Genomic DNA, 144,179 nt, shown 5'->3' on the forward strand with positions numbered 1-144,179 from the left:
TCCCGCGTATTCCGTTGTGTTGTTCTAGTTTCGTGACATAAAAAAAGGAGCTTATTGCACTATTTTGAACGATTTTCAGCAAAGCAGTGTGTCAAATACTCGATCTTGGACCTGCACTACAGAGAATGAACAGAAAACACAGTCCAACAGCGAACAAAAGGAAGCATAATAAATCATAACTAGTCAGACCCGAGACGTGCGCTGAAGTGTCGCTTTTCTCACATTTTTTCCTAACATGTCTTTCACGACAGGCGCTTTGATTCGCTCTTCTCTAAACTTGCTGCTTTATCTCAGTGTGAGTTTTACCCTGCGGCACATGCGTTTAGTGGGTCTCAGTTTCGCATTTCAGTCGTCAACTTTCCGGGCTCCACTGCCCTCCAGAACCACAGTTCAAAGCACAACATGAGCCTGAGCTCGGCGATATCTCGATAAGAGCACAACTAATAGAAACCACACGGCATGGCGGCTCAATGACCAGCGATGTTTTGAAGCAGCTGGCAACGTCGCGTTTGTACTACGACCCTCTACCCAGATAAGGTAACAGAACAGCCTCTAAAACTGCCTTCCAGAGCAAATGTTTATTTCCATAGTGATTACATTTCCATACACAGATGGAAAGTTTGTTTCAACGTATTTAACCAACCCTCAGCTGGGTTGTATCAAATGTGTGAAAAACATGATCCCCTCAGTCAAAACGAGACGACTTTCGGCTTTCCGGCACGATTTCCTGATTGATTCTGGAAGGAAGCCGGGTTAAATCGTTTTTTTATTGTCTTTTTTTTCTTCTCGGTTTTGTTTTGGTCTAAGTTGGTGGACAGCATTTAATGTTCTATTGGTGTGGAATAAGCCTTCTTTCTCTCAGACTTCCATGTTTGGCCATCCGCTCTAATCTGTTAACGATCATTTAAGTAAGGGCTTTCTATTAATGAGCAGTGAATATTAATGCTTATAGTTACTCTAAACATTCAGAGGTGCTTTAACAACAGTGTGACATAGTTTAATGTAGCCTAGTACTGATGGTGGCTGCAAAGGCAAGAGAGCTTTTTGGAAAGCAGTGATGTTAGTGCTAAGTTTGTCCTGCACTTTAAAGCTTGGGCTTAGTTTCAAAGTGAATACTAGTGTTGGAAATCGAGAACAATTTTTATTCAGAACTGATTCCATTTTTTTATTTTTAATCCTGGAAACAAATCATTTTCATGACGTTTGGTTCTGTTAATGGTTCCGCAGATGTGGATAAAACAGAAGGCCTTGTTTACCCCTTTTTGCGCGATCGGATCACAAGTAGACGAGGGAGACACATTCCCGTTTACACCTGGTGTTTTATTCCGTCTCTTTTGTCCACTTTTGACCACTTTGTCTATGGGAGGGTAAATGTAGGCTTTTTCAGATCTTTCGATCTAATGGATGAAATAAGCTCATGCAATTTACATATGAATGCAACGGGAGACGATGGGAGAACATATGGAGAGCATCAGCTTTTGTTTCTGCTCTGATAACCTCCGAACGCTGTGAGTGTGTGTTAGAAATCAGGAATGGTGAGAGAACATTGTGCTTGGTACGTTTATTGTCTGCAAACTAAACTTGGGTCTTCAGCCGACAAAGTTTAAATCCCGTCTGGCTAGAGAGCTTCCCATAATGTTTACTCATTAAGGTCAGTAGGCGAAGAGTAGACGATCTTTTGTGTCTGTTCGAACGTATTCGACCACATGAGCGTTTACACAGCAAGTAGTTTTCAACTACCTCTGGAAGTGGTTGAAAGTGGACAAGCTCAAAATGTTTCAGACCCCATTTACACCTGTATTTACTGACGTCCACTTGTGATCATGATCGACCAAAACACTTCTTAATCTTAATACCAGGTGTAAACAGGGCCTTAGTCTCAGAACTCAAATAGAACTAAATTGAACAGTATTTCTTGCACTGTTATACAGTTATATAATTTATAGTACCACACACAAAAATAAATTACAATTTATTTGAATGCACTACACAGCAAAAACATGTAACACGACCAGTCAACTCGCAGTCAAAGAATCTTACATTTCTTTATAATGAATCAAAAAGATTTAAAAATCACTTTAATAAAGTTATTAATTTGAATTGGTTTATTGATTCATTCACCTGCTCACTGAATCGTTTGGAATGGTTCTTGACTCCTTACACGTCCAATTCGAAATGAATGAATAACATACAGTATCTATGTTATGTTAATGTAAGGCTTAAATCAGTGTAAATATTGTGTGAATCTTTTCTTTGAGAGGAACTGAATTAATACATTTTCTTCAAAATCTTATAGTCCTATGTGTTTCCAACAACATGAGTGAATTTTATATTTTTGGGTAATTTTTATATATATATAGAGTAAGATAATATATATATATATATATATATATATATATATATATATATATATATATATATTTTTTTTTTATAGTACATTTTAGACATTCTACGAACTATAAGTAACTTTGCAAGTACGTATCAACTAACTCTCATTAGAGTATTAGTAGACTGTCTGCTTAATTCCACTGACTATAAATAACTTTGCAAGTACATGTCAACTTATTCTACTAATCATATAACGATAACCCTATCCTGTCAGTCTACTAATACTAGTTAGTTGACATGAAGTTGCAAATTAATGAGAGTTATTTTGCATGTAGTTAGGTGACCTTCAGAAAATGATTGAATGGTATTTTACATAAAAGCAAAAATATGTTATCAAGAATAGTATTTGTAGTATAAGGACCAATTATGAGGGTGGAATGCTTTCTCTAAATCGTTTAGGAACTGGAATCGTTAAGTGGAATATGAAGAATCGGAAGCAAATTTAAACAAAAATCCCCATCTGGTTTAACATTTGGCTTACTTAATAAGTTATAATCAATTAGTATAATGAATTATGGGCAATCAAAACTCCTCTAAAACTTGTTTGGATCTGTTTCGTTTTGTTTTTCCACTCTACCGGTTCTCTATTTGGCCTGTGACAGATTTTGGCTCTGGTCGGTCTCCCATTGCAACATCCAAAACATCCTATTTAGATTTTTTTTTTTTTTTTGAAGGACGCACGTGGGCCACACCTAAATGAACTCTGCTTCCTGTGGAAAGAAGCACTTGAGAGGTCTCCACTTTTTCCCCTTCTCTCACACTCTCGTTTTCCTACACTCCATTGCGGACGGATCCCACCTCTGTCCACGTGAGGAGACTGTTTACGAACTGTTGTGACACCCACAACTTTCTTGAAGGACAGCATGGAACTGTCTATTGGAAAACAAAAATGTACGACGAGACCAAAGCAACAGGAGACCGAAGCAACAGGAGGAACAATACACTCAATCGAATTTTGGAAATCAATGGCCTCTTGAATCCAACCGAAACTCCTTAGAGTTAGAATATTCCCAAACTGTTTCCTTAACTGCACTTAACTGCTTTTTAATGGTTCATATTTGAAGAAAATTCCTTATGAGACTTCGATCACACTGACTGATGTGTGCTATAAGTATCTGTGCAGATAACATTTCCACTGGACGGGTGCCTGTGGAAAAGACGGTGCGGCGTGGCAATGGGGGCCTGCAAAAGCAATGTTTCGCTCTACATGCTGTGTGCGTTTGTTCTATGTTCCTTGGCTTCCAGTATCCCTGATTGGAGGGCAGCCGAAAGTCCAGCATCCGTCCAAACATTTTAAGAAGATCTAAAGCATGCCATCATGCTGGCAGCTTTATGAAAGCTATTTATCTGTATCTGCCGCATATGTAGTAAGACGTGCTGCTGTAAACGCCATAACTGAAATAACAGCGTCGTTCAGAGGAAAAAGGATGACGATAATGTAAATGACAGCTGTTATGCAGACATATACTCAATGTTTTGTTAAATTATGTAATGTGTTGCCATTATGAGCTCATGGTTTCAGCATTACATAAGTAACAGTATCAAGGTCGATGAGAAATAAGAGTCCACGTAAAAAAAAGAGAAATCATTAAAATTTCCTATAAACGTGATGCATTCTCAAATATATACTATTTGTATTAATGTCGGATGGTTTTGTATGCTTTTGAAAAACTTTTTTAGCAAAAGTTTATTTTTAATGGCTCTAAAAATGTCATGTAGTGTAACTATCAGGTAAAGCGTAATCAAAAATGCTTCGTTGTGACGTCAAGACGAAACATTAGCATATTGTCCGCCCACTTATTGCGCACACAGACACCAGGGAAAACTTGAACCTCAAACCGGCAGCTGATTCCTGTGGATACTGGACAGCATCATGTCGAGAAGATGCTGTGCTCTACAATGTGAAGGTAAAGCCAGTTTTTTTTCCACCGCCCAATGACAAGTATGTGAAGAATCAGTGGTTAAAATTCATCTTTAACACGATACCACAGCACTATAATCCTAAACTTTTGCTGTGTCCCCTTTATTTTACTGACTTCTTCTCAAATCTCGGAGTTCAATGCAGGATTTGCAAAACGCTTGCTCTTGAAAGATGGTGTTCAAAATACTTAGTTTTGAGTTTTATATTGTGTAGGTCTCCTAATAATAAACTGGATAACTCACGTTATCACTGTCTTAATGAAAACTTCTGCTAATCAGCTGTGGACCACTATTACCTATAACTGTCTATTAATGCAGATTGTCTGTCGTTCTCACTACTTTGAGTAAATATTAAGCATGTAGCGAGATTTGTTTTACCAACGTTTATGTTACATCAGTCATTCACGCTAGAGCTCGGCTAATGTACTGCATACATGCACTGTTATTGATACAGTTCACATGTTCACTGCAATAAATTAGAAAAATACTCTGTAAATAAATAAGTACAACTAAAATAATCGGTTTGTTGATGGACATGCACTTGTTAATGCTTATGGTGAGGAATTACAGTTGCAACATCTCATAATGTACCTCAAACTGAGGAGTGTATCACTGAGAAACGTCCTGCTCGAGTCGTCCTTACGATGGAGTCGTCCTCTGGTTGAATAACTAGTTCTTCCAATCTTTCATCATCGGACTCGCGCTCGCATTGATATGGTCAAATCAACGTCATTGTTTGTTACTGTCTTTAGTTTACGTTGTAGGAAGCCTCAGGACAGCTAACGTTGTTATGACAATGGGCGTTTTTGTTTTCGAATTCGATTTTTGTTTTCGATTGTAAACCAATCACAACAGACTGAGCTGTCTGGCCAATCAGAGCAGAGTAGCTCGCGGAAAGGAGGGATTTAGAGAGATTGATTAATTTGACCAGTCGTTTGAGAATCATTGAAAATATGGTGATGTGCAAATGTATATTATGAGGAAATTAAACTTTTTTTTTTTTTTACCTTTGATGCATGTAAACCTGTTGTATGAAACTCCAAAACAACATTAGGAAACTTTAAAATAGCATAATAGGGGCACTTTAATAATTTTCAAATCATTCAATTTATTTATTTTAAACCCATTGACATTTTACAACCTGTCATAAACACCTCTTTTTCTGCATGTGGGTTGCACCACATGACTATGGCAAAGCAATTTCATTGAATTATTTATTATTAATCTACTTAATAAAGTAATATTTTCAATAACGAGGCTCCCCCAATGACAGCGCAATGAATTTTAATTCAGAAATTAAAAACATGTGCATCATACAAGAGGTGTATTCAAATCATTGTATGTATGAATTGCGTTTTGAATTATTCTAAACTGATTCAGACTGAAAAAAATTGCATCAACACATCAATATTTTATGATAACAATATTAATATAAATAAAAGCATCAATAATGATCATTTTCTTCATGCAACCTTTCTGGCATACTAAACAAAATGCTCTTATTCTAGGAGGTGTGTTTATCAGTTGCTCTGGGAGAGCAGCCTCTTATGTAATGTTAGATTATATTGAGACTCAATGTAAAACTCATGGGGTGGAGTAAGGAATGGGCCACTTAATTTCTGGTCCCGCTGTGAGGGATATTTGTGGCTTCCCAGCATGCTTTAGCCGTGATCTCACTTCATACAGTTCATTGCTGGGGTTTGATTCTCTATTACTGCATTTTCGAAACTTGACAACAGACCAACCTGGTCCACATCTAGAGTTCACATGCAAGATAATCCTTCATACACATTTGTCCAAGAGTCAAAACACCACGGTAAGTCCAAAAAGAAACCCAAATATTGTCAGGAACTTAAATACATCATTGCGTAACGGCCTTTGATCCGCTGTGCATTGCTGTTGGGGCTTGGCCAGTCCGGGGCGGCCATAATGGCTCCTGCAGACTCCGCTATAAACTGCGAGCCGGAGCGCGCCAAACTTCTGGAGCTCTAGCTGACCGTAAAACCCACCGAACTGACAGCACATTGGCCTGTCAGAAAAGCATAAATGACGAGGAAAGAGAGATGGAAATGATGGTAAGGTAAAGATGTGAAAAGCAACACAAAAGAGTTTCAACTGATTTTTAACATAAGACGCCAAACAAAATCAAACATGATTCAGGTCAAAGTCCACAGCCATAAGTTTTCTCTCAAAACTGACTTATGTAGATCTCATTACTTCAGAAAGCATAGATGCCTGTTCTATACTACCCGATACCCCCATAAATCAAGTGTGAACTCATCTCTGGAGAGGCGTTTCAACCTGGCACTGGTCTTTTCTTACATATCGTGACCTTAGTTCTTCCAAAAAAAGGACATTCTGTCATCATTTACTTACCCTCATGTCGTTCCAAACCTGTATGACTATTTTCTTCTGTGGAGCACCCCCTGTTTTCACTGGTTTATAAATTCATATTTTGTATACATATTAGGGGTGTAATTGTACAGTACACGTATTCGGCCTGAACCGTACGGCGCGGACGTCACGGTTCGGTGTATGCAGTCGCACGACGAATAAGTTCAGTCACAGGCAATCCACACTCTAATCCAGAAGGGGGCGCGTGAGGCAATGCAACACTGCAACATCTTGATTGACACACACCAGGGGCTGAAATTAACAGGTTATAATAAGTTAATATAATAAATTACATTTTAGTCACATATTGTCTGTGTTTGCTCCTTCAACGAAAATAGTTCCAAACAAAGGCACATTATAATCGGTTTGCGTCTCTGAACAACATGTTTCGTTTCTGAATGAATCAGCATTTGTGAACGAATCAATGTGAATGAATGAATCAATGACTCACTCATTAAGACGGTGACTTGCTGTCACCTGTTAAATCTGCAAGGTAGGCACAGGAGTTTTTATTATTTATTCATTATTGTTTACTTCCTGATGGCGTGCTGGCTCACTTATTGCCTCAATAGCCAATTTTTTTAAATGGTAATTTGTATTAACTTAAGTTTCCTTGTTGCATTACATTTGCAAGTATCATATGTTCTGTCAAAATGTAGGCATATTTATAGACAAATATACCTACTGTATGCTCCATCTATTTATGCGAATTGATTGTTCTGCTTCATGGCATTGAGTTGTTTTAAATACCAACATGACATCATGACTTTGCGTAAACATACACGCCACTTTCAAGTCAAGTGGCGTGTTATTTATACGCATTTTGAGCTATCCGCGTGTATGTCCACGCCGAAACGAACCGGCATCTTCCGCGTGTATGTCCACGCCGTTAAACGTCAGAGTGATTCCGCGTGTATGTGTACGCCGTTAAATGTCCGAGCGAAACGGAGCAAAATGTATATCTACATCTGGGGAGCGATATTTTTTTTCCTAGGATGGTAGGGGAACACTCATAAATGGTATTAACCCCAGTGACGGGTAGGTTTAGGGACGCGGTTGGGGTAGGTCATATATAAATATACAGTAATGTAACGTTAAGTCAACGGCGTTGATAAACACGCTGAAAAGCGATTATGCGTGTTGATAACACGCTAAAAATGGAAATACGAATTGGCGTGTCATACATACGCCATTTCATGAGATCAGTCTGTAAATACTATTTCTTTATACCCCCGCCCTACAGAACCCCCACTCCAAAACATCTACACGCACACCCCTGTTCTATCTGAAAAATCCCAATGCTCTTAATTCAAAACAAACGTTTCTTTACATCCTGGCACCAGAAAGGAAACACACATCTTAGATACATTATGTGTGATGGTAACCAAGCTCCAAGAACATTCTAAAATGTCTTAACCGCAATCTCTAAACACCTTTTGTTTCATCAATTCCAGACATCAATGAATTTCAAAACGTCACACCAAACTCATTACACGAGCAGACTTCAGGCTCATTGGAAAAACACGCCTGTGGCGACATTCCTGCAAAAATAATATTAGTTAATCTGAACCACACAGTTATGTTATACCCTAAAACGCTCTCACTTAAACTGATATAAACTCTTTGCAAAACAACCAAACTTACAGACAATTCTCGCAGTTTCCCTATAACTGGAATAACCTCTGATTTGCTTTCTTACAGATAAGATTCACATTTTCAGAAAAATTCAATTTACTGTCAATAATAGTTCCCAAATACTTAAAAGTCTTCACAATTTCAACAGGTTGATCACATAACATTATTTCTGTTAGGGGTTCTGGATGGTTTAAAATCAATTATTTAGTCTTACGGACATTTATCAATAAAGAACTCACTTCATTTCACTTCACTTCATTTTTCTAGTTTTAACACCTGCTCCTCATACAAGTGCCATGTCATCTGCATATTTCATTTGCATAAACAGAGCACAACAGAGGTGACAGAACACATCCTGAGGTGCCCCAGCATTTTTTTAAAAACATAATATTTGATTTAAGCCCCCGAGCACAGAAGTAGCTGCTGCCCCTATAATTGTAATGATATCAATGATAACCATGTTATCAAATATAGTTTTGCTTGGAGTATTTCGCTTTTTTCCCCCCACAAATGGCCATGAAGAGACTTTCTTTTAAACAACTGCAATTAACTAACTAAATTAAACCATTAACCTGGACTTTCCAATGCTACATATGAGAGGAAGTACAGTTTAAGAGAGCAGGTTTAATTAGTACATCTGTTTTCTTGACTTTAACCTGATGTTTGATGTTAATGTTACATCTGTGCATTTAATTTCCTGCTACTTTCTATTCAGCTCGGTCCTCTGCATTGCTGTTTTCAACTTCTTTTCTTTAAAAAGCAGTAAATCATGAGCGGCTTGGCAAGCTACATTTCAAATGAGCTTCCTCCACTAATAGCTGTCCTTGATTAACTTTGATTGAGTAGCCAATAACATGGACTCATCCTGAGAAACACAATTTTTCAAGCTAGTTTGACTATCTTTAGAAGGAAACCTGGCAATAGCAATGAAAAACCTATTGTGCAGCAGCAGGAAAATGTAAATCTCATGAGCTGAGAAAACATCAGCTGTATAAATACATACAAGACATCTCTGTGGAATAGAGGCATTACTGAAACTTGGCTCCAGAGGAAATGTTCTTCTTTTGGAGACCACCATTTTTTCCCCCGTATCAAGTTATTTTCATTGGCATTTGCGATGTATAACATTGTTTTGTGGTTTCCCATATTGTTATATATGGTTGTAAGGTTTTGTCAGATTACTTTGCAACACATGTACAGGCCTCTCTTAAAAGATACTACTGTAACCAAAATAATAATCTTAAAATTTGGATGTATACTATAACATTACTTATGAGGCTCTTACATGTTGAGAAGAATGTGGAATGAGCACCTTCACGTAAGAAAGCTATGAGCCATTCTGCTCCACATATTTTCCCTATAGAGGAATTTGAAGATATTCCTGGATTTAGAGGCTTTGTGCAACACGTCCCATGGTTTCATCAAGCAGATGTCAGATATAACACTATGTATCCTGTTGTTCTTTAGAAAAAGACATACAGGTTTGATGATATGAGAGAAATATTCATGTGGCTTTGTTAACAGCTTTGGTTAACAACCTCCCTGACATTTACAGAACAGCATTCCCTCATTTCTCCTGTGTTTCCAATTCTTTGACCTTTCTGCTTCTCAAAAACGCATATTATAAATATCCAGTTGTATATAAAGATTGTTTATCTTGGTTTACCTGCAGTTAATACATGTCAAAGTCTGCAAAGTCTCTCATTTCAGTCATGGTACTGAAAAGTACACAAGTCCAAATGTCTGGTACCTGTAACGTGTGATATGTCTTGTATTGATTGTTTTCCATTTGACAAGTTTTACGTCTGAGATCACTGTAAACATATGGTCTCCAGACCTACTTCATTTATCTCACACAATGCAAGATGGCAATAAATCTTGATTTGATTCCAAAGATCACATACGAGACAAACACCTTTCATGAACCCAAACATGGGGCCTTCAAGACGTTTGCCAACCAGCCCCATCCATCCATGTGAAACCGACAGTGGCTACTGTTCTAGTGTGACAGCCGGTTGAAACAGGATTGAGAATTTGTTTAAGTAAAACGTCAAAATCCACTGGCTGGAGCAGGTGCTGCATTTGGCTGGATCATATCGATCTTACGGTGGTTGGAAACTATCTACGACTGGCAGGTTGTGCTGTTTGGAACAGCAATAATGAAACTGAAAAAACAAGTGTCCCTCTACATCCTCAGCCTGGAGAGATGATTGAAAAAACCCTGGATTTTTGTCAAAATTCTGTCAGCGAGCTTCAACATTCAATCGTCACTTGATGCCATAATTGAATTATCTTTTCTGTCCCAATTCAAGCACTTAAAGGGGTTTCCCTACCAGGCTTTCAACACTGTAACATAATTGCTGGTGCCTCTATGATACAACGGGGTTATGTTGATTAAGTAATTAACACCATCTGTGCAGGAGATCCTATTGTTTATGTCCATAAAGGATGTGAACTGTGGCCATGAAGGGCACAACCGAACCTTTGGCAAATAAATTTGAAAACAAGCAGTAGAATTAAAATGAACTAAAACAAACATTTCATAGAAATAAATCTTCACAAATGCTTGTTCCAGGGGCGTCACCAGAACATATAGAATTGGGGGCAAACTTTTTTATAATCTGAGAAACAGACATTCTCTAAAATGATAACAACCTATATGTATCAAAACACCAAAACACAAGTACATCCTACAACACCAAAATCCATTTGCATTATGCCTATACACTTTGAGTCACAACAGCTTTTCAGTTGCACCAATAACACCATAATAATAAAAACAACATACCATATAGCAATACAAATATGTATGTCTGTAACATACTGAAGTGTACCAAAGATTTTGAGTGTACTCACCATTAAAAAAGGCAGTGGGTCTCATTTAGTCATTTAGACTCATATAGTCATTTATATCATTTTGTTTCAGGTTCCATTTTGTGCATTAATGTGTTAAATAGGCTATGAATTTTATTAAATAGGCCTAGGCCTATCATAATCCTTCCTCTTGAATCTTAACATGTAATGCTGGCGCGTGGTATCAGACATAACATGTACACAATGTGAAAAAATCAAATAAAAAATTGTACAGAGATAATGGCAAAAAAAGCGAATTTTAGATTTTATCTAAATGCCTATCCAAGTCAAAACTTACCATAATCAGCCTTCACAACATTTACACCAGCTCTAGCACGACCACCGACACAAGCAGCAACGGCCGCTCAAGCACAACCACCAATACAAGTAGGCCTAACAGACACAGACCAGTCCCCGAGAAGGATCCATTACTGAATATCTCCCCTCTGGACTTTCATTCTACAACAGATAACAATATCCCAGAGCAAGCTAACGCTGATGGAGACAAACCTTTCCAGCCACGGAATTTTGATTTTCCTACTAGGCGCTTTGTCAGAAGCTTTAAAGCAGGTTGGTTTTTAACGTGGAAATGGCTTTATTATGTAAAACATGCAGACAAAGCCTTATGTTTTATTTGCTGCTCTGCCGTAGAGAAGAAACTAATTAATGATGAAAAAAATAAGGGCAAATTCTGCTTTTTTGAAAGCAGGCTTTACAAATTGGTGGAAGGCAGGCGAAAAGTTCAAAGAACATGAGAAGTCACACTTTTATTTGGAAGCAGTAAATAAAATGGCAGCATTGAATAGCAAGCCTATTAATGCTCTGCCCTCGGATTTAAAAGAACAAAACACTGCCAGGACAGTTTTGGAGCTAGCCTTTAGGTCGGTTAAATTTCTAGCTCGAGAGGGTCTGCCTATGAGAGGATGGTCTCATGTTTTGGAAGATCTCAGTGTTTTGGCAGCTTATGCTTGAACGTACGCATTTGGTACCAGCTTGTAAATGGTTGCTTGACACCATACAGAATGAAATTTTAGAACGAATTGCATGCTGTTCAGCAAGCTGTCCATACTATGGCCTTACTGCCTGCGGGACTACGGACATAAGCTCAGACGAGCAGTTCTCTTGCCACCTGTACTACGTCGACATAAACCTTGCACAGCAAAGTGCATTTTTAGGATTTTATAACACACCAGACATTACATAGGAAACTTTATTTTCCTGTGTGAAAGATGAGCTTTTGCGTTTGAATCTCCCTTTGTAAAAACTGCAAGGGTATTGCATTGATGGCGCACATAATATGTTTGGTCGCCTCGCTGGGGTGCAAGCACATCTTAAAGAAATTTGTCCTTGCTTGCTGTTTATGCATTGCTGCAACCATTTTCTAGCTCTGCTGCTGCAAGAACTCGTGCGGGAGGTGCGTTTGGTAGCTGATGCATTCAGTTTTGTTCAGAACATCACAACAGTTATCAGGGAGTCAGCAAAGTGCAAAAACATTTGAGTTGTTCTTCAACTGGGATGTAACCAACCTACTCAGGCTGTGTCCAACAAGGTGGTGTGTCAGAGCTAAAGCAATATCGAGAATAATCCATGCCTATGGCCTTGTTTTGCAAACTCTAGATACACTTCAGCAGGACAGCAGTGTTCATGGTGAAACAGACAAAAATATACGGGCTTCTAAAGCAAGCCAGAAAAGGGAGAACATTTGTTGGTCTTCTGTGTTGCAAGGCACTTTCTGGTCCTTGTGAGTACTAAACTGTACCATGTAGTGGAAAAGCGTAAAAAAGAAAGAAAAAAAAAGTCATGTTTTTCTTTAGTCATGTTTGATTTTGCCTAGAGCACTAAGTGAACCAGGACTGCGACTGATGCATGGCCCTCAAACAAAAAATATATAAATATATGAACCCTTCCAAGCGTGGTGTAGAGAGAAGGTAGGACAAATAAGATTAATTCAAACAGATTTTAATAACAGAAGGCAAACCTTCAACAAACTCAGAGCAACGATAACGATAACCGACAAAGGAAACAGAAACACAGGCGTATGATGATTGGAGAAACAGAGGTGATACAAATAAGGGAGCTAATGAGTAACCATAGAGACTAACTAGACAAACTGAGAACAAAGGAGACAGGAAACTGATGAGTGCAAACTAAAAGTCCATGAAAAGGGAGCTAACTGAACATAATCGTGACAGAACACCGCCAGGATGAGAAGCCATTATGGAGTCTTGGCTGATGACATCCGGGGGACAACTGACGAAGAAGAAGCCGTTGATAGTGGAGCCCTAGGCGCAGACAGAGAGCCGATGGAACCGGAGGCTCCTGAGGCTGTGACAGAGCTGTTGGATGACCCCTCGAGGTGGAACCGGGGTACCTAAAGAATAAGGCGGAACTGGAGCAACTGAGGGATGGGAGGGATGGCGGAGCATGACAGAGCTGTAGAGGGGGAGAGCTGGAGCGCAGCAGACCTGTCCGTGGCGCAGGATGGGAAATGTCAGACCGAGGTGGAGCCGGTGGTCCGAGGGAGCCCGGTGGAGCCATAGGGCTGATGGTCCCTGGTGGAGCCGAGGGAGAGAGGAACGAAGGCGGAGGGAGTCAGGGCGACGGGCTGAGGTGGAGTGACGGAATCAGGCCGGCCGGACGCGGAGCTGGGGGATCCATGTGCTTGGGTGAAGCTGGTGGCTCTAATACCCAAGGCTTATCCATACTGCAAAGCATCAGGGTAGAAGACAAGGGGCTGCAGGAAACCAGCCAAGACAGAGCTGAAGGACTGGCTGGATCTTGATGAGATGGCAGGAGAGAGAGGCTGAGCGGGATCAGTGACAACAACACCATCCCAACACAGGGTGATGAAACAGGCTTTGTGCTGAGCAGGACCAGCGGCAATGAACAGACGACCCAGGGCTGGACAGGACCAGAGATGATGAACAGACATATGGACTGGTGGTGATAAGAGTTTGTGGGTGGGCTTGTGGAAAGTATTACCTCCATTTCCCAGTTGATAAGCCTCTCATCTGTGTCCAGCTCCACCAACACTCTTGCACAGATGTTGCTGGTTCACACACCTGGTCAGACTCACTGTGGGGCTTCATCTCCGGGACGATGGTCAGCACTGTCCTTATCACAGGCAAATCCATCAGGCAGGCCTTAGCTCCCCGTCTGCGGTGGGCTCTGGCTTCTCATCCGCGGTGCAGGGTGAAGGTTGGCTGGACTTGGCGTGGTGACTGGTGCAAGGTGGGAGCGACATTTCCTTGGCATACACGCACTCCACACACCGGAGAATGGCCTCACTTTTGGTAAGTCCAAAGGGGAATAAAAATGTGCTCCTATCCAAAACGAAGATTTCAACATCTCATCATTAAAATGAAAGCATTGGGTGAGCTGGCAGAAGCAAACTGAATATTTGAAAAAATAAAAGAAGAAAAAAAGTCCTTCCTGGGCAAAAGCAGGGAAATTTGCTGCATAATATTATTGGGGCCGGTTATTCTGTCACGTTTCCAAGCGTGGTGTAGAGAGGAGGTAGGACGAAGATGATTACTTACTGGAAACTAACTGAACATAATCGTGATATATGTCAAATTAAAGTCTCTCTGAGGGCTGACACTAGACCTACTGGATCTGTCTTTGCTCACCCGCCACAAAACACACCAGAATTTGTCTCACAAGTAGGCAAACTTGACTAGAAATTGCAGCAATATTACACAAATTGGATTGTAACGCAACTAATAAATTTGTCCAGAAATTCAGCTTCATCACAGCAGGCATTTAACAAGCATCTTACTCTTTGACATCCACTTGCATAACTTTTTGGATGCACTTTAGGGAAACCTATGATAGCTAATCATAACCCAAATGCTGATCTACAGCTGCAAGTCACTCTACAGCTGCCATGGGGTTAGTCATGACTGTAGATAAGAAAAACACACATGATGGGCTCAATAGTCCTTACCTCAAAAACACTCCAAGATATTGCTTCTGTTTTTAAAAAGAGCTTTAAAGGAATATATTAAAGTAAACTAAAAATATAAATTACTCCCCCTCATTCCAAACCTGTATGAAGAAGAAGAAATTTTTAAGAATGTTCATGCTGCTCTTTTCCATAGATTAAAAGCATAAAGATACGAGTGTTATTAAATGAATACAGAATTTCACAGGCTACAAATAGCCACATTATTACAAAAATTGGGCAGCAATTCAACTAATAAATAGCCAGTGTTTTACTAGCAGTGCACACAGAAGCTCAGCTTCATCACAGCAGGCATTTAACAAGCTTCTGACGAACAGAGCCCACTCACTGACGTGAACCTGCATCACTTTCTGGATGCAGTGCAGGGAAATCTATGATAGCTAATCGTAATCCAAGCACTGAGCTGCATCTGCAATTTAGCCTACACAGCAGCTGAGGGGTTAGTCATACCTGCAGATAAGAAAAACACACAATAACAGTTAACCATCCTTTCCTCAAAAACACCCCAAGATAACAGTTCTTAAAGTAGTGCCTGGATTTATGATGGTAGAGAGATTAAAATCTCTTCCTGCTTCTGTTGTTTTTTTGGGGGGGTTTTTCGCTGAGAGGTTTAAAAGCATAGTTAAGCTAAAAATGAAAGTTCTGTCATCAGATGGGCTACTTTTATGGTGGTTTTTGGAGCTTCAAAGGAAAAGAGCAGTATGGACATTCTTTAAAGTTGAAATGAAATGGAAATATAAAATGATATCATAAAATGCATCTTAATAATGTTATTGTGAAACCGTTCATAATTATTTTATAATATCTCATATTCTTGATCTTACGGTGAAACGACAGACTTCTCTTTGGTGACATATGCTGGACTTCTCCAATCACTTCAATCACAATCACAAACTCCGCCCCTTTCTTATATTCAGATATGCTTCTATCCAATCAACAACCAAGGGATATAACCAAGTCCCCGCCCTACATGTTTTACTTTTTTTTAATAATCCATTTCACTTGGTTGTACGTCACAATACGGAAGAAATGATCGGTAAATTACTTATTCTGTTACATTGCATATTTAAAATTTCGAGTGTGTTTAAGTCACGTCACAATGGTCGTGCCAAGTGCAAATGAACACTACCATAAACTCAAAATACCATTAAAAACACTTTCTTCAAGCCTTGACGTTTCCAGGTTGTGCACGTCATTTAAAAAAAAAAACACAGTGAAGCTAATAATTATAAATGTTGATAGTACAATTTAGTTTTTACACATTTCCTGAACCATTAATGAAGAATAGCATTGATGATAGCCAGTAAACACTCATTTATCTGGTTTATGAGGAGGCAATATTATGCAACAAGACTACATTTCCCATCACTCTCTGCTATAGCCTAGGAATAATAGAATACACAGATCTATCCAAATGTGCATCTATTTATGTTACATTAGAATTAAAAACTATCAGGCTTTTTGGACAACATCCATCTTATTTAAAAACAAAATCACTTGAACGCAGTCAACGCACATCATGTTGGAATTTCCGAACTCAAAAGTAGGAACTTCCCTAGAGCACTTGAAAACAGGATCCTTAATCCTTTTTTTATTGCTGTTGCTAGAACGTGTATCATAACTGATCAAAATGTAGCCTATCTTAATTTTCAAATCAGTACTGGCAGTACCGCACATGCTCAGACACTTATTCTTTTTTATATATAACAAACAAATGTCAATGCCAAATGGAAATGTGAAATGTGAGTGAGACCATTTTGTCCTTGGCCGTTTCTCTATTCATGGAACATCAAAAAATATTTTGCTTCCATAAAGCTCCACAAGACATTTCAGAAAATTCTTGGGTAACAACCAATAGTAAATGATACTCCACTACACTCCACTATGATGTTCAGAGTCTTTATAATTGATTGAGATCTGTTCTGGTACAACATGACGTAGCCAAATAATTCCTAGAAATTGCTCCAGGCAAGAGATTGCTGTGATTTCAGTACTTCAAGACCGGTTAGCACACAGTCAGTGGAATATTATGTAGCGACAGCTGGTTTTAACTGACAACAAAACATGTTTAAAAGGTGTGTGTCCTTTATGGTGCAAGAATTAACATAGCAAATACTTAAATCTCTGCCAGATTAAAATAACATGCCTGAAATTCTTCAGCAATCAGTGTTTGTGTATCATGTTTAGGAGAAATTAGGAAAAATTTAGATGAATTCAATATGTGGACCTTATGGTTTGGATTGGGAACTTTAGTAACTCTCGGTTGAGAGTCTAAGGACTAGAGTTGGAATATTTACAAATATTTGGTATTGGAAATTATATTTTGATGACTTTATATTCATCAAAGAATCCTGAAAAATGTATGATGCCAAGTCAGTTTAATGGGATTTTAAAAACATCCTGACTCATCAGTCTCTCCTTTTCACTGTTAGGCAATTTCTCTGGTCCATCTAACAGAAATACAACCTCTGGCCTAAAACGCTGTTATGGATGGTCATGGGTGATGGCCAAGGTCATAGTGAACGAAACCTTGGAACATTTAACAAGAAAAGGAAGAAAACTGAGTTGTGAGAAACTTCCCATTAAACAGTGAAATGGCTGCAGTGTCTTTGTTATGGGTGTCTTCAGACAATGCAATTTATGACTCCACCGAATGAAGAGGTTTTGGCAGCGGATCATAGATAAGGAATTTCTGTGCCTGCACTATGTGGGAAATGAGGGGAACGTTCATGTTTGACGCTAGATTTCGTGTCAGTGCTTCTGTATGTGAGGTGGGACTCATGTTTCAGTATACTGAAATCATTATCTGATAATTATATGGCTCATAAGTATGGCTGTGGCTTAGTTGTGGTAATTGAAAGGTTGTATGTTAAATCACAAAGTGTGATGTATAAGATACCATCATTGTAGTCTCACCTGTATGTAGCCAGACGTTTGATCATTAGCAAAAGGACTAGTCCAAAATGTATCTTATTCTGACTTCAACAGGAAGACTAAGGATACTAAGTGCCTCAAACAAAACTCTTAAACAAACAAACATTTTACAACACAGCAAGGTTGCTTTAAATTACTTCCATTTGAGCTGTATAGGCCGCTGTTATGAGTGATGAATCATCTAAACGAAATGATAACAAGTCCAGATGTTCCTCAATAAACTGTCCCAAACATTACTTGCAGATGGATTTGTTGACAGGGCCTAATTTGGGAGCATCTAGATGTGGTGTGATACAGATTCTAGGTCACCACTGAAATTAAAAGAGGCAGAATTTTAAGCAAACAAATGCTACACTGCTCCAATTTTGACAACAACCAACATCAGCCTACCATCAAAGGTTGACCAACAAAGCACCACGAGAAAAGTCAATATGTGACACTCATAAGTGAGTGAACAAAAGCAGATTAGGCCAAACTGTTCAAGACCAGCCCATATGGGTTACAACTGCACACATTTTCCGAATCGCAAATCCTGCTGATCAAAGAAAGCATCTTCTGAAATTGAGGAATATTGCTTTCTTGAACTAGTTTTGCCATATGTGACAATTTTACACTAAATAAGAAGTATATTGTATCTTGTATATGAATACATCATTTTTTTTTTTTCATTCATTTACTAATCTTACATTGGTTCTGATCACATAACCAGGCAGAAAATAGATATTTGTTGCTTTGTATGTTAAAGGTCAGTTGGCCAGTTGGCCTAGTTTCCTATCACATATTTTAAAAGTCATCATAAATTAGGTATCACTCGAAAGCACAAACACTCAAAATTCATCCTGAAAACTATTTTGAGATTGCACATTGCATTACCTTGAAAACGGTACTTTAAGACCTTTTAGCGGTCGACTCCCCCCTCGTGGGTGGTGTCATTTTAAAAAATTTACCAAATTTACTGCACTATTTTATTATCAAATCTTTAAAAACACATATCGTTGGAAAGGTCTGAGACTTAAGGTTCCAAATATATTAATTTGTGACTGGAGAATGCATAAAAAAATCAATCTAAACAAAAATCTCACAGAAACATTTTTGTGATATCAACTTCAAATTTGGAGCACAACTTGATTAGACATATGGCAGGCTTTGCGCCAGGAAACACAAATTGGGGGAGTATTTACAGTATATTTCTCAGGGGAAATTGAACCCATTGTGTCCCATTTAACATCACTCGGAAGTTGTTAAACTTCACGCTTGAAGTCCGCATACTTCGAAGGATGCAGCCTCTGAATTAAGACACAGCTCATAAATGGCACTTAGAGGACTGATTTCCTCATGTGTCAACATACAATGTTACATCGCTCTTCTTCGCTGGTCATACCGGCTCAAGAGCGACCTCTAGTTTTGTGCATGAATGAAACGCACATAAAAAAGAATTGATCAGATTAGTGTAATTTCGTGGAAAATTAAGAATGAAGATGCTACTACAAGTAAACATGAGAATCCACTAGTATTTATCTAAATGTGCAGACTTCTGGATTAAAACCTATACTGCAATGCTTCATATAACACATGTTCCAGCGATCACATGATTGAACAGGTGTTTCTTCATTACTTTAAAACTCAGGTCAGTTTTTGTATTCCTAACAAACCTTCACTGGAATATATTGATTGTAAAACTGTGATCACATATTGAAGCTGAAGCCTTATGCCATTGTAATTATGTATAGTTTGAAAAGATGAAAATATATTGTAAATGAAGGGTTTGGGGGTCATGTGCCTCCGAACAAAATCTCTAATAAATACATAAATATATGATGTTGTATAAAATAAGTATATTGAAGTATAAATGTTTAGTAACTGGTCATTATTAATCTTTTTGCAATCATATGTTTGTAGTATACAAACTATTTAAAAGTTTTAGATGTCACCCTTCCATGAAATGTGTCTTGTCATCTGCACACATGTGGGTTTTAGTGAGCACACTCCTGTCTATAGTGTTAAGTGTGCTAAGAGTCTCAGTGTGAGCCGGGCCCCTCAAGCGAGAGAAATTAAAGTCTGACGCATCGCAGCCTCTTTCACCACCATGAACATGTGGAACGTGTAACGTCCACACATTTATGCACAAGATGTCCAGAACATTAATAGGCGTTAAACCCCACAGGATTTAGGTCTCATCTGGATCTCAAAAGCGGAGCGAAAAGACACTCTGACCTACATTCACTCAATGATCGTCTTTTCCCCAGGACATGCAAATAAAGAGGTGGAAAATACCCAGCATGCCGTTCCTGCAAAGGAGCTCTGGACGTTTCTTTTCAGCCAGTTCCAGATGTACAGATGGTCCTTCCAGTGTTCGAGCTGAGGGGGGCTCCCTGACACCCTTAAGAATTAAGGGACAAGAATGGGAAAAAATTAAGGTGCTTGCTTTAAAAAAATACTGTTGCATTATTGCCCTTATAATTTGCTTGACATTCATGACATTTTTCATCGGTGATATGAAATAAATGTTATATGTTCATGAAGTTTTTACCTGATACATGGGTCAGTGATAGTGATTAAACAAAATAGATTTTTTTGATGGTCAAAGCCAATATCCTACATGGCAGGGTGGCCAATTGCCAATATAAAGCTGATAGGCTATTAGTAAACTAATGAAGATGGAGAAAGAGAGCTCAGGTGCCACTGCATTTTCAGCGCTGTCAAATTAAAAGTAAAATATCAGTAGTCTATCATACAGTATTGGGGTAAAACATTACGAGTAACATGAGTTAAGTATTCAGATGACTTTTTTCAAGTAACTTGTAAAGTAGCAATACTTTTACATTTACAACAATATATCTGAGTGATTTGAGATGAGTAATGCAAGTTACTTTGTTTTCCCATTTATAGACTGACAGCTCTTCTGTCCCATGTTGAGAGAAATTGGCTATGCAAATATGATGGTTACTGTAGTTCTACACTAAATGTACGCATACATTTATTCATCTCACTTGCACAAAAACAGATTCTATTTTCCTCAAAATGAATAAAATAGAAACTCAGAATATTATGCAAAAAAATGTATACAAATATACATTATGTATTTAATCTCACTTTATTAACCAATGTCTTTGCTGCTCACCTTTGATGATCCAACTCAACAATACTAATAAGCAAAAATGACTTTAGATACATCACAATTGTATATATATATACTTTTTTTTTTTTTAGCCTCAGGCTTATTCGTTTCACTTTTGGTCTGAAAGGATCTTTACATTTTTATTTTTGTAAAAAAAACAAACAAGCAATCCCAAGTGAGGATTTCAACTTTTCCCAACTTCCCCCAACACTGCTAGTCAGTAACCTGGTTTGGGCACAAACAGGTTTGGGCAAACCTTTTTCGATATTTTCTAAATGTCTAAAATGATGGCGTTTCCATGAACTGATATTATGCAACTAAAACATAATTTTTTTCTCTTGCGATATGATGAAAATATGTTTTTTACAGTATAATGTATGTAAATAAAGGGTTTGGGGGTCATGTGCCACCAAGCAAAATCTCTAATAAATACATAAATATATAATGTAAATAAACATTTCTATACAAGTATATTGATCAATCATATTTGTGTAGTATAAGCTGTTTAAAAGTTTTAGATGTCACCCTTCCATGAAATGTAATGAAACGACTAAAACGTAATTCTTTTCTCTTGCGATAAGTCATTTCAACACAGCAAAATCCCCTGTGTTAAATTAACACTGCTCAGTGTTTATATGAGTCCACACTAAGAGTGTTATAAGTAACACTGAAGTAGTGTTGAAGTTAATAAGATAATTAAGTGATGAATTGATTGATGATTGAGCATTATTGAAGACACCTGATGTTAACAAGCAGAATCACTGAAGGAGAAAATGTAAATGAGTAGGTCACCATTATGGTGATCAGTGTTTGCTTTAGTTGGGCTCTTGGCCCTTACATTTTTTATTTTATATTTTGTTTGTCTGCTGTAACTGAGTTATAACAGCCTGATAAACAAAGAGAAAGTGTGATCTGATGGTGTTGGTTGTGTTTTAACATAAGCATTATTTGACCTGAAACACTGAACTCATTGAGAGCCTAATTTCTGAGTTAGGTTTACTTTTTTGATTATAGCACCACTGTCCTTGTACAGCATAACGTTTTTAGCCTTTTCAAAGAAATCCATATGATTTCTTAATAGTTGTTCTGATAAAAAAAAAAAAAAAAAAGCATCTAAACAAATCTTTCATGTAGGCACGCACAGACATCAAGAATTAGCATATGAATGTCAGCAATGGTGATAAACCGTATATTCAGATAAAGAGATCAACTCTAAACATAAGCTCATTATTTATTCATGCAGCAATGCATGTTGGGAGCCATGAATGAGTTTTGATTGGTGGCACCCAGAGTGCACTGCAACATGCTTTATAATTGTCACCATTGTTGAGATTTACAGGATGATTCTTGATGTCTGTGTCTAAAAAAAGAGAAAATCTCTTTTTTTTTTTGTGTAAGAACAACTTAAGAAATCATTTGGATTACATTGTAAATGTTAAAATATTAACATATTATGCTGTTCAAGTACAGTACTGCAATAATCAATAAAGTAAAACTAACTCAGAAACTAGGCTCTATATGAGTTCAGTGATTCAGGTCAAATGATTGTGAAATATTGATGTTAAAACACAACCAACACCATCATATCACATTTTCTCTTTGATCATCTGGCTGTTATAACTCAGTTAGAACAGCCAAACTAAATCTAAAGTTAATTATTTAAAGGTCATGAGCCCAACTAGAGCATACACTGATCACCATAATGGTGACTTAAAATTTGTGATTTTCTCCTTCAGTGATTCTGCTTGTTAACATCAGGTGTCTTCAATAATGGTCAATAATCACTCAATTAATCACTTAATTATCTCATTAACTTTAACACTGCTTCAGTGTTACTTATAACACTCTGAGTGTGGACTCGGATAAACACTGAGCAGTGTTAATTTAACACTGGCGATTATGGCAACGGATGTTGGTAGGTTTACGTATATCGCAGCCACTGCAATAGCCATATTTCTAATAGAAGGAGATGTATGTCATCCAAGCATTAATGGTAAGAAAAGCCTCTTATAGGCTACTTGTAAGCGGAACATATGAGGTGTTTCTCCCTCATATCTGCTTCAAGGTCTTGATAAATTGTGGCATTTCTTTGTTGGTTTGAATCCAGTATTCCCGTAATTCTTTTGTCTTTTATGAGTTTAATAAAGAACTCTGTTTCGTCTTCTAAACAAACATACTGTGTCATCTTTACGTACGCCAGGTGACCTGTTAATGTTTCCATTGCAGTTTTGCAAAATATTCCTTTTTCGAATTTCCTGCAAATCTACCTCATGTGAGCCTAAATATATATTTTTTGCGATATATGGGAGTTTTTGCGAAATCGGCGTGTTTCCATTGGGCGTGTTTTCAATTTGCAATTTCAATTTGTGCAATTTAAAGGGAAATGGAAACCCAGCTAGTGACATATAAAAGTCACACCACATGACATTGATTTGGTGGATAGAAGTTTTTATAATATTAATTACAGTTCGTGCTGACATTTTGTATTTTATATAAACCCCACCCGCCCCATTCCCTCCGAATATGAAAGGAATTTTAATACCGGTGCATACCGGCCCACTTCAAGCACTGAGTAAGATTGGGTGTTTGGAACCAGATCGCGATATTTTAATGATTAATTATGCAATTTAATTGCGCTATGTTTTTGTGCTGAACTCGTATCGCTTTTGTTGATATTGAGTGAAAAACATATAGAAATCCCTTCATTTCCCTAATTAAAATTATTATTATTTATTATTATTTTTTAAACAATATCCTATGAACTAGAACGCCTGGACTCCCTGGATTTCCAGCCCTGGATTTAGGAGTAAGGTTGGGAAACCCTTTGAGCTATAATACAATTTGAACACTGGCTGGTTCCTGCAAAGACCATGCCGTCATCTCATTTTCATTCACCAAAACAAAACATAAACCTGTCATGGCCACCATCCGCTCACTAGAAATTATTTATGTACACCAACTTCCAGCTGTAATGTAACAGTCTGTTCTGTTCTGTTCTGTTCTGTTCTAGTCCTTGTTCAAATGAGCAGCCCATGGTGATGCCTAAGGTAACAACTGGGTTACGTGCTGAAGAACATGATCTGTAATCCACTCCAGCAGATAGAATACAATGATTGATGGTTTAAGAATAGAGGTTAATGTTCATGAGCACATGCTGGAGTTCTTTGTGATCAGTGTTGGTGCTTCTGGGTCAGAAAGACACAACACTGGAGGGTAGGAGCAGACAAATGATGAATGGATGTCACAAAACAGGTGAGTGTCTTCCTCAGAGGGTGATGATGTGTAAGAAATTATGGTTTATGTGAGTCAGCAGGGATTTTCAGTGGCTTTTCAGTTTTGAAGATGTACATGAAGCCAAACACGCACATTAGAACCTTTCCAGATGATAAAGCAACACTTTTCCAATGTTTTGACATAAATGGTTGAACATTTGCACTAATATACAGTTCAATTTTCCTTCTCAGATCAAAAGTATAACCAGAAAAATAAGCTTTTTAGTATATTTAGCATTTAAAAGTCAGTTCTGCAACCTCTCTTTTCTCTAGTTGAATTAATTTACGGGTAAATCAAGTGTCTGGAGGTTGGTGAAAGAGTGTTTTTGAACGGAGTAATTTGGAGCCACTTTGAGCTGGGCTTCATTTTAGCATAAAATGTCTCACAGATGGGACTAACAATGCTTCTATGTACACATCTTTATATCAAACAGGCCTTGAAATCTGAGGAATTGCTTGATGTGTGCAAAGATTCCAGAATCAGAAATGTGCCATTAACCAGAGGTGACGTTTTCATTGGCCATTTTTGCAGTAATGTAAGCCATGCAGTTCAGATGTTCAGAGAAAAAAACAGCTTTAACTTCTCATCCATGTGGAATACAATGGAACAAGCCCAAACCTGAGCAGCATTAGTACAGCCTGTGACAGTGATACCTGTGAAGAAGGCAACTCAACCTGACAGTTAGGTCATGGAACATCTCATTTATATAATCTGTTATACACTGTACGTGTAGCAGGGGATGCTGGAGGGGAGGCTTTAAATGTTTGTTTCCTTTTTAGAAAAATTTCATAGATCCACGTCACACTCCTTAAACTGATGCCATTTGCTCAAGGCTAAAAGACAATGGCTGCATTGTAAGGCTAAGAATGATTTTCCCTTCTTAGAAGCTCGATTTGCAGGCCAGGCATGGTGAAGCTGTTATATAAGCCATGATGTCTATGACATACACACTGCATGGAGCCCGTCATGTCTTTCCTGTAGTTTCAACACTCATCATCTTGATATGTAACAGGAGAGGCCATGAGCAGACTGTGTGTCATATGTGTGTGTTCCTCTGGTAGTACAGACACAATTTCTGCAGTCGATACCAATATGTGTAAAATTTCACAGATCTTGATATTACAGAAAAGTAAATAACAACAAAAGTATGCTATTGAATATTTTTAAAATTATTTATTTTATTATTTTAAGTTATATTAAAAAGTGAAATAATTTTAAATATGATGAATTTACATGGTCTAGTATTACTTTGGCACATGTCCATTATCATTTTTTTTTTCTCTCTCTTTGTTATTTTTGGAGCATGTGCGCAAATACCTATGAGGATTCAAATGATTTGCATTGTCCATGCTGGTCTAGTTTAAGTTTTCCTGTAGGTTGTATTTGATATCCTTACAAATTACATGTACAACCAAAAAAGGTGACATACCACAAGCAAAATCCATTGCTCAGTTGAAAGGTGAGCCGCTTGACCTCAGAGTAATTGTTAGGCAGTTAAATGGCAGCATAACATTTTGTAGCATGTTCCTAAGAAGGGTTACAGGTCAACATGTTTTCAGGTATGAAAAACAAAGCTGTAATGACCTGATTCTGGTCTACAAGTCTTCTCTAATTTGTCCAAGCCTCAGCCCTATCCAGCTCGGTCTTTTGAAGTAACTCATTAAGAATTTACAAGGTAATCACAGAGACTCAGAGTGGTACCAGCTGTAGAAACCATTTTTATATATGCACCAGAAAGATGTATGTGGGGTTAAAGCTCTAGCCAAAGGCATCGCACGGCCTGTTGAGTTGATTCTGGCAACTCACTTTGTTGTAAACTGTTGTGCTGGTAAGCAAGCAGTCCTAGACATGATCACAGCTGCAAATGAGTGACGTTTTGTTTGAGTCATGATAGGGAGTGGTTTTCCAAATTGTACTTTCGTTTTTTTCTTTTCAAGGTTTTTTTGTTGTTGTTTTTTTTGTTTTTTTTTGCTTGTAAATGCTCTTTAAAATAATTCTTCTCGGAGCACGGGACGTTCTAAAGTAGATTTCTTGTTTTATGGTGCTCTGTCCTGATGATGTAGTAGGAGACAGGCTGTAGTTGCATAATTTTTGGGCAGCTTGATTCATGAATATGTCTTTGTTCACATCCTGTGGGTCAGACGAGACTCACTGGAACGAGTGCTTCCCTTTGCATGTCGCATGCAGTGGCACGTGTTGGAAGCACTTTCATTATGATCACTTTCCACCCCCCCCACCCCCACCCCCTCCAAAATTTCCTCCTATGTCCCTGGAGGTTAAGTTGTTTGGCAAGAAGTGTGGGGATGGATGGCCAACTAGACGAGACGTAATGTGCAGCGGTTAGCAATGGACGCAGATAGACAAGTGCTTCTGTCCGTGATGATGAAATAGAGGGATACTGTACTTTCCACCAGGTCAAATCACTGGATCAAGAAAGGCATATGCCATCTGCTGGTTCATCTTATGTCCTGCACATGTACTCTATCATTCATTGTCCTCCTTGAACCCAGACTCCCTTTAGGCTGTTTACCATTGTATGGGTGCCCCAAGTCCGTGTATTAGGTCCAATCAGATTTTGGAGGAAACAGCCTTACACAAGCACAGACATGCACACCCACAAACACACAAGCTGCAGGAAAAAAATCCTTGATGGAAGAAAAAGTGAGAGTGTGTGGTCGAGCAAGCCCAGTAAATGAAAGCCATGCCCCCACACATGTGTGTGTATGAGTGTGTGTGTGTGTGTGGATCTGTAAAGGTGGGTGTGATTGAGGCACACATCAGCAATCTCCTCCCTCCCTGGTCACTATACATCCTAGAGGACTCCTCGCACTGTCTATCACTCAGCAGAGGCACTCAGTGAGCTCAAGTCCTGACCTGACACCAACTCAAGCAGAAGAACCAGCAGCAACCGTCTTAGAGAAATCAGGCAGCATCCCTTCTCTATTGGAGCAGAGCACCATGGCAGGCAGCACTGTCCTTCACTTGGGCTTCCTTCTGACGCTTGCAGGAATTCTCCTCCTCGCATGCAGCTCCGCGCAAAGAGTCAGAGGCAAGTTCAGCACCACAGTGCCGCATGCTCGCAGAACAGGAGCACTCGTGTTTAATTTTTGTGATGCACCTGTTTGTATTTGAGAATGCCATGCGTTTCTGCAGTAGTTCTCATATAATTAGGATAGCAATAGTTAAAGATTTTTTTATTGGAGTTGCAGGTGTTAAGCTTTAACTATAGGACAAATTTCATTATCATTAACCTGTTGCATTTGCATTACAAGGTGCCTTGGACTGGTCATCAATTTTAATTTTCATAAATTTTTAAGAACATGTTGCACTTGCAGGTGCATTTGGGCAGGCATGAGCAGAACTGAGTGTGTATTATGGGAATTATATGCAGCAGTAAGTCTCGCATGATTATAGATGGGGCAAAGCCAAACTCTGCAAAAGCGAGAAAAATAAAAAAAGGATAACTGGAGCCTGAAAGGTGCTGGAAAATTAGACACGTGCAATCTGTCTGCCGTTGTCCAGAGTCCAACTTGAAAAACCAGCCAGGCACGTAGATTTTCTGTCTTTCTGGCCAAAATCACAGTTTATTTTGTGCATGTATGTGTGTATGTATATATTCCATGAAGGTGTTTGATTGTGTGTGTTCTAGTCTAGTGCATGTGTAAATGCAGAATGAATACATTGCACCTTGGGATCCTGTTCAAAGTGCATTTGTGTATGTGTCTAAATATCTTCCAACACCATCCTTCTTAGTGCTAGAGTTGTACGTGCATATGTGGCGTGTTTCTGTGCCAGATCTCGTGCCCCCAGCATCCCTGTGGGCTCAGATTAGCTATGGCATTAGTAATACAAGCTCTAGGTTCACTATCAGCACTCGTTCATCAGCTATTAAAAACCACCTCCATCTCCGGAGGGGAAGAATGTCTGCGCTGGCTCAATGCCCTTTCTCTTGTACTGAGCGTCATTCATCACAGCTAGTCAATCAGCCCAGCAGCGTTCTGTGTTTATACTTCGTTGGCCAACTTCGTTTCCTTATGGATGTTGACTGGACAAAAAGACAGTTTAAATTACCGGGTGGGGATGAGTTCAACAAGAGTGAAGACATATTGAAAATATCTCATTCTTGCTGAAAAGAAACACGCTTATCTGTTTGATCTGGTGTGGTTTGCTGGTTTTAGAGTGGTTTTGGGCACTTTTCAGCTCGTTTTGCTTGGAGACCTTTTCTGTGAAACAGCTGTACACCAGCTTGGTCAAGTCGGGGGACCAGCTAAACCAGGTTGGACAAGCTTGGCCAGACTGGGAGACCAGCTAGACCAGGGGTAGGCAAGTTCAGTCCTAGAGAGCCGCTATCCTACAGATTTTGGCTCCAACCCTGAAAAAAAAAACGCTCATCTGCCTATAGCCTTAGTAATCCCAAAGACATTGATTATCTTGTTCAAGTATGTTTGTATTAGGGTTGGAGCTAAACTCTGCAGGACAGCGGCTCTCTAGGACCAAATTTGCCATCTTAAACCTGTTAAAACCAGCAAATCATCTTAGTCTGGTTTAAGTTTTTTCAGCATGAATGATGAATTGATAATTGACGCCTTAAAAGGAAACAGCAGTCTGAGCTGTCTGCATGTTCGCTCGACTTAGACATAGCTTCTACTTGTTACTGTACTTCGAGTTGCCGTGGGGCAAAGACAGCTTAACAACACATGTGCAGGCAGCTGTAATGTAAAAGCAAGCCATAGAGGTTCACAATGCACTCTGGGAACTGCAGCCCAATGTTATTGGGGAAACAAACATTGAATTTTGAAATGAGCATGTGTTTAGGAGTGGTGATAGCAATCAAGGGTTGTCTGTATGCTACTAATACTGGTTGTTAATATCAAAATGTGTCTAGATGAATACCTCTGAAAAGTCAGAACAAGACAGAGTGGATGAAAGGATTTGGGGGGTGAAGGGGAGATGGGAACAGCTGTTGAGTGCAGAGATCAGGACTGTTGTAAATGTGCCTGAAAGACGAATGATTTGCTGATGTACGGGAAAACATTAGATTTACGTTCCCTCCGCGCCCTCAGGTGATTTGCTTCTTCTGAAGTTTAGTGCCATTTTTAAATAATCTCCTTGGATATTTGGGTCATGTTTGTCCTATAATGGGGTGCAAAAGAGCCTGGAGTTCTGCAGAAGGACCAGATTTCAGAATTTTCCATGAAAAGTGCTGACTTAAAGAAATAGTTCACCCAAAAATGAATTGTCGGTCCATTGCATGACTTTATCGTCTGCAAATGAATAATGTTTCAACATCTTTTGTCTATACAATGACAAAACAACTTTGGACCCAACTGACGTTCATTGTATAGACAAAAAAAGAAAGAAAGTCATACAGATGATTTGATTTGGAGGACATGAGGGTGAGTAAATAGTGACAGAATTTTAATTTTTTTGTGGTGAACTAACCCTTTGGTGGTCGTTCATTGTAAAGCCAAAGATCAGTTTTAGTTTTCTTATATTTGCTTATTTAAAGTCTTGAACATGAAGGGGGAAAAACAACTTAAATCGTTTGAGATTGATTTGATAAATTGGACTGATTTTGAATGCAGACTTGGCAAGTGCCTTGTGTAGCATGGCTTCAGTCCAGGAGGAATGCTGTGAATCAAACTGACCCTTCTAGAAATCAGTGCGTTTGTAAATTATGTTTTAAGTGGAACAAGTGCCAGACGTCCAATAAAAACTGGACCGTATTCATGCATAAAGCTAAAAAATGAACCGTATCTGACAGAACACAGCTTGGGGCTGGTCTTTGACTGATCAGTCTGAACCTGGAGATCATTCAACATCAGAGCCAGGAAAGAGCATGCATGATTACGCTTGTCAGCGGTGTCAAATGAGATATACCTTCCCCCTTTGCTTCCCCTCCATATCTGTGTATTCGGCCACCCTCTGCGTTTCGGGCTTTTTAAGGTACAACATCAAATCTTTGTATTGAAAAACATATGAAAGAATCAATCCAAGTGACTGGAAACCAAATTTTCAATTGAACTTTGGTGCAAAAAATACCAATTACTCAATGTTGATTTTGTTTCCTTCGCAAAGTGAAGTGCACAACACGACTTGGCTAAAAACGTATTATTAGTCAAGTGATTGAATCCATTAGGAATGGGAAATGCTTTTTTCTTTCAAAGTTTCAATGTTTTGGCTTGTTCATTTTGTAATAAGAATGTGTTTCAGATTCTGAGGCTTTCAAAATGATTCATGATTTGACCAGCATGGTTCCCCTGAAAAATGTGATTGTGTTTTCCCTTGACCGTAGAGGTTAAACCATTGTCCAGCCCTTCTCCACTGGTATGGTAAAACTCTTGTAACTGCAAAGCAACATTTTACGATTCTTGTCAGATGTAAAGCTATTACATTTTGGGAACGGAAAATATCTCTCAGCTACGGCTTTTAAAACCTCTGTGGTGACAAGCTGGTGTGAACAGATAAACCAACAACACCACTCAACCGCAAATGTCCAGCCTTGTCCGTGACTCAGAGCCTTGGCCCCAGTCTAAAGCTACGCTGACACGATTTAGCAACTGAAAAAGACATCTGATAAAGAAACAAGACTGTGCCTGCCTTTTAATTATAGTTTATCAAAGTTATACGGTACATTTTTGTAATGTAACACCTAAAGTAGAGTTCATCTTAAAGTTCTCTCCACTGAGGAGTTTATTTTACAATGATCCCAGTGATTCAGAAGTGTGTATTTTTCCCTTGTACAAATTCAGCAGCTTCCCTGACCACACGCACTTCCTTTCTTCTGTTTGTTTAACTGATTTCTAAAGATTAAGAAGACGAGTAACTGAATCATGTTTCTTTCTGCTTGTGGGATCTGAAAGGTGTCTTCTTAGACAGTTTGGAAACACAAAAAGCTTGCAATAAAAACAAATCTTCATGCAGCTTATTTCCAAACAAAATCAGTTCATAGTGACTTACATCCAAAAATTATATATATATATATATAAAAAAATTATTATAAAAGTGGTCCATCAGATTCATGTATTATATTCCAAGTCTTCTGAAGTCATACAATAGCTTTATGTGAGGAAACCCCAAATTTAAGTCATTATTTACTGAAAATATTCCCCTCCGGTGAGCAGTTAACTCTAGAACGATTGTAACTGAATCAATGAGTTGAACTCAAGAACAGGAACAATGAATTCATATTTTTTTTCATTTAGTCTGTTCTTTTCAATGTTCTGTTTATCCATTTCACAAGCCGGACTGAATGATTCATTCGTGAATGGATAAACTAGATCATTCAAAAGAATAGGCTCAAAGTAAATATTCTTTCACTGATCCAGTTATTGCTTTCAAATCATTGAATCAGTGATCTAATTACAGCAGTTCTTAACAGCTTACTAAATAGGAAGATAATCCATTAATAATGACTCAACTTTCTCACACAAAGATGTCATATGATTTAAGGAAACTTGGTGTAAAGCTGTTCACTATTATATTAACCTCTTTTATGGTGCTTTTTTGGTGGTCACTATGCTGTGAAGATTTTTCAGAACTTTAAATATTTTACTCTACAGACATCAGATGATTTTGGAGTGACATGAGGGTGAGTAAAAAATGACCGAATTTTCATTTTTGGGTGAACTGTCCCTTTAATGATCCTGATTAATGAGATCTCCAGTTAAGTTTGGTGCTTCACTGTGACTGACAGATTGGGGTGATGAGCTTGCCCTGCCAAGCTTGCAATTACTTATAAAGTTAAATACACACATCACTTTCCAAAGGCCGAGACCAACCAGCTTAAATCAGTTTAAGGAGGACGTTTCGTGGCCTCTTTAACTCAGCGTAATCGTTAAACAGTTCTGATTGATGGGAAAAAGGTGGAAGCGGAAAAATCTCAACCCAGCCTGGTGGCTTATTGGATTTAGAATGGGTCTGAAACTGACTCGAAACATTTTCCATGCTGCAAATTATCCAATGAAATGGCTGGTATAAAAGGAGGAAATTTATAAGGAATTGCTTGGCGCAGGTATGAAAAGATAATGATCAAATCACTTTAAATGTGTGTCAGTGTCATATTCTGAAACTGTTCAAAGCCTCATAATTCTGGTAAATATAATGCTGCGGAATATTGGAGGTCCATATGCTACTGTGCTTTGAGTGAAGCGATGAGGAGCTCAACTGTGAAAGCGATTGTCCTTGATTTACCTCAACGAATATTTTCATGGCACACACTTTTGCACTCCTCAAAAGTGCACTCCCCCTTTGGCCACATAAATCAGTAAACCCCATAAATTCACAAACCCCATCCAACACATGGGAAACATAATGTCTTACTCTTTACTCTTTCAGTAATTAATCATTTATTCATTGCCGTGTTCTGAAAGTCACTATTTTTGTGCAATTCCATTTTCCTGCCATTGAATGTCAAACAAAGAAACACAGAGTGTTTGAAGAGTTGCAGCACTGTTTCTTAAGCCAATTAAAAGTATTATAAACACTACTTTTTCCTCCGCACAGTAAGAAGACAGAATATGAAGGTTCGGATCAACGCCACTGGGGATACCATCGTTTTGAAGTTTGTTCGTCCCAACCCTGACATCAAACTTGAGGGCTACATCTTAGGCTATGGTTCCAGCATGTTCTCCAAACAGTTCATCCAACTTCCAGAAAACGGGGAACCCTATGAGACAGAGATTGGTGAGTTAGAGTATAACCACACTCAGCTGTTATTTCGCTCAAGAGACTGAAGGAAGCCCACAAAACAATCACTAATGTTGTTTTGTGGGTTAGCATGGGACTGGAGGAGTAACCACAAATTGTTGATTCCTTAACCCAACAAAACCACCGTCTTGATTTGCACACCTATGTTTGTGCCAACTCTTCCATTATTTGAAAGGATAAACTGTAATTAAACCCAAAATGAATGCTATTTGTTAAAGCTTTGGTAACCACAGCATTTGTCAACACACAAAAAGCTACAGATCACATTTGACAAGGTAAAAAGGTTACATATTACTCCCAGTAAGACTACCCACAATTATTTTATGAATGGACCTGTGGTCCATTCATCATCATTCTCCCAGGAGCTACAATCCCAGAGTTCATTTTGTATAGGTTAGGGCCAGGTCAGAGGGACCCTAAAGCTAATGTAAGTTTTTACTAAATGGGTTCATGCCAGATGCTTCAATTAGCTTCTGCAGATAGAGTTCAGTTGCTTGTGGATTTATTGATAACATATTGGTCATCGGACAGTTTTTTGCTATTGCATCTTTGATAGAGGGCCCAAGCCCTAATAATATTTGTTCCTCAGATTTGGACTTTATAACGCGCAATTGCGAGTTTATATCTCACAATTCTGAGATAAGAAGTCAGAATTGCAGGATATAAACTTAAAAATTTCAAGAAGAAAGTCTAAATTGTGAGAGAAAAAGTCAGATAAGATAAGAGACTTATTTCTCTCAATTGCGAGATTGTATCCCACAATTCTGACTTTATAACTCGCAATTGCAAGTTTATTATCTCGCAATTGTGAGAGAAAAAGTCCGAATTGTAAGATAAGTCACAATTATCCATAAAATTCCATGGTAGAAACAAGCTTCCATAGTTTTCGGCCCTAACATGAAAATAATGATCTGCTCATCAGTGTTGACCAGAATTTTAATATTCTTGAAAATCCAATTCTGGGCGATGACAAACAACATGTGATTTAAGATTGTAGTGGACAAGATCTCAAGAGTCAACCTCCAAGTCAAAGCCTTTGAAGGTCTCCACAATGAAAAGCACTGACGCAAGCAGAACAAAATGATACATCAATGCTTATCCAGAAGCTTGCAAACAAAGAATTGTTTGTTCCAAAAGGAAGGGCCTCTGAGTTTTTGGCTTTTTTACCTATGCAATTCAGCATAGGAACACACAGTCACATCATTATTCAATATTGGCCACAGACAGAGGGATCATTGCTCTTGAATTTACAGTGTGTGCTGAGATTTCAATATGATACACGTGCACAACAGATGGCCGAAAGGCGAGAGCAGTTATTGGCGTCTTCCCAACCTGACGTGCCACATGCACATGCACTCATAAATGTCCAGATTGTTGTGGACTTTGGAACTGGCACATTTTGTATCACCCTAATGGACTTCTTCTTCTTCTTCTTTTTTTTCTTTTTTTCTTTTTTTGTCTAAATGAGTTTTCCTGTGTACATATTCATAACTGTTAGAAAGGCATAAATAACAAACTTATCATCCCAACAAATCAAATTTTGGCAAATGTGCTGTTTAATTCGGTTACATTGGAAACACGGATGTTTAGCAAACCATTGTCATCACAGGGCTATAAACTGTGTGAAAAGCTTCACATGAATCAACTCGAGGCATTTTACTACATAAACGTCCACCAGAATCTTTTGGAATTGTGTCAGTGATAACAGTGTACAAGATAAAGAAAAGGATGAATCTTTTCTTTATCTACATAAAGTTCTTAGAACTAAATATTATACCATTTTAAACACAATATTAAATTTAATGAGTTGTGTATATATATTATTTTTAATTTTTTTAAGTAAAATGTATTTTTTTACAACCAAATCAACTTTGTCATGTCATAAAAAAGGTACATTTATCAAATGTTATGAGACTTAACCTTGACACACAGGGGTCCTCCTTTTGTTGACTCCTATACATTTCTTTTCTTGCTTATTTCGTTTATGTTGTCCGGAAGTTCATGAAAGGAACTTGCATTGCACCATGAAATTGCCCTTTTTATGGTTTTCTTTGAACTCTTAAATAACTTGAGATGCTTGCTTTCACAGATGCTGAACCCAAGTATCTGGTGGCTGTTCAGCCCATCCCAACCAATGATGTGAAGAAGCATTGCACAGGTAGCATGCATTTAAAAAAAGTATTGGCAATCGAAAAACCGAAACAGTCCATGACAGGATATGTTTAGTGGAAAATATGCAACAGAATGTTTGTAAACCTTCACTTAGCATTAGCTAGAAAACATATCCCACTGCTAAATTTGATTACCGGTTTGTAACAGGTAAGGTGAACCTGGACAAACCTCTTCACCTGGTGATCGATTCTGTCACGCCGACATCTGTGCTACTATCCTGGGGAACCTACTTAAAGACACCCTACGAGGGAAACATCATGAACGATTGCTTGGAGGACGGGTGAGTTACACACACAACATCTGGATTTTACTTTTTCCTCCACCAACATGTTCCATTTGAGTGTCCTAAATCCCTGAGGAAGACTTAATTTACTCCACTTCATATTTAGGGGCCATTTAACCTGAAAAACATGGGGAAAAAAGATAATGAAATATCATGACACCCTGTCTCCAGTATTTAGGGGTCCCATCCTCAGAAGCGTTGCAGTGCAGTGCAGGTTTTTATGCAACGCTCTCATTGCACTGACAGGATACTGGATTTATGTTGCAACCGAGAGAGCCATTCAATGAGTGTGATGTTTTTCTATGCAGAGGGGGAAAAAAAGTGTGGGATATGGATCCCTGCCACTGCAGGTGTAGTGTGTGTCTACATGTTTAAATGCTTTTTGAGGATACAGGCACTGTTGGGACGCACTGACATTCTCTCAGCCTCCCTAAATCGCTCTGGTTTTCATATAGAGAAATATGTGCGCTTTTCCCCCCCCTCTGTTAAGGGGAGACTTTTGGAAAGGCCATTGGAAATGTTGACCTGGACCAAAACAGTTGGAAGCTAAAGACATGTACCAGTGCTCTTTATAAACCTAACATCAGCTCCTTTGTTTAATGTCTGACAACTGCTATGGTGACAGAAAACCAGTTTACTAAGTATTAGGGGTGTCAACATTAATACGTTAACACATGCGATTAATTTAAAATCCTTAACGCGTTAAAATAATTTACCTCAAATAAATGACTGAAGCACGTGAAAGTAATTTACGTCACGTAGTAAGACGATCTTAAAAGCCGGGAGTTTATCACACTGCATCTACAATGGCGCAAACACATGGTTGGCGGATATTTCTATTCAAACCCTTTATCCTGATTTCACTTCTCTGTTTGCGATCAGATCACTTTTAAACTGGAAGTGAATCATTCAAACAATCAGACCAAAACAGCGCTGATAAAGAAAACCATGCTGATTACATCAGAGATGGCAGAGAGAATAGACTCATGTTGCATTTTCAAGGAATTATTCATTCCAGTGTGTTTTGCTTTAGTCATATTCTGTGACTGTTTCTGAGAAGCGCGAGCCCTCATGCATTGCGCTGTGTGAAACACAGACAGAAAGGAATGCCCAAACATCCCACTGCTGTGTGGCCAGATGATACGCAAACTACGTTTCTCGGCTGGATAAAGCAAACCATTGTCTTAATTGCTGAAGTTTTGATAGATGAGGATTGCAATCAAGGTAAAAAACTTTTACAGGAGTCGTACAGTAAGCATGTGTGAGTCCGTTATATTGATTCACAAACCTGTTTGGTATCACAACTTGACTTGTCTAAAATGTAAACAAGCTCTTTGCTGATGCATTGTACATATACTGTGAATTCTGAATTCTGAGATAATTTTTACTGTAATGTTTTTCATGGGTGCTTTGCATAAATGTATGAATTATATGGACTCCTTATATTGGTTATTTGGTGTCCTTTTGGAATCTCCAAGTGTCCTTTTTTGGAAAGACATCTAAATTTACCTTGAAAAAAGCTTGCAGAAAATACAGTTCTGTGAGAATAACCATTGAATCTGATGGTTTACTTTGCTGGCAAATGATGACAAAATTAACGTGTTGAACAAGATAAGTGGTGTATGCTTAATTTCACGATAAGTGTGCGATTAAAATAATCTATTGACAGCCCTACTAATCTATTGACAGCCCTACTACATAGTTTGATGATTGATTATGACTAGCCAAAACGGTGTACAAATGACTCTTGAGCCTTTCAGATAACCAATGTGTCTTTGAACCAGGCATTACACGATCCGCTATAGAGAAAGAAACAGGAAGTGGATCTACCAAACCTGCCCCACCTCTGATACCGTAATCGACAACCTCAAGCCCAACACACCGTATGAATTTGGCGTCCGATCCAACAAAGACGACCGTAGTGGAATGTGGAGTAAGCCAGTGATCCACAACACCAACATGGGAGGTAAACATCCATTCAAGGTTTTGTCTGAGAAGCTGAAATATTATCAAGTTTAACTTGAATTGCCACTGTTTTGGTTTCAGACAAAAACTTCCAGATAACCTACAAGCCGAACAGACCCCTTGCCAAGACTTTGGTATGTAGTGTTGTTTCATAACAACTTTTATATAGTGTAAAGGACTGTCAACCTAATGACTTTAACAGGCAAAACCACATGCCATGCACAACTTTAAGAGTTTGTGTGATGTCTCCGTTATTTAATTCAAACCATGTTCACATTCTGAGACAAAAAGATCTTTTTATTTTTTATGGGGCATTGGTGCAAAAAAACAACAACACAGCGGTCACAAAGAAATCAAACCAGAATATCATAGAGATTTTAGGGGTGGAAACTTTTGATTTAAGTAATGAGTAACCAACAGGTGAAGCCACTAGCAATGCCCTGATAACCACCCAAAACACCATCATAACCACATTACAATGCCCTGGTACCACCTCAGAAAATGTAAATATTTTAAAATAAGCAAATAATATAATGCTAGCACTCTATTATCTTACTTTTTGACCTTTTCTCTTCCATCCCTGCTGAAAAAAAGCAGTTTAAACAAGTCTGGTGTGCGGGTCTAAGCTTGCTTAAGATGGTTATCTGGTCTCCCACCATGTTTTGGCAAGATTGCCTTTCTTAGTTTGTTGTGCTTTCTGGTCTATTTATGAACTGTCATGGACATAAAGAACTGTGCCTGCGAGCAAACTCTTTCTCACATATTCTCAATCTCTTAAGTCAAGAATCCAGTTGTTGTATGTGTGTAAGGTCAATCTTCTCAGCGGAGGCAAGAAATAATACATGCCTGTCAGGGCATTTCAGGAACACTTTAGACACGGTGGAGAGACCCTGATTGCAGAGTTCTTTTACATGAAATGAAGACAGAACGCTGTTCTGTGTTCTTTCACTCTACACTTAATTTTTAAAGAGGGTAGAAAAAAAAATGTGTGTAACCCTCTTTTTACAGGCTGGACCTCACAGCAGTCTGTTCCCACCTCGACATGGTAAGACCATCAACTACTACTTTTAAGAATTGCCCCTTGTGTAGTAAAGAAAACAAGAGAACTCTGTCATCATTTACTCACCCTAATGTCATTTCAAACTCGTATGGCTTACTTTCTTCCTTGGATCACAAAAAAAAAAAAAAAAAAAAAAACAGTTCTTTTCCATACAATAAAACCATATAATGATGGGCTTTTGAACTTTAAAAACAAAGCACCTTTATCAAATATCAAGAAAAGTAGTTTGGGGGCACTTTTAGTATTCAGGTGGCCTGGTGTGGGGAACAAACTGAAATTTAGGTGAACTGTGTGATTTCTGTGGTTCTGATGGCAACAGTCTCCCATTAGTCGAACAAACCGATAGCTCCGCCCCAAACTCACACCATTGGTTGAGGCAGTGTTGCCATGCTGGGCTGGTCGGAATCCTCAAACAAACAAAGCAATGTTTTGATAGCAAAGTGACAATGTTTACTCCTTGGGAAGCAATCTACCAAAAGGCTTACTTGTACCTTATAACGGTCTCTAATTATTAAGCTGAGCTTTGGGATGTTTTTAAAGGTGCTTTTTGTCATTTTAAATCTTGATAGCCCTTTTTATACCTTGACAAATCCTGGTCAATGTATGCTGGATGATTACTTGCAAGTAAGTAAGAGTAAATCATGACAGATTGTTTCAGTCCATGTGTAAAATGGGTCAAACTACTTTCAGTACTGTTCTTTTTTTTCCTATCTGTTTGAAAGTGTTTTGTGTTGGTTTCCTCCTTCACAATCTTCTTTCTAGGTATACCCAACATAAGCCAGCCAGGATCGCCCAAAAACACAGGCGTTAATGGAGGTCCCAAGACATCTTTTGGTAATTTTCCCTCACTCTTTCTGTTTGCACTCTTCTTTCATACAGGGTTTTATTGCAGTCAATCGAAGTCATGCTCACAGTAAAGACATTTAATACTTTCTCCCTCTCAAGAGTCTTGTTGGGGATGCCTGCTCACTTTTTCTCTCTTATTTTGTATTTTTTTTCCATTTACGAAACATTGCATTATTTCCCACAGCTCCACCAATGGGTCAGCAAGGAACTGTGGCTGCTCCAAGAGCCAATGAGCCAAAATGGCCTCAGCTCCCATTGGGTAACCGAGAGAAATTTTGTTTTGAAGTTTTGCTTATGAGCAGTCAGTTGGTAATCGCTTTGCTGGTTGTGGGCGGGGATTAAAGACATCCGCTGTTATGATTGGCTGCATGCTGGCATGCCTTGTAAGAACGTTGAGTTAGAAAGTCCCGATCCTGCCGTGATGAGGATTCCTGACCGGTCGCCTCCACAGTGAGGAGGAGGTGTGAGTGTAAGTTTTCCCAGGGTGCTGTGCAGCGAAACCCCTCTGCGGTCACGCATGGTCACGCATTGGCGCGGTCTCTGTAGGCCTGCTCACGCTCCACCCATCAGCACCAGTCAGATTCTGTGTCCACCAATCAGCTCTCTCTCTGTCACACTCATCTCTGCCCATTCAGTCCCCTATCATTTCATCACCTGTCAGTCACATCATAACTGTTAAAATGTTTGGTTTCCTCAGTCCTCCATCTGTTTCATTACTGTGGCCATAAATGGCACTCTTATGTCTTTATTTCTGCCATTTTTTTCTCTTTGTTCCTCTGTGTCACTGAATATTTCCCATAATGTTAATACTGAATGTTTTCAAACGGAACCCAATAAGTGATAAATTCCTCAAACTACCCCACAATTATTAATTAATAAAATAATTGTATATATAGTGGTAAATTTAACATCAAACGATGGCACAATTCAATCTTATTCCACTAAATAAAAATGATATGTAATTTATATGTAATTTTTTTTAATTATATCAATTTTAATTACCACAATTGTGTACCATGGTATCATCATATAGTCATTGTATTGGCATTGTAAGGTCATAGTATTATGATATCAAAATTTTTGTAGTCAATAAATTCCAAAATTTTAAATTTTAATTTAAAAAAACAAATTTAATCAGTACACTATTACGATACTGTACAAAGACTGCTATCATGTTTTCACTATCAGCTTTTTTCATAGGTTCACTCTTCATCCTCTTTTTCTGAACCTCATCTTGTTTTTCATCTTCCATCTCTTTACCTGATTTCCTCAACCCTTTCATTCATTTTCAGAGTTTTTTGCATCTTGGTCTGCTGGCCTTCGTTCAGTCTGCATGAGGTCACTGCATGCAGAGAAAGAATCAGTCCCATGTTATTAGTTCTAGCAGGGAAAGGCAGAAATCTGGGAGTTCCACCTCCTTTCCTGTCTTCCTCTGTCTCTGAACTCTGGATAAGATAACATTACATCTCTGTGTGCCAAACTGATTATGAGACCAAAGTCAACAAGTTCATTCTCAACCCCCTTGACAAAACTGTCAAGACAAGTGCTCAACGTCGATAACAGGCACTTAAGCGTCCGTACCATCACAACTCGATGGGATGGAATTGAGAAACTCTTACAAACAAGCTTAATATCGATGCAATGCAAACAACTTCCAAACAGTCTTAACAACATTAATCTAAAGTCCACCCTGTAATAATCCTCTAATCATGGTCTCAACAGTCAGTCCTACTGGAAAATCCAGGTAAAACCAGTTCAAGGTGGTCCAAACAGCTGGCACAGGCTGGTCTAGATGGATTATCAGTCGTCCTACCACCTGGTGGGGCCTCGTAGGTTACCCTGGATTAAGCTGCTAGAACACTGGTTAAACTGGTGAGCTGGTTAATCAGGATCCATCTTCAACTGGTTGACCAACTAAACCATCTTGAGCTGGAATGACTTGGTTTTTCCAGCATGGAGGGCTCATCTGCTCCTTTCTCTTAAACAGATTCAAACAGCCATGTTAGAAATGACTCCTCTCAGCTGGTGGAGATCCCTCCTGTCCTTCCCCAACACCTACCCACTAAACCCTCCCGTCCTTCAGTCACCCCTACCCCCAATTCCTTACCCAGCAGTACCCGGACACCCCTACACGGACGCCCTCAAACCAGGGCACCTAGTGCCACTCAGATGCCACATAGTTCCTCTGGTAATTCCTATGTTTCCTTCTTATTTTTTTAAGTTGACGGTTGACAGGTAATGAGAAAATAACATATTGCGTTAGCGATTCAGTATTCACCACACAGATACTTGGTATTTTGCCGTTTAACGTTCAACCTTTGGCTAAACGTTCTACCACTGCAAACTTAGTCTAAACACCAGAATATCAGACTTCAAAGCTTTATTCAATTCATTCTCCTATTTTTTTCGGGTGCTTTTGGAGAAAAGTGATACACAGGAAATTAATGGATGTTCAAACCACGTTTCAATCAAACGCAGTCATTCGGTAACTTCAGCCACAAACAGACATTATTTCACACTCCGGCTCAATGGATTACAGGAAGAGCTGTCTCTAGTCTGTGTGAGCGAGACGGCCAGTAAAAACAGCAAGAACCGGTTACATCAGTTCATATAATCCTCTCATTTATTTGCTCTGTCAGGCAAGCTATCACAACTGTCCCATCGGTGTATATCATGTCTGTGTTATTGTCTGAAGTCACAGCTTTCCTGTATCCTCCCCTACACCATGTTTTGTCTTCACAGGAATGCACTGCTGCACTTTAATGCAACCACCAACACATCAGATTTAGCCGTACTGTAGTCAGAACAATGAAATTATTATTGTTAAATTCACACATCATCCAGTTTTACCTTAAACAATGTAGTAAGCTGCCAACAAAGACAGTATTTTTTATGCATTGTAAGTGTTCCGAAATGTATGCTACATGCTAGCATACATCCTATGTGGAAAACATATAACTATGCAAATCAGGTGATAGTAGGAATGGTATAATTCGATATTATTATTTAACTACTGAAAAGTATCAATTAAAAATTAAATGTAATTATATTACTCTATATTTTTATGTTTATTGAAATGTTGCACTGTTAGCTTAGCAACATGCTAGCATGAGACTATTGAAATCAATTTTATGTCGGGTCTCTATTGTACTTTGTGTGTGAAACGTTATTTGTATGATGTGCAAAGTTGCTACCGATGGAAAGTGTTCCAAATCAGAAGGTAATTTCAGTTAGGATGCTAGGCTAGCAAGGTAGATCACTTGTTTTGGAACAGAGTTCATCTCATTTTCCTTTTGGTGAAAGAATGTACTATACAGTTTAATTTAGCATTTGAAGATCAGAATCAACACTTAAAGAAAACTTAAATTCCTTGATGGTATGTTGAAACACAACTAGCTAACTTTGACATCTCTCATCAGCCCACAGATAGAAAAAACTTTTTAACACATAGCAGCCCTTACATAATTGTACAGTATCTGCCCCAGCATGCACTTCACTTCCTAAAGCCGACAAGGCATAACAAAAGCTGCTGTTGTTTTTTATCTAGGTAAGAGCATCCGGAGAGACTCCATCGCTTCTCTTCCATCCAAACCCATCGATTCAGTCCTAACAGTGACCACCAGGAACCAGACGGAGCAGAAACGGAGCAGAAACCCTTTCTCTCTCCCTATTGACATGAGACATTCTTCCCCCAGGCCCGGCGACTCCTCCAGAAGATATGGGGGTAAAAGACATTACTCTTACCCCTCTTATGCTAGTCTTTTTTATTTCTTTACTCTTTTTTTTGTTGTTTTCTCTTCCGCTTTTCTCTTTTTTTTGTCTTTTTTTTTTTTTTTTACCTAACTTAAGAAACAACAAAAAAACAGTTAAGAAAAAAATAATATTACTTAAGAAAATGATTTTCTTTTCTTTTGCTCTGCATTCTCCCCTGTCAGCACAATGCCATTTGGTTGCAGTTCACTTGGGGCATTTTCTCTTCAAGAGCCCAATTTTTTCCTTTGAAACATGTGGTGTGTGTGTGTGTGTGCAAACCAGCCATCATACTCTGTCACACCTGACAGTTTTACTGTCAGCAAAGTATGTGTGATTTTGCCCGATGGGCAAGCAGACCGCCAGCATTTGCACTAATCTGATCTTGAAAGGCCTCTCTTCCCCTCAGGCAGTTGAGCGGCCGCCTATAACTCTATGTAAACCCCAGTTTTCTTCAGCTGCAGTGCATCTCAGCAAAAACAACATGATGCTACCTTATTCTTCCTTTTCTCCATAACATCCACTCTTTTCCCCTCCAACAGTTAACGGTGAGCACCATAAGGGACTTTCTCTCCCCAAACCAGTCATCTGGTCCAGACCAAGAATGGGTAAACAGAGCCAACTCGTCCTGTTTGTGTGTTAGCCATCATTAACCTGCAGAAATATTGTTTGTGACGCAGCCCATATGCCCATGTTGGTGTCCTTCCCATCCATAATCTCCTGTAAACTCGTGTCTGTCCATTCATCCATCCACTCATTCACCAGTTTGCTCGCAAATCTGCCTGTTGTCTTCAACGTTTGTTGTCGTTTTGCAAGCTTCTGCAGATCCCATGCTGCCGCGAGCTTTGTGGTGTAATTGTCAAAGCTTTTCCCCAGATTGGTTTCTTTCATTTCTAAACCATCATGGTGCTGTAGGACATTTATTTTCAAGAGAAAAACATGTCTTTTGGAGGACACAGAAACCCACCGCAATGTCCTAAACTGTCTCGTAACATTCTGTGGCTCTTTTATTTGTGCATTTCAGCAATAATGTTTGAAACTCCCTTCTGCAGAGGACTGTAGCTGCTTCTGGTTAAAGTTCATTGTGTGCATGACTACTTGCATGCTTTATTGTAGTCACGAGCTTCCATGTGGTATGAGGTCTTTTTCAATATGCCATATTGTTTATCTGTGTAGCAAAAACTAAAAAAGGCTGAAAGATGACAACATTTTAGTATTTATCCACAACCTATTAATTCACATTACTGTTATTTTCAACACAAATGCCAAAATTCAAGGGGACCTTACTAAGAATTGCTTTTAAAAACGAGTTGACTTCATACAAATCAGGTAACAGCAAAATAACAGACACAAAATATGCTGTGAACTCAATTCACACGGCGTATCGGTTCTGACTAGACTTGGTTTTGGAAGACGCAGCAGACTTCTGCAATATGGCGTACTTTCCAAGACTATGCAGTATGACTCCACCACTGCGATATTTAAATTCCCAAAAGTATGTACGACTACACTAAATGTTTGGATATTTGCCTGTTCATACTCTTCCCTATTATTCGATATTTTGATGACAAACAAAACAATCCCAGGTCTGCAAAGTGATGTCACATCTTATAGCTTGTGCAAAGACAGTGGAATACAACAAAACGGATCATTTAAATTAGCACAGTTTGCTGGCATGGATTCTCTATCTTCTGATCAAAAGCCAGAGATCTGTGGAGATAAGTGGTGGCTCTCATTAAAGAGGGGTCTTATGACAGATTTGCTTGACAGTGACTGCCTGAAATTTTCTAACCATTTTCATGATACCACAAGAGTTTTAGATCACCCAAAACATTGGGCATCACCACCGAAAACCTCAGCTACCTCTCTGGAAATTGCTTTCCCTCTGTATGGCATCTGTTGGTCTTTAGTTTTATTTTCTGTAAAGCTTGGCTTTTTCACCACCCAGCTTTGCAATTTTTAACTCGTACCATAGGGTTTAGTGAGCTGAGCTGTGTTTGATTGCCCTGTGATGAACTGAGGGTTTCACAACTGGTTCATTGGATGTAAACTGAATCAGTTTTCCTGGGAAGGGTCCACATGCTCTAGTCTGTTTGCTTTTGGCTGTACTCCAAGATGGCACTGAGAACTGAAGGCTTGAAAGGTGGATGAAGTGCCAATGGTTAGACTTCATCCATGCAATGAGAAAGAAAACAAGCAATTTTCTCTCATTTCCAATTAACTTTGAGTTTGAACAATCTGCTGCTCCCATTTAGCAAAGCATCCAAATCGCAGGTTCTCAAAAGTAAACAATCATAGTCAGTTTGATACTCTAGTTTCCATAGATCAAGGATTTGAAAATCACTATTTTGTTTTTTCATATTAGAATATTTCTTGTCCTTTCCATCTTCATATTGGCTTATTGGATTTATTTCCCTTTCCTTTTTATTAAGATGCCAATGTCTTAAAAGCTGAAAGCAGTCGACGCCGATAACCTCGTGGGCAGCGCGCCGACAGCGCTGTTGCGCTTCGGGCGACCCAAGTTCGAGTCCCAACTCACGGATCTTTCCTGATCCTGTCCCCCTCTCTCTCTCCCATTTTGCTTCCTGTCTGCAACTGTCCTATCATAATAAAGGCAAAAACGCTAAATATAAATCTTTAAAAGCTGAAAGCGGGGGGGGAAATCACCTAAAATCGAAGAGTTGTCAAACTCATTCATCCCCAAAAAATTTAAAGAAAGGGAAATTTTGCATTAAACTCGTATTGCCTTTTGCTTTGCTGAAAAATTAGCTAAACCAAGTTTGAGGCTGGTAGTGATGTGTTCCACTGTTTTTCATGAGAATTAAATATTAGGTTAAGAGAACATTAGGAAGATGTGTGAATAGCATGAGCAGGATAATAATAATAGTTATGCACTTTATTTATAGGCGCCTTTCAAAACAATCGAGGACATCTTACAACTTAATGACAGTCATGAAATACAAGAAAGCAATACAATCAAAGCAACATCAGCATTAAGATAATCCATAAATTAAAATGAATCATTTAAAAAGATGGAGTTTTAAGACATGATTTAAAAGTAATGAAAATCACTTTCACATACAAATTGTGGAAGAGAGTTCCAGAGACGAGGAGCAGCAGAGCTGAACGCTCTGGATCCCATAGTGGTTAAATGAACAGCTGGTTAACAAGGGAAACAGATGAGGAAGATCTAAGAGTGCGGGTGGGAGTATAAATGTGAAGCAAGTCAGAGAGATATGAGGGTACAAGATTGTGCAGAGCTTTAAAAGTGAAAAGCTGAATCTCTTCCTCTACACAGTATTTAACAGGAAGCCGGTGTAACTGATAAATCACAGGAGAGATGTGCTCAATGGAAGAGGTTCAAGTAATTATGCGGGCGGCTGAGTTTTGGACCAACTATGGAGAAGATTTTAGATGTAGAGTTACAGTAATCAATCCGTGAAGTAACTATATCATGTACAAGAATAGCTGCGGTAGTGGGTATAAGAAATGGACCAAGATGACTGATGTTCCGTAAGTGGAAATATGTGGACCGAGTCTTTCAAAAGACAAGCTACTATCAATATGACACCCAAACTCTTAATCTGAGAAGACAGGGAAATTATGGAAATATAAATAGTAGGTGAAAAGCTGTCAGATTTTGCCAGATTGGACTTAGTGCCAACAAGAAGAACCTCAGTTTTATCAGTATTTAGCTTGAGAAAACTGCAGGAGAACGGGGCTTAGATCTTATCTAAACAGTTCAAGAGGGAAGAAGAACAAAGAGTAGAACTTGGCTAGGAGGACAAATATAGCTGAGTGTCATCCACGTAGCAGTGGAAATTAATACAAAATATCTTAAAAATATGACCAAGAGGTAAAAGGTAGATAATAAGTGGGTTGTGTGGCAAATAGATGGAAGGGCTACTTCTGACCTCTTACTGCTGTGTTTTTGGTGCCATTTTTTGACTTAGCGCATCCTTGTTTGTTCATTTATTACTGGAAAAGGGAGAGGAAACTTGATTCTGGCCTGACTTCACTTCATCACTTTCACTTCCATCATTGCAGGTTCTCCAGCTGCACGCCTTCCTATTCCACCAAAAAAGCCTAATCTTGTGGGCAAGCCTGGAGGATTAGGTGGGTAAAAAGTTAATTGAACTTAAAAGTACAACCAAAAAGGAGCGAAAAATTATTTTGTCATAACATTTGACCCTTAGACTCCAAAAATGTGCATTAAAAATGTTTTACAGGCTTTTCTGCCAGTTAACACTGAACAACTTAGGAAGATGTTATGTTTAAAACATTTAATGTATTCACTCACTCATTAATGTACACAGCAGACAAGATAACAGGCCTGAATCAGGACAAAGATTCTATCTTGAAACCCAAGCTGCCACCAGTTACAGCAAAACCATCCAAACCAAAGACAACATCTGCTCCTGCAGTGACAGGTTTGTCTTCAGGGTTTTTTATTTTATTTTATTTTTTTATAATATTCTTCAATATTCTGCTGAAGGTTAGACATTCTTTTAATACATTTTCATGTGGTGTATAAAAATACCATGGTGGTAACAATCTGTTAACCACTGGTTTGAAATTATTGACACTGTTCATATTTTTGGTGTCCTAGCACCCCGATTTGAGACCTGGGAGAACTCTTCAGTATTCAGCTCTGTTCCTGCTTCTAAAGTTGATGCCCTGGGCAAGGAACGCTACATTGGTAATGATATTTTCTTAATCACTGTAGCCGTGCATGCCAAGAATTCTGAATGATGCTAATTTGAGTTTGAGAGCCAAAGCAAAGAAGATTAGTGTCTGAATTTAAACACAAATGTGTTGTTGTCCAGCTCCACATGTGGTCTATAAGACAGATAAGAAGCCAGATGAGCCCTGCTCCATCACCACCTCTCTGAGTTACTTCCCTGAGGAGGAGGGTGGAGAACAAAATGTCACCAACCCTCCAAGAACAGCCCCATCCAACCTCACTGTTGTAACCGTGGAAGGATGCCCCTCCTTCATTATTCTCGACTGGGAGAAAACCGATAATGAAACAACAGGTAGGACAGAGGGATGGATTATCAAAGGAAACCCATAGTCTAATGTCTATTGGCTTATACCCATTTGTATCTGAGGAATGGAATGCGTAATATATTGTGGTGTTAGAATGAAATTTGACCTTGTCTTTGATGGATCAAAGTCAAAAGTTAGGGTTTGACTCAAACACTAATACTTGGATTTGATTGATCAAACACAAACCCTCTACTTTCATTTGTCAACTTTGATGAGTCAAAAACTAACCCTTGAATTTGATCAGTCAAACACTAACCCTTGAATTTGATCAGTCAAACAATAACCCTCGAATTTGATCAGTCAAACACTAACCCTTGAATTTGATCTATAAAACACTAACCCTTGACTTTAATGGGTCAAACACTAAACTTTGGCTTTGATTGGTAAAACACTAACCCTCAACTTTGAACACTGTCAACTTTGAACTGTCAGAAACTAACTCTCGACTTTGGTGTAACTGTGACCAGTCAGTCCCTTACCCATTTCCTTGTCATTTGACTTTTCACAGAATATGAGGTTATCTCAACAACTAAAGGTCCTGATGGTGAACAGGTTTCTATTCTGACCACCAACCAGACTCATACGGCTGTGGAGAACCTCAAACCAGAGAGCAGGTACAGTCTCAATGCAGAACGCCAACCTCTCTATTTAAGGCACTCTGCTGAATTTGATAGATGTGTTTTAGTTGATGTGGGTGTCAAATACCAGGGGTGTTAAGACTTGCACGCATCCTGAGGTCTGGACAAGGTGTTGAATGTGTGCGCTGTGGTCTGGCTGTAGGGGAGCCGTCACGCTTGCTAGCTTTTTAATGAGGCTGAATATAGGCTCAAGATCTGGTGACACAATATAAACCAGGGCTTCCTATGGACTGCTCCTCAAGGCACGTGGGCCTTGGTTATGTCTCTACATCACACATGGAGGATCCATTAAAAGGGGGGCACAGGATTTGAGTCCTCAGTCTCTGCAGAATAAATATATCAAGTGTCAGGGCTCAAAAGACGTGAAATAAGAACCTCATTTTACTCAGAATTTGACAACAACCCACCAGGATTCCAATACAGAAGTCCATTTTAATAATTTTGGATTAAGCAGAGTCATAAGCACTGTCAGAACACTGTCAGAAGCATAACATAAGATCTGAAATGAATATACTTAATGGTTTTATGTGGATCAAAGCAGAAACGTAATGTCCCATCACCTCTGTTTTTCTTACCTTACAGTTACGAATTCAAGGTGAAGCCCAAGAATGACCTTGGTGAAGGGCCACCCAGTGAACCGGTGTCTTTCAACACAGAGTCTGGTAATGTGTTTTATCTTGATTCTTAATTAATAACATTTTAATGAAATATACTCACTGCTTATTTGAACAACTTTTGTCCCCCAAGTTTTATTTAATTTGACCCTTTTAGGACAAGGCAAGCTTAGTTCTGGTTGTAAAACTTCATGTGGTGCAACTTCCTGGAAAACTTAATGACTTTTCTGAATCAATCATTCATGATATTTAAAAAAAAAAAAATATATATATATATATATATATATATATATATATATATATATATATATATATATATATATATACTTTTTATTAGGGATGTCTTTCATTGGATAAAAAAAAAAAAAAAAAAAAAAAAAAAGTCTAATCGGCCCTGATGCCGATCCTTGAGATCGACTCCAGACATACCTACATATTATATTCAAAAAGTAGATTAAAAACCTTAAAATGTGAACATTTACTTATACATTATTCAAGGTGTAAGGAAAAATCTTGTTGTTGTTGTTGTTTTTTACTTGATGGTTACATTACATTTTGTGGGGTAATTACATTTAAACGTTCTTATAAATGGTATAAAAGTTGTTTTAAAACCATATATAACCATGAATACAAAAAGCTAATTTTTTTTGGTACTTGTGTGTTAAACTAGGAGGAAAAAAAGATTTTTCCTTTTCTTTATTGTGGACACTCTTACATTACAGACTCTTATAACATTTATTTCCAAGATAATTTTGATCTTATCTTATCTTGTCATATGCACAATTTAATGTGAAATAGATGTCCTAGAGCTATCTGAATGTTTGTTTATTTCGGTAATAGTTTAACCATGAGTCGTCGTATTCTAAACGAATCCCAGTATTAAAATAAAATATGTTTTTGAAGTCATACGTTAGGCATACAATGCAAATATCCCCAGAGAAGCGCTGCAAATTGCTTTTCCATGGCTTGTGCAAGTGAGCCAATATTTGTGACCTCTCCTTTATCTCTTAGAGATACAGTACATGTAATGAGTTGCTTGTAGTTAACATAATGACTCCAGCATGTCCCCGCACTGTCGTAACGTTTGGCCCCATCACTGCCTGCTGATGCACCCATGGAGTGTTGTCACACAGCCAACCTTTCCCTGTCTTACAAGCTCACTAACAACATATCATAAATAAGGAACAAATAAAGTCCCATATCATCCACGTTTTATGAGAGGAGGCTTTAGTTTTAAACCTCGTCTGGCCTGCATAAAGAAAGTCTAGCAACAGAATGGAAAGCAGGGCAAAGGCAACTAGAAAGGAAAGAGAGTCCATATGTGCGATGACGGGAAAGAAATAGAGGAAAACTGAATGATGAGATTTTACCGCCAAAGCCCCTGAGGCTCAGTCTCTCCCCTATAGCTTTGGCAGATCCAGCAGGTTAGTTCATGCCAGCTGATCTCTCTTCATAAGGGAGATTCAAAATAAGCACAGTATTTTCTGCTTGTTGGAATTTATTGTACTTTTGTTTTTTTTTGCTCAAGGCACTCTGCCCACCCATGGATAGCCAATGCAGAGTTGGCCGATTTGTGTCTTTAACTTTCCTGCGGGCTACAGATCATTTTGATCGTCTCTATGACCAGGTGGCTGTAAAACAAAACCATAATTTCTAATTTCTCCTCATTTGATCCTTGTTTTCTCTTGCAGCGGATCCGCGAGTGAGCGAGAACGTCTCAGGTACGTGTTTCTGCTTTGCACCCTATTTCTCTCAGGTGACAAATTCCTATCTGTTGAATAAATGGATAATGTAATGAGCAGTCCTAGTAGAGGAAAGAAAACGAACGAGTAAAGGAGCTGTGGAGACTTCCTATGAGTTCACTTCTTCCATACCAAGATCTCAGCCAGATAAAACATTTACTCAAGAGTGGCAAATGGATAACACCATCCTCTTCAATCCCTGTTCTCAAATAAGGGCCTTGGTTGCCTTCTTGCACTCAGTGAATTGCAAGAATGGGCCAATTTGATATTCATCTCCCTTGATTTCTTCCTGCGTATTGTCTATTCCACACGAAATTGATTGTAATGAACAATGGATATAGAGAGCAAAGTCAGCCAATAGTAAGACAAGGTTATGACAGGAGCCAATGGAAATACAGACTAATGGAGCAGCCCCTCGGCTCTTAGTGTCCAGCAAGCCTTTTCTAACACGTGTATAAACAAAAACGGGGTCTGTACTCCAGTAATCTTTTCAAAAGACCACTGAAAGAAACATTGTTTTGCTCGATCTGTGCCAGAACATAATATCTGGCCTCGTCAGTTCGTAAAATAACATCTTGGGGTTTCTCGACATGCTTTTCAGGTAAAGATGCCATTTGGACCCAGTTCCCCTTCAAAACCGACTCTTACTCCGAGTGCAACGGGAAGCAGTATGTGAAGAGGACGTGGTACCGCAAATTTGTTGGCATCCAACTCTGCAACTCCCTTCGGTACAAGATCTACCTGAGCGACTCCCTCAACGGTCAGTCTTCTGAAAACTGATCGATACATTGGGTTCATTTTATGCGGGAATAGATTATGAATTGGCAGCTCTTTTCTTCCCTGTTCCTTTAGGTAAATTCTACAATGTTGGAGACCAGACGGGTCACGGTGAAGACCACTGCCAGTTTGTGGACTCATTCCTGGATGGCAGAACAGGAACTCAGCTTCCTGCAGACCAGCTACCAACCAGGCCAGGTATTATAACTGCAAGAAACCACTGATATAATGTTACTGTGCTTTAAAAAAGAAAATTACTCACCTTTTTGAAGTTCCAAACCCAGAATGAAGCTTTCTTTTAAAACCAGTTGATCCAGTTCACAAAACTCTTCTGAATGATTTATTGTGAAATTGTATTGAGTCGCTTCTGAACTCACTGAATCAATGATCCATTCGCAGCAGTTAACAGCTCTAGAGGGGAAGATCATCAGTGAAAATGAATACATTTTGGCTATTCACACAAATCTATTGTATGACTTCTGAAAACTTCATTTACAGTAATAGATATATACAGTATAGACATTGATATACAAACCACTTTTATGAAACTCATACCTTAGCTTGAAATCTTCAGTCCCCATGCAGACTTTTGATAGACTAACACTATCAAACGGCAAAATTAACCTGCAGTGGTCAAGTGGGAGCTCTCAGAAAATGCAGAATTCATAAGTTGTAATAATTGTAATTACGGTAATTCCGACAATGGCGTTAAAGAACATCTTACCGGTTTCAAACATGGGGGTAAGTTAACTATGGCTGCGTCTAAAATTGCATACTCTTTTGAGTATGTACTTATTTTGAATAAGTAATTACTCCACAACCGCTAAAAAAGTATGTTCTATATAGTATGAATGTGTGTAGTATGAATGTAATCTGGACGCATGACTTTTGCCATGCTACCTTTATCAAGTGACCTACTAGCGTTAGTTGTGTCGCTTCACTTCCACTCATAAACCTCTCCGTGGCCTCATGTGCATTATATGCACACTTCCGAATCTCGCCGGTAGAAGTTGGTCATCCGGATACTTTTTGCCTACTCTTTTATGAGTACTGTGAATTCGGACATAATTAATTTGTTACATACTGTTTTTCGCCTACTAAATAGTAAGGAATTATGCAAGTTTGGATTCAACCAATTACTTGGCTAATGCTTTTCTTGATCATTTTCAGGTTTCTACAGAGCAATGAGACAAGAGCCAGTCCACTTCGGCCAGATAGGTGGAAACTCCCACATCACCTACGTTGCATGGTACGAGTGCGGTACGCCGATTCCAGGGAAATGGTAGGACCGGAGCAAGTGTCCCGACGGAACCCTAAAGAGCAACTCTCATTGGTTGGGGTCGGTGCCTGCTAATGTCACATGACAGTTTTTTTTTTTTTTTTTTTTTACTGTTTTCCCCCCCACCAATGATGGTGAGTTCGGTCACTCCTCAGCCTACATCACCAAAAGTTCGTACCATGTATAATAGTGTACAGGATCAAAGAGTCAGGGAATACTTTTGAGGGCATTTGTAACATGTAATAGCAAAACAATGCCTCATCTTTTTATTTATCGTACAGTAACTAGAACAAAGGTAAAAAAAAAGTTCATTATGAGAAAAACACCGGATACATTGAAGTGATGAACAAAAAAAGAAAGGTAAAAAATACTTGTTTAAATATTGGGAAGCTGGCTCCCTGAAACTATTTTGATATTTTGTGTAATATTATTTATCAAAGTTTGTGGTTTCTTCATTGGCTTTCTTCCAGTGAGAATGGGCCAGGCTTTTATTAAGCGCTTTAAAGACAGCCTGGGCTTTTGTCTACCACCAGAGGCAGCTGTATTAGTTTAGGTCTCTGTTATGTCAGATTATATGTATAGCTGGGACTCTTCGCTATGTTGCTTTCACAAACACATTGTACTGGCTCAACAAGTCAGCTTTACCCACACTAGAATAGAAAGAATGGACTCAAGACGACAACACGTCTATGTTTACAATGGGTTGGGATGAAAATAATCATTTTCTTTACGTGCACACACACATCTACACACACAAAACATGCAAATTCTCATTCACTCAGATGCTTTGTACCATGGCTGTTGTCTTCCAATGTATGTCCTGGTATATTTAATGGTTCTAGATCGTAAGGATGACCTTACTCTTGCAATTTGCACAGCACAAATGTATTTATATGTATATGGAGAGAGTATTTTTTCAGGAAACCTATGAGAGAATTAAAGATCCTTTCCCCTCAAGCTTGTGAAACACGACACAAGTTTTTAAAAAGAATTCTCGCTTTTTTTTTAGCGTTAACCCACTGAATACATTCAAGGTGTCTTGAAGATATTAATACTTCAAGGAGAGCTTGTCTGGGTCCCATATTTTGTACAGTTATGTCCCTGCCAATCCCTTGGCAGAGTTTCTCTGGCTTATCCGTATTTTCATGGAATATGTTTGTAAGATGAAACTGTTGTTTGTTGTTGTTGTTCTGGATTTGTTCTCTTCTGTATGTATTTTACAATAATAAAAAACAGAAGTTTTGTTTCTTTTTTAATCCTCTGTGTCCCGTCTTTGTTGTTGCACTATTTTTTAATGGATTTCTACAGAATACAATGAAACGCAGTCTCTCAGGTGGGTCTGTTAACACTTGGGTCTCTTTGACCCTTGGGAATTTGAACACCATTAAACTCTTCTCAACTTGCCCCATCTCACCAACCCAAATTATAAAAATAAATATCAATACATGCTTTACTGCATTACTATACTTTTCCAGAGCTAGAAAAAGAGAGGAGTTTGCCCTGCCAAACCAAATACAGGGACATTCTCTGAAAACCACAAAGCTAGAGAGGAAAAAAAAAAAAGACTATAAACTTCAAAATGCCTCTCGGTGACTTTATTAGGTTTCCAACCAAAAGAAAAAGGAGGCGCGTATAAGAGAAAGATAGAAAGATATAAACGTTAGTTTTGGTTTAAGACAATTAAAAGCCAACAGACTGTGTCCAAATCAGCAAAAATGGCAAAACAATCTGTTTGGTCACCATTTTCCACAACTTTATTCACATAAAAACGTTGCTATTATGCAACCTAATGTTTCTAACCAATTTACTGATGTATGTACGGCTACAGACTGGGCAACCAATGCTCTGGTTGTGGGGACATGGGTCTAAAGTCCAGATTGGGATTGAAGGTTTACAGGAAGACAATGAAGGAATGAATTGAAATGGGGTGACGAGGTCATGAACAGCTTCGACTGGTATAAAGCTGCAGATCACGAGAAGTTTTACTTAAACTCATCGACTGCAGGCCACCCTCACATCTTTACTTGGCTGTTTTCGACAGTGAGGCGTTCACACAAATCAACAGCTCTCTCTCCCAGCAAACTTTAGAGCTCGCTTTAATGCCTCGCTCTTCTCACAGCTGTGTTCAAAGTAGCCGCTGCTTGGTCCGTGCCTGGGCTGTCAGCAAGAATTAAGCTTCCTGCAACAAGTCCAGTGTCCAACTTAGGTCCCAACACGTGCTGGGAGGATCTCGGGAACGGTCACAAATACACATTGGTTTGTTATTAAAGAAGCTCTGGGTTTACTGACGAGACTTTGGATGCCAGATTGAGCTTTAGTTTGAGTGTATACAGTTGATCACTCAATATAAGCCTGAGGGTAGCTAAAGTATTAAAATCAAAGGATTGTTGCCACAATTATTTGGCGTCCATTTGGACATCTTAAAATTGCCATTTAGCTTTAGCTTAGCTTAGCTACATTGTTTTCCCTTCATCCTGGCGGCAAGCAAAATAAAACTATTAAAATATAATTATTATTTCTTCAAAGGTGGGATTGGGTGTGAAATTTGAAATTTCTAAAATTGTTATAATGTTTACTGCATCCCTGGCTACTATAAGGTAATGGGTTTTACTCAGCAAATATTGCAATTAAAAGAATTAGTTCACCCAAAAATAATTTTATTTTAATAAAAAATAATTTACTTGCCCTAAAGCCATTCTAGGTGTATAGGACTTTATTCTTTCAGCCAAACACAATTGAAGTTATATAAAAAAAATATCCTGAGTTTGGCTCTTCCAAGCTTTATAATGGCAGTGAAAAGTGCAAGAGTTTTTGAAGCCCAAAAAAGCGCATCCATCTCACGGTTCAAACAAACAGGGATGGGCAACAAACTCAAGCTCTTCCGACATTTCTCTTTAAAAATTCTCATTTTAGACTTCTAATTCCTGACCAGTGTTTTGTTTTGCTCTATCCTCTGCGCTTCCGTGTTCGTCAATATGTCATGCGTTGGGCCAGAGATCACTCTTCCGCTAGAACTAGACTAGTGTACAGCTGTTTCCGGAAGCCAGTGATTATAGTTCATAAAGTTATAAATATGGATATTTTTCTTACAAAAACACATGGCTTCTCTTCAGAAGGCCTTTATTAAACACTCTGGAGCCGAATGGATTACTTTTATGATGGATGGATGCGCTTTTTTGGGCTTCAAAATCTCAGTTACTATTCACTCCCATAATAAAGCTTGGAAGAGGCGGGATATTTTTTAATATAACTCCGATTGTGTTTGGCTGACAAGAAAAGAAAGTCATATATACCTAGGATGGCTTGAAGGGGAGTAAATTATGGGATCATTTTAAATGTTTGGCTGAACAAACCCTTTAATTGTGATCATTTAGGTTAATTAATTGCCCAATCATTTAATGAGATTTATTCAAAATCTTAAAGCACGCGCAAAGTCTGTGTGCACAAACCAAAGGGTTTTTGGCAAATATGGACAGGGAAGAGGAATGAATCTGCTGACTATCAAACCGAACCAAAATAAACCCCACAGAGCAAATGAAAACGTGCTGTGGTAATTTTCATTGCTCACTGGAGTGGTCTCATTTTTAATGTGTGCATGTGAGTGTCCTTGTCACTAAACGTCCTTGATAAGTTGTGGTGAACTGAATATATATTGGGTTTTAACCACAGACACACATACACATACACATAATAACCAGCTCAGCATATTTCCAATGGAGTAAGATGCTTTTCAGAACCAGATGGTGTAGGTGCATATACTCACGACCATGTCCTAACTAGCCAAACTTTGACCTTTTGACCCTAACTCCTGGAATTACCAGAAAACCAGCCAATTGGATTGAAGCTTGTGATATATGTAGCATATGGTCTGTGAACAAGACGGATGAGCACTGAAAAGATTCAGCCTGTAACACAAAACTATCCTTCACTAGTTTTGTCATTTATCTCATCCTGTTTTGAAATAAGTTTCTCAGCTTTTTGCATCGGCCATGTGGGTTTTTTTCTTTGCAGAGTGCAGTGTCCGTTTGTTTTCTTCTTTTCGTCCTCAAAGACTTAAAACCAGATGTGCATGTGCATTTTGTTCATAAGATGCTTCCAAGATGGAAATATTGTTAGTGAGAGTGTTCTTTATAAACGCTTCAAACACTCATAAGCACCACAAACATTCTGCTAATCCACCCTGGAATTAAATTCAAGAAAGTCATTTGAGAAATGTACTAAAGCCAGAGGAAAACTTTCTGTCCCACAGCTGTACCGGACATACCTGTACTGTTTGATTATTAATCTTCTCACTGTGATCAAATGATTCATTCCAATAAATGTAACCATAGTCACACATATACAAACAAAGACGCTTACTTACACCATTTAATAGTGAATTTAAAGGGAAATGGCCATATCTCACAGGATGTTACATTGGAATTTGACTTTGAATGACGGGAAGAGGAATTTATTAAATTGCATTTCAAGGAAACTGAAAAAATAAATTGCAATTTTATTAGTGCAACATGTTTTGTGAAAAAACGATTATATAAATCATTAAACTGAACTATTTAGGCATAAAATGGCAATTTATTTTATATAATTTTGTTTTTATAATGATTTTCTTTTTTTAATTAAAGATAATTTTGCTAATCATAATAATAAAAAAATGTATTATAATAATACATTACATAGTATATAACAGTACTACTAACATTATAAAAATTACTATTGACAACATTGCGTATATTCATATTTATTGTATATATCGTTATTATTCCTCTTGTTGATGGTAATACTACTACTACTACTACTACACTGTAAAAAAATAAATAAAAAAAATAGTAAAAGTACAGGTCATTTTCTGCCACAACATTACCCAGTAATTTTACGGAAATTTCCGTCAACCCTAAAACACAACATAATGCAATGCATGATTCAAAAATACATGTAAAACACCTGCGGAATATTCTATAATCATATAATAACTAATTCTATAATAACTAATAATAATAACAGTGCTACACCCCACTGCTCAATGTTATGAATTGTGGGTAAACTGGGTAACGTGACAAATGTGTGTCCCCTCCGAAATGCCAAATGCCCCCTAAAGTAAATCACCCTGGTCAGAATCTGGGACAATTAATGCTAAATGATCTGAGAGCTGGAAGAGATGAAAACAGGAGAGAGAGCGGTAATACCATTACCATCCTGATGAACACAACTCACCGATCACCCGGCCAATCAACACAGAGACAAGGACCATCAATCTTGTTTCTTCTCTGTCTTTCTCTCACACGCTTTCTTGAGAGCCAGGTGTCTTCTCCAAGCAGGCCATCTCTCCATCAGCTCCCTCACTCAGGGAATCCCGACACCAAGACGATCAGGGTATTTCCTCCACAACACTCCATGTGATTTGTCAAATCTCAACCCGGTGGGATAGACATGTCAACCTGAAAGAAAAACAGACAGAGTCAGTGTTTCCAAAACAATGTCTTGAGAATCCCCTCCTGCAGAGAAATGGCACACACATACATAAACACAATGTTATTTGCTTTTCAACACGAAACTTATTTCCATCGATCCAGTCAGAGCATGCAATTTGTTGAAGCCAAAGCTCATACTCCTATAGCACATTAATCATGTGAAAGAGAAAGAAGAGGGAAACCGCTCTTATTTTCACCTCAGATGACTACCAGCAACATTCTAGCTCTGCGTTTAGCATCCAAAGTCTTTTCTGAATGACCTGATGGACAAAAGATGCTTTGTGCAGTAGACTGTTTAGCTGGGTGTTTCTTCAACAAAAAAACAAAAAAAGAAGTTTCAACACAGATTTAATGTGTTTAAAAGCTGTCAGATAAAAATCAATCCCTGAGACTTAAAAGTACAGGAAGTTGAAGAAAAACCTAGTTGCGACATCTAAATGGACCAAGCTAACAGCCACCTTCCAGCCAATCAGAATCGAGTATGCAGACAGATCATGGTAAAAATGATGCTAACACCCAGTAACATGTTCACTAACTTCATTAAAAATGAACAATTTTCACTTCTGTGAGAATGGATGCGATGAATGCAGTGGTGTTTTCTAGATGCCGATGTGCGAGATAGACTGGGTCAAGGAAAATAAACCTTCAAAGCAGTCTGAATTTAAGGATTCAAAAAATGCCACACATCCTTCAACATAAGAAAATTCGTATCTTTCACTTGTCAGTTAAAGGAACACGGCGACTTTTTGGGACTTTAACTTATTCACCGTATCCCCCAGAGTTAGATGAGTCCATACATACCCTTCTCATCTCCGTGCGTGCCGTAACTCTGTCTGACCGCTAGCTTAGCTTAGCACAAAGACTGGAGGTAATCGGCTCCAGCTAGCATACTGCTCCCAATAAGTGACAAAATAACGCCAACATATTCCTATTTACATGTTGTGATTTGTATGGTCACAGCGTGTACAAATAACAAGGTCACATGAGACACAGCCATCTTCTAACCGTATACATACTGGGATCACAACATACAATCACAACATGTAAATAGGAATATGTTGGCGTTATTTTGTCACTTATTGGGAGCAGTATGCTAGCTGGAGCCATTTACCTCCAGTATTTGTGCTAAGCTAGGCTAGCGGTGGGTGCGTCAGACAGAGTTACGGCACGCACGGAGATGAGAAGGGTATGGACTCATCTAACTCTGGGGGATACGGTGAATAAGCTAAAGTCCCAAAAAGTCGGCATGTTAGAAAGGAACACTGTGTCCAGACAGATCATTTGTTGACCTGATTTACATGCTAAACAAAATTGCTTCTGACCATCTTTCCACAAGATGATCTTTAATTCAATTTCTTTAGCTGACATGTAGGTCAAGAGCTGTCTTCGTAGTTTTTCCTACTTGGGGACTTCTTCCCCAAACGAATGCCTGAACACTTGTCAGTGTCCTGCTGAAAAGATCAGTTTTTAGTACATGTATTGCTGGTTTCCATACACCAATACACACATTTGATTTAATGTTTTAAGGATTTATTCATTATTAACACTAATTCAATTTTCAAAAAATAATTAAAATGAACATTTAAGAAGTTTTTTAAGAAGGTGAATAGGTCACATTGAGGACCGCATTCATCAGCCCAGAACCATAGTGGTATGATTCGCCACTCATTTGAATTCTCATAAATGACATTGGGTCGAGCCAGAGCGAGATTTTTCAGATATTTCCAATCCACAGTACTCTGGGGGAGTCATTTCAGAGTGACTGCATCTGTTATTATCCCTCCTCTCCCCCTCCCCTCCCCCTCATTATTCGCTTGACCCCATCAACTGGAATGAAGGAACACTCCACAGAATCTCATGTATTTGGACACCTGTGATTTGAAATTAAATTTGAGAGAAGGAATAGTTTCCATATTGCACTTCAACAAGAACATACGCTGTCAATTACCATCATGTGTGTTCAAATCGTTTAGCAAGAAGGCCTCCAGTAACAGCAAAGTTAGGGCCTGTAAAAAGGTCAGCGCTGTTTGCAATGCAGCACTGCTCGGTATGATTAAAAAAAAGGGGCATTGGGTTTCTTCGTACGTAAAAAATGAAAATCAAACAGATGGCACGGAGAACGCTGGAGAGTGTGAGAGCGAAAGGGAGAGAAATGTAGCAATTGGTTTTAAGACCAGGCTTTGTGTCAAACGTTTTGTTCTGCGCAGGAATTTCCTGAAAGACTTTCTCCATCCTGTGCCCGTGCTGACCCAGCCCTGCCTTCACCTTCAGCGCGCCTCTGCACGCCACATGGCTCGTTTTCGTTTACGCAGAAAGCTGAATCGAAAGAAAAGCTGTTGGAGATGGCTTCACCACCTGTTCTCTGGCCTGGTCTGAAGGCCAAAAGTGGACAGCAATTCTTCACAAGACCTCTGCCAGAAGCCAGAAAGAAAGAGAGGATGATGGAGAACAGTGGTGGCTTACATTACACAAAGCAGTAGGAGTAGGTTCCGAAAGAGGAAGTTGGAGTTATATCCTTCAAATGCAAAATGCAAATACTAAAATCTCTGGATGTACAAAAACTATAAAAGTGGATGTTTTTATGGCATGCTTTAAAAACAACAAGATTGACAATTCTTGTTTTTTTATGGAATGCTGCAGTATTTATTATAAAAAAATATATATTTAAATTTACTCATAGTCTTTCATCAAAATAACTTCCTCTCCCTCTTGCAGTGACATTTCTTCTCCTCTCGGGGCGGGACAACCTGTCACATATGAGATCGACCAATCGCAAACCACAACCATCCAACCAATTCTCCATGGATAAAATCAAGTGCCGCCCTATATTTTCCTGTTCAAGAAGGATATACGTCACAATAGGGAAGAATTAGAAAAGACTGTCACAACTTCCGTTTAATGCCAACTTTAAAGGGATAGTTCACCCAAAAAGGAAAATTATGTCATTAATTACTCACCCTCATGTTGTTCCAAACCCATAAGACTTTCGTTCATCTTTGGAACACAAATTAAGATCTTTTTGATGAAATCTGAGAGCTTTCTGTTCCTCCATTGACAGTTAAGCAACTACCACTTGTAAAAAAAGTGGTAAAGTTTAGTCGAAATTTTCTTAAGAGCCTGAGATCTTTATATGATGTATAAGATTTAATTAGGCTTTTTTTCACATTTAAAAATTGATCAGGGAACATAAACAGAAGGTCAGTCGAACCTGCTCGACGTGCGAGAACAAACCTTTTGCATAACACAAGAATTAACCTCACTGGTTCTTGGAGAAGCTCAAACGTGCTGTGTAACACGAGAATTAAACTCTTTGGTTCTTGTGGAAGTTCAAACGTGCTGCATAACATAAGAATGAACCTCATTGGTTCTTGGAGAAGCTCAAACGTGCTGCGTAACATGAGAATGAACCTCATTGGTTCTTGGAGAAGCTCAAACGTGCTGTGTAACACGAGAATGAACCTCATTGGTTCTTGGAGAAGCTCAAACGTGCTGCGTAACACGAGAATGAACCTCATTGGTTCTTGGAGAAGCTCAAACGTGCTGCGTAACACGAGAATGAACCTCATTGGTTCTTGGAGAAGCTCAAACGTGATGCGTAACACGAGAATGAACCTCATTGGTTCTTGGAGAAGCTCAAACGTGCTGCGTAACACGAGAATGAACCTCATTGGTTCTTGGAGAAGCTCAAACGTGCTGCGTAACATGAGAATGCACCTCATTGGTTTTTGTGGAAGCTCAAATGTGCTGCGTAACACGAAAATTCTTTGGTTCTCGCATGTCAAGCAAACATGCTTGAGCTTCCGTTTACCATTATTGATATGTGAGTTGATGAATGTTTATATGAGAATAAAAGTCTAAATTCAATCTGTTCATCATATAAAAGCGACCGAGTCTCTTCAGAAAATTTGGTCTAAACCGCTCAATTCATATGGATTAGTTTTACGATCTCTTTATGAACTTTTTGAAGCATCAAAGGTCTCACTGACTAATAACGGCATGGATTATTTGCATTTGTGCACACAGGAGATTATCAATGAATGATGATTTGAATTTCATTTTTTATTCTCACAAAAAGCTTCATATGGTTTAGAAGATTTGGAATACATTGCAAGAGTCATGTGAAGTACTTTTGATAGTTTTATGGTGCTTTTGTGCTTTTTTAGAAGCTTGAAAGGTCCCGTCATAATTCATTGTACGAAATTTCAAAGTTAAAGGGAACTGCGCCTTTAAAGTAAATTTTGTTTTATTACAGCTCCTGTAAATTTGATATATGTGAACTAAACCTTCACTTAAGCCATTTTCCAGTCATGTGTAAACTGACCAACAAAAAATTATTTGCATCGTTTGTACCTTTACAACTGCATCATTTCAACTCTTCCTGATCTTTAAAGTTATATATTTCTGGAAGTAGAAGCTGTAGATAATATCTGACATGATTATTGGACTTGCAATGTACTGGACTGCAACTCTGCAAGTTTCTTAGGTCCCAATAAGAAGGAAAAACACTAAAATATTCTGAAGCAGTTGGAAGATCAGCAGGCTGTGATGAGCCCTCCGAGGTTTCCCGGAGAAAATGTGTCACCTCTCTCTCGCTTTCCTTCATCTCCCTTTCACTCCTGCCTACCCCACCATCTGCTCTGGTGGAGATTTTCCTTGGAGCCCAAAACAAAAGAAATAACTAAACCGGCACTCCAAAAGACATCACTTAATCACGGCTGGAGTGGGATCTTACACCAGAGACCTCGAAGGGGACGCCCGTCCAATTCTCTGTCATGTCCAGGCCTTAATTGTTTAAACAGACAAAAGAAGAGGGAAACAAATCCTCTGAATATCTCTTCACCTGATGAGCTCTGCAGTTGCAGGCCATCTTTGTGCCCGCCAACCTGGCTGTCAATACAATCAGGCAATGAGGCCTTTGACCGATTGAAATCTTGACTTTTGGCACAAGTCATAGATTTATGCTCAGAAGTTACCAATTCGACATTGGTGTGGGATCAGAAAGTCCTCTCTACATATGCTTGTGATTTCGAATCGTTGTTTGTTTCCGTACATTCCCTAATATAGAAAACAGATTTGCTAAATTGCACTATTCTGATCCGGTTCAATTGCGCATTAATCGAGAAAAGGTACGGCCCATTTACAAACTTAAAATGGCTGTCTGCAGATCCAATTAGAGGTCTTTCAGTTGGTAAAAGAACAGGACACATCAAAGAAAGAAGAAAGTAATGATACAAAATGATAGATTCTCTGCCATCTTACACGACTCGGGTTCAATTCGTGACTCAGAAACAAGAACACGCTGTCCTGTGTTCGCAGACCATCCTTACAATGTTGAATGACGATGTTCATGATTCCACTACATTCTTACCCCTGTGTTTAGCTAATATTCATTTTTGATTTTGATGAAATCAAAATATATATTTATTTGACAAAGTATTATTAAACTTGAAGACACATATTAAACTTTAAGGCTTGAAGTTGAGTCACTAGGTTACGTCAACCCTGTTACCAACATATTTTATCTTAAATTGTTTTATAAATAAATACAAAAATATTATAATGACACATCATACATTCAAGAAATGAACTCCTCGATAAATTAATGCATTTTGATCTTGTTTTTTAGTTATATTAAATTGTCAACTATGTTACCATCATAACCTATCTTAAATTGTTCTATACTTTTAAAATAAAAAAACATGACTCCATCATATTTTCAAGAAATTAACTGTTCGAAAAAAGTAATGTATCTTTATCTTGTTTTTTTGTCAGTAAAACAAAATTAAAACATCAACCCTGTTACCATTATATTTTTTTTATCTTAAATTATTGAAAAAAAAAAAAAACACCTACCACACCATCATACTTTCAAGAAGTGAACTCCTCAAGAAAGTTAAGTATCTTCATTTTGTTTTTGTTTTTATATTGTCCGTAAGACATTATTAAAACATAAAACCTGTTAGAAGCATATTTTTCTCTTAAATTGTTCTATAATTCAAACTCAGGAACAATGGAGAATGAATTTGCACCCCAACAAGAACATGCTGTCCTGTGTTCCCAAACCGTCTTTATAATGTTGAATGACAATGTTAATGATTCCCGACATCTACGGGATTGCAGACATGCATGCATGGTACTTATTTAGGCATAGAGAGAGGGGGGGAAACTACTGATGGTTACATAAGTGAGAGGGGCCTTGTGGCTTGCATGCTTGTGATGTAATGTAATTACTGCTGATGAAGGGACTGCATGCACTGCCTCGCCATCCTTAGATCAGTCATCTTTTAAGTGATTTGAATGTTTCGCTGTTTTAATAGCCCCGTGGTTGATTAAAGCAGTATACATGGAATCTGGCAACGTTAGCCAGAAACATTTGATTATGTAAGGCATAATGTACTGTAAGATGGTCATTATCAAAAAAAAAAAAAAAAAAAAAAAAACGTAAAGGGCAAAGCAGTTAGTACTTATTTAGTACTTTCTAAATAAGTACACGGTCATGCTTAAATGTTCTTCTGCTAAGAAAAACAGTCCATTGAAATAAGAAGGTACCGCTTCTTTGTTTTTTTTATTTTGCACTCTGCAACATGCAAGTATGTCATTGGAGAGTAATGCGATATGTGCGTATTGAATTGGAGAGGAGATTCAAACCTTGTCACCACCCTCTAGCAAAGAAAAACTTATGAAGTTTGCTTCAAAGACCACCAGGGTAAGTGAGAGCGAGAGGGGAATAGACCATCAAGCAATGCGTTTGGCAGCCTGCATGAACTCTCAAACTGTTCAATGAAGGCTCTTATTTCAGACATTTCATAGTCATATTGACTACTGGCAAGCAAAAAGCCATGTGTGCAAGAATTCAAAGTCTCAATTTATGAGGCCAGCAGCACTGAGGTGTGAAGGGAAAATGGTTTGTTGATGTTACTGGCCAATCTGATTCATTTAACCCTCCATCAGTACTTCATCCAAATGCACAGCAAGCGAATCATTGAATTGAAAGTGAAGGGTAAAGTCCCTCAACATTAAAGCGCCTTTGTTTCAGTGTTCACTATGAACGTCATCTTTCGTTTCGAATGATCCTGGTACTTCACTGACGTCCACTGACGGACTCTTTCAGGAAGAGCTGACACATTTGGCCAACTCTTCAAGTCAACATCAGGAGGAATCATTAGAACAAATTATCATCGACTACTAAAACGCATGTCGCTTACCGCAATGAATTACATGTAGTTCCAGACAAAGGGTCAAGGTTTGGCTGGTTAGCATGCTAGCATGTTTTTCCATTGACAGACATTGAAAAGTAACCATATTTATTCTTTTCTCTGGCAAAATCTTTTGATCTATAAGTCTTCCTAAAGCACACCAAAGGTGGTGAGTAACTGTGTATTTGCAAAGGGAGATGTTTTTCACTCACCCTGACTGTATCGTAATGAACAGACCAGATACTATCACGAGACATCAATCCTTGAACAGGACACGTCTCTGAGGAACGGCATGTACTGAGATGGAGACAGGACTGTGGACAACATTGATACTCCTGATAGACTGCAAGGCAAATCTTTCCAACATAAACCTCCATGTTTCTCCTGCAGGCACATCTATCCAGAAATAAGCATCAGTTGTTCCCGTGTAATCATAATGGAGTCTTTTTTAGGGCCTCTTGAGTTACAGGGTCGTTCTACAGAACGGGTGCCATTTATTTCCCTCGTGTAAATTTGTGTAAACATGACTATTTTTAGTTCGTTTCTCTAAAAATCCAATTCTTTTAATTTTAACGTTTTTGTTGATGGAAAACTAAATGCATTTTCAGACTGCTGTTAGACTTAAAGACTTGAAGATTTTTGTCTTAAATTGTTCTATTCATTTTTTTTAAATATATTAAAAAAACATTACTAATGAAACCATCATATTTTCAAAAAGTGAACTCTTCAAGAAAGTATCTTAAAGGGATACTCCACTTTTTTCGGAAATATGCTCATTTTACAACTCCCCCAGAGTTAAACAGATGAGTTTTACCGTTTTAGAATCCATTCAGCCGAACTCCGGGTCTGACGGTACCACTTTTAGCATAGCTTAGCATAGATCATTGATTCAGACGAGTCCAGTAGCATTTCTTTCAAAATGACCAAAGAGTTTCAATATTTTTCCTATTTAAAACTTGACTCTTCTGTAGTTAAACCGTGTACTAAGATCGACGGCAAATGAAAAGTTGCGATTTTCTAAGCCTATATGGCTAGGAACTACTCTCATTCCGGCGTAATAATCAAGGAACTGTGCGGCCGTACCATGGGTGCAGCAGGCGTAGTGATATGACGCAGCGCCTAAAAATAGTCCCCAGCTCGGTAACTTCTTCCAACGTGACCGGGACTAAGTTTGTCTAACCTATTAGACCTATTTTCAGGCGCTGCGTCATATCATTACGCCTGCTGCACCCATGGTACAGCCACACAGTTCCTTAATTATTACGCCGGAATGAGAGTAGTTCCTAGCCATATAGGCTTAGAAAATCACAACTTTTCATTTTCCGTCGATCTTAGTACACGGTTTAACTACAGAAGAGTCAAGTTTTAAATAGGAAAAATATTGAAACTCTTTGGTCATTTTGAAAGAAATGCTACTGGACTCGTCTGAATCAATGATCTATGCTAAGCTATGCTAAAAGTGGTACCGTCAGACCCGGAGTTCGGCTGAATGGATTCTAAAACGGTAAAACTCAACTGTTTAACTCTGGGGGAGTTGTAAAATGAGCATATTTCCGAAAAAAGTGGAGTATCCCTTTAATCTTGTTTTGTTTTTTTTAGTTTGTCAGCTATACACTGCTAAAAGTCAACTCTGTTACCATTATGTTTTTATTTTTGTTCTATAAATTAAAAATAAATTAAAAATAAATTAGTCATTTACCATAATGAACCATCATACTTTAAAGAAGTGAACTCTTCAAGAAAGTTAAGTGTCTTTAAGTTGTTTGTTTTTTAGTTTGTCAGTAAGACAATACTGAAAAGTCAACCCTGTTACTATCATATTTTTATCTTAAATTTGTGTTTAATTTAAAACAAATGAAATTTGAAATTTTCAAGAAGCAAACTCTTTTATCTTGTTATTTTAATTTGTTGGAAAGACAATATTAAAACATCAACCCTGTTACCGTGATGCAAATTAAACAACTGAAAATAGTAAGGTGAATATTTAAAATACAATAAATAATAAAATTACATTAAATGCACTCTTTGGCTTAAGTTGGCACATTCTTCTTGTTGCTGTAAAAGTCACCTTCTCAAACTGGAAAGGCACCAGCTTCATCACCCAACATATGTTTCTTCAGATTCATTCTTTCCAAGGTACTGCAAGGAAAAATCTGTCTTCCTGTTTGTCGTCCATCCTTTTATCAGCTGCCAGAGAAAAGACAGGAAACGAAATGTGCTTAAAGTGAGCTGCTTAAAATAATTCATTATGCATATGCTAAGCCAGCGAGTCTTTAATGGAGCTGATACATTTGCTGCTCTGCCCTCTCGACCAGCTGAATTTGTTTTACTAGGTAATTTGAATCAACATGAATCAGCATTTCCACTCACTGTACTGATTAAATTAATTTCTTTGTCATTCCAACCCAGACAGCAACATAGTTTCGGCCCAGATCCGCCCCACATCTGAGCCGTGTGGAATCCACGTGTACCAGATGTGGGCCGACACTATGTTGCTGTCTGGGAAATGTTCATAGTGTCCACAGACTGTCATGCTGTAAAAATTGACAAAAAAAAAACCTCTCTGCACTGGTTGAGCCAATATTTTATGTCAAACAAACCAATGTTGAAAGTGCTACAGATTTGCCATGTTTGGAAAAATCAGCCACCAAATGGACCTACTTATAGTCGTCTCTGTACAAGTATTTTATTGTAGAGGAAAAAAAACAAACATCAACTTTACTTTTTTTTTTTTTTTTGAGTAAACATGTTCTCAATTAAAATAATGGAAAGACCCTAAAATGTACTCCTTATAGATTCATTGTAACATGTCATTGGGATCTACAGTAGATGGAAAATAACTCAATGGAAAAAAATCCTGCATTTGGCAAGAAAACTGATGCATGACATGGAAAGTCTCATTTTAAACCCAGAATGTGTTTCATTATTAGCTATTTAGTCATTTAGTAGACACTTTCATATTCAAACACTGGAATTGGAATATGTCAGTACCAGATATACCAGTTCTGTTACAGTAACATTGCAGTTCTGCATCTGATATTGCCACAATTTTGTTCAGTTTAGTTTGTCTTAGTTTCATTTTCAAGGACTTTTAGTTCATCTTTGTTTCCTGTTTCCTGTGTTCCGATGTTCCCGTCTGTCATTAGTTACTATGGTTATTCATCATTTGTTTCATTAGTCGTCACCTGTCTGTTCATCACCATGTGTATTTAAGTTCCTCATCCATTTATTCATGGTCCAGTATTGTCTGTGCATACTTTATTTAATCAATATGTTACCAGTTTAATATTTTGTATCTTCCTCATCATCACTGGCCTTAATGCGTTAGAGATATTAGCTTGGTTTTCAGTAACTGCTATAAAACATTAATACAAATTTCAAGGTCAAACAAGAGGAAAGATGGGTGAAAGAAAACATATCATGCTAATTTAGTAAATATGAAGATAGGGCAATGATTGGTGTTAATCTATTTGTATTATTATTATTATTATTTTGTAGTTCATAGTTTTTGTCTTTAAACAAAAATGTAATTTAAATTTCATGACATCACATTCATTTATTTTTGAATAAATTAATTCTTTTATTCTGAGAGGACACATTAACAGAAAAGACATTTATAATATTACAAAACATTTATATTACAAAATGCTGTTCTTTTGAACATTCTCTTCATTAAAGAATCCATGGGAGAAAATGTAAATGGTTTCCACAGAATTGTAAATGGTTAGTTCACCCCAATGACGTGACACGAGTGCTTAGTCGTTCATGAGAGCACCACAACGCATGTGTTGTGTTGACGCGAAAGCAGACGTTGTTGCGTGAACATGCATTTGGATATTAATATTTTATAAATAAAGTGGTTAATTATGTTTTTTTGCGCAAACAAACCACTTGTGAAGCTTCATAAAGTTGAGGTTAAACCACTGGAGTCACAAAGATTACTTTAATGATGTCTGTACCACCTTTCTGGGGTTTGAAAATGGTAGTTGCTGTCAATGGAGGGACAGAAAGCTCGCAGATTTCATCAAAAAGATCTTCATTTGTGTTCTGAAGAGGAAAGAAAGTCTTACGGGTTTGGAACGACATGAGGGTGAGTAATTAATGACAGAATTTTCATTTTCGGGTGAACTATCCCTTTAAGCAGCACAACTTGTTTTTAACATTCGGAAATGTTTCTTGAGCAGCAAATCATCATATTAGAATGATTTCTGAAGGATCATGTGACATTGAAGACTGGCGTAATGATGCTGAAAATTCAGCTTTGATCACAGGAATAAATTTCATTTTAAAATTCGAATTATTTTAAATTCTCAATCTTACCGGTTTTACTGTATTTTTGATCAAATAAATGTAACATCTGTGTACATTAGAGACTTCTTTTTCAAAAAACATTTAAAAAATGTTACCAACCCCACATTTTTTAACTGTAGTGTAACAAAATGACAAAAATGTCACACTGTAACAGACCAAACCTCAACAAATCTTTGAAAATGTAAATCCAAATCCTAAATAAAATTGCCCTTGTTACAAAAAAAACTCCTGAAAGTGAAAGCAAAAGAGTAAGCAAAAGAATGAGAATTTTAAAAGAAGTAAATAATTAATTTAACAAGATAATGGAGCCCAAAACAAGTGTTTATTAATTACACACCTAGACCACAGCAGTAAAAACAAGACTTATGGGACTCCTGCAACTTCTGTGAACCTGGTTGAGCTGACATGAATTGAAAACAGTCACGATACAAGATGAAAGCAATTATCATCAGGATGGAATGAACCTCACAATCATGGCAGGCAACGCTTGGAGAGAGAAGGCCAAAACCGCACCACAATTTCACCATACCAGAATTATTAAAATCCCCTGAACTTTGACAAGCCTGTCCAGAAGTCAGACATTAGACGCATTAGAACAGGTATACAGCTATGTGACATTATTTCAATCCAAAGAGCCTATTCAGTTCATGTTGATAGCATAAATAACCTCTTAGCACTAGCGCACTTGCTTTTTCCCCTTTTTTTCTGGTTCAGCTTCAAATGTTGATACCTGTCAGAGTAGGTCTGCCGCAGAAACCACACTGGCTTCGGTCCTGCCATCTGACTGTCTCCACTCCTAGACTCCAGCTCATTGACAGCATTGAAATGAACAAGAACCACACAGTCATTGCTGGAACATCCCAAATGTTTTCCATTAGCATGTCAGGTACCAATCTTTCCAATTAAGAGTTTTAAATGACTATGCTTTGAATCAGAGTCTTGACGTTGTGGGTTTGTGAGATCTCTCAAGACCACATTAATGTGACCGTGGTGTGGGTCTCATTACTCAGTGTCTTGGTCTGGATCTGGGTCTCGGCTTATGGTCTCGGACAAGACCGCAGTCTAATTCCAGCGTATTAAAGGTGAAAATTACCTCAACCGCAAGTCAGCAGGGTATCTTCATCATTCAGCAGGAGTCACTGAAAGTGTCTGGCATGCGGCCTTCCATTGTGAAACCTTAAATCCCCTTGATTTAAATCAGTGGTTCTCGATCTTTTTACTTCGGATGAGACGTTAAACCGAGGTCCTGACTCTCTGTGGTCATAAAAAAATCTCAGGATGTCTTTCGAAAGAGTAGGGGTGTAACCTTGGCATCCTGGCCAAATTTGCCCTGTGGCCTCTGTCCATCATGGCCTCCTAATCATCCCCATATATATATAAATATATTAATTGGCTTCATCACTCTGTCTCTGTCTCCTCTCCACCAATAAGCTGGTGTGTGGTGGGCGTTAGCTGGTCATCATCCAGGTGGATGCTGCACATTGGTGGTGGTTGAGGAGATTCCCCCCTCTATGTAAAGCGCTTTGAATGCCAAGAATAGCGCTATATAAATGTAATGAATTATTATTATTACCAAGCTACTTTAAGCTATACACTGTAGGATCTCACAGGAGGCAAATTACTGTTCAGTAAACTAATTAGATTTTAGTAGGTGGTGATGTATGGAAAAAAGGAAGCATTGAAAAGGGAAAACTTATGGGTATATAATGAGTGCTGCATTTTCTTTATTTCAGTTCTATAAAACTGACAGGTCTTGGTTTGGATCTGGGCCTTCAGTGTTTTAGTTTTGATATGGATCTGGGCCTCGAGGGGTCTAATATTGGTCTGAGTCTTAGAGGCTCATGGCTCCAACTGTGCTTTTTAACATACAAATGTCTCCAAAACGACCCTAAACACACAAACCGATGTTATCACGCTGGCTTGCGGGCAAGTTTTACTCTCCACAAGCACTTGCAATATCAAAATACACTGCTGTGTTGGGGTTTGGAGGTACGTTTATGCTGAAGGTGGGTTACAGCGGTCGGGTTGGCTTCTTAAATATGCGGTCTACCTCAGAGAGCTTTCAGATGTATCGAATAAAAATCTCAGCAGGGCCTCCTTAAAGATGACAAACACACCTTGGGGGAAGAATATAAAGCGAAGGAGGACATCGTTTGACAAGAGAAAAAACACCTTTTCCTGTTTGCCAAGATAAATGGTCTGTCAACAGACGGCCCTCTGGGGAAAATGTTACAGCATCGGCAAAAACATACTGAGTGTCCTCAGATTCAGCTTCATTAGAGGTGGGCAACACAAGCAAACACCTCCTAATATCTGTCATTTTTTCTTGTAGAGGTAACAAGCATGAGCCGATAAAAGAAGGAGCCCATTGAGGTAGAGAACACAGACCTCTCCAAACCCATAAATTAACTAGGCAGATCTCAGAAGTCATATCAAATATGTTCCAAACATCTAAAAAGTACCACCCCTGTAAAAAAAAACAAAAAACAAGTGACAAGCACCATAAACAAGTTTATACACTGAATGTTCCTTTAGCCAAACAATACAGGGATCATTAGCCATACCAGCCGGCCTTCAGCCTCATCTAATGAGGCATGCTGAATCAGTCTTTTATTACCAGGACATTGGAGAGAAAACCTGGATGAAATATCATGTCCTTTTACCACAGCAATAGGCCTCAGAGACCCACATAGGCCAAGGTACCGGGAAAAACGTAAGCCTGAGGCTGTCCTGACCCTCCTGGTTTATGAGTACATTACTACTTTGGCCTCAGACCCCATTCAAAACTCCTATAAATGAACAAACTGCTGCTATAACTCCATATGACCCTAACATCATTTCACCTCAAAATACAAACCCCAAACATCGACATCTGATACACTGCCAAAGATTTGTCACATCATAGGGCTGTCGATTTAATGCGTTCATTTAAATTATTAGTTTTGGGGGGGAAATAACACGTTAAAATCATTAAAGGAGTAGTTCACTTCTGAATTAAAATGTCCTGATAATTTACTCACCCCCATGTCATTCAAGATATTCATGTCTTTCTTTCTTCAGTTGAAAAGAAATTAAGGTTTTTGAGGAAAACATTCCAGGATTTTTCTCCATAAAGTGGACTTCAACAGAGACCAACGGTTTGAAGCTGCACTGAAACTGCAATTTGGACCTTCAACCCGTTGATAGCCACGGAAGTCCACAATATGGAGAAAAATCCTGGAATGTTTTCCTCAAAAACTTTAATTTCTTTTTGGCTGAAGAAAGAAAGACATGAATATGTTGGATGACGTGGGGGTGAGTAAATTATCAGGAAACTTTCATTCTGAAGTGGAGTAATCCTTTATTGATTGTAATATTGATTTTCAACATGACATCATGACTTTGCCTAAACATACGCCACTTTCAAGTCAAGTGGCGTGTTATCTATACGCATTTTGAGCTATCCGCGTGTATGTTCACGCCGAAACTAACCGTCATCTTCCGCGTGTATGTCTACGCCGTTAAATGTCAGAGTGATTTCGCGTGTATGTGTACGCCGTTAAATGTCCGAGCGAAACGGAGCAAAATGTATATCTACATCTGGGGATCGATATATTTTTTTTTCCTAGGATGGTAGGGGAAGACTCATAAATGGTATTAACCCCAGTGACGGGTAGGTTTAGGGACGGAGCTGGGGTAGGTCATATTTATACAGTAATGTAACGTTAAGTCAACGGCGTTGATAAACACGCTGAAAAGCGATTATGCGTGTTGATAGCACGCCAAAAATGGAAATACGAATTGGCGTGTCATACATACGCCATTTCATGAGATCAGTCTGTGATTTTATACAACAGGTCAATAAATAGACACAATTTTGTCTGCTTTTGCTAAATTTTGCCACTGAAAATATTACCTATAAAGCCAGAACAGAACTGTTGTGCGTCTCCAAGGAACACACAGCGGCATTTAGTTTCTGAATTAATCCGCATTTTGAGCGAGTCAATCAGGTGAACCAATGATTCAATGGCCCATTCATAAAAGCTATGTCCCAATTCGAAGGCTCCTTCAAATGCATCCTTTGCCGTGCAATGAAGGATACAGCAGATGGATTCTTCGTGGCCTTGCGTTCCCCAAAATTCATATAATTGCTGAATTACATATTATTATATTAGATACCGTAATATAATTGTATATAAAAACATATACAGAAACCACAATAAATCGGACTATTTTTTTCCCAGGGTCTCAGCAAGACAGAGCGAGGATTGTGGTGGGAACCAGGAAATTAAACACCATCACTTGTCAGGTGGTTTTAGCCAAGGGAATCTCTCCACTTTGGAAAGCTTCTCATCTCACTCTGTTGATGAATACTCACTGAAACGCTGGCTGACAAGATGTTAAACCAAACCAGAACACAAACAAAGCTCTAATTCACCAGCTCCACCTGTAAATATCAGCGAGAATGAACAGGAAACATAGCAAACGAAGTTAGAGCTCTGTGATCCATTACTTTTCAGGAGCAGGAAATGAAATTAATTAAACCTAGCTGTTACAGAGGGAAATGTCACTGCAAGTGATATAATCCAGTGTTTCCCAATCTTTTTATCACTTATGTACCCCCACAGCCCCTTCAGTAATGCTTGAAAACAACACAAAATTGGGATTTTAAAATAGCCGTGGCCAAAAGTATTGGCAGGGACATAAATGTATTGTTTCCAAAAACCTGATGCTTCAGTATGGAAATGATGTGCATTTCACAAGTTAAGGCTTATACAGGCAAACACATTCAAAATATGCAAAGAGTTCATATATACAGTGTTGACCCTTCTTCTTCATAAACTCTGACTGCAGTTCACTTTGGCATGCTGGATATCAACTTCTGGGCCAAATCTATTAGTGCTCGGAGTTGATCACAATTTGTGATCTTCTACTTGTACATTTGCCCTTTTGAGGATTGATCACAGGTTCTCTATAGGATTAAGATCTGGAGAGTTGCCTGGCCACAGATCCAAAATTTCAATGTAATAATCTCCGAGCCACTTCATTATCACTCTTACCTTGTGACATAATAATCATTCGTAACATTTTTTATAGTGCTTTTCTCTGCACTCAAAGCGCTTTACATATAGAAGGGGGAATCTCCTCAACCACCACCAATGTGCACAAAGTGATGAAGCCAATCAGTAGCCTATATACGGGGATGATTAGGAGGCCATGATTATGGACAGAAGCCAATGGGCAAATTTGGCCAGGATGCCGGGGCTACACCCCTACTCTTTTTCGAAGAACATCCTGGGATTTTTTAATGACCACAGAGAGTCAGGACCTCGGTTTAACGTCTCATCAGACGTTGCAGTTACAGTATAGTGTCCCCATCACTTTTCTGGGGTGTTAGGACCCACACAGACCACAGGGTGAGCGCCCCCTGCTGGCCTCACCAAATTGATCCTGAATCATTGGGAGAAATTTCAGGACATTTTGATACCATTCTGGCAGTAATTTTGGACAGAAATGCGAGAGAGCCCACTCCCTTAGATGAAAAGCAACCCCACTCATGGATGGTCTCAGGATGCTTCATTGTTGGCACGACACGGTCAATTTTCCAGGTGTCTCAAACAGCTTCATCAGAGAAAATAACATCTTCTGCTGTCCAATCCTTGTACTTCCTGCAGAAATTCAGTCTGTCCTTGATGATTTTCTTGAAGAGGATTCTTTGCTGCCCTTCTTGACACCAGGCTGTTGTCCAAAAGTCTTGGCCTCACTGTGTGTGCAGATGCTCAAAATTGAGCAAACTCTGCACTAGTGGTAACATAATTCCGTAGCTGACTCCTATAGGAGTAGACGGTCCTGGCACTTTCTGGACACTCTGGGATGTCCTGAAGCCTTCTTCAGTGCAGTTGAAGCTCTCTTCTTGAAGTTCTTGATGATCCGGTAAATGTTTCTTTCAGTTGCAATGCTCTTTGCAGCAATTTCCTTGCATGTGAGGCTATTTTGATGCAAAGTGATGATGGCTGCATGTCTTTCTTCGGAGGGAACCATTGCTAACTCAAGAACACAATGATTGGAAGCACATCTTCCCTCCTTTTATAGCAATCAGTCTGCTCCTATAATCCAATCAGAATGATTACGGAATGATAGTACTCATTCATACTTTCCAATGTGCTGATGACATAATTAGTGAAATTATGTTAGCTGGTCATTTTGTGCCAAAAACGTTGAAATTTGTGTACATTTTTTGGCCAATGAAGCTTTTAGCCATTATTTAAAATGAATCTAATTTAGAAACAATGTGAATCAACACCACAACAACTAAAGCAGCAGAATTTGCGAAAAAAAAACATTTATGTCACTGCAAAAACGTTTGGCCACGACTGTATTTAAACAATACTGTTCAAAGGTTTGGGGTCGGTAAGATTTCATGTTTTTGAATTCTCTCACCAATGTTGCGCTTTTTGATTTAATATAAGTAATATTGTGAAACATTGTAAAATAATTATTTTTGATGTATTTTAAAATGTGATTCTTTTCTGTGAAGCGTGTGTGTGTGTGTGTGTGTAAATGAAAGCAAATCCTGCAGCCTGAAAATCTCTTAGATGAAAGATTGAATTAATAGCCTTAAGAAATCGTTTTCTGGATAATTTAATGACAAGCACTGACTTGATGTTACAGCTCAATTTACACTGCCACTGAGGAGGACCCACGATCACTGATGATTGATGTCGTTTCCCTGCGCTTAAACACCACAACAACAGTCCTGCGAGGAACAGCTGTGCGCAATTACCCCCAAATTGCACTGTATACAGACTGATTCCTAGAATCACCTAAAACGTCATTCGTCGCAGGCACTACAAGAAAACAAGAAAACAAAATACATTTTATTCATCTTTGACTTTCTCTCCCCATTGCTTTATGAACAAATCAAAACGAAATTTAGCATCCAGTCCAAGAAAACAGAGAAAGATTGTGTTGGTTTCCAAAAGGGAAAAACTGAGAGGGAGGTTTATCATTACGCTGAGGAAAAGAAACCTTCAGAGAGAAGCAGTATTACTGCACTCTGTTGATGGAGGAAGCAGAAAAGCTGGCAGCGGGACAGTGTTGTGTGGTCTTGACTTCGGAGAAGGGGTTCAGAGCAATGGGTGGCGTAGCATTACAACACATCCACAGGGACCCCATTCGCATAACATCATGAAGTGCTGACTATATTTTGAAATTAAGAAGATGAGCTGTTATAATGTCACAGTCGCCTATTTTTGTCCATACAATGAAAGTCAATGGGGTCCAAAGAACTCGTAATTACAACTTGTAAACTCAGAATTTTCGGAGAGTTCTGACTTGTACCATGTGACCACTGCTGATTCATTTTGGTGTCGATAGCGTTGCCATCTTGTAATTACGACCTGGCGTGAACTCAACACTATTTTTCGTTGTATCAATAAGGAAATGTTAATGCCAGTAGGCTATTTAGGATGTATTATGATTTTTAGACAGTAATTTTGCAGCCAACTTGGAAATTTTACATTTATGCACATTTATGCAAGTAGCTTTTGAAACTATTTCAGTTATGATTGTCTAGATCTTTGCTGGAAAGGGAAAACAAACCACCTCTTGGAGCTCATGATTGGATAATCCTGCATTATGGGACGCTCAACATAAAATAAACCGTAGATACCGTGCTCACCTCAAAATTACTGGCGAGCATTGAGCGACAAGGACAAAATCCAGATAGATTTGGAAGCAGCTATACAACATGCATGCTAAAGGTCCTAAATGTGTTTCTCTGCTTGCTCATTCATCTAAATTTCCTATATTCATCTGCGGCTGTCCCCTGATGAATGATGTGAACACGTAAATATTGCACAAACATCTGCTTTTCAGTGTCTGACTTCGACATAACCAGCTAATACTGGAAGATCTGTGCAGTCCTTAGGTTGACAGCTGGGAAAGAAGTCTGTGTTATATCAAGGTTAGTAGTTTAATCCTGCCCTACATCATTTAACTAGGGCAAAATTGAACTGATGCTAAAATAAATCTGTTCATTTAAAGGGGTCATTGGATGTAAAATTCACTTTTGCATTTAAATGTGTATTTGCAGTGTGTGGACACAACCACCATTCAAAAAAAAAAAAAAAAAAAAAAAAAATCCATTCACTCGGCAACTCCTGATTTCTTCTTTTTTTTTTAAATAACTAAAAAAAGTACATGCATAAGTAAATAGTTAGATTAAACTGGGAAGAGTCATAGCACTTGCATATTGTTGTCCTATTGTTAGTTTCACTGCTTCTATTTTTCTCATTTGTAAGTCACTTTGGATGAAAGCGCCTGCTAAATGAATAAATGTAAATGTCTTAAAGTGACAGCAGCCTAATATTCCTGCTGCTCTTCCTGTTTTTATATATTAATCAAACAAAAGAAAGAAAAGAAATCGCTCACTGCTCTTGACTGAATAACTTTAATAAGGGTTCATCTATATTTATACATTGAAACTAATATTTTACATTTGAATACTATTTCTGACCTACATGAAAATATTTATTTCATTTGTAGCTATATGTTTGTTCTGTTGTATATATTTGTGCTATTGCTAGTAATTTGATTATTAGTTCTTATTTGATTACTGACTGTCAATAACAATATTTACAATTTATATGAGTTAGGCTAGTAGTTTTTGGTGTCATAACCTTATTTATAAAGGTTACATGGATCAAAAACAACTAAACCAATAACTAGGCCTATTTTATTTTATTTATTCATTACTTTTTTTGTGGTGGGGCCAGTAGAAAAAAGCCTTAGCGCTGATCCCTGAACTTGGTCGAAAACATGACCTTTAACATTTGACTAAGGTGCCGCTATATTATGCTTTTCAGACATTACCTTTCATGAGTGTTATATAGCTGTTTGTGAATGAAAAAGGTCTGCAAATTTGAAATTCTTACTTTATTTCAAATAAAATCTTGCGTAATTTCGAGTTTAGATATATAGTCGGAATTGCGGGAAATTAAATGAAATCTGACTTTTTTTGCACAATTCTGAGTTTAAATCTTGAAATTTGTACTTTTTTTAATTGCAAGTGCAAGTTCATATCTTGTAATTCTGACTTTCTTTCTCACAATTCCGAGTTTAAATCTTGAAATTCTGACTTGTTTTAATTGCAAGTGCAAGTTCATATCTCGTAATTCTGACTTTATTTCTCACAATTCCGAGTTTAAATCTTGAAATTCTGACTTGTTTTAATTGCAAGTGCAAGTTCATATCTCGCAATTCTGACTTTATTTCTCACAATTCCGAGTTTATAACTTGTAATTCTGACTTTAGATATAAAGTCAGAATTGCAAGATATAAACTCAGAATTGGGGGAAATAAAGTCGGAACTGCAAGACATATACTCATAATTGCAAGATATAAACACACAATTGTGAGTTATAAACACACAATTGCAAGAAATAAAATCAGAATTGCGAGAAATAAAACCAAATCTGCGAGTTCATATCTTGAAATTCTGACTATATTTATAATATTTTTATAGTTTTATAATTCTGACTTATTTCTCGCAGTTGCAAGGTTAGATATAAAGTCACAATTGCAAGAAAAAAAGTCCGAATTGTGAGGTATAAACCTGCAATTGCAAGAAAATAAAATCAGAATTGCAAGATATAAACTCATGTTGCTGAAAAATGTAATTTGCTAAAGGAAATGTTATTCTATTTTGAAATTATAAAAGTTAAAGCAGCACTAGGTAACTTTTCAACCTTCATAATATATTTCCAAGACTCTTGTGATGGTACATCGACTTACAATAGGTTGAATGACATGTCTGCCATAGCCTGACGGGGTCTGTATCGTTTTTAATCGTACTTTTAAACTTCGGGGTTCGGGTAGTAACCCCCGCGCACTAGAGTGCGGATCGGGCCGAATTTTTCTGTCCGAGCCCGGCCCGCGTCCGACAGAGCAGTAACCGAACCCGACCCGAGCCCGACAGGCATAAAGATATTTATGTCCGAGCCCGACCCGAGACCGACAGTTAAAATCCCATTTTTTTCTCATACTAATGACACATGTACGTTTGTTTGTGTGGAAAGTCCGCTTTTATTACTGTATAGGAACGCATTCGGAAATGTCAACAGGATGAGTGCATCAGCGCGCACGGAGAAACAAGCGCACTTAACACAGACGCGCATGCACGTGTTTGGTTGTCACGGCTACATAAACAAATTTGAAATTAGCGCACACAGGAAGACAGATGTTATGGTCAAATTTTACATGCATTTTAATCACAAAAATGAACGTTTGCATCAAATGAAAGCATCAGGCACATTGGCTAACGTTACCTACATAATAAGCTGTTTTAAATTTAAAATGTTCAATGCCTTATCGCGCTGATGTGACCGAGCCCGACCCGAACCCGAACATAATTTCTAAATATCTGTCCGAACCCGGCCCGGCCCGTCGGATACCGACGGGTCCCGTCGGGCTCGGGTCGGGTATCCATCCTCTACCGCGCACACAAAAGAACTACAAAATTCGACTGCTTTACGGCATAGGCTACCTCACTTCCCCCAACACGTCCTCACATGCTGTTGGACTTGTAAGTATATTGCTTATATTGTATATCACTCGGACAAGCTTTCACTCGTTGGTGTGAGCTAAAAAGCACCTGGCGTTCTTGTTGATGGATTAGTAACTTAGACATCTTCGGAGGCTAGCTGTGCTTGTTCGATGTCCGACGATTTGTAACGCGTTGTGTTTATTCCCCAATCGAACTCGTGTAACTGTCTGTCACACGTTCTACCGTCCACAGCATTACTTGATAGACAAAAATAGGACAAGAATGAGCATCAAATAGAAACAACCAGCTTACGGGGTGTTCGAGGCACACATACAATACAGACTGCCAACAGTTAAACAGGGCGCGCGCAGCTCTTAAAGGGGCCACACCTTGTTTCCACTCGTTACAGCTTCCATCCGACTGAACAGGGACCGGTATACAGGGGGGAGGGGATCAGGCCGTGAGTGAAGAGACTGCTCTGCGTGAGTGGTATTTACGACAGTAACGTTAAATACAAGTAGTCCACAGCGACTCTAGGGGTCGTTGTTTGACCAAAACGGAAATCTTACCTAGTGGGGCTTTAAGTTAAGTTAAAGTCCCTGTAAAGGCAATTCTACAAAAAAATTCTAAACACATTATAAGTGCTAGAAATGTATTGCTAAAACATGTTACAAAGACTGAGAACTGTGAAGAACTAAATTGTGGAGTTAGACCGTTTAACAGTTTTTCACCCTTGCTGTGAGCCGGATTTTTTGGGCGGGGCTAAAACGGGGGCTCGATGACGCACTGCGACCCCCTGAGCTTGATTGGGCCCCTACTTGATGACGCACGGAGTCACTAAGCCTATCGCTCAATCGCGAGTTACTATCAGACAGCCTACAGTTTGCTAGCTACTATGCCCACGGCTCTGGCTATGCCTTCGTCATGTAAATGCGTATTCCCTGGATGCAATCACTTAGAAAACAGATCGGTGTCCTTATTTAAATTTCCGAAAAATGATCATATCAAGAAGAGGTGGATTTATCTTGTGAAGAGCTAACGTTACCTTGATGGAGAGCTGATGATCACCACCACACCCGCCTCTGTAGAGATCAGGATAGTTTACTTTCGTTGGAGACAACTGGAATTCACTGATAATCCGCTGTTACTGGTGAATGGGGCCGAACCGACTATCTCCCGCTGTCCGCTTCGGCCTTCATCCTCCCGTCGCGCCGACATGCACGAGCTGTGCGCGAGTTATATTTCCCGCGAGTGGGCATGGTTTCAGCGCAGCCAGCGGACACGCCCCCAGCGTTTGAGAGCAGAGACCACTGCTCATTTTTTCGAGATTTTGATAGCTTATTTTATTTACTTGGCGGCTTTTTTAATCATTGAAATTGGGCTGGGTGGCTAATAACACATTTTTCGGTGGTATGACAAACTCAGAACACATACTTAATTTTGACTTTACAGGGACTTTAAGCAACACTGTATTTATAAGATTTTTTCATTGAGTAAAATTGTATCAAAACATGCTTTTTCCATTCATTACAAGTATTAGGACTTCTGGTAACAATAGTGATATGAGGGTGGTTATTAGGTGTAGATGATGTATACCTGTCCTGTAAGTCTTGGATGGGACTTTCAGCCATCCATCATCTGTGAGACCGCCTGCGTCAGATCTCCAGATGCCAAACAGTGAAATGAGGGGTTCCTCATCTGTTTAGTGAACACAATAAGACTCTGCCAATTCATTGAAGCTCTCAGCAGTATCAATTGAGAATGAGGGGAAGGAAGGCCATGTGTTTGTGAAAACGAGAGATAAACAATACCTGCCAAGAATACTTTAACTCTTAGGAATCTTCTCCTTTAACCACAGAGAGTAGAGAGGACAGATTAATGGGCTTTATTTATGACCTAAAATTAACAAGCACACTTTTTCCTTTCATTGCCACGAGTACAGTGCATCATTATTAGGGGCCAAGCACCAAAGGTGCGGAGGCACCTATTGTATCTGTTGCCGTTCTTACTGTATTGTTATTCTTCTATGGGAGTCTATGGCAGCCCATAGAACTGCTTGCGGGAAAGTTATTCAGTTTGGCACACTGATAGAGGACAGTCTAAACTGTCACCATAGCAAATTTGGAGTCTCCAACTGTCCAAAGTTTCACTCATGTTTATGCTAATAACTTTTAAATCATAAGGGCTAGAAAAAACTAATCTGATTCCTTAGCTCAAGCCGATTCGATTGCACCCTATGACGTCATTTTCCATCATGAAAATTTGTCCGCCACGTCGGGGAAGCGTTGTCTCATAAATGACAGAAATTTCCGTCAATGGCGGGGAAAGAGTTAAACACATTATATACTTCACCACTAGCCATAAATACACACTATAACTATCAATCGCATTTCGTCACGACTCCAACACAACACCAAGAACAAGAAGCCATTAATCTACATCACAGTAATGAAGCTCCCGCCATCCAACTTTCTTTGTCAAGCACCCAACATGGTGACCAGCCAAGCATTCGTTCACCTCATAACATATAATACATTCATGTCTAAAATAGCTTAACCAAACACATAAAAATAAACCTAAGCTTTAACCACTAAAGATGAGCTCAAGCAGGTGCAACAGAGTATCTCTGGCAACACATACATCTCTTTGCATAAACTAGCTTCTCGAATGTCTATGAGGCATTGAATAATGGAATATATTTTAAGAGATGTAGCATTTTTAGTGAGCCAGAGCATGTCTTTCACTGCGCTGCACATGGCTTACTGAGTCCCAGAGGCTTTAACGTCAAATCAAGGGATGAAAATAAAGGAAGGGATGATCTATCATCTCAACGGTACACAATGAAAGGGCTTAGAGAAGGCTAATATATGAAAATGGGCAGCAGTCCTCCTCAGAAATACAACTGTCACACATTTCCACTTATTTGGCCTTATTAGGTGCCGTAAACCATGAGATTATCCTTTTCTTAAACCGACCTTGTTGAAGCTCACTGATCCACAAAGCAGGATTGGAGGGCAGTCGTCAAGGTGAGTCCTTCTACAGCTAAAAAGGGAGATTTATCTGAGCACAAATCTGAATCAAAGGCCAAAAGGTGGATAATCAGCAGTTCTGGATCATGAGAAAGAACATCTCTCCTTTAATTGCCCTGCTAATGCAAATCAGTTGAGCAGTCAGCCATCTCGCTTCAAGAAAGAACCTGACCAATGAGCTTTGGTTGGGTTCTTTTCATTCACGCTTGCACATCATCTTACGATACCCTTCAGTTCTCATTATCTATGTTTCCATCCAAAGTTGCGAATTTAACTTATGCGTAAAATTGGAAAGCAGCGTTTCCATCCAATGTGTTGAAGAGAACAAAATCGTCACTTCCTGGGAAATTGGCACAAAAATGGAAGGTCCTAAGGTTGTTTTAGTAACTAAGTAGCCTATGTATTTTTAATAATGTTTAAATGGTGTAATATTTGTGAATTTGATTATGTAGCCTATTAATCCATTTTCTTGCGATTGCCGTCAAGATTACTCTCTGGTGCTGTGCACTTGCCCACACGCTGTTCTGATTGGCTGTGGGTTTTGATTGATTTTTACGCATCTCGCTGTCGCGTCCCGTCTAGTGTGGACAGATAAATTATTTGTCGCTGGAATCGCAACTCGTCTGGTTAGGACACGGTGTAGTGCGACAAAACGCTCCTGGGAGGTCAGTGAATTTTCAGTACCAACTTTCAGAGGAAGCTCTCATTGTCATGTTTCTTGGAACTCAACACCTAAGAAGACCCAATTATCATGGCTTTCGGGGAATTATTATACTGTAAGTATTCAGACGCCAAGGCTCCAGAGTCACATGGTTAATATCACTCCTCACTAAGCTAGAAATACTCTGAGAGATCCGAGCAGTTTCTGTCTCTATCTTTCACTCTTTCCATTCCCCAACGTCTATCCGTGATATGCCATACATCAGCCCATGCTCTGAGTGGAGGTCCATTGGGACAGAAGCTCCAAACAAACCAAATGTATCACTATCTGGGATGAAGCAGGAGGACGTGTCAATCAGACCGTGGCCAACTGGGAATCAGCATGTGCTCGGCAACAGCATCCAATAATAACAAATCTAACACTTCATCTCTATTATTTTTAACATTTAATGTTTATGTACAGAACAGCTGGTAAAACTGGAGTAAGCCCGGGTGGTCTAATTTCAACGCGTGCAAAAAGGAGAGCAAGCAAACCCTGTATATGTTGTGTTTTGGATGCATGTGATGCTAATGTTCTGGCGTATCCAACTGATCTGGCTTAATTAGCAAGTTCTCCCTCAGTCAATCAGCTTTAGCAGAAAGACCATGTAACCTGCACCAAACCAGCACTAGCCAGTATAAACCAGCATGAGAAATTCATACTGGTCAAAGAAAGGAGGTTTATAATACCTGGAAAAATCAGCTAGCATTAGCATTGCCATTCATCTCAATGGCAGTTGGAGTTTCACTCCAGGCTGACCGCACAGTCCAAATCAAACTTTCTTGACTATCTTATCAGTTCAAATCTCTCCCTCTCCCTGCGTCCTGACAGAAGTGTGGTGGTCTCTCTCAGGCACACACGTTTTGTCTCCATGAGCACACGTGAGGTCATCTTCCCTCCACGTGCCATCAACCTTTAGCAAAGCTGTGTGCTACGGAGCACGAAACTTTTGGGTCAAACTAAATTCCTTGGTAAATGAAGGAAATGTTTTCTTTTTCCTTCCTTTGCTATTTTACCACTCTTGCTCTAATTTTAGCCAAGAGGTAAGAAGTAAGTTGAGAGTAAAGAAGAGTATTGACAGATCAGGAAGTGGGAAGTAGTTGGGCTGACAGCCTGAGGTAGGCCACTTTTACAGCCGGGTAAACACACTTTGCCAGCCCAAATTACGCTAATATCAACCTTCACTTAGATTTCACTTGTACATTACAATTTTGAGGTAACAACTAATGAGGGTGCATATATGTTTCCAGTCAAATTTGGCATATCGCAAAAAACATTTGCAAATAAAGCAAATTGTTTCGATCCAGCGAGACAAAGAGAACAAAATTGACACTTCCTGATAAAATCTCACTAAGAAAATTAGATTTTCTGCAGGAGAAGCCCCTGTGGGCCTTTTTTGTATATAATAAATTACTTGCACCTTAGAGCAGGCAGATGAAATGCAATAAACGCGGTCACGTTTACTTACTTTCAGAGGTGGATGCCTGATGTTTGGGAACGCAGTCGTGTAAGACAGTTCTGGGAGGAAATTATACTAACCCACTTTGAAGACAGACTTTGGCATTGTCATTTTAGAATTACCGAAATAGCATTTCATATGCTGTGCAATGAGATCGGTGCACTGGTTAGTCCAGTTATGCTGTCCCATCATGCAAAGTCGCATTACTTTTTAATTTTATTCGGTAAATGTGTTTCCATGGTAGTTTATGCGCATGTTTTCTTATTGGATAAAAAATGTTTCTGCCTCAAAATCGCATAATCTGACTATAGTAACTGACAAAAATATTGTGTCAGAACCCAAGTAGTCTGGCTTAATCTTTTATTATTAAAAAAAGCAGTGAAGCTGTTTGAAGACATAAATATTTAAAAAACTTCGGCACAAACATGCAGTTTAAGAAAGAAAAAACAGGAAATGATGTCATAGAGAGAACCCCCACAGACCCTCATGATGACTGTTTGTGAAGGACAATAGGACAATGCTGGTAAACTTTGTTGAAAATAGTGTAAAAGCATATAACAAACATGAATGAAAAGAGTCACATATTTTTAAACAGTTTTTTCCCCTTTCTTTACCTTGGATGCTCTTATGTTGTCCTGATACTGGAAAGTTTCAGTGGTCTCTCTAAAACAATGAAGAACTTTGAGGAGATGTGGTCTGCTTCAACTACGTCTTTATAGGCTGATGTCAAACAGCATTTGCTGGCCCGTCATGAATTGTGGCATGGGAAAAATATGCACTGAAATATGGATTTTCAAACTTGTGTTTAACATACATTGCTTATTGGATAATTTATCAGATTGGAAAGGAGAAGAACAGCTAGGAAGAGAAAGACAACAAGGGTTGAGAACCTGAATAAATGCCAACAAAAAAACACAGCAGGAGAGGTTCCTTCCCATCCTTTCCCACTGATTCACAAGCTCAGAGGCCCACATATCTCAGCAATGAAGTATTGGAACAACATGCTGAACTACAGCCAAAAACACAAACACATACATGCACACGAACTTATAGATCCAGACATTCCTGTGAAACCTAATTCTTGGGTATCTGGTCCTGAGCCCAGAACTGAGCCCCCTGCTGTGCAACCAAAACAAACACTGGGATATTTGGCGAAGATGACTGAATGACTCAGTTATGAAGCGGCCCTGCATTATCAAAACTTGTTTATGCTTGATGCCTGAACCACAGGAGAAAAAAAACTTGACATTACCTATCTAGATAAAGTAGGTCATGTACATAAGGTGGCCAAAACAACACCATCTCTGGCACTTAACTGCTCTAAACCTCAAGTAGTGGTTGAATACTCACATGCTTGTATAAATGCTCTGTATGAAGAATCTCCACTTAAGGCCTGTTCACACCAATGATGTTAACTATAGCAAGAAAGTTTGAATAATAGTTCTAATTCTATAAGTATTTAGGGAAGTCCTCACCACAACTGTAACAATAACAACACAGAGAAACATTATCGTTGGAATCACTTTCCAAGAATGATTTTTTGAGCAAAAAAACATTGACAGCCAATCAGAATCCACCGACTTTAAAGAGCTCCAGCATTTAAAGTGACAGACGACAAAACTACAGCGCACATTTAGAATAAAACAGAAAGTTATCGTTGGTGTGGATGCTAATATCATAATAATTACCTTTATAGTTATTGTTCTTGGTGTGAACAGGCCTTTAAGCTTCTGGTGTGGGTGAAACTTTGATTAAATCCACTCAATTTTAAGCATATGAATGATCCGATTTGAAAGTGAATAATGACTAGCCGTAATCACAGCCGTAAAATAAACCAGGCTTTAGTCGCCTTTCATCCCTATAGTGTTATTTCACCATTTTATGGTCTGAACATAACATTCATATCATATAACCAGTCAAAAAACAATCTTATGACCCTTGTACAGAACAAAATCCCTGAACCAAGTCATAGTCATTAAAAAGGCCATTAAAAGAACCACCATACTGACAGGAAATCTTTTGCCCTCTCATAAGCCATCAAAATGTGTGCCAACACAAATCCCTCACGGTGACAAAGGCCAGTATATTTTGAACGAGCGTACGTTTGACTGTTGAGTGTGACGGTACTTACCGTCATGAATTGAGATCACAGAGACACATGATAGCCAGGAATTCCCAGAACACGGTGCTCTCTCAGAAAGACACGTACGTTCAGGAACTTAGTAGCTTACAGAAGGAAATCTAATTATCTTTGCAATAAATCGTGAGGTGTGAACAAAACAGGCCCCCAAAAAGTGTTGTCAGCTGTTTTCTAAAACCTTGTGGTCAGTACGTACCCAACAGTGGTAAAAACCAGCGGCCCAGAAAGGAGAACCCGGTGCTTTGTGCTCTCATCCAGACATGCCAATACTATCCAGAGCACGTTTTAATGTTAACAACTAGTTCACATAATTGGAGTTCTTAGCCAGTTGGCTCTTCAAAATCAATCCTGAAAACTACAGGATTCAAATCTAGAGAGGCAGAAAACACTTAATTTTTATATTCAAGATGGAAGGCCTGCTATTTATAGATGCAATTTAATCAGCATACCTTCATGTTTTCCTGTTTGTTTGACAACATGGGTGACAAATGTGTGTATGAAGTTAATATTTCTTTAGATGTTGACTGGAACAGAATATGTGCACTCTCTTGCGGCAGACGAAGGGAATTACTTGTTTCATAGGGAGGGAGACATTCTGACCAGGGTAAATTTACCATTTGTATTTTAGCATTTACACACATGGCTGAACAGGTCAGAACCACTCTGACGACGGCCATGAGGTCATCGTCTACAAAGGAAGAGAAAACGCTTTCGTCTGTGTGGACTACCAACTATAAATAGTGAATTATGAGTTATACAGAACAGTTTTATTTAAATGCTAAACTGTAGGACGAGAGTAATATTTGCCTTCTCTGTGAGGACAGAAAATAACAAAAAACAACCAGAGTGGTCTGGCACTTGCTCCAAAACCTCGGCACTTGTTAATACCAAGAACTATGAATAACCTCACCATGTTTTTTCCCCCCCTAGCATAGAAGAGCAAAATCTCAAAAAATCTCAAAATCTCTCTCTCTCTCTACAGACATAATTATGCATTTAAAATATAGCATTTAAAAGGTTAAAGATGTTATTTTCTAATGAACTGCGTGACAGCAACTTCCCATATGTTTAGCTTTTCTTGTCTCAATGCAGAATTGATCTGTATCAGATATGATTTGATATAATAATGCAAACTAGGATCAACCGCAGTTTATGTAGCTTCTATAGGCATCACAAAAGTATGTTCTTGTAAATGGCTCCCCCTGGTGGAAACGTTCTCCTGACTTGGCTTCTGGGGCCGTATTACAGAAACTTCCTAACTGCTAAAATGATCTCAACTAAAATTGCCATGGTAACTAAAGTAAAGAAATTCCTAAACTCTCATCGTGATCTCATTAAGATCATGAAAACATTCAGACCCAACAGTCTATGTGTCATTTCATCAATGTTTAATATATGTCAACAGTGATTAGTAAAAAAGAAGAAATGAGCCAGACTTGGTGTGAAGATTGGTGTGTTTACAGTACATTTATATCATGTTACATTAGAGCAAATCAAACATTGCAAAAACAAAAAAAACAAAGAACTGGCAGCTGACAATAAACTTGAAATAGTCGTCAAGCTTTGTTCAGACAGATCTAAACAATTTTAGTTTCTTTCATTTGAACGTCAAATAAAGCCAATGAAATAATTATAACCTTATTAAAATTGTATGAATACATTTCTCTCGGGTTTTGTTTGGCAGCTGTAGTACATTTTATGGTTATTAGAAGAACATTATAACATTACAATCTTAAAGGGATAGTTCACTTTGAAATTAATTTTTGATATGTTTTAGCTTACCTCAAGGGCATCCAAGATGTAGGTGTCTTTGTTTCCGCAGTAGTTTCAATTTTGATATTTTTAGGTCAAACCGTTCTTGTCTGTCAGTCATATAATGCATGTCGATGGTCACTGGCTCAAAACACAAGCACAGAGTCCAAATTAAAACAATTCCCCATCGTCCAAATGAAACAATTCCCCATCATAAGTACACATTGAATGCCTAAGACACGAAACGAGCGGTTTGTGTGAGAAAACGAACAGTATTTATATCGTTGTTATCTCTTGAAAACAGCACACGTCCAAATGATCTGACGGCGCGGGCGGGTATAGATATATACATAGATGTCGCCTTGGCTACTGCAGTTCATTGGAACGAAACCGTAGTCAAGCGACATCTAGTGTATATATCTATACCCGCCCGCTGGCGGGTATAGATGTATACACTAGATGTCGCCTTCGCTACTGCAGTTCATTGGAACGAAACCGTAGCCAAGGCGACATCTATGTTTATATCTATACCCGCCCGCGCCGTCAGATCATTTGGACGTGTGCTGTTTTCAAGAGATAACAACGATATAAATACTGTTCGTTTTCTCACACAAACCGCTCGTTTCGTGTCTTAGGCCATCAATGTGTACTTATGATGGGGAATTGTTTCATTTGGACGATGGGGAATTGTTTTAATTTGGACTCTGTGCTTGTGTTTTGAGACAGTGACCATAGACCTGCATTATATGACTGACAGACAAGAACGGTTTGACCTAAAAATATCAAAATTGAAACTACTGCGGAAACAAAGACACCTACATCTTGGATGCCCTTGAGGTAAGCTAAAACATATCAAAAATTAATTTCAAAGTGAACTATCCCTTTAAACAAAATGCTTTTAAAGCAGAAGTTAAAAATCACAAAATAAAAATAAAAAACAAAAGCACAGACTAAATTTTAACTGGTAAGATTAATCTGAGCTTATTAATTGGCCTACAGTATATTAGCCTACATTTGATTACCCCATTACAATAGTCACTTTACAGTTATTACTATCAAAAAATACACTTACTTGTAGGTTTAAAATTCTAAATAAGGCACATCTAATGTCCAACAACAAATATTTTAGCAATATATATATATATAACACCTTTGGTGTTAACAAAGCTTTATTTATTGTTGTTGTTGTTATTTTCAATGTGTGTCACTCTCACATCAGATTTCAAGCAGTTTTATCATCATTTGGAATGTGCCACATTTTTGTGTGAACTATATGACATTCCTTATGTGGTGAATAGCCTAGGTCAGATTTCATAACAGTCAGTCCTAAAGATTGAAATCAGCCAAATCAGTTTTGTGTACAGTGTGAACAAAGCCCAAAAAGCTTCTAATGACATGTACATACAATAAAACATTGTATGTATAAACACACACATACAAAATTCACACATACACATACAATTGCTAGTATGAACACCAAGAAAAAATATCTGACTTAAGCTCATATTCCTACTTGTCATCATTCATTGCATGAATCAAATTAAATTAAGTCTCAAAATAATCATCTTTTGGTTATTACCTTTGATGGCCCAACAGGCCAATTCAGAATCAGTGGATCAGCTTTCGTTGCTTTCTGGTATATTATTTTTTCATAAAGGGAAAGTCTTCCTGCGAAAGCCTATGTTTGATGCACACAGATCGTCCAGAGATGCTGGTTTTTAGTTTAATAACGGCCTCAGAGTGAATAAAATAAATATCTGAACACCCTATGGAAAGAAAAAAGAAAAAAAGAAACATTGCTGATTTCATTTTTAATCCATTATAAGATTTTGTGCATTTTTGTGCAATGTGCATTAACACACCTGTGTTGTGTTTAAGAGACAGAAAACCACACTCAGAATAAGTTTGAGATTTGTTTCATGGATGATGATCAAAATGTAGCCGGTGACCCAGGACAGGCCTAGCATCACTGCCAGAGAGAAACTACTCAAAATCTTCTTCTTTAGAGGAGTTTTCCGTGAACTAAACAGCAACAGTGTTATTGGTTAAATATATTCTCATAAACGCCTTTTGGTTGATAACTGATAGTGCTTTTCTGGTCCCAAAATAAACATACCTGTTTAAGTTAGGGTTGGTCCTGCAGATGTTGTGAAAGAAGTACACCAGTACTACCATGCTTGAGAGCAGCATGAGCATTAATGGGAGCAAGAATCCCCAAAACATGGGTTTCCCCATACTGAACTTCTGTTTGTGGTCCAGTGAAGCCAGCCAGCAACTGCATCAAAGAAGAGTGACAAGTGAACGACTAAAATCCAGAGAAAACAATGTAATAACAATGCAGTATATATTATTTAAAACATTTAAAGGGTTAGTTCACCCCAAAAAAAAAAAAAAAAAATTCTCATTTAATTCTGTCAATTCGTTCCAAACCCGTGAGACTTTTGTTCATCTTTAAAACACAAATGAAGATATTTTACTGAAATCTGAGAGATTTTTGTTCTTCCTTTGACAGTCCACGAAACTACTTATTTGAGGCTTCAAAAAGTTCATAAAGAGATCATAAAACAAATCCATATGAATTGAACGGTTTAGTCCAAATTTTCTGAAGAGACTCCATCGCTTTATATGATGAACAGATTTAATTTAGGCTTTTATTCACATATAATCATTCATCAACACGTTATGCAGCACGTTTGAGCTTCAGAAAGAACCAATGAGGTTCATTCTCGATTGTTATGGGTTAGAAAAAATTACAATATGTGAATATTTATATGTGAATAAAAGCCTAAATTTAATTCGTTCATCATTGAATATTCTGACAAAATTTTTACTCAATTCATTTGGATTCGTTTTATGATCTCTTATGAACTTTTTGAAGTGTCAAAGTGGTTGTTGCATAGACTGTCAATGGAGGGACAGAAATATATCATTTGTCATTAAAATTATCTTCAATTGTAGATGAACGAAAGTCTTACAGGTATGGAACAACAGTAGTAGTAGGCCTCCTTTGGTCGTTGTCGACCATGGATATTGCGCCCTAAGAGTTTGTGGTGTTGTGACTAAAACAGCATTCTCGGTGGCTGGTGAGACCGATGCGGAAGTGACTGTCTTTGCTGCACAAAGTGCAGATGCAGTTGGTCGTGGGTGGCTGACAGGTCTTGTGTCCACATCTTGGTCCTGCACGTTGGTCTTCTTCAGGCTGATGGTTAGACCGAAGTCTTTGCAGGCCTGAGAGAATCTGTCCATCAGACACTGTAGATCTTGTTCAGTGTGAGCGGTGACTACTGCGTCTTCGGCAAAGAAGAAGGGAGAAGAGGATGCTGAAGAGAGTTGGAGCAAGGACACAGCCTTGCTTCATGCCACTTTTGATGTCAAATGGTTCGGACATGCTGCCATCGTACTGGATGGTTGCCTTCATACCGTCGTGAAAAGATCTGATCATGCTGTGAAGCTTCGGGGGGCATCCGATCTTCAGGAGGATGTTGAAGAGCCCATCCCGGCTAAGCAGGTCGTAGGCCTTAGTCAAGTCTATGAAGGCAACGTAGAGCGGCTTCTGCTGTTCCCTGCACTTCTCCTGTAGTTGGCGAAGGGAGAAGATCATGTCCACTTTAGAACGTTCTGCTCGAAAGCCACACTGGGACTCGGGGTAAACGCGTTCTGCCAGTTGTTGAAGACGCACAAACAGCACTCTTGCATACAGTTTGTCCACGATGCTCAAGAGGGAGATGCCTCTGTAGTTGCTGCAGTCACTCCTGTCGCCTTTGTTCTTGTACAGGGTGACGATCTTGGCGTTTCTCATGTCTTGTGAATCACCACCTTCACTCCAACACTGGCAAATGATGTTAAATAGAGGCTGCAAAAGGGTGGTGCAGTGCAGTGCCTGATCAGGTCTGGGGGGATACCATCATTCTCAGGGACTTTGCCGCAGGCTAAGCGGTTGATAGCCTTCTGCCAGTGTTGGTTCAGCATCTAACTTCTCCATGGTGGGTAGAGGATCGATGACGTCCAGTGCTGAGGTGACAACAATGTTCTCTCTGGAGTAGAGCTCTGAATAGTGTTCCACCTATCTCTCCATCTGCTTGGTTTTGTCGGTGATCACCTTTCTGCAGCTGGTTTTCAGGGGTGCAGTTTTGCTCTGAGTTGGTCTGAGAGCTTTCTTGATGCCCTCATACATGCCCCTGATGTTACCTGTTGCTGCTGCATTCTGAATGTCATGACTGAGCTCCTGCCAGTACTCATTGGCGCATCTTCTTGCTGTCTGCTGTACTTTGCTCCTGGCTGATCTGAGTGCTTGAAGGGTTTTCCCACCTGGTGAGCGCTTATATTCAGCAAGGGCAGCAGGCTTTGCTTCAATAACAGGGGTCAACTCCGCAGACTTGGCATCAAACCAGTTGCAGTTCTTGAAGGTCTTTCTCCCATTGGTAACAAGAGCTGATTTCTGAATTGCCTCACGCACATACTTGAGGCTTGTACGTCTGACGATGACCATGTCTAGCTGGTGCCAGTGCTTGGATCGAGGGTGGCGCCATGGCACTCTGTGTTGTGGCTTCGTCTGGAAATAGGAGTTGGTCACGCAGAGGCCACGATAAGAGCAAAGTTCCAACAGGCGCTGCCCATTCTCGTTTATCTTGCCAACTCCAAAGGAACCCAAGCAGGAAGGCCAAGAGTTATGGTCTGCTCCTACAGTGGCGTTGAAGGCGCCAAGAAGGACAAGGTTTTCGCTGCTGTGGATGTTCTTGATGGCGTCATTCAGGTTGGTGTAGAACTCGTCTTTTGCCTCAGGTGTGGAGGTCATGGTTGGGGCATAGGCACTAATGAGTGTAACTGGTCCCTCAAAGGTATGGAGGCAGAGAGTCAGCAGGCGTTGCTTGGTGCAGAAACCGTGGCGGGACAGTACCTTTCTGGCTGGGGACTGCCCAACTTAAGGTGAGCGGTAGCTGTCCAATGAGATGCAAAGATCTCTCCCACTGTCGGAAGCAACCACTGGCGCCACACTCTACGCCAATCGAGCATTGTAGCTTATAACCGGTGGGACTGCTGCTTCCCGTGTTGTTTCAACGCTGTGGAGCGAAGCTGGAGTGTCCTCTCCAGTGCGCAAGCCAGGGCAGGGTAATATGGAAGACCAGCTGTTGCCCAAGTAGCAGGTCCCCCCTTCTCCACGGCGCTAATTGATCCAACCATCCCCCGTCGCTGGAGTTGCCAGAGCGAGGTTGCATGCAACCACGCGCTGCCTATGGGACTCCAGCTCCAGATTTTTCATCAAGGTTTACTCCTGAAGCCTTTTCCCAAAATAGATATGGGAACAGCGTAGGTTTTTGACAGAGTTTACCTTCTCTGCATGAGGCAGGTGGCACCGGGTTACATGGTTACAGGTGGCAGGTATAACCTGACCTGAACTTTAGAACAACATGAGGGTAATTAACAATATGAGGACAATATGGAACAACATGAGCATGAGCAACATGACCAACATGAGGGTAATTAATCACAGAATTTTCATTTTTGTGTGAACTATCCCTTTAAGGACAGGTCTTAGATTAAGCCAGGACTAGGCCTTAAATTAGGGCATTTCTGTCATGACAACTCTCTGAGAGATTGGAATGGTAATGGCTATGTTAACCCATAGGTGTCCAACGTGTTTTGGGGGCCAGTGAGATGTTTTGACATGCCCTGACATTTGTGTTTTTTTTCCGTTGCTTATAAAGATATTAATGGCAAAAGTGTCATTACACTCTATTCAGCAATATGTATGTACATGTTTGTATTTTTGAGAGAATAACGCTTGCCTACAGAACAACCACTGGCTCTGCTCCCTTTTACCTAAACTCATTACTCCAGACTTTCGTTTCATCCAGAAGCTTGCATTCTGCAAGTGAACGTCGCCTTGTGGTGCCATCTCAAAGAGGCACAAAATCTCTTTCTCTGACCTGCACCTTGACTGTTCCCTGCTGGTTGAATGACCTGCCCAACTCAACTCAAGCTGCTGAGTCTTTAGCCATTTTCAAGAAACGGCTGAAGACGCATCTTGATCCATTGATACTAACACTTTCTTTTCTTTTCTCTTCTATTCTAAATGAATTTTTTCTTTTTTCTTTTAAAGACATGCATTAGACTAAACTGGGAAAGGTCACAGCACTTGCATGCCAGCAGCCATATCTCCCTGTAGCCCAAGACTGGTTGCCCACTGAAGCTAAGCAGGGCTGAGCCTGGTTAGTACCTGGATGGGAGACCTCCTGAGAAAACCAGGTTGCTGCTGGAAGAGGTGTTAGTGAGGCCAGCAGGGGGTGCTCACCCTGTGGTCTGTGTGGGTCCTAACGCCCCAGTGTAGTAACGGGGACACTATACTGTCAAAGAGCACCGTCTTTCGGATGAGACGTTAAACCGAGGTCCTGACTCTCTGTGGTCATTAAAAATCCCATGGCACTTCTCGTAAAGAGTAGGGGTGTAACCCCGGTGTCATGGCCACACACCATTGGCCCTTACCAATCATGGCCTCCTAATAATCCCCTTACATTGAATTGGCTCTATCACTCTCTCTCCTCTCTCCACCTATAGCTGGTGTGTGGTGAGCGCACTGGCGCCGTTGTACTGTGGCTGCCGTCGCATCATCCAAGTGGATGCTGCACACTGGTGGTGGTTGAGGAGAGATCCCCTGACATGATTGTAAAGCGCTTTGGGTGTACAGTAGTACATATGAAAGCGCTATATAAATGCCCGATTCTATTCTATTCTATTCTATTCTATTCTATTCTATTCTATTGCATATTGTTGTCCTATTGTTAGTTTAATTGCTTCTACTGCTCTCCAAATTTGTAAGTCGCTTTGGATAAAAGCGTCTGCTAAATGAAATGTAAATGTTTATGCATGGTTATTGAAAAAACTCAAATTTAAGTCTCTGAAATAAGGCCACAAAACACATACTAAATATGTGTCCACAAGACTTTTGACTAAAACATTAGTGTGCATCTTTAGACAAAACAATGGCACTGACATATTTTAATATATGTTAGTGCAAGTTGCTTTCAGTTAAAAGAGCTCATACATGCATTTTAGTCTGAGATTAGGCTTAAAGGACCATGCCGACTTTTTGGGACTTTAACTTATTCACCGTATCCCCCAGAATTAGATAAGTCCATACATACCCTTTTCATCTCCGTGCGTGCCTTAACTGTCTGATGCACCCACCGCTAGCTTAGCTTAGCACAAAGACTAGAGGTAAATGGCTCCAGCTAGCATACTGCTCCCAATAAGTGACAAAATAACGCCAACATTTTCCTATTTACATGTTGTTATTTGTATAGTCACAGTTTGTATAGCAGTATGCTAGATGGAGCCATTTGCCTCCAGTCTTTGTGCTAAGCTAGGCTAGAGGTGGGTGCGTCAGACAGAGTTACGGCACGCACAGAGATTAAAAGGGTATGTATGGACTTATCTAACTCTGGGGGATAAGGTGACCCAGCTAACAATTTTTGGTTCCCATAACATTAGTTTTTGGTACCCAGAACATTCTCAGAATGTTAGTTTATGGTTCCCAGAACGTTATTTTTTATGGTAACCACCCAGCAACGTTCTGGGAACGTTATTTTATTGTTACATAAAAATAAAACCAAAAAAGAACGTTCCCCTAACGTAAGTATTTGGTTCCCAAAAAAATAACCAAAAAATAACATTAGGGGAACGTTCTGTGTTAACTGGGGAATAAGCTAAAGTCCCAAAAAGTTGGCGTGTTCCTTTAAGCCTTGTCTGTGAAACTGGGCATTCAAGTAATAAAGTTAAGTTTTACAAATCGAAATATTTGTTACTTACAACTCTTCTTGGCGATAACCTAAAGGCTCCTTCACACTGTAGGTGAAACCCAATGAGATACCAACAATAACAGCAGGTAGACCTAAAGAGGAAAAGATTTATTGACACTTAATGGCATTGTATAGTAGTGTGATTGTTAACATTGGGAATATTATTTCATATTTAGGGTTTAGTCTCATGTTTGTTTGTGCAGACCAAGGATGCAGGGATAGGTGAAATAGGCAAAAACTACTTTGCAATATTCTTAAAGAAGTTGGTTGCTAACAATATACACAAGGAAATACCTTTCTTTCTTTTTTGGAAAAGTAGTTAGAAAATACAGATTTTTTTTAATAAAAATTCAGTCATGTAACTCCAGTCACAATGCAATAAAGCAACTTGATCAATAAAATGAAAAAAAAATTATACAAGCAAGACTTCTTATTGTTTTTTAGTTTAAGCAAGATGAGTTATTTCTGAAGCCTTTTCAACCTTTGTTACCTTCGAAAACATACTGTAAACCTTTTGGCGATTATATAGGCCTATAATGAGTTGACATGCTCGAAATGCATGGTTAAAATAGATAATGCTCAATAATAACTGTGGTACTTCCCTGAGGTACTAACTCAGTGTTATCGCTTCTTCACACAGGCAGGAAAACATCACAGTGAAGAGGGTCAATTCCACACAATCATACAGTACTTTCGATGATTTAAGTTTTACAAACATTAAAGGGTTGGGGTTCACCTTAAAATGAAAATAAAGTCATAATTTACTCAACCTGGTGTTGTTCTAATGCTGCATGCCCATCTTTCTTCTTCGGACCTGCTTGTGCATGCTTGTGCTCATCCATATAACAAGTGATCAAGCTTTTTAAAAAGTATCACAGAATGATCCCATGCAACACATGCAGTGACGTGCGGTCTGGGGTAGGCAAACTAGGCACTGCCTACCCTGCCAAAATTCAAAAATAAAAAATATTTTTTAAATAATAGCCTAAACTTGTATTTGTATTTCTACTGTTTATTCTTGTGATGTATATATGCAATATGTGTGTTATTCCAATTATTTAGACGTTTTGATGACAAATGCAGCAGTTACGCATAATCAAATAAAAAACAAATCAGAATAAGCAGTGCTTTTACTGTCCATTCATTGCAGACGACAAGCGAAAAACCCATGTTGCGCATGCGCACTTTGATCCTGTATTCTTTAACATGTACGGCAAAAAGCACAAATCTGCTGTGCCTTTGGACGTAAATATGGTATGACAGTAACATCTCCGTAACATATCAGACATGGACCAATTAAAATCGAGATATTACTGGACATTTGCGCCGCTAACGTTACACCACAGCTAGCCTACATGCCTAATCCCCGCCAAATTCAAAGTCAAAATAGCACCGGCCGTGATCACAGAGTTAAAAAATTTCAATTGAGAGCCAGAGACTCTGCAAACTGAAGGCCCGTAAATACGAGTTTTACAAAGCTGTGATCGACGTCTTCACGAGGAAAGAGCGGCGGATGAATTTTATGTACAAATAATCTACCGATTGGTGAGTCAAAAACTATTTTGGGCTTAATATTGAATTGATAAATGTAGTTGAATTAATGCAAGCCATTTGCCTTCATATTCAATTGAGCAGTGTGTGATTTTACTTTTACTTTTGCCCGCTGTGCAACAATTAAGGATTAAGAATGGTGTGAATGTGTGCCTGTGCCGCACGTGTGTGTGTGCGACTTGCGTGTATGTATGTGTGTGTGTGTGTGTGTGTGTGTGCGCGCGCGAGAGAGAGAGAGAGACCGTGAGAATACACGATATACATCCTGATTTGTACATTTCTTGATATGCCGCGCTTGTGCGTAACGTTTACTGTTATTATGTATTATTAGCCTAAACAATAAATCAGGTAATCTGGCTTTCATAACTCAGTGCCTTGCCTCTTTAAGACATCACCACACGTCACTGAACACATGTTGTATATTCCAAGTGTTCTGGTGTGAACACAGAACACGTGGAACACAGAACACGTTTCGTATCAAATTATATGATATGAAATTATAATTTTTTTAAACGAAAATCCGGAGTAATCGAATGTAACTTTTTTTATACTTTGGAATTCATACTTTGCACGTGACGTCACAAGTACTGGCTGGCGGGCAAGAAAGTCGTTCTCCAGCAACGAAACCCAGTAAACTAATCAAGGATCTTGCCAGGACGTCGCCAGTTTTACTATACAAAAGTTGGTGTTTTGAGGTGTAAACGACATGCCAGATAGTTGTTGTGCGATTGGATGCACTAACCGCAGATGAGATAAGCAACCTTCACAGTATTCACGTCTGTGCAGTGATCATTCCATCACTCCATCAAAGGTAATTTCAACATTTGTTTTAATATAATGGGTGTATGATCATGTAATCGTGTCTTTAAGTTACCCTGTAGTTTCGTCAATCAACACCACCAGCTGGTTCGGCGAGTCAGCTGTATGTGTTATGAGTCTAAACTAGGCTAACTGTGGGCTACTTTCACAGCGCCGCCAGCGAGAGCGGCAAAATTCATTGAAAATGAATGGCTTCCAGCCACTTTGACGCTCTCGCCGCCGGCGGTGTGAACGCACAGTAACAGCTGTCATCTTTTGCTAACAACAACAAAAGTGTGTTTTAAGGGTTTGTGATATCTATGGTTTTCAATGAGAACCAGAGATGACCCAACAGTAGAGCTAGATTATTTACAGAGGAATTATTACTGCTCGAATATCGTAAAAAACCTTGTCTGCTTTACACAATTTAGCTACCTTGGAGTTAATCCTAGTCCATAGTTATGATGCTAGCTCGCTAACAGACTTGATAGCTACTAGAAAGACCTGGAACTACAGGACTCTACGTTGAAAATACCCGTTTGTTGCCCGCCAGGTATCCATGGTAGTCACGTGACTGCAAAGTATGAATACTTGATCACTCGAGCGTCACTTAACCGCGTCATCATCAGCGGTCAAAGGATCTGCCCTTATGTTGTTGTTTTAAGAAATTCCTAATAAATAATAATAAAGCAAGATACCCTGCTGAAATATGTGAGATGTGTGGTTTATATAAACTGCAAAGTTAAAGTATAAATTAAAATTATTGTGACTGATGTGAAGGGGGAGGAGAATTTATATGTGAGTCACGTTTTAGTTGATAAAACTCTTCCGCTCATGACTCCTCAGGAAGCATCCTCACTCCTCGATCCTTGACTCCTCGCGGTGCAATTAAAGAATTGAGATGTCCTTCAAGATGGCTGAGCTCGATTGGTTTCCGGGTCATAGGATGGAGGACGGAGGATTGAGGAGACGAGGAGGGATTGAGCGAGTTGGAGTGATCTTTGGCGCTAATAAAATCTCAAGAACGCGCAAGTCGTGCAGCCGTGCACAGAAGACCAACGGCCAAGGTCAGGATTCTTTAAAGACATTACATTTCGGTTTGTTTTTTTACCAAACCATATCGTTGTAACGTTTAGTCCAAGGAAGATGAAGGTAGTTCCAATAAACAATCAAGTTTATTAAACAAAGTTAGAAAACCCAGACGGGAGCGAACACAAACGAAACAGCGTGTAACTCAGGAACAATACCAGAAATAGACTGATAACTGACTGAGGTTGAACTTAAATATGATGAACTCATTACAGACATGTGTGATCATCAGTGAATATCCATGGTGACAAATGACTAGCGGGAAACTAGAAAAAAGGAAATGTGACTGAAGACAAACAAACTGTCCATAAATTAAACTAACTGAACATATGTGACCCGTCACGGAAACCAGGGACACAAGTCGGCAGCACAACTTTCGAGTAAAATGAGAAAGAAGCAGGTTTTTTTCAAAATTGGTGATTTTCGTTTTTTTGCAGAATCTGTTAGTTGAGATCACGAAGAAGCCTCTCCATGTTTGAGATAGCAGTATTGGTATATTTAAAAGCGTACATTTTGATGTTGAAATCGGCTTGTTTTTCGGAGATTCTAGCACGCAGTAGGGGCGTGTCATTGTCGGTGTGTATTTCCATACTGAATATGACAGTGACAATACATAGATCCGCCAGTAGAATTAATGTGTATATGAATGGTACAGTGGTAGAGCTTTTGCCAGCTGTGTCAGAGGTTGAGAGTTCGAATCCGTCCATGTATAGGTTTTTTTTTTTTTTTTCTCGTATAGTTTTTTTTCTCTCATCAAAACGATTATGTTCATCAGTGGTTGTATATCAAGCAGGGACACGCAAACGTTTGAATTATTTTGTTATTTCAACAGAACGAATAGAGAGTATCCGCAACGCAACGGATTGAAGCGCGCGTCGAGTGAAGACAATGCAGTGTGTGCGCGAGCCACACGAGTAAACACTGTATCTGCGCCATTGATCGCAGCGGCAACGTGCACTTTGATCACTTGATTAAAAAAACCCACATTTCAGCGCTAGTATCTTATTTAAAAAATGAACGAAATGAATGCTCTGCCAGTTACCTGGAGATGTTTTATTTAGAGAATTTGTAGAATTGGTACATTCAGGGGGGAGGGGGAGACGGGGGAGCTTTACAGGGGGTATGACTTATCTAAATGAGATGTAAATGAGCCCTATTGTCATTCCCAGAAGGGTGAGAACTTGCCAATCTTTAAAAGCAGATTTCTACCATTTCAGTTTTTTTGAGTGCCTACCTTCAAATGGCCACAACTTCTCCAAATATTATCAGATTTCCATGTGTTACACATCGCTGGAAAGCTTGAATACTACACTTTCAGAATATGTGAATAACTCAAAATGCCCCAGAACCGACTTGTGTCCCTACTTTCCGTGACTGGTCACATATACGTGACAATCGTTTACACCCAGAACACTTATAATTAATTGACACGTGCCACATGAGAACATTCATTGATACTGTTGCCTCTTTTTTTTAAAACCTTGATGCTGGTTGCTGTTCACTGCCATTATATGAATGCGAGCGGGAGATTTATTTATTTTTATTCCCCTTTTGTGGTCCAAAAAATAATGAAGGGCATAAGGCATTAGAACAACACCAGGGTAAATTATGACTTTATTTTCATTTTAGGGTGAACTATCCCTTTAAGGGCACAGACATTTCGCAACGAACATCATTGAAATAACAATGTCTTGCAGATTTGTAAGTGAGTCAGATGTTGAATAAGTAACCGCTCAACTAGTCGTTCCATTCAGTGAAAACTAATCTTTTTGAAACTGGCTCATAAGAGTATTTGCTTATGAATTGGACCAGACTTGTGCTTTCAGTTTGTGAGGAAAACTCAACAGAAAGCCATGCTTTCTTGAAATTTTTCTTTAAATTTTTTTTGCTTTTCTCACCACAGAAAAGTGGTGTAGGTAACACTGGCACAACCAATAAAAACTGTATCGTTTTAACCCATACTGTAAATAAATTCAATGTACCCCATCCAGTTGCCAAGGAGACCTTTGGAAACCATGGAGGTGTTCCAGACACTCCGTTTTTGAAGATGAGGAACACATTAATGCCATACAGAGTGTTCCAAGTGAACGTGGCCAACAGGAAGTACTGAAGCAGAGCTGTAAATGCTGTACAGGGACCCTCATCTGGGTAATTGTGATGGTCTGACTCAGGAACTATGTTCTGACCAGACAACTTTGCCACACTCGGATGTTGGACAGGGTTGTTTATGCCGAAGATGAAGAGAAGGTAGAAAACCGTCATGCTCATGCAGATGTTCACCATTAGCAGAGTAGGATTGCCTCCTCTTGACTTCCTGCAAAGGAAAGTGTATGAATATAAGCTATAAAAAATGCTTCACCACTGCAAAAAGCCATTTCTGCCAATAGCTGTGTTAGCAACAGTGTAATCCTTTACCTGGTTATGATTTGGTACACAGCTGTGACAAACAGACCCAATATAGAAAGAGCGCAGCCAGTGATGCTGATCCAATGCATGGCTTCAGAATACTGATAGTTGATATCAAATGTCTGCAGAAAAAGGCATCAAATTCTAGTTAAATTGCTATTAATTCACAGCATCATACACTCTTAAAACGTAAGGTTTTTTTTGTAGTGATGCCAAAGAAGAACCCTTTTAGGTTTCCCAAAGAGCCTTTAAGTGAACAGTTATTAAAAAGAAAGATTTTTTCTTAGTGTACATTTAATCTGAAGAACCTTTTTCCACTATAAAGAATGTTGAAAGGTTCTATGGATGTTAAAGGTTCTTCATGGAACCACCAAAGCCAATAAAGAACCTTTATTTTTAAGAGAGTGTAGACTTTACAGTCTTAAAAATAAAGCTTATTTATTGGCATCTTTGGTTCATTGGCATTCCATGGAATCTTTCTGTTGATCAGAACGTTCCATGTAGTGGAAAAAAGGTTATTTTTGATTATTAAAAAATGTTCTTAACACTAAGATATAAATGGTTATTTTAAGAACTGTTCAGTTAAAGGCTATTTTGTGGAGCAAAAATGTATCTTCTATGGCACTGCTTTGAAAACCACCTTTATTTTTTTAGAATGTCAAATATAAATTATTTACATCCTGTTGCAAATATCTCACCATCAGAATGGCAAAGTTTGCATTTTTAAATTTTTTCGGTTGACAGCTGCATACTACATGACCTGAGGGGTTCATTGTTTTGGTGCAGCCTTCTGGGCTCCAGTCATTTTTAGTGTAACTCCAAAACACACATGCAAAGTCGTTGAGGGATAGTGTGACATCGACCTGAAAGTTCAACAATGTATTAATTCATGAACACTATACCTGTCTCTTTCAATGTGTTTGATAACGAGGAACATCCCTTTATAGTTATTTAGAAAAATGCTTCCTTCCTGCAGTACACTCTTAAAAATAAGGTTCTTTATTGGCATCTAAGGATCCATGGAATCTTTCCATTGCACAAAAGGTTCTTTACAGTAGAAAAAGTTTCTTTAGAATATTAAAATGTTCTTCACACTAAGAAGAAAAACAGTTAAGAACTATTCACAGAACCAAACATTTTTTTTCTATGGCATCACTGTAAAAAATAAAACAAAAACTTTTGGAAACTTTCTTTTTAAGAGTGTTTTTCTATTCATTATTAATAAGCTACAGCAAGGCACAAACCACAAAAGTGTGCCCAGAAGGAAGTGTGATGTTGGACTAGCTGCTCACCGATGGTGTGAATGCAAACTCAATGTGGTCAAATCCAAGATTTTCTTGAAGGTTAGCAGATATTACTCTTCTCTTGGTATCCAGAGAAGGTTGAAAGCTTTTTGTCTGAAAGAACTGATCGCTATCATAGAGGACAAACCCAACATCTTTATCAAAATCTACAGAAAGAGTGACAAAGTTACTATAGTTAAAATATCACTTTCAACCGATAATTTCATGTGGAATAATCACAAAATACAACAAGTGGGAAAGTAAACCTTCACTGAAATTGACTTTCATTTGAAGGTCAATGTTATCTCTGGAAATCTCAGCCTGTGTCGTATCCAGTTTTATTCTGTCAGGTAAAAAGTTATCACTCTGCCCTGAAGAAATGAAGATAAATATGACTGTTAGGAGCACGTTAACTGTCCAAAATGATTTCGTCACGAAGTTTGCATTTATTTGATCAACAATACAGTAAAAACAATAATATTGTGAAATGTTCATATCTTTGGACTCAGAATCATGCATTTCTATGCAACAATATTAACACAAAAAATTAAGTTACAATAGGTACAATACCGGTACAATGGTACAATTACATGTAGTTACCAGTTCTACAAGGACTCTCATAATTTCGTAATCTCTCATTTTTCGATATTGCGTGAATGTACCTTCTTTTCTTGAGAGTTCTGTTGCATATTTAAGCTTCAAAATGGGCAAAAACTTGCCTTTAAAAGAGGTTAATTGCACTTGTCGGATTGGAGTTTGCCCCATCAGTGACAGCACTGCCATGTTCGGTTGCACCAACAATGGACTTGACTTCTCACGCAGAGAGAGTTTCTGTAGAGTCTGTGTTAGTCTAAACAAACACAATCCAAAGTCAGACAGCAGGTCAAAAAGAAAGTGCTTATGAATTTGGTTGAGATGGTTCTGTATGTCAGTGTCAGTGCAGTGAGTGTGAATTGTTTTGTTACTCATTTATTGCAGCATGGTCGACAGAAGAGTACATCTCATGACTTGCGCTCAGGAGCTGACTGACAGTGGCGACTGCTAAGACTGTAATATTCTGTACAATGAAGAGAAAGAGTTTCTCAAAACAACTCTGGACTGATAGAGTAGCATTATAATATGTTGTGGGCACACTTCTGGTTATATAAAGGAGATGAGTCTGATATACACTCACCGGCCACTACATTAGGTACAGCTGTTCAACTGCTTGCTAACGCAACTATCTAATCAGCCAATCACATGGCAGCAACTCAATGCATTTAGGCGTGCACACATGGTCAAGACAATCTGCTGAAGTTCAAACTGAGCATCGGAACAGGGAAGAAAGGTGATTTAAGTGTATTTGAATGTGGCATGGTTGTTGGTGCCAGATGGGCTGGTCTGAGTATTTCAGAAACTGTTGATCTACTGGGATTTTCAAGGGCAACTTTATCTAGAGTTTACAGAGAATTTTCTGAAAAAGAGTAATATACAGTGAGCAGCAGTTCTGCTGGCGAAAATACCTTCTTGATGCCAGAGCTCAGAGGACAAAGACCAGACTGGTTTGAGGTGATAGAAAGGCAACAGTAACTCAAATAAGCACTTGTTATCACCGAGAGCTGCAGAAGAGCATCTCTAAACACACACAACATGTCAAACCTTGAATCAGATGAGCTACAGCACACACCGGGACACACCGGTGCCACTCCTGTCAGCTGAGAACAGGAAACTGAGGCTACAAATTGTTTGGGTTCAACAAATTTGGAGAATAGGAGATTGGAATCCGGTGAGTTTCGATTTCTGCTGCAACATTCAGGTGGTAGGGTCAGAATTTGGCATAAACAACATGAAAGCATGGATTCATCCTGCCTGGTATCAATAGTTCAGCTGCTGCTGCCAGAAGTGTAATGGTGTGGGGGATTTTCTTGGCACACTTTGGGCCCCTTAGTACTAATTGAGCATTGTTTAAACGCCATAGCCTACGTTGCTGACCATGTACATCCCTTTATGACCACAGTGACATCTGATGGCTACTTCCAGCAGGATAAAGCACCATGTCACAAAGCTCAAATAATCACAAACTGGTTTCTTGAAAATGACAGTGAGTTCACTATTCTCAAATGGCCTCCACAGTCTCCAGATCTCAATCCAGTAGAGCACATTTGGGATGTGGTTGAATGGGAGATTCACATCATGGATATGCAGCCGAAAAATCTCTGAGGAATATTTCCAGCACCTTGTTGAATCTGTGCCACAAAGAATTAAGACAGTTCTGATTATGAAGGCTAAACCCTTTACTAGCAAGGTGTACCAAATAAATTGGCCGGTGAGTGACTATGGATCACTGTGGATGCTGTGTAGAAAAACTTTAGCAAAAGAACGCAAATAGTGCTTGCATGGTTCAGTTGCATTTGCAGAATCTAAAATTGGACCTGTGCAGTAGATTATGTACAGCAGGAGTTCTCAAACTTTTTAGAGCCAGGGACCCCTTACAGGGGGAAAATGCCCAAGGACCCCCTCATATTTATAACACTGTCAGACTGAGCCCAAAGTTAATGTTGGTGGGGTTAATGAACACAATATGTTTTTTTTATTTGACCATTGATCATTGCATAAATGGTCTCCACAGGTTGTTTGCAGGGTTTTATAAATACAAAGGTTCCAAAAGTTATCTTGCTAGGGGTTTCGGGGGCATGCCTGATTTTCCTGATCTATATGTGCATTTTAAGGTGTTTGAAGGCCAACATTTTTTGATAATATAAGCTTTAAGAGCATGTCAGTGGGCAGTGGCATAAATTATTTGTCAAGAAGATTATAGATTCCTAAACATGATAATCACTTTAAATGTTGCAATGAATGATCCACACTACAAAATGGAAATGCAGAATGTTTATGCTTATTGTTGACAATACACAATCACATATTCCAAACAGGAATGGCCTTAAATGAGAAATGTTTCAAGGATTATTTTGCATAGATGTTACATTTCATGCATAGATGATTATTTTGCAATCGATGCTACTGGTGACGCATGGCCGGAGGAAAGAAAGCGAGCTGTTCTGCTACATGCTTTGGGCACAGAATGACAAGACATGGGCAATACTTATACTACCAATGTGGCTGCACTGAAAAGATATTTCGTTCCTGCAGTTAATGTGGTCACTGAGAGACACAAATTTAGGCAAAGGACACAGCGGACTGATGAAACTATTAATCAATTCCTGGCTGCTTTAGGGGAGTTTTCAGCTGCATGTGATTTCAGAGACATGGAAGAACAAATCCTACGTGATGAACTCGTGGAGTACAAACGCGTTCGGGACAGACTTTTGCTTGAACCCGACCTCACTCTAAAAAAAGCTGCCTCAGTAGCAGTGCAAATGGAGACTGCATGAAAGAACTCAGAGATTATTTCAGATACTTCACAAATACGGGCCACTGTAATGCAAAACAACCACTATGGCACAGAAAGATAACATCTTCCTCTTCGTCAGATTGGCCAGTTGCCAACGCAATATGTTACCATTGGAGATCCAACAACCACCTGGCTAACAAACCTTCATGTCCAGCGATCAATTCATATGGAAAAATAGGGCCCTTCGCCAAAGTTTGCCGATCACGTTAAATTCATTATATAAGTCACTTTGGAAGAAATAGCATATCTCAGATGATTAAGATAACACGCCTTAGGCCTATAGTCCGAAAAACAAATGGTAGGCTGTAACAAATTATTTTGTGGCTATTGGTCACGGTCAGACTACCAGTGACTTTGAGAACCGCTGATGTACAGTACAGTGTTCTGTGTTGTACCTGGAGTAGTCAAATTAGACTAGCTGTCTATTTTTATGCAAAGTTTGGAAAATCAGTCACTGACATGCAATGTTTACTGCATATGGAAATAACAACATGCAAATGATTTAAAAAAAAAAATGTGACTGACTATCGCACAACTCTAAACGAAATACTGTAATGTGATTGGTTCAGTAGCGGCTCATGGCCGTAAATTTAGGTAGGGCAGATTCTGGGTCTTAGCGCTAGATTATGATAAACATTTTTGTAAAACATTTTAGAATATTGCAAGTTGTTTAGGAATTCAAGTGAGGAAAACAAGGTCATGTCTATTCTCAGAACAAACATAAAACAAACACAACAGAACTGCTGTCTATAAAAGCTATTCACATGAGCACGCTTAAACTAAAAGGGTTCATACTTTCATTCATTTGATACGCTACTACACATAGGAAGAACAGACATGCCAACTAGTTGCTGACCTGATGCAGACACATAGCTGAAGCGGACTGATATCGTCTTATTCTGGAGCGAGGTTTACATAACGTCACGTGAAAATAAGCGAAAGGCTCTCAATTAGAGCGTGCTGCAGATCCATTTTTGACCACAGATTTCTTTCTCAGCTACACGCTGTTGGTACTGAGCGCATACAGTGGCATTTGCCTCTCGAAATCTTTCGCCAGCCGAAAGAAAGTCCTCAAATGTGGAGAGGGAAGCACTGGCTAGTGTGTGGAGTATTGAAAAATGGAGGACGTATCTCTGGGGTAGACATTTCGTTCTGCGCACTGACCACCAAGCCCTTACAACGCTTCTTACATCTAAAGGCACAGATAGAGCTGGCATGCGAATTGCTAGATGGTCAGCCCGTCTGTTATGCTATTCCTATACGGTTGCATTCCACCCTGCATTCTGACGATTAATTTAAAATACTCCATTCATAGTCACTCAGTTAAGAAGAAGACATCATTCACCCATGAAATTATAAAACGCTCAAGTAATGCTGAACAATAAATCTAAATAAAATTGATTATGCAATGCAATATTAATCATCAATAAAAAAAAAATGGTTTTGAGCAGGTACAAGTGACATTTTTGATGTGGGGCAAAAAAAAAAAAAAACCTTTAACAGCTACTCCCCTCAAACTCAGTGTTCCATCCTGTCACAATGATGGTACTCAAAAAAAATATATAAAAAAAAATGTCCAAGGTTGGCAGGTCTGAGATTTCATCAAAAAGATCTTAATTTGTGTTCTGAGGATGACCGAAAGTCTTATGGGTTTGGAAAACCATGAGGGAGAGTAAATGATGACAGATTTTTCATTTTTGGATGAATTATCCTTTTAACAATGAGCATGTTTTCATGCACATCAGTAAGCTGATAACTCACAAATATCAGCTTATTGAAATAACCAGTTTTCCCCATTAACATGCAAACCAGTAACCTCACAACGCAAGTAAACCGCGTTTACATGACTTCATTAATAAATCAGGTCATGCCCCTGTGTAACGTCAAAACAATCATTTGCGTATCTGAGTATTTAATTTGTTATGTTGGTTGAGGTTAAATAAAGCTTGCAACATGTCAGCGGGAAACTTACAGCTCATATATTATCCTCTCATGCAGTTACAGATGCAGCGTTTTGACTGAACCACTTGAGATGAGAGGACATTTTTATAATTTTCTGCGTCATGAAAGTCTGCGTTTGTGATATATTTCCTCCTTCCTTTCCTGCCAAACGCTCACTCTGTCTGGATGTGCTTAAATCTGCACTAAGGATACGTTCCTGCCACACATTCGCACTTCAATCAGCCGACAGAAAACAGGTTAATGCGTTTACATGCTGTGCGAAATTGGAGTAAGAGGCAAAAAACTACCAGTATCGACAGGTTTATGCTTAAGCAGTTTAGGACCTTCCTCCAATAAAAGAAAAGGGTTACCGCGTTTGCATGAACACGTGCATGGTCAGCTTGTTAAACATAATCAGCTTAAGAACTTGCATGTTAATGTACTCAATAACAATAATACAGATGTGTATCCCGTGGTGAGAATGTATATGAATGTGTGTGTGTGTGTGTGTGTGTGTGTGTGTGTGTGTGTGTGTGTGTGTGTGTGTGTGTGTATTCACTATAGCAGTTTGCAGTGCACTTCTGAATTCATCTTCACCCTCCACCTTCCCCAGCTCCACCTGTATAGATCTGCTACGGCTAATTGTATATGCTATTTGTGCATTGTATGTCTTACATGCCACAGCAGCATATCTATGTACTGTATGTATTGGCAGTAGCAATTTACTGTACTTGCTCTGTAGCAGCATCAGCAATAATCAACAGCAGCAGTAAAAATCAACAACAGAAGCAGCAATAATCGGGAAATGTCCCTCATGACAGGAGACTTTACATTTTAAAATCTATTTAAGGCTTAATAAGTACCGTGCTTTGTGCAGTTTCATCACGAGAGAGCAGAATGTTGGTTATTTTAACAGCATTTGTGATGTTGTGGGCTGTTAGCCGTTCCGGTATGGATGTGAGGATCTGGGTACTGGAGGCTAATTTGAGGACTTCGGCTTGAGTAGCTCCAGAAAGCTTCATTTAAAAAAATAATGATAATTATGGAATCATTATCTTTTCTTTTTTCATCTGAGGAAAATTCATGTAAGTTTTATATGACTATATATTACAATAATTAGACATTGATTACTTACATCATTATTAATGGTGTCCAGGGTCAAACCACACTCTAGAGTGTTTGGAGGACCAAATAAGTGAGTAGATATATTACAGAGGGCCGAAGCTTTGGGGATTCCAGCTGAAAAAAATAAATGTTAGATGAAGAGATATTTAAAGACCAATTCACACTGCACCGACCAAAACGGACCACCACTAGATGACAGTAGGTCACTTCCATGACCCAACGAACACCGATTGAACATGTTTATTTGATCAAAAGGGGGTAACACACTGATCTGACAAATCATACAAAATGTATGTTGCCGTCTGTCAGTGCAATGTTGAGTTGGCCTGAAAGTAAATTCATACTTTGAGAGTATATTGTAAATACAGAAAGATAGTAAGTGACTGAAGTACCATTTGGTGTATGTGATGGACATCGCTCAACTGAGGAAGCAAACTGGCCTAAGACCGTTTTTGGAAAGGTTAATTCACTGGTTTGTGTGGGGTTTTGTTCAGGGCAGAAATTTGCTGGAAAAAAAGACAAGACTGTCAGTAACCTTGAGAACTTAAGCAAGATTATTCAGTCTACATATCATGTAATATTTTCAATGGGTTTTACAGATGTTGCAGGTAGTTCCAGTCCAATCATCTGGGCAGAGGCAGATCCCGTTTAGTAAGGTACCCTTGTTTTCACACACCAGACTCGGGCGTGCTGTGGATGTCTGGTTTAAGATGTCGACAACTGATTCGCAAATATTTCGATGACATCTTTCGCTTTCATTAAAACAACAAGTCTGTTCAAAAACAGCTGTTTACAGAGAAAAAAAATAAGAGGAAAGTATCAACCTGTTATCATTTGCCTTTAGTCACATAGCCAGACTCTCTGTATTAATCTAGTCCAGCTTGCCAACTTGTTCCAAGAACCAGCTATTTAGACCGGAAGATTCAGTAAACCAGTTGAAAAGCAACCAATTGCAGTTTGTTTTGATTTTAAGAGCCATTTTAGTGGCAGGTTTATCTGAAAGAGTTGAAAAACCTCACTCAAATAACACCAAATAATATGACTTGAATACATTGGGCTATAGCAATAAAAGTAATTTCCATGGGTCAGATCGGAAACAGCTCAAGATAACGTACTCGGTTATTAACGTAACCTCGGTTCTCTCTAGAAGAGGGAACGAGTACTGCGTAAGTATCTTAAGCTAGGGGGAAATCCCTTTTCCGCGAGATATTGAAGCCAAAAATTATCCTTAATTTTGTAATAATGTAAAACGCGTTGCGGCAGCATGTAGACATAGGCAAGACAGCTCGCGTGCCTATTGGCTGACCTGCGGCAACTGCAACAGCCTATCGAGAGAGGCCTCTCGTGACGTCAGATCCAATGAGGGCGCTTCGCGCCCACTGCGTCACGTCCCGCCGAAACAGCCGTGGCTTAGGCCTATAAATACGGCTTGACAGGCTGATAGAATCTGGTTTTTCATCGCCGAAGCGAACCAGAGCGTGTTGCATGCACGGCTAAGATGCGCAGTACTCATTCCCTCTTCTAGAGAGAACCGAGGTTACGTTAGTAACCGAGTACGTTCTCTTACGAGAGGTCTCTCATACTGCGTAAGTATCTTACGCTAGGGGAACCCAATGTAAAACGCCGTGCGTGCTGAGATCCAACACCAAAGTCCCAAGGGCAGGTGCCCGGGGCTCATATACTGCACGATCACCAGGGGACTCACAGAGAGTCCGGGAAAAAAGGGGCTAGAATAGCATTTTTTCCCGATTTAGTAGCGTCCTATAAGGCACAAATTACATTAATAGTATTCCATACAGACAGGGCGAAAAACTCGGCCTGAACTGATGAATATTGTGGGTCTGACACACTGCCCATAGAGCTATTCAGTCGATCAGTGAGCAGCGATCAGCAGTTTCAGTACTCTGAGCCGATAGCATCAGAACAGACAATACTGATTTATTAGACCGACAGCAGCTTAGCCTGTAAGGCGGGAACCTCTAGGTTATAAAACCTTATAAATGTAGACGGGGAGGCCCAGTCTACCGCCATACATATATCTTGCAAGGCAATCCCACTGGACCAGGCCCATGATGAGGCCATGCCTCTTGTGGAGTGCGCTCTGACACCTAACGGGCACTGCAGGCCCTTAGAAGTGTAAGCCAGCGCTATAGCATCAACTATCCATCTGGATAGACTCTTTTTCGATGCAGCTAGTCCCTTAGAACGTCCGCTGAACGAAACAAAGAGCTGCTCCATCTGTCTGAAGACAGTCGAGCGAGACACATAAGCCCTTAATGCCCTGACCGGGCAAAGGAAGCTCGCGTCCTTCCCCTCATTAGAGACCGGCAGGGCTGACAGGGAAATCACCTGTGCCCTAAACGGTGTGTTGAGGGATTTTGGAATGTACCTGTGCCTTGGTTTGAGTATGACTTTCGAGTCATTTGGCCCAAATTCCATACACATCGCGCTCACTGAGAGCGCTTGTAAGTCCCCTATGCGCTTCACTGAAGCGAGAGCCAGAAGAAACACTGTCTTGAAAGACAAGTGTTTAATATCTATCGTTTAGATTGGCTCGAATGGGGCACCTTTCATGGCTTCCAAAACCGTAGAAAGGTCCCTCACGGGGACTGAAGGAGGTCTAGGAAGATTCAGCCTCTTAGCTCCCTTAAGGAAGCGGATGACTAAATCGTTCCTTCCAAGTGACTGGCCGAGCGCCGGTTTAGTAAACGCTGCTATGGCCGCCACATAAACCTTGAGCGTGGATGGGGTCCTGCCCTTATCCAGCAGCTCTTGTAGGAAGGAGAGAACCTCCGTCACCCCACAGTCTGGGGGTGATATGCCACGAGCTGTGCACCAGCTAGAGAACACCGACCATTTTGAGGAATAGAGCCATCTGGTAGACGGGACCCTAGCCTGCGTGATCGTGTTTAACACTCCCGCCGGGAGGTTAGCGGGTACCCGTTGATAGCCCACACATGTAGGGACCATAGCTCTGGGCAAGGATGCCAAATCGAGCCCTTGGCCTGAGAGAGGAGGTCCCTCCTCACTGGTATTGGCCATGGGGCAGTGCTTGTCATCTGCATCAGAACTGGGAACCAGGCCTGGTTCTTCCAGAGCGGAGCCACGAGTAGCACTGAGCATTCATTTTCCCTGATTCGCTCTAATACCTGAGGCAGGAGCGTGACGGGGGGAAAAGCATAGAGCGGGCAGCGGGGCCAGACATGGGCCAGCGCATCCCTGCTCTTGGAAAAAAACTCCGGACAGTGAGCGTTTTCTTGCCAAATTTCTTCCACAGCAGTTGGACTGTCTGTGGGTGTAGAGACCATTCTCCTGTCGGAACATTGTCCCTGGACAGTCTGTCTGGTCCTATATTCAGAAGGCCTGGCACATGCGCTGCTCTCAGCGAGCGCAGATTGTGCTGAGCCCATACCAGGAGGCGTTCCGTCAGCCTGTAAAGGTTTCGGGACCTGATACCTCCCTGGCGATTTATATAAGCCCCCACTGACATGTTGTCCGAGCGGACCAAGACGTGGTGTCCTTTTATCTGGGATATATTCTCTGACTGGGAGACAGTGAACTCTTCGCCCAATTGACTCTGAGACCCAGATTCTCGAGGTGTTCGAGTAAAATGGTCCTGTGCTCTATGAGCTCTGAGTGTGATTGAGCTAGAATCAGCCAATCGTCCAAGTAGTTCAACACTCGCATGCCCCGGAGTTTCAGGGGTGCGAGCGCCGCGTCCATGCACATCGTAAATGTACGGGGTGCCAGGGACAAGCCGAACGGCAGGACTGTGTACTGATACTCTGTGTACTCTGAAACCCCGGGAAGCTCTGCCCATGCATCTGCACAAATGGCTAGGGGTTGAATGAGATGTGAGCTCTGGTCGCGTGGCGACCGAAGAGCTTCGGTGTGCAGTAACATAAACGCCGTGCTTGCGACATTCGAGGCAGGGGGCGCGCTGATCACAGCGGGCAGTCTGCCCACGCTCGACTCTTCTATGGCGGTTTGCCGGCACATTTACTGCAGTGAATATACCGTCTGCCTGGGCAGACTGAATGTGCGTTGGTTTAGTTTTTTACAGAAACCGTGAGACATGCAGAATGTAGTGTTTGTGGGCACTGGGTCGTGGCCTCATTTACTACGTTTAATGCACAATCGACATGAGTCGATTTCATGTGTGCGAGCCCTGGCTTGTGGCTGGCTGTGTCTATGTGTAGGAATGAGCACTGAGCTGGCATTTTTACTACACTCATAACACCCTCGGCCGTGGCCGGAATACCAGAAAATACACTCTTTATGAGATTTATCTGGGTCGCCGTAAAAACGGCGTTTGTGTGCAGGCAAGCGGGCTGTGGTTCTGGCTTGTTTACTGCAAAATACACTGGAACAGTCGCATTGTCTGGAACTGAACGAGCGAGAAGTTTTGGTGGAAGTCTGGCCGCAGCGAGACCTGAACACCGTCGATTCCCTAGACGTGCTAGGACGACTTTGAGGCCTTGGGCTTTACCACAATCCTAGGCCGGGGCCCACGCGGAGGGGGCCGGCGGTTAGCAGAGCGAGAGCGTGGTCTCGAGTCCCGGGCCTGTCGGCGCTGCGAAGTGGCGGCGGTGGGCGGAGGCTGTGGCTGTGAGCTTCGAGCAGATGGCTGTTTCGCACGGCCTGCTGTGGAGCTGGAGCGCTTCGGCAGGAAGTGCTTCATGGCCTGTGACGCTTTCTGCACTTCAGCGAATCTTTCCACGAAATCATTGACGGAAGATCCGAAGAGGCCGGCAGAAGAGAGGGGAGCGTCGAGGAACGCAGAGCGCTCTGAATCAGACATCTCCGAGAGCGTCAACCACAAATGTCTCTCAGCTACGGTGAGAGAGGCCATGCTCCGTCCTATGGCCTGTGCAGCGGACTTAGTGGCACGGAGAGCGAGGTCCGTGGCGCTCCTTAAGTCCGGCACGCAAATCGCTTCTGGTCCATCCTCATCCAGTTTTCGGAGGAGATCGGCCTGGAAGATTTGCAAGGTGGCCATCGTGTGCAACGCCGATGCAGTCTGTCCAGCGGTGGTGTAAGCGCGGCTGAGCATGGTTGACGTCGTGCGGCAAGCTTTGGAAGGTAGTGCCAACTTAGCGCGCCATCCAGCAGAGGGCGGGCAAAGATGAGCCGCTATGGCTTCTTCCACCGGCGGAAGAGAGTGGTATCCTCTGTCTTTGGCACCGTCAACCGCAGAGAATGCCAGCGAGACAGAGGAACGCATTCTGGCTGAGAGGGGAGCGTTCCATGACTTGACATGAAAAAAAGGCGCGGGTCTAGAAGTTGGCGAAGCGCGGTCCCCTTGAAGGAAAAAACCATCCAGCCGGTTGTGCGCAGGCTGCTCAGGCGTTGACCACTCTAGGCCGAGGCTCGCCGCGGCCTCTGCGAGTAGACGCATCAGCTCTGCTTCGATGCTGGCTCTTTTTCCAGACGGCTCGTGAGCAGAGGGCGCGAGATCCGCAGAGCTTGCCCAATCCTCACTGCCCGACGCCAGGATAGAGCAGGTATCATCCCCCACAGACGCGGCTTCTTCGTCGATATCCATGGCGGAAGCGGCGGCAGACGGCGGCCGCTGTCCATCAGGAAGAGACTCTAGCGAAGTGGGTGAAGCAGGCGGGCGAACCGGCAAGCTTTTGCGGGTTGGGGGAGGTTCCGGGACCCGTTGAGCATGGCGCTTTTTACGGCGTGGTACCGCAGCGGGCGGAGGTGCAGTCTCAGAGAAGGATACCAGGCGAGTCCTCAGAGTCACCATAGGCAATAGCTCGCAGTGAGGGCAGCCGCCGTCAGCCAGCGCGAGAGCTGCGTGATCCTCACCCAGGCAGGAAACGCAGATCACGTGGCGATCCCCGTCGCTGAGTGGGGCTCGACACGAGCCACAAGAAAGGGGCATCTTGAAAAAGACGCCCGGCTCTTTTAGTGCAATGAGAGTGTGTGTCGCGGCGGCGCAAAACACAAAACACAGTAGCAGAGAAAAGGATATAACGCCGGATAGCGCAGCAGGAACGGCAACTGAAGGCGGCGCTGCCAGCGGCTTCAGGTGCAGTGGCTCGTCCCGCTGAAAGGCTTTTTCAGACGGCGCGGCTTCTTTCTCTCCGGATCTCATTGGATCTGATGTCACGAGAGGCCTCTCTCGATAGGCTGCTGCAGTTGCCGCAGGTCAGCCAATAGGCACACGAGCTGTCTTGCCTATGTCTGCATGCTGCCGCAACGCGTTTTACATTATTACAAAATTAAGGATAATTTTTGGCTTCAATATCTCGCGGAAAAGGGATTTTCCCTTAGCGTAAGATACTTACGCAGTACGAGAGACCTCTCGTAAGAGAACAACTGTGAATATTCACTTTTCGCACCGTATACTCAAACATATCACACACACACACACCCATTCAAGCAATTTGTTTATGGCGATTTGTATCGTGCCTTAGGCTGGGCATACATCTGTGTGATTTCAGCAAGGTTACCAAATCACACTGTATGATTAGATTGCATGCGATGTAAAGCCAAAGCTCACGATTTATGTGCTCACACTATACGGTCTGTTGCGCCGATAGACCATTATATTGTGTATCCAGAGATACTGTCAAAAGCATCAGCTATCGTTATCAAGATGATTTAGCATTTCCAATTTATGTATTTTATTATTATTATTTATTATTATTATTAGGGGCCAAGCCCCTATTTTAATTGTTAGTTTTCTTATACTTTATTTGTATTATTATTATTCCCAAATTGGAGTCTAAGGCAGCCCTATCAATGGAATATTGGAAAATTATGATATTTGGTACACTTGTAGAGATGGTCATGCATAGTAATCTGACCAATTTTGGAGTCTCTAGGACCAACTCTATAGAGCCACCACCAGTTCAAATATTCACTTTTGAAATTATTATAACTTGTGAACCCTTTGATATAGAAAAATGAAACTTAGTACACCTGATTTCTCTCATCATGCTGATTACATTCAACATCTTACATTAAGACTTTGCCCATTACAGTAGTGGCCATTTTTAAGTACAGTATTCTGGGGGTTTTTTGCTACCCCTTCAAATTTTGCCCAATTCATACAAAAATTGGCTTAGATGATCTTTGGACTGAGCCGCACAGCCATGACTGTGTAATTTTGTAATTATCAAACAAATTTTGTAATTATCATTTACATCTGACTAATTTTCTAATTGTTTGTCATAAATCAACATCACAGGAAAATGTTATGGGGTTTCTAATCAAGATATGATTTTTTGTTACAAAACATGGCATTATTTCATACATGTCCACTGCAGAGGACACCAGGACTTGTTTATCAGGCATTCTGGGGGACACAACAAGTGAATAAGGAAAGTAATTATATATCAATATTCATGTGAAATATTAGATATTATTATGAAATTGTTACCAATTATTACTCCCATTATTACACGGTTACAAGAACACATTAACCTGCAAATTAGATACAGTGTATATTGTATTGAAAAGCACTACACATTTATATACATAGCCAATAGCATAGTAAAATGGTAAATCAAATAATTCCGTTATATCTTTCATAACATAGTTGAGAATCATCTTTATACAAAGTTTGGTTGAAAAAAGCATGATTGGTAAATGAAAAAAAAAAAAAAATCCCATTGTTTTTGCCTATACATGTCATTTCATGTCTCTTTTTTTAAAACATAGCATAGCATTTTTAAGGACATAACATAACATGATTAAAATATAATTTTTCAAAAATGTGAACCATTTCAAAAGTGAACCTTACCTGCAGTAAAGATTAAGAGCAGAAAATGGTCCATTACACTCGACAAATATAAAACTAACTACTAATATGAACTCTTGTTACTCTCTGGTTTATAAAGCAGAGTCAGGGCGGGATCATTGCTGGAGGGGGAAAGTCATGGAAATAACCATCCATCCATCAGTCAAGGAAATAACTGTCCATCCATCAGTCAAGGAAATAACCATCCATCCATCAGTCAAGGAAATAACTGTCCATCCATCAGTCAAGGAAATAATCATCCATTTCCAATTAAATTTACATCACAGACAGAGCTAAACGAGGCAGGAAAACAGTGCTAAACAATAACAGTATATAATCCGTCTATCTCGTTTAGTTTTTGATTTGATAGTTACCCAGCAGCTGTCTGGCTCATTTTTTAAACTTAAAAAATAAAAATAAAATAATAATAATAAACTTTATTTTATATAGCACCTTTAAAAATTGCATCTCAAAGCGCTCTACAAAGACGTACAGAAAAGATACATCAAGATAAATCCCATATTTTAATGACTTTGACTAGTTCATTGTGCATGCACCGAATTATTATTTTGGATTAATGTTAGCCTACTGTTCTCATCAACGACAACGCATATTCACGGCAAAGTATAGCTTTCAGTCTTTAAATACAACTTTTATGAAAAGCATTAAGATATAGGGGTGTACAGCCGGGCTGGAGTGGGGCCACTTTTCAGCCCGGGAGTTTCAGGCCCAAGACCGGCCCACTTTTTCCATGATGGAATTCCAAATTAGCACTTTTTCCAAATTGGATAAATGAAGCAACAGTTCAGCTCTTACTATTGTGTAGTTTGTATTAATACCATGGTTCAACAAATAATGTAAAGGTTAAATAATAATTCACTTAGACTTTATAAGAAGCAATTGCGACTTTATTTCACGCAATTCTGACTTTATAACACGCAATTGCGACTTTATTTCACGCAATTGCGACTTTATTTCACGCAATTCTGACTTTATATCTTGCAATTCTGACTTTATAACAAGTCGCAATTGCGACTTTATTTCACGCAATTCTGACTTTATAACACGCAATTGCGACTTTATTTCACGCAATTCTGACTTTATATCTTGCAATTCTGACTTTATAACACGCAATTGCGACTTTATTTCACGCAATTGCGACTTTATTTCACGCAATTGCGACTTTATTTCATGCAATTCTGACTTTATATCTTGCAATTCTGACTTTATAACACGCAATTGCGACTTTATTTCACGCAATTCTGACTTTATATCTCGCAATTCTGAGAAATACAGTCAGAATTGCGAGATGTAAACTCGCAATTGTGAGATAAAAAGTCGCAATTATCTTTTAAAATGTTTTATTCTGTGGCGGAAACAAGCTTCCATACCTCCTGGCCTCTTCCTCCCATCCATCCTCCCTGACGCGTACCGTTACGGTAGGGCCGGCCCAGCTGTCGGTAGGCGGTGCCGCGGTAGCCTACCTGAGAAAACGTTTTGGAAAAGACGGGCTATGGACCCAACCAACTCTATAGGAGGGGAGGAGAGAACTCCCTCACATGGTACAACCCATGCAGAGGCTGCGCGCTGCAGTGTCAGAATGTGGAACGTGTGTAGCCTAATGTAACTAACGTGACAAATGTAAAAAAATAAAAATAAATAATCCTCGACCGGCCCAAAAGTGAAGCGGCCCACCGGCCCTCCCGATTCTCCCGATTACCCAGCCCGGGCCTGGGGGTGTATAATCATTGTAAAACAAATCTTACCTTGACGTTGTCTTGCCGAGATACACAGGTCTCTCCAGGTTGGGTTATAGACTCATGGCTTCAGAATGACGTCGGTTCAACGAATAACGTGACTGGCCAAATCAATTCAACAAGGTAACAACACAAGCTTTGATTGGATCTCACTCCGGCCAACGCTTGTGATCAGCTAGCAAAATTAAATCTATTTTTATACTTTAATGTGCAACAATTGGCGTTGGAAACAATCGGTAATCTTTTTGTGAATTATTCATACAGCCAAATTAAGAAAAATGAGCCAGACAGCTGCTGGGTAACTATCAACTACGAGATAGACGGACTCGGCCCACTGCCTATTAAGACAAAAAACATATTGCAACTATGTATTCTGAAGATAAATTATGTAGGGAGACCAAAAAAAAACAAAAAAACATTATAACAGATATATCATTAAATATAAATGAAAAAAATGTTTAATAAATAAATTAATATCCTAAATAAAAGTATATGGGTAAATATATTCTCCAAAAAAAAAAAAAAGGGACCCATGGTAGTGTCAATACTAAGATATGCTCATATTAAAAAGTCTAGCTGCTGTTGGAACAAAAAATCTTCTTACACCGGGGGAGCAACAGTCTCTGACTAAAGGAGCTACCTGAGTACCTACCTACTGTCTCATACAGAGGTTGGGAGGGGTTGTTCATGATGTTCTGTCCCCTGTGGAGCCCCTATGCAGCAGAACACCTTTTCAGACACACAGCCATGAAGCCTCACGTACTGTGGTCTGTTTGTGAGGTAGTCAATGGTCCACGCAGTCAGCTGACTGTCGACCCCCGCCCCCTCCAACTTCCCTTTCAGAAGTGACGGTTGTATTGTATTAAAGGCACTGGAAAAGTCAAAGAACATGCATCTCACAGTGCCTCTGGGCTCCTTGAGGTGTGCAAGAGGGATCTGTGCAGTAAGTAGATGACAGCATTGTCCACCCCAATGCCTGGCTTGAATGCAAACTGCAGGGGATCTATCTTCGGGCTCACCAGGGGTCGTAGATGGTTCAATATCAGCCTCTCCGTGATTGTCATCAAGTGAGAAGTTAACACCACAGGTCTGAAGTGGTTAGGCTCCCTCGGTTATGCAATCTTCGGTACGGGAAACATACAGGAAGTTTTCCATAGAACAGGAACTTTCTCCAGATAAAGGCTCCGGGTAATAATGTACAGAACCACCTGACAAAGCTGATCTGCACAGTCCCTGAGCAGTCTGGAGCCAATACCGTCTGGCCCTGTAGCTTTTTTTCACCTTGATTCTCTGTAGTTCTCTTCTTACCTGATCCTTAGTTATACAGAGGCTCGTAGAAGAGGTGAGGGTGGATAATGAGGAGGCAGGCTGATGGAGGGTAGGTGAGGCATATATAGTTATCCCGACTTCACAGTGGAATGGAGAGGTGTAGACATATGAGGGTGGCACAGATGATGTCATGGGTGCTATAAAGGAGGATGAAGTTGGCAGTGAGAAATGACATGGCAGAGATACAGACTGTTCTAAGTTCTGATGAGCTGTTGATGGCGAGGATCTGTCATGGTCAATAAACAGTGGATTCAAATGCAAGTAAAACTCAGTTTATTGAAATATAGTTGATGAGGCCATCCTAAAAATATTCTTGTTTGCCGTAACCCGACCGACCCTGTCAATTTAGTACCGACCCAATTATTTATTTATTTTCCCTTTCAGTCCGACCGACTTCCCAGACAGCAAGCCAACATTGAATAAACATTGTTTTTCCATCTGAATCATCATTATGGTTGATATTGAAATTTCAATGCAAAATAAATGTTGAATCACCATTACCATATCGATGAAAACCTGATGTTATTAATGTTGATGGCAACAATATTGGAACAACATTGATCTATAGTTATCTTTATGTAGCAGGCTACAGCTGTCTGGCCAAATGGCAATTCATTTGCAGTGCTGTGAGTGGCGCTGGGCAGTGAACAGTAAGCCAACCGCGATGGTCGAGTCCCTATATAAATCGGGACCTTTCGTTTGACAAGCTAGGTCATTGACATGCGACTGTTGTCCTGTCTACCTGCCGGCCTATCCGTCTGATGTCTGTCTTGGTCTGCCTTGGTCATCTATTCTATCCTAGCGTTACAGAATCCCCGTTGCTGTAGTAGCCCTGTTAGCAGCTAAAGTTGGGCCCGGTTATTGGTGATCAGAGCCTGGGGCCGTGACTGGATGCTGTTTAGCAAAGGGAAGGCTTTATAGCCGGGGTGTAGCGGCCAGTGGGCGACATCAGCGCCGAACGCCTGCTGCTTTGCTTACGTTTTAATGTCACGATTTGTTTGCGGATATAATATGCTCATGTCAACAACTGCGGCTGCCTTTTCACCCGGGACCTAGAATAAGTGGAACCGTGGTTGGCTCACGTTAATCGGCAGCTTCCTGGTGATCTCGTTCCTCCTGTTATACCGTGAATTGGTTTCATTCAGCATCATATGGCCAGTTTCATGGTTTAAGTGTGGAGTGTTGGATGGACTGACACCACTAACTGTAGTTATTTTGGTCTATATTTTATAGGCTCAGTGTTGTTTTGTTTGTTTATTTAAACTCTTGTATGGAGGCTTTTGTCTGCTGCTGATATACAAGAGCATTATTCTGATTTATTTGGGTTGATTATTTATTTGTTTTGCTTTGTCTACCCCGACCAAAGATCGTTAAGCCAGAGGGCATTTTTGCCCCATTGTGCTGGATGGGCTATGATATTTTGTTTGTTTAATTTGTATTTTGATTTGTGATTTAATTGCTACCTATATCTTTAACTCTAGTACCATCTTGGGTTTAACAGTGTTTTGCAATTGTTGTGTGTAGTTTTGGTTGATTTTCACGTGTTTGTCTTTTGTCTAGGTGCTGAAGACCGCCAGTGGGAGCGGTGCCCCTTGTGGTGGTGGGTCCCTTGGTGTGTGCAGTGGCGGTGCGTTCACCAAATGTGATCATTTCCCTTGTGGTGCGTGTGTGTGAAATTTATCACGTGTGAGTGGGGTGTTGTGTTATGGATGTTCATTGCTCGGGCCACTAGCCTCCCACTGGTAAGTTTCAGCCCTAGTTTCACTTCGTGTGTGTGTGTGTGTGTGTGTGTGTGTGTGTGTGTGTGTGTGTGTATATTGTGATTAGAGTATATTGTGTGTTTGTGATTTGATTTGGTGTCAATTACATTCTATTTGCTGTGAAATTCGTATTATATGTTTGTTGTGAAATCTTGAATTTTTGGAGTGACTCTGGTGTGTATGGCTCCATTGGTTGTACATTTTTATAAAAAGTAAAAGAAGAGAAATTAATAATAATAAAATTATATTTTTGTATTTGACCACTGTCTCTGGCTGATCCCTTCACGAACCTGAGTGCCTTGTTAGCGAAAAACCATTAAGTCTTTGGGTGTAAGTCCCATCGTGGCGTAGTCTGCTATTTGTCTGGGTCTAAGCCCAGCTATATATATTCCACCTGCCACATTTGGCGTATAGTCGGCAGGATCGCTTGGTAAAGCCAGAGACGTGTTCCAGTTTTTTGTTGTTTGCATTGTTTTTTTTGTTTTCTTCTTTCTCATTATAAGCAAAGCAGCAGCTGTTCTTCGGTCGATCACTAAAGAGGCAGGTAAGGCGGGGAGTGCGTTTTGTTTTTCTTTCTGCCAATTGGACTGTGTATTACCAAAAATATGCAACAGGGGGTGGCTGAAGGGAATGAGTTACAGGAGTTGAGGGACTTGATAGCTCACCTGAAAGCTGATAATGAGCGTCTACGTCAGACCCCAGGCCCTGCCCCTGTTCCGGGCCCTGTCCTTATTCCTGCTCCTATCCCGGTACCAGAAAGGTTAGTTTTTGTCCCACGTGATAGAAAATGCCCTCTGTTTAGTGGTAGGGCAAGCCCTAAGTTGGGGGAGTGGATTGAGGAAGTGGAAGCTTGCATGAGAGCACGACATTTGACTCGTGCTGATCAGGCATTCTTTCTTTATGATCATCTAGAGGGGGAGGCTCGGGATGAATTAAAATACCGTCCTAGTGCAGATCGAGCAGACCCAGATAGGATATTTGCTGTGTTGCGTGAGGTGTATGGCTGCACTGCTTCATATGTAGCCCTGCAGGAATCCTTTTTCTTAAGAAGGCAACAGGAAGGGGAATCCCTGCAGGAGTTCTCCCTTGCCTTGCTGAGCCTTATGGCGAAAGTTAAGGAGAGTGCGCCTGAGAGTATGTCCAACGCGGAGGCACTGTTAAGGGATCAGTTTGTGGAGCATGTCCTCGATGGGGCTCTGCGTCGTGAACTCAAGCAGATGGTACGCCGGCAGCCGACCGCTACTATTTTAGAAGTAAGGAGTGAGGCTATTAGATGGGAGCGGGAGGGCTTACCGGGAGGTATGAGAGGTCGTAGCTACTCTGTTCCATCAGCATTGGGGATTCAGTATCGGGTTCAAGGCAGTTCCCAGCCGGTGGCTCTGGTGCCGGCTGTTTCTGAACTGAGTGAGATCAGGGATTTGTTGAAGTGTCAACAAGAGCAGCTGACAAACCAACAAGATCAATTACAGAAGCTTACCCAGAGTCTGTCCCTCTTACAAAATCCTCCCCAACGCAATCGCTTCCCTCGTGATGCCGTCAAGACATGCAGGCGTTGCCAGCAGTCTGGCCACTTGGCTTGGGAGTGTGATGGGGTTCGTGTCCCTGCTCGCTTTCCACTCCCTGCTCAGGCCCCGCGGGACTTTAGTAACCAATCTCGTGCCAATCCGATGTCGGAAAACTAGTGCCCACCGAACTGCAGAGCCACAGTTTGGGTGGGGCTACTATTGGCTCAGGGTTTGGGTCACAAGAGTCGAAGGGTGCCTCAAAATTGATGTCGTCTTGCCCTCATCTTGATGTGCTATTTGGGGGAGTTAAGGTACCTTGCCTGCTTGACACTGGGTCTATGGTGTCAACTGTCACTGAAAGTTTCTTTCGTCAGAACTATGAACCATGGGGTCAAGAGCGGCTCCACTCTTGTCATTGGTTGCAGCTTAGGGCTGCCAATGGACTGGCCATCCCTTATCTTGGCTATTTGGAGTTAGATGTCGAACTTTGTGGGAAATCAATGCCCAATTGTGGAGTATTGGTAGTTCGTGATCCTCCAAACAGCCAGCCCCATCCGGTCCCTGGTGTGTTAGGGATGAATGTGATCCGCAAATGTTATCAAGAGCTGTTTGGGGCGCATGGCACAGCTTTCCTTGACTTACCTTTAGTGCTGGAGGCTCCATCACCCGTGTTGCAGGCGCTACAACAATGCTATAGTTGCAGCATCCAGGTACCTAGTCCTGCCCCTGGCATGGTTAGGGTCAGAGGTAGGAAGGCTTGTCGTATTCCAGGTGGAGTAATAAAGTTGGTGGCAGCCACCTGTTCCGAACAGTTTTCAGGGTCCATGGTGCTCTTTGAGCCTTTGGCCTCTGGCCTACCTGTTGGCTTGTTGGCCTCTCCCGCTCTGGTCCAGGTTAATCGGGGTACAGCCTACATACCCATAGTCAATGTAAATTCTACTGACGTCTTGCTTTTTCCACGTACTATTGTAGGCACGATTGATCATGCTCGCATTGTTAGCCTGCCAGCAGGGGTCACTGAAATACCCCCCGTTACTGCTACGGTGTCATCCCAGCTTGTTAGCCCCTCTGTGCCGGACCAGATAGAGGTCTTAGATTTGTCCTCACTGCCCACTGATGATCAAGGACCAGTGAGGGAGTTGTTGTATAGATATAAGGATGTCTTTTCGGCCTATGACATGGATTTGGGCTGCACCAATTTGCTTGCTCATGATATCCCTCTTGTGGAGGATACTCCGATCCGTCAACGCTATCGTCGGATACCTCCTTCAGAGTACGAGGTAGTGAAAGAACACATTAATCAACTGCTTGAGGCAAACATCATACGAGAGAGTTGTAGTCCTTATGCGTCCCCGATTGTCCTAGTTAAAAAGAAGGATGGTAGCCTGCGCATGTGCGTAGACTACCGCCAGCTAAATAACAACACTAGGAAGGACGCATTCCCTCTTCCTCGTATTGAGGAATCACTCGATGCATTGACCGGTGCTCGTTGGTTCTCCACTTTGGACCTGGCCAGTGGGTACAACCAGGTCCCAGTGGCAGAAGTGGATAAGCCTAAAACGGCTTTTTGTACGCCCTTTGGGCTGTTTGAGTGGAACCGGATGCCCTTCGGGCTCTGCAATGCCCCCAGCACCTTTCAGAGGTTAATGCAGCGTTTATTTGGAGATCAACAATGTCAATCGTTGCTTTTATATCTTGACGATATTGTGATCTTCTCCTCTACAGTAAAACAGCATCTGGAGAGGCTGGAAGTGGTGATGGGGCGGCTGCAGCGAGAGGGGCTGAAGGCGAAGCTCTCCAAATGCGCCTTTTTCCAGCAACGGGTTCAATATTTGGGCCATGTGATCTCTGACCAGGGTGTAGCCACTGACCCAGGAAAGATTGAGGTGGTCGCTGGTTGGCAGGCCCCCACTACCATCTCAGAGCTCCGTTCTTTTTTGGGGTTTGCGAGCTATTATCGCCGTTTTGTGCAAGGGTTCGCAAAGTTGGCCGCCCCGTTACATCGTTTGGTGGCTGCTCAAGGGAACGTCAAGTCAAAACGGAAGTCTGAGCGGGAATATATTGGTAGGTGGAGCGACGAGTGTAGGGATAGCTTTGAAGCTCTAAAACGTAAGCTGACCACAACACCAGTGCTGGCGTACGCTGACTTTTCCCTTCCATTTATTTTGGAGGTTGACGCAAGTTATGGTGGTCTGGGAGCGGTGCTCTCCCAAGAGCAACAAGGCAAGGTGCGGCCAATAGCATATGCCAGTCGGGGGTTGAAGCCTACAGAGCGTAATATGCAAAATTACAGCTCCATGAAACTGGAGTTTCTGGCCCTTAAGTGGGCCATGACAGAGAAATTTCGTGAATATTTGTTGGGTCACAAATGTATTGTCTTCACTGACAATAACCCACTTAGTCATCTAACATCGGCAAAGCTGGGTGCCACCGAACAGCGTTGGGCAGCCCAGCTTGCTGCCTTTGACTTCGAGTTAAAATACCGTTCTGGTAGGAATAATAGGAATGCAGACGCTTTGTCTCGCCAACATCCCACAGGCCCTTTGGAAATGCAAGCGATGCTCTCTGGCACACCTTTGCCTAAACCACTCCAGCAGGTATTGTCCCTGGGAGATGTGGAGGCAGCGCAGGCGACCATCACTGCCTTGCCCTGCCGTTGGCCAGCTGAGGTTTCACTCCTCCAACAAGATGACCCTGCTATTAGAGAACTCTGGCGGTTTTGGCGACGTAAACAGCGGCCTAACTCCGAGGAACGGAAGCAGGTGTGCCCAACTGTGTTGGCTTGGCTTCGCCAGTGGGATCGGTTACTGGAAACTGGTGAGGTCTTATATCGCCAAGTACTGCGCCCTGATGGAAAAGAGGCAGTGCTTCAATTATTGCTGCCCGCCTCATTAAAACAGGATGTGCTGACTCAAGTTCACCAGGAGCACGGCCATCAGGGGGTGGAGAGAACACTGGAGTTGCTGCGCCAACGGTGTTTTTGGCCGGGTATGTCCACGGAAGTGGCACAGTGGTGTCAGGCATGTGAGCGATGTCAGCTCGCCAAGAACTCTCAACCTGTGGCCCAAAGCTTCATGGGGCATTTGTTGGCCTCGCAGCCGAATGAGATTTTGGCCATTGATTACACCACCCTGGAGCCTGGTAGGACAGGTGTGGAAAACGTCTTAGTGATGACTGATGTTTTCAGTAAGTACACTTTGGCAGTTCCCACCCATGACCAGCGTGCCCCCACTGTGGCTCGTGTATTGGTGACCGAATGGTTTTCTAAGTTCGGGGTTCCTTCTCGGATTCATTCTGATCAGGGCCGCAGCTTTGAGAGTGCCCTGATCCAGCAGCTATGTGGTTTTTACGGCATTAAAAAGACTCGAACAACCCCGTATCATCCGTCTGGCAATGGTCAATGCGAGAGATTTAATAGGACCCTTCACAACTTGTTGCGGACCCTGCCTGTTTCGAGGAAGAGGGACTGGCCGTCCTGTTTACCACAGGTACTTTATTGCTATAACACTACCCCCCACCAGTCCACTGGAGAGTCCCCATTCTTCCTCTTGTTCGGGCAGGAGCCTAGATTACCAGTTGATTTTCTTTTGGGTAGGGTTCAGGATCCGGTTGGTGGTACGGTTCATGAGTGGGTGCAGGAACACCAGGCCCGACTACAGGTTGCATTTCAGGGGGCCAGAGAGCGGTTGGACATAGCGGCCCTACGCCGGAAAAGGAACTATGATCAACATGTTCGAGATGCTCCACTGGTGGAGGGTCAGCAGGTGTTTTTGCGTGACTTTAACATCCGTGGACGCCATAAGATTTGCGACCTGTGGAGCCCAGTGGTGCATCAAATCTTGAGGGCACCTAAGGGTGGTGGGTCGGTTTATACGGTGGCACCCGTAGCCGACCTTAACAGGGCTCGTCATGTGCACCGCTCTCTCCTGAAGGCTGTGGTACAGAACTCTTCCTCTGCCCCAGTCAGCCTAGGTGAACCTATTTCCGCTAATCCCTCTTTTTCGCCCCGGCCTACTGATGATGATTCTTATTGCGACTCTGACCTGATGGCTTGGAGATATGAAGAACCTGCCGTGCTTGGCTTGCCAGACATTAGCAGACCGGTTGTCATAGCTAGTCCAGAATTGCACCTTCAGTATTCACCTCCAGGTATATCCCTGCCAGAACCTAGTTCTTTAGCACAGTCACTTCATCCTGAATTGACGGATGATTTAACCACCTCTTTGGCAGTTTTTCCTTCGGGGTGCTTGGATACTGGTGAGGTGACCAGACGGAAAACATCCCGGTCCACGGCTGGAAAACACTCTAATATCCATCATTTGCCATAACATGTACGAGTTCCGGCTACAGAGGTCTTCCAGGCCTGTGAATCGGTGTGTATTTTCGGCTCTAAATGCTGAATCCACCACCTAGCGTCGTTTAGTGTTGTAATGGGGTTTTCTTTTAATCGTTGGGTCAACGATTTAGAAAGGGGGGGCAGATTGTAGCAGGCTACAGCTGTCTGGCCAAATGGCAATTCATTTGCAGTGCTGTGAGTGGCGCTGGGCAGTGAACAGTAAGCCAACCGCGATGGTCGAGTCCCTATATAAATCGGGACCTTTCGTTTGACAAGCTAGGTCATTGACATGCGACTGTTGTCCTGTCTACCTGCCGGCCTATCCGTCTGATGTCTGTCTTGGTCTGCCTTGGTCATCTATTCTATCCTAGCGTTACAGAATCCCCGTTGCTGTAGTAGCCCTGTTAGCAGCTAAAGTTGGGCCCGGTTATTGGTGATCAGAGCCTGGGGCCGTGACTGGATGCTGTTTAGCAAAGGGAAGGCTTTATAGCCGGGGTGTAGCGGCCAGTGGGCGACATCAGCGCCGAACGCCTGCTGCTTTGCTTACGTTTTAATGTCACGATTTGTTTGCGGATATAATATGCTCATGTCAACAACTGCGGCTGCCTTTTCACCCGGGACCTAGAATAAGTGGAACCGTGGTTGGCTCACGTTAATCGGCAGCTTCCTGGTGATCTCGTTCCTCCTGTTATACCGTGAATTGGTTTCATTCAGCATCATATGGCCAGTTTCATGGTTTAAGTGTGGAGTGTTGGATGGACTGACACCACTAACTGTAGTTATTTTGGTCTATATTTTATAGGCTCAGTGTTGTTTTGTTTGTTTATTTAAACTCTTGTATGGAGGCTTTTGTCTGCTGCTGATATACAAGAGCATTATTCTGATTTATTTGGGTTGATTATTTATTTGTTTTGCTTTGTCTACCCCGACCAAAGATCGTTAAGCCAGAGGGCATTTTTGCCCCATTGTGCTGGATGGGCTATGATATTTTGTTTGTTTAATTTGTATTTTGATTTGTGATTTAATTGCTACCTATATCTTTAACTCTAGTACCATCTTGGGTTTAACAGTGTTTTGCAATTGTTGTGTGTAGTTTTGGTTGATTTTCACGTGTTTGTCTTTTGTCTAGGTGCTGAAGACCGCCAGTGGGAGCGGTGCCCCTTGTGGTGGTGGGTCCCTTGGTGTGTGCAGTGGCGGTGCGTTCACCAAATGTGATCATTTCCCTTGTGGTGCGTGTGTGTGAAATTTATCACGTGTGAGTGGGGTGTTGTGTTATGGATGTTCATTGCTCGGGCCACTAGCCTCCCACTGGTAAGTTTCAGCCCTAGTTTCACTTCGTGTGTGTGTGTGTGTGTGTGTGTGTGTGTGTATATTGTGATTAGAGTATATTGTGTGTTTGTGATTTGATTTGGTGTCAATTACATTCTATTTGCTGTGAAATTCGTATTATATGTTTGTTGTGAAATCTTGAATTTTTGGAGTGACTCTGGTGTGTATGGCTCCATTGGTTGTACATTTTTATAAAAAGTAAAAGAAGAGAAATTAATAATAATAAAATTATATTTTTGTATTTGACCACTGTCTCTGGCTGATCCCTTCACGAACCTGAGTGCCTTGTTAGCGAAAAACCATTAAGTCTTTGGGTGTAAGTCCCATCGTGGCGTAGTCTGCTATTTGTCTGGGTCTAAGCCCAGCTATATATATTCCACCTGCCACATTTATGATTGATTAAGCATTGATATTTGGTTTACCGGGCGATCGCTGAATGTGTTGAAAAGTCATTGATTTATAGTTGACCGGGAACGACGCTGTTGTTGAAGAATCATCGGCATATAGTTGACCGGGAAATATGATTGAAAATGCATCGATATATAGTTGACCGGGAAATATGATTGAAAATCCATCGATTTTTGGTTGACCGGAAGATCAACACCAACGTACTGCACCGGACACAGCTCATTTCTGGACCCTTGGCACAAGCGTACAGGTAAGCTTGCTTAATGTTCGATATGAATGAATTGTGCCAAATCAAATACTGTTAGGTTGATCGTTAACATGATGGTCAGTGTAACCAACGCAGTGCTGCTGTCACTGACATTTTTGTTTTGTTTTACCAATGTGTCAAAATCTGCCAAAAGTACTTCGCGGTTCTCTTCTAGGTTATAAAGTTAGCAAACCTCCGAGTCCCGTCTATTTTTGTGATAGCTAGCTCAAAATACATGTCTGCTGTATTGCTAGTCTCGTGAAATCTATTAACACAGCACCGCTATTTCTTCTGTTCTGACCGCCGGAGAACACCGACGGAACCAATAGCATACTGCTCCATCTAGCGCTACCCACAGAAGTGACCGCGGCGGGCCAGAATTACACAGAAGACATGTAAGTTACCTTTACTTTATTCAATGCAGAACTGTCTCGAGTTGTAACGTTAACTGGAAATGCCGATTAGACCATCTCGTCGTAATACAAATCCAAAATATAATCCTCAAGCAGGGCTGCGATATGCGTGCGATACAGTTTTGTAACTCCATTGTGTTTGTTTTCAGAAATGATAACAGTCGGTTTATACTAGTGCTTATGCGATATCACGATTTTTGATGATCTGCACCTTTTCTAAGCGCGGGGAAGCGCGCGCGCCATGCGCGCACTGTTATTACAGCGCCTGACAACCAGGCCTGGCGTCAAGGGGGGGCTTAGCCCCACATACTTCATATAGAAACAATTAAATGCCTCGTTAATTTTAAAGACATAGCCTATTATTATTAGCCTGTTTTTGCTGTGAGATTTATTCCTATGTGTAGGCTACTTGTTCGTGCCATGTTCTGCTCCCAATCCTTGACGACAGCTTGATTGAACCTGATGGCCTGATGAAGTAATGAGAGTTCAAAAGCAAGAGTCCAGGAACAATCGCCCTTGGTAGGGCAGGGACGCTGATGGACAACCCAGTCAGACGCGATGGTAAAGGATGATGGAATATAGATGCGTTGGCTGCCAGGACTCTGGGACCCGAAGAACAGAACCTCCGTGGAAGCAGGCAGAGTACAGAGAACAGGAATACTGGACACAGATGCAAACACAGTAGAAACGAGGACAGGCAGGAGACAAACACACTGGGAACATCCAACAACGATCTGACAAAGACAAGACGAACCTGTGAGTATAAATAGGCATAGCTGATCAGCTGCAGCTGGCGCCGCTGATCAGACCACACCCACCTACACACACACACAACAACACATAACGAGAAAGAGTCAGTGAATTCATGAACCGTGATGTTAAAAAATAGATTCAGTTTATTTGCCCACTCCTGATCTCCAAGTTCAGGATCCCTCCTGCCAGGGGCGGCTGGCCAATAGAGGGTGCTAGGGCGCCGCCCACCCATGAGCCAAACCACAGTTTATGAGTCACATGCATTAAATAATTAAGTAAATACATACATAAATCATGTAAACAAATTGTCAATATTTGTCTATTTGAAATATTAAATGCACCCAGTATATGTGAAAATATGATAGAAATTCAAATGTCTGCTTTTTCTACACATCCCCTTCACCTGTGTGCACGTCTCATCAGCTCTGGGGCGCTGGAGAAATCACCCCAGGAAGGCGGGTCTGTGGAGCAGCTTAGCCAATTGACCCTTCGCTAAGCCACGCCCGAAAACCGCCACTGGCTAATCGTGGCTTAGCAACCGTAACTAGGCGCGGGAGGTCTGGCAAGCTTTCGAGCGAGGGAAACATGCCGAAGCGTTGTGTGTATGGATTGTGCAAATCTGATACCCAGTATCCTAAAAGTTTGGACGGGGTGGTGGATTTTGTTCCCTTCCCGAAACCTAAAACCCAAGGGGAGAAATGCCGGGCGTCATCTTCATTTATATAGCGCTTTTAACAATGTAGATTGTTCCAAAGCAGCTTTACATTGATAATAGGAAATTAAAAGTAAAGTGTTTTGGCTTAATAGCTCTAGAATAAAGTTATTGTCCAGCTCGTGGATCAAGCAGTGTGATTAAAGGCAAGACGGAGGCTCACTGACATAACTTAACGTTACTTAAAAATATATTTCAGCATTTTGTTAATCGACGGCTAAACTAGTACCCCAATCCGATCGCGACTCTCCCGGTGTTAGTTCTAGTAAAAGTAAAAGGTAGATAGTAAAAGGAGGGAACACCAGGGGGCTTGCCGGAGATCTCCAAGGAAAAGGTTGGTATGCAAACTTAATCAGTTCATAACAGTAACGTTAGTCACTTATGTGACCCACGACGTGTGAGCAGTAGCCTGGGGCACTAAAAATATTAGCGGGAGAATGTTATCATTGCAAAGTGGTCAGGCTAATGTCTTGTGTTTATTCCACAATACTTATGGATAAGCTGTTTGATTTATAAATATTAGATTTTCAAATTCCACCCACCCTGCTGTGCATGAACATACACTCTCAGAAAAAAAGGTACAAAAGCTGTCACTGTGGCGGTACCTTTTCAAAAGGTACACCTCAAAGGTACATATTGGTACCAAACGTGTACATATTAGTTCCAAAAGTGTACATATTAGTACCTAAATGGTACATATTAGAACCTAAATGGTACATATTAGAACCCTTTTGAAGGGTACTGTCCCAGTGACAGCTTTTGTACCTTTCTTTCTGAGAGTGTAGCTGTTCCTCAATTTGTGTGTTTCCCATTTGAATGGTCAGCGTACGAGGAGGCTGCTGCTTGCGCTGGGATCTATAGGCTTTATAGCTTCAATTTTGATGAAATTATTCTCTAATTGGTTGCATATTATGTCGTGGATATATCACTCGAATGCATACTGCAGTCCCTTTTGTCTTGCTCTCTCAGATATTTCACCTGTTCGCCAAAAATGACTAATTATCTCATTGGGAATGTCTGAAACCGGTGCATACTGTAATAGTCGTGCCAGGCGCAAAAGCTTGACAGGCGTAGCAATAGTAACTAAGGAGGGCGGGGCTTAGCGAAGGGTCAATTGCTGATTTAAGAAATTAATGTTTGACATAAACTGTAGCCAATCAGCGTGCTCAAATCTAATATGCTATGGGCGATTCTTGGGCGATCTCTATCAGACAGCAGGCTAGCGATAAAGGGAAGCAGTGCGTGCGAGGCTTCTCTCGGAGCTGATACACTAGAAAGGCCTGGCTAGCTGGATGCGGTCATGCTAATGCCTTATTGTGCTTACCGTGATTACTTTTTAAAACAACAGGGACAGATCCAGCATGGACAGTTACCAGAGTGAGGGATATGAAGCACCTGTCTGAGAAAGTAACGAAACAGTTTGAGTTCAATTTCAAAATAATGCAAATAGAAAGTTTGTGCAATATGTTTGTTTTTGTGTAAAAATGCCTCAGCCTTTTAATATTGGCATTAAATAATTACTCACTTTTTCACAGAGCACTGGTATCCTGCAGTTTGTATTGTGTTTGGGTGGTTATTAACAATAATAATGATGATAATTTTTTTTATTTATATAGTGCCTTTCCAACACCCAAGGTCGCTACAAAGATAGATTAAGGCAGTGGTTCTCAAACTGGGGTACGTGAGGTGACAGAAGGGCGTACGCGAACCAAATCCTGAATTTTGCCGTTCATTTCATTCTACCCCACCTTAAAATAACATTAAAACTGAGCATGTATTTCTATCAGGTAAAATGCCGTAAATGCATGACATCCGATCAAATTACCTCATCTTTTGCAGCCTAACCCCCACCCCTGATCCTATCCCCTCCCCCACAACTAATTCTAAACCTACCAATACTAGGGGGGTAATAATTTGGCGGGGGTCGAAATTCGGCACAACACCGTTCTCGACGTACCTTTGTAAAAGTGGGGATTTAGCACTTTCTAGCATGAAGAATACATAAAGACACCGACTGTGCAGATCGATTTAAGATTCAGTCTCTCTTCAATGCAAAAACATACCCTGTGTGAATTCCTGTGTTTAATGTTGATCACATTATATATCCACACGATTTCAAATGTGACACTGATTTTATACAACAGTTCAACAAAATAACAGCTCCAATGAAAGCCACATCAAAAATGATTGTGAACGAATCTGCGGCTTTGAACGAATCGTGAGAGTCAATGATTCAATGTTCATTCATAATACAGCCACTTGCTTAGTTACTGTATGAATGAATGACTCAATGACTCACTAATAAAGACCATGACTTGCTGCCACCTACTGGTGATTTTAATTTAATATTTAAAATGATTGTTTTTACATTTTACGTCAATTTTATTATCCCTAGTGTGGCATGTAACATAATGTGTTGAGGGCAATAAGACATGATTAAAAATGACCTGAGATGAGAAGAAGGGGATGGGGGTGCGATGTTTGCAGCTGTGACACTGTAGTGTGAAGGAGCTCACAAGCCGCTGCAGCATCAGCAGAGGGAGGAATATACACAGTTATTGCAATAACATGCGAAAACTCCCGTGGCAGACGGGACAAAGAGAGAACAAAGGACAAAGAGAGAACGAGAAATACTGGGACGCGCAAGTAATGTTCTATATTTAAAAATGTTTAGTTTGCGCCCAATTCTACATTAAATGCATATTTTAATGTGGGGTACTATCCACCTTTTTTTAAATGTAATAAACCTTATTCAGAGCAGTGCCATGGTAGGTATGAATTATGAAAGCGAGGTTGTGAGGCATAGACTTATTACTATGTATTCAGTGGCATCCACTGTAAAAAATATATATATATATATATATGTGTGTGTGTGTGTGTGTGTGTGTGTGTGTGTGTGTGTGTGTGTGTGTGTGCATAAAGCTCCTAGATATGTCAGCAGAACAGTAAAAAAAAACTGTGAGAACAGCAAATAAATAAATAAAACAGCGTGGTCTGGCACTTGCTCCAAAACCTCGGCACTTGTTAATACCAAGAACTATGAACAAACTCAACATTTTTTTTTTTTTTTTTCTAGAATAGAAGAGCAAGATTTGCATTTGACAATGTAATTATCTATCTACACTGTTAGAAAAATCTGTAGAAATTACAGTATTACTGGCAGCTACTTGCCAGTAACTTACTGTAGATTTAAATTTATGTTATTTACTGGCAACAATTTGTTCAAAATTAAATGAACATTAAACATTAACAAGTCTTTGTCTTTACAGAATAAAATTATAAAATAACAATCTAATGCAAAGCATTCTGGGAACCAAAATCTGAAGGAAAGAAAACAGAAAAAGGTTGATGAAGATTTCTGGTTCCCAGAATGCTTTGCATTAGATTGTTATTTTATAATTTTATTCTGTAAAGACAAAGACTTGTTAATGTTTAATGTTCATTTAACTTTGAACAAACTGTTGCCAGTAAATAACATAAATTTAAATCTACAGTAAGTTACTGGCAAACAGCTGCATAACTACAGCAATTTTTTTTTACAGTCTATCTATCTATCTATCTATCTATCTATCTATCTATCTATCTATCTATCTATCTATCTATCTATCTATCTATCTATCTATCTGTCTATCTATGTGTGTGTGTGTGTGTGTGTGTGTGTGTGAGTGAGTGAGTGTGTTCCGGTTCCGGTTCCGGTAGCACGCGTGAACGCTGAAATGTTGTTTCGGTAAAAAAACTAAACAACCACACCCGTTGTAATTGCCATCGTTAATGCAATAGGTGCAGATATGATGTTTTGCCAGCTATTGTGGACTATGTGTTTGATCGCAACAATCAAGCTAGCATACAAACAAGCATTACTCACCGGGAGAATTTACCAACAGCCGCTGCTACCCCATGATTCCTCCCGTGGGTTACATCTAATGGGAGAAGAGCCTACGGCCTTCCAGCAGTATGTATGCCCGCTGTCTGAGCATCAATGGATGGCTTTCCAGTCTCATGAAAAAGTCTATAGAGACAGTCTGAACACCAAACGCCAACGCGAGACGAGCTTTTGTTGCTCCGGTGATCCAGGAAAGTGGATAACGCTTGTTAAACTGTTAAACGGGGTATTCTTTAAGAACGGACTTTTTACAGCTGAAAGCCATATTGGTAAGCCTTTCGGATTACAACTCCTGAAATATGTGGCGCGAGTTTTAAAGAAGTTCCCGGCGACACAATCATGTCCTGAAGACTTAACATCGGTCTCGACAGCTGACTGGATCCGTGAACAGCTGCGCTATCTGCGGGAAACTGTCCTGCCCTCACTGTGGACGCGAGCGACTCAACCCAAGCGGAACAGAAAGGTGAGCAGGAATAAACTTGCATACCTGTGGCAGCACAGACGATCTAAAGCGATTCAAGTCATTTTAAACAACAGTGAATATCCTGTCCGTCCATCGTGCTCTAGTGATATCACAGTTATACAAACTTATTATGACAATAAATGCCTAAATCAGAGGCGTAATGATGATCTCCCACCTCCACCTTGGTGTTTTAACGTGCCGCCGATGAGACCAACTTTTTTCCCTGAAACCACGCACTTCACATTTAAGGAAGTAGAGACTGTCTTAAAAAACCTCCCTAATAATAAAACAAGTGGTAAGGATGGTGTGACATATGAGACTCTTAAAACCACACAGTCATGTAAGATTTTAACAACTATCTTTAATGTCTGTTTGGAAAATAAGAGGGTACCAGATTTATGGAAAGGAGCACTAATCCATCGGATACCAAAAAAGGACAACATTCCTGATGTTCCATCGACATGGAGAGATATATCCCTTCTCCCCACCATCTATAAAGTGTTCATGAAATGCATACTGGCTAGAGTTCTCCCTTGGTTGGTGGAAGCTGACATCTTATCCACTAAGCAAAAGGCATACATCAATAGACAAGGTATGAACGAGCATGTATTTTGCCTCAAAACAGGGATAGACGACTTTAAGCATGAGTCATGTAGACTGTATTCAGTCTTCTTAGACTTTAGAGATGCATTTGGAACTTTGTCTCACGATGTCATGATCAGATCACTGGAGGAAATACAGCTACCTCAAATGTTCATAGACATAGTGAAAGATGTATATAGTGGCTCCTTTATTGAAGTAATCTGTGGAGAACAGCTCACTCATCCAACACCACTCCAGATAGGCATTAAAACTGGCTGCCCTTGGAGTGCAATTAATTTTATAATTGCCATCAACCAATGGTTAAAGTGGATGTGTCAATGTGCCCCCCCTGACGTGATATCTCCTATCCCAGTACAGGGCTATGCAGATGATGTCCAGATTGCCTCCAGAGAAGAGAGCGTCATTAAAGACATGCTGGCCAGGACAGACTCTTTTCTGAAGTGGTCCGGTATGGAGATTAACAACTCTAAATGTGCTGTTCTGTACGAGAGGAGAAGTGGAGGGAACAGGTGGTACCGTTCAAAAACTGATAAATGCCCAATGTTCACAGTAGCAATAAAACCTGTACGTGTATATTCTCTTCATGAGACATACACTTATCTTGGACATAAAATTAATATTGCAGGAGAATGGAAGGAGCAAGTAAACATCATCCTGTCAGAATTTACATCCAGGCTGGACCTGATTGACAGATGCCCACTGCCACTGACTCTGAAGTTAGAGGCTATTAGACAGGTGGCGCTTTCTAAAGTACAACATCTATTCTCCAACGTTCATATCCAACAGAAAGTGCTGAGTGAAATGAATAACACAACAGTGAGCTTAGTGCGAAAGTGGTTTGGACTGAACACGCACAGTACCCGTGATATTATTTTTCACCCCCAATGGGAAGGAGGGTTGGGGGTACCAAACGTGATATGGATTTATACCAGCATGCGGATTTCCCATCTTCTGAACATGCTGAATAATGATGACAAAGATGTGAGACAGTTGGCCCGATCCTCCCTGTTCCTGGATCTCCGGAGACGCAAGGTGCCGTTGGCCAAGGAGTTGGAGCCACACTTCCTCGGCTTTAAAAGAAAACCCAGCGGGAAACTTGACACCCATTCTGCCGGCTTTGGTGTCTGGTCAGATTGGCCGGACCTGAACGACCTTTGCGTCCGAACTGGAGTATCACTGGAGTGGGTGCGGTCTGACTCTGGGACTGTGAGGGTCTCTGAGGACATCATTACTGACCCCCTGACCTCTGTCAGGGCAACAGCCACATACGGTGGTCACACCCACACGTTAACATCTACAGGTGCCCGGACAACTCTCCTGGACCTACACCAGTATCAAGAGAAACAACACTGGACTGGACTGAAACTTCAGGGGAAGCTGGCGTGTCTCTCCTCTGCTGATCACTCTGTTTCTCACTCATTTCTTAAGAATACTGCACTCAGTGAGGACATTGTTATTTTTACAGTAAAAGCCAGACTACAAGTTCTTCCAACTAGACTCAACCTTTCTATCTGGTTTCCAACAGCTCAGGCTCCTCATTGTTTGCATCACACTACAGAACAGATCACTGAGACACTGCCACATATCTTGAATGGCTGCTATGCCTATAAAGGAATGTACATTGCACGTCATGACAGAATAGTGGATCTTATAGTGAAAGACATATCAAGTAATGTCTCATCTTCTGTAAAAATGTATAAACATTCTTGTGTAAAACCATCCATGTTTCAGAATTGTAATAGCACTGAAACCTTTTCTCATGTGTCTGCTAATACACCAGATGTGGTTGTGGTTAATGAGGAGATCAGCGAGGTGTTCATTGTGGAGGTTGCATGTACCTTTGACTATAGTATGGAAGAAGCATTTATGACTAAGATTATTAAATATCAACCACTCCTAAACATAATTTCAGAGTTAGGTTATCAGAGCCGACTACTTGTGTTCATATTTGGCAGCTTAGGACACACACACAGGCTGGTTGTAAGAGGGCTTCAACAATTAGGGATGCCCAAAAAGAGGGCTAAACGGCTAGCAAAGTATTGTGCCCTGTCTGCTATTATAGGTAGCCGTCATATCTGGCGGAGACGGTGTTACTTGTATCCATAACAACTGAGTGATATGCTTAATATTGTGAAGATCTGCTGTATGCCACTGGTCCATGATTATGTGCATGCATCTGACTGCATCTATAGTATTTATGTCCCTGTAAATCATGTCTTTTAAGTGGACTTAAATAAATATTTAAAATATTTAAAATGTGTGTGTGTGTGTGTGTGTGTGTGTGTGTGTGTGTGTGTGTGTGAACAACCACTTCACATAATCAGTTAATATTTGAAAATATATAGCATTTAAAATGTTGAAGATATTATTTTATGATAAATTGCATGACAGCAACTTCCCATTTGTTTAGCTTGTCTCGTCTCAATGCAAAATGTATCTGCGTCAGATATGATTTGAATGAGAGAAAGAATGGCCACTGAATGTGCTTAAAAAATGCAAACTAGGATCAACCACAGTTTATCTTCTAGGGCCAGGGCCCAGTTTTTCAAAAGTAATCCAGTGGGATTTCGGATCACGGATTGGATCAAATCTTGGAAATGGGTTTTTCAAAAGCAAAAGAGGGATTCTGAACTAAGATCAGATCATGTAATCCGATCTTAAATTTGATCTGGATCAAACATGCCCTTTGGGTTTTTCAGAACTTTGAACTCGGTTTGGGATCTATTTGATCCAAAAAAACAGGATTATCCTGATCCCATCAGAAAGGTGGATTCAGTTGTGATTTTTCAAACCAAATAAAACCAGAGAGGTTTTTTTTTTAAGTGAATGATCACAAAATCAGTGTTTACTGATGATATATACATTTCTTCATATTTGAAGCATATATGAAGCATGTCACATCTAATGAGATATGGTAAAACAACAAAATCTACAATTTAACATTATAACAAAATAAGGAAAGTAAAATGTTTCTGTTTATTACAGTGTTTCTGTGTCTTAAAATTAAAATAAACAATGGTTATTTGTGGCCACCGGTATTTTGCCAACTGTTGTTCTTTGCTAAGCCAGTAGGCTACACTGTTGGTTCAATTTAAGGCTCTAGTAAACAGGATTTGGTGATCCTGAAAAGTTCCTATCCGGATCAGATTGATCCAATCCGATGTTGCTTTGAAAAACTGGCTCAAAAGTAAGCTGGATTACGTGATCACGGATCGCAAAAAAAAGGATTACTAAATCCGGATCAATTTTATCCGGATTAAATCTTTTGAAAAACCGGGCCCAGTTGTTCAAAGGTAAACTGATCGGATTTTGGTTATCGGATTGGATCAAATCTTGAAAATGGGTTGTTCAAAAGGGAAAGAAGGAATCTGAAATCAGATTAGATCACGGAATCCAATCCTAGTTTTAATCTGGATCAAACCTTCAGTTTGTGTTGTTCAAAACTTGTCAGTATGATTTGGATAACTTTGATCCAAAAAAACAGGATTATCCTGATCCCAACAGGGGTAGGATTTCAAGGTGGATTCTAGGAAGAAAATGTAGTAAAACTTTCAAATTGGCCAAAAATACAACATTTGTATCAAATATACACACACCCATATTTTTATTTTGCTTTTGATTATCTTAACTGTTAAAGTAATACATTAGAAGTAGACATTAGGCTACATATTAAGCCTTTCGGTAGCCTACTGTAAAGTAAAAAAGAGATTTTGGCGCCATTAAATAATCCCCAAACAGCTGTAAAAATAAAACAAAAATATTATATTTAATTCAAAGTGTTTTATCACTATTTCTAAACTACATTGGCACAATCATAAGAGATGAACCAGTCAAAAGATCTTTGCAAGCGAACACAAAGTTTTTTTGGTGAACGCTACAAAACTTTTCTGAGAGAAAGCAAAAGCATTGAAATATTTTTTTTCCCTATCTCATATTTTTACATGACCATGTCCCTTTGGGGGTTCCGTAGAGCACCAGTAATCCAGATTTGGTAATCGGAAAAAGTTTACATCCAGATCAGGGTGATCCAATCCAATTTTGCTTTGAAAAACCGGCACAAAAGTAAGATGGATTACCTGATCCTGGATAGCAAAACATGGGATTTCCAAATCCAGATCATTCTGATCCAGATTAAACTTTTGAACAACTGGCCCGATAGGATTTCAATGTGGATTCCAGGAAGAAAATGTAGTAAAACTTTAAAATTGGTCAAATAATACATTTGTATAATTTAGTGTATATACTGTTATTTATATTTTGCACTTGACTTGTGTAACCGTTTTAACAGTGATAAAGTAGATAAAGTAAGCTATTCAGTATAGTATAGTAAAGTAAAAAAAAAAAAAAAAAATGATCTTGTCCCCATGAAATAATCCCCCAATCAGATTTCAATAACAAACAATATAATAATAATATATTCCATTTTTCTGTCATTCATCACCGTATATTAATTTCAAAGAAACAATCATCAGAGATGAAGAAGAACCCTGAACATTCTTTATTTTGTTAACCATTTTTTTTTTTTACGTTTTCAAAATATCCACAATGTATTTGTTAATGTATATATGTGTTTTATTTGTTGTGGCTCAGATGAGGGGTCATAAAAGAAATTATGAATGGAAGTGGATGTTTATGTTATTTTTGTGTTTTGTCTCAAAATAAGAAACACTTACAGTGACCCCATGTTTGCTCTTCTACCTGTTCTTTACATAGCTGGTAGCCCACATTTTGATATGTTGTCCCATTTAGAGCACTGGTAATCCGGATTTGGTAATCTTGAAAACTGTGTATCTGGATCAGGGTGATCCAGTCCAATGTTGCTTTGAAAAACCGGCATAAAAGTAAGACGGATTACCTGATCCTGAACAGGAAAAAATGGGATTTCCAAATACGGATCATTTTGATCCAGATTAAATGTTTTGAACAACTGGCCCCTAGGCATCACAAAAGTATGTTGTTGTAAATGGCTCCCCCTGGTGGAAACGTTCTCTTGACTTGGCTTTAGGGTTCTGGGGCCGTATTACAGAAACTTCCTAACTAATATGCTAATATGATCTCAACTAAAATGACCATGGTAACTAAAGTAAAGAAATTCATAAACTCATACATATAATCTCATTAAGATCGTGAAAACATAAATTCAGACCCAACAGTCTATGTGTCATTCCATCAATGTTTAATATATGTCAACATTAAATAGTAAAAAGCAATGAGCCAAACTTGGTGTGAAGGTTGGTGTGTTTACAGTACATTTATATTATTTTACATTAGAGCACATAAAAACATAGCAAAAAAAAAACAAAAAAAACTGAACTGGCAGCTGACAATAAACTTGCAATTCCAAACATTAGTCGTCAAGCTTTTTTCAGACACATCTAAAAAAATAAATTAAAAAAAATTAGTCTGAAATGCAAATAAAGCCAATATCAGGTGTTAACAAAGCTATATCTATTGTTGTTGTTGTGGTGGTTTTCATTTTCATGTGAATTATATGACATTCATTAGTGGTGAATAGAAGCCTATACTACTTTTGTAATTAGCAGGGCAGATTTCATAACCTGAAAAATGTTTCTACAGTAAGTCCTAAAGATTGAAATTTAAAACC

The 144,179-nt window shown here is 40.0% G+C and overlaps 2 protein-coding genes across 10 annotated transcripts in view; one reads left to right on the plus strand and one right to left on the minus strand.

The window, feature by feature from the left end:
- The first annotated feature begins 314 nt into the window (after nt 1-314).
- abi3bpb (ABI family, member 3 (NESH) binding protein b) lies at nt 315-54,619 on the plus strand. Of its 9 annotated transcripts, none has more exons than XM_084417975.1 (22): nt 27,291-27,528; nt 32,985-33,164; nt 35,278-35,346; nt 35,508-35,640; nt 37,428-37,609; nt 37,690-37,742; nt 38,617-38,653; nt 39,431-39,502; nt 39,699-39,773; nt 41,502-41,702; nt 43,062-43,238; nt 43,807-43,872; nt 47,312-47,380; nt 47,581-47,694; nt 47,874-47,963; nt 48,091-48,300; nt 48,822-48,927; nt 49,534-49,613; nt 51,257-51,286; nt 51,909-52,067; nt 52,160-52,282; nt 53,255-54,619. In XM_084417975.1, exons 1-22 carry the CDS (start codon nt 27,438-27,440, stop codon nt 53,368-53,370), a joined length of 2,433 nt encoding a protein of 810 aa, XP_084274101.1. In that variant the 5' UTR covers nt 27,291-27,437; the 3' UTR covers nt 53,371-54,619. The 9 variants fall into 9 exon arrangements, with proteins under 9 accessions (XP_084274108.1, XP_084274103.1, XP_084274101.1 ...); XM_084417976.1 differs by having other exon boundaries at nt 47,584-47,694; XM_084417977.1 differs by lacking the exon at nt 41,502-41,702 and having other exon boundaries at nt 27,288-27,528.
- An 89,094-nt stretch (nt 54,620-143,713) lies between these two features.
- Nucleotides 143,714-144,179, minus strand: part of LOC311295329 (adhesion G-protein coupled receptor G7-like) — a 6,081-nt gene continuing 5,615 nt past the window's right edge. Inside the window, exon 7 of the mRNA XM_084416651.1 lies at nt 143,714-143,949. The gene's annotated coding sequence lies outside the window, so the exon portion shown is untranslated. The remainder of the gene's footprint in view (nt 143,950-144,179) is intronic.

The sequence above is a fragment of the Rutilus rutilus genome (genome assembly GCF_951802725.1).
Source record: "Rutilus rutilus genome assembly, chromosome: 8".
NCBI lineage: Eukaryota > Metazoa > Chordata > Actinopteri > Cypriniformes > Leuciscidae > Rutilus > Rutilus rutilus.

Bases quoted from the DNA above. Each gene is read 5' to 3' on its own strand.
- abi3bpb (XM_084417975.1), top strand. From the start codon at position 27,438: ATGGCAGGCAGCACTGTCCTTCACTTGGGCTTCCTTCTGACGCTTGCA. The intron at 27,529-32,984 runs GCAAGTTCAGCA...TCCTCCGCACAG, and splicing joins CTCCGCGCAAAGAGTCAGAG to TAAGAAGACAGAATATGAAG. The intron at 52,283-53,254 runs GTATTATAACTG...GATCATTTTCAG, and splicing joins CCAGCTACCAACCAGGCCAG to GTTTCTACAGAGCAATGAGA.